The sequence below is a fragment of the Patagioenas fasciata genome, chromosome Z, assembly GCF_037038585.1.
Source record: "Patagioenas fasciata isolate bPatFas1 chromosome Z, bPatFas1.hap1, whole genome shotgun sequence".
In the NCBI taxonomy this organism is placed as follows: domain Eukaryota; kingdom Metazoa; phylum Chordata; class Aves; order Columbiformes; family Columbidae; genus Patagioenas; species Patagioenas fasciata.
The window spans coordinates 32,745,775-32,889,953 of NC_092560.1; the positions used below are offsets into that span (position 1 = coordinate 32,745,775).

The 144,179-nt window shown below is 38.4% G+C and overlaps 1 protein-coding gene across 2 annotated transcripts; it reads left to right on the top strand.

Annotated features, from left to right (window-relative positions):
* Positions 1-21,736: 21,736 nt before the first annotated feature.
* Positions 21,737-94,183, top strand: LRRC2 (leucine rich repeat containing 2). 2 transcript variants are annotated; one of them, XM_065860947.2, is made up of 10 exons: positions 21,745-21,859; positions 30,608-30,738; positions 31,828-31,973; positions 42,183-42,393; positions 48,977-49,133; positions 61,487-61,623; positions 86,312-86,457; positions 88,617-88,772; positions 90,554-90,690; positions 92,127-94,183. In XM_065860947.2, the coding sequence occupies exons 3-10, from the start codon at positions 31,849-31,851 to the stop codon at positions 92,174-92,176; spliced, it is 1,119 nt and encodes a 372-aa protein (XP_065717019.1). In that variant the 5' UTR covers positions 21,745-21,859; positions 30,608-30,738; positions 31,828-31,848; the 3' UTR covers positions 92,177-94,183. The 2 variants fall into 2 exon arrangements, with proteins under 2 accessions (XP_065717018.1, XP_065717019.1); XM_065860946.2 differs by lacking the exon at positions 30,608-30,738 and having other exon boundaries at positions 21,737-21,859.
* The last annotated feature ends 49,996 nt before the right edge of the window (positions 94,184-144,179 follow it).

Genomic DNA, 144,179 nt, shown 5'->3' on the forward strand with positions numbered 1-144,179 from the left:
TCACTCAAAGGCATTCATATCTTACTTTTTTTCCTCCTGAACTGAAGGGGGACCAATGTCTAATCACCAATCTGGACCTAATTATCTGTGTGATGCACAGACAGGCTGTTGAGCTTTTCAGTTCACCTGCTGAAAAGATTAGATCTGACATTAATTAATTAGCAGTGGTCATTTCTATTTAATATACCCCTGGCTGAATATTTGTTTTTCTGTTTGAAACACTTGAACAGCAAGTGAAAAACCCCATTGTTTGGTTGAGTGTGAGGTGAGATAACCAAACAGGTCAGAAAAGGGCCACAAAGCATGACTTTGTATCCAGTCTGTCCCACTGGATAAGATGCTTAGACCTAATATTTTGATTCAGGCCTCATCTTTAGTTTAAAGCTTCACTTGACTGCTTTAAACAGAGAACTGATTGCCTAGTCAGATTTTCAGTGCTCCACAGCAGCAGTCTATTAACCTTTTTAGATGGTATCTACAGTAGTAATGAAATTAGAAACTAGAAAGGAAACTGAGATAGAAAGAGAAGTCAAGAAATTGAAAAGCAGATCAAAATTTTGGTATATTTTTTGATGAAAGCACCAGAAATAAGGGTCATATTGTCCCACAAGTGAGTCTGGCCAGCTGATACAATGTAATCCTGCAAAGACAGTCATGTACCAGTCAGATTCTGAATAAGTCTAATGCTTAGGTAATACAAAAAAATCAGAAGATTATATGCATTTCTCTTCAATGACATCTCTTCACAGACTAACTGTAGCTCTTTAGAGCACTGTATTTACAATAAAAGTAGTTATTCTGGGTTACAAAGACCTGAAAACTGTAGTTTCCAAACTTTCAGTGATGACATTAAGTGTAAGCCAGCTTCGAAAATTAAATTTCCATCATGCTCCTGATTTGGCAGCTGCTGCTCTAGGGTAGAAGCACTGTTCTGGGCACCAGAAAATGTAATGCTGCTTTCTGCAAAAGTACCTTCTGTTCCAGAGCTACTTTGTCTTTGCATCTTAGTTTTACAGCTTTAAAATGATGACAAATTTCAATTTACCTCTAATTTGTCTCTTTTGCCTGATACGTGTTTTCATCTTCCCGATGGCAGGATCTGTTTCTCCCTTTCTTTTTATTGTATCTGTCTTTGTGGTACCTTCATGTTGCTTTTAGGCCAATAAGACGTTATAGCAAAGAACATGTGTGAAATCTGCAGCCACTAATTTGTAGAGCATGCAGTCAATCAGCACTTTAGGACCTTATGTGAAGCTGGGGATCAGAGGGCTTCCACAATTGGTCTTAGTAGTTATATTTTGCCACTGATTTGATCAAAACAAAGGCTGGTCATCCTACAGCCCTGCAGCAGGAGGGCATCGGTTTTTAATGGAAAACCACAGCCTATTAGCAGCTGTGAGCACAAGCTATCGCCCATTACAGCCATCCTTAAAAGCAACTGCCTGTGTACATACGTGGAAGAGTTTGATTCACTAGACTATGCAAATCAGGAAATGGCCTCACTGAGATCAGAATCAAATGTGTTTAGAAGTCTGGAGCTCAGCAAAAAGTCCGGCAAGTGTTATGCTCTAAAAATGCTTTTATATAGAACACATTCTCAAAGCACAAAGTAAGTAACAACTGTAGACAAATGTGAAATTTGAAAATTGTAAATTGTTCAAGAAATAACATGGGACACATAAGACTCTAAGGATGCTAATCATTTTATTTATTTATCTATTTTTAATTATAAGAGTAAGCTTCTGTTAATAGGCAAACTATTTAAGAGAGGATCTGGAAAAATAATATGGGGTTTGTTTGTTTTGCCATGATTGAAGTACAGAAATTGAGGTAGTTAAAATAACAGGTTATAACACAATTAAATTTGTAATTCTTCCATTGCATTTGCACATGCATGGCAAGAATACTTCTGAACATAGAAGGAGATATGTATACTCAGAAAAGGCTAAAGTAGGGCTAAGTGATATTCAAATTAAAGTTCTTGATGAGACAGAGGAATGAGAACTTTCAACGTGTTGAGGAATAGTCACCTCAGTTATCTGAAGAACAGTGATAAGACAAACCACCTAGCTGCCCAAGAAAAAAAAGGTTTAATAAGGAGGTATTTGAACTGTATAAGTGGGTACTGCATTATTTAATTTGCCATTTTAAATTTCATATCAGTCACTGAAACTAATAAGTTATACCCTTAGAGTCTTTCCTAAAGAAAATATAATCTCATTTACCTTACAGTACTTGTGATAAAAAAACCCACTACTTAAAAAATTCTGTTCCTCTCAAGGAAGATAGTTTGGGGAATTAGAGACATAACTAAAAGACTTAACTAGATGTCCATGAAGAACCTACAGATATTTAAGGGAACAAATATCTTCTCCATGCATTTATAGGAAATGGCATCCTGTGTCAAAAATCTCTGTTTGTAAAACCCCTCCACCCCGTCCTCTTTTTTCCCCTCACAAAAGAGTGTGAAGATCCCTGGATAGTGACTTGAGGTCTACTGACAGTCGGCTTGATTTCCCTGTTACATCTTCCATGGTGCTAGAAGCAGATCCCTGCAGGTACAGAAAGCCACAGCTTTAGAAGAAATATCTGCTTTCCTTACTCAGAACTGTTAAAACAGCTGGGAGAAGTTGATATTGCTAGTTAGGTTCCACAAAACGTTTCTGTTAAAAGAACAAAACCCAACTCTGAAATCTCACTTGTAAGCCCAAAGGCAAGTGGAAATGTTCTGGCCTGCTTCCATACTGTAAAGCTGAGTACAGGCAGTGCAACCACAGATGTTTTCTGCTGGTAACACTCTGTGAAGTATTTTGAGAATCTCCTCTTCATCCTTGCTTTCCTCTGCAAGAGTAAATCAAAAGGAGGAACTCTTTCAGCAGTGAACATGCACATTTTCTCCTCCTATTCAAAAAACCTTTCTGAGGCATTGGAATGCATTTCTGGCGGGCGCCCAGGAGCACAGGAAATTTGAAAGGAGCTGTGAATAGCTGCTAACAGTTGCATTCAGAAGAGAGTGGAAGCTAGAAAATGTAGACCAGCAGTTTGCTCTTCACCTAGTAGGCAAAAGTCAGATTCTTGGACTTCTAGGTAACTTACTAAAATAATATTTTCATGAACCTAGATTTTACATTTTTCTGTTGTTGTTTGATTAACACAGACCTCTGATTTGGCATTTCCCCCCTCAACTAACTAGAGGTGTTTTGTGGTATCAGTTTTCTCTGAGATGTTTTTTGACATGTTTGATGTCCTAGTTGTAGTGTAGATGTCAGCTGCGTTCTGCAACCTAATAGTGGAGGATCCTGCTTAGTGAGCAGATATATATCTATATATCTGCTGTCTCAGCATCTGAGGCTAATTTGTTTACCACAACCATTTTGAAATATGTTCTATGTTATGTGGAGTCCTACAAACACACTTGTATAGAGAGGAGCTAGTTCCTTTCTACAATGGATAACAGCACAGTCTCTGTTAAGCACAGAAAAATACAGAGCTTTTAAAAATGGGTCCATCGGTCAACCTTTATGTTTTTTGTTCATCTGTCACAGTATCAGCCACAGAAGTGTTTAGGACATTCACAAAAAACTGCCCAAGATACAAGTTCTTCATTTTTGCAGTGAATTTTAACACATTTAACAATTTGCCTGTTAAATTTTGTTAAAAGCAGTATTTAATGCCTAAATCCTACGTTCACATATGCATGTATTTACATCCGAGAGTTAGAAATAGTGGTTTCTTCAACTGTATTGAAACGTTATAAACTAAAAAAACAAACAAACAAACAAACCAAACCAACCAAACAAAAACCCCACAAGGAAATATTGGAAATGTCTTTTGTACAAGGATTATATTGCTTTTGGGTATTCTTCACCCTATTCTGGATCACAGGGCAGGATGATAAGACGACCTTTTGATGTCTTGCCTCTCCTGTTTTTTGTGGCTCTATAATTGCTTGATATTCTTTCAGCAGAAGCTGAGAAACAGGATTGTCCTTCAGCACTATATTTTCCTCATGTTTTTGTCTAACACAGATTGAAGTCAGGGTGAAAGAAGGAAATGGCTCTGTAAAACCATTTTACGTAAAAGATCATCCCAGTCTGCAGTGGTCGGGGAGCTGTATTAATATATTGCCGGCATTACTTTAGCAAGGATACAGAAAAAACTCGTGAGTCTTTTTTTTTTTCAAGTAAGAATGCACCTAGGAAAATGATTTTGAGAGAAGAAATTTGGGATATTGCCAGGGTCTGAAAATATGATCATGAAAAGGCTAAGTTGGTTCCTTCACCCATTATTGGCCTTTCCCTATCAAGACCAAGTCTTCTAATACAGAAAAGGTTATTTTCAAAGCACAGCATGTATAGTTCATTTCCCACATGACTTCACCTTTTTGAAAAATATTTGCTTCGAGTGATTGGAAAATAGGTTCTTTGAAACAGCAAGCTCTCCTTGGCTTCCAGAGTGAAAGACTTTTAATAGCTTCAAGTAGAGGCTGGTGAATGCACAGCAAGGTTACACATTCAAATTGTCATAATTGATGCTTCTCCTTTATCGCAAGTTTTCTAAAGTAAGAAAATTTACCAGCAGCAGAAATACTTTTCTACAATCTTGATTCCAGGAATCCTGAGCGTTTATGTCAGCATGATTTTAAAATAAGAGCAAGTAATCTAAATTAAGGGTTAGAAACATGCAGAGCAAGTATGGTGGACAAATAAAACATCAGAAATTAAATACAGATGGACAGCTTACTTGTTTAATACCTAGTTGCAGAGGAATGAAATTGGCTCACAATTAGCAAAACAAGGAGAGGCAAAAGTCACTAAGGCAGTTAGAGTGAATTATTTAACCAGGTTGTGACACTTCCTATGGCAGAAAGATTGCTCCAGAGCATATTTCCTAATTATATGATAGCACAGGAACTTACTGTCTATGAGGCCAAGGACAAGTAGCTGAGGATATACCTTTGAAAAGACATTTGTTCTATTAAAAGACTCTAGGGAGAATCCAAAATATATCAGGTGTGGTTTTGTCCTAAAGTAACTGTCTCTGCCCATGCGCATGTCTTCTGTTGTGCTCTCAACTTTAGGAAACAAAAATATACTATAAGAAGAAAAAAGGGAAATACTTTCGAATCTTCCCTAGCACACTGACAGTGAAAAGTCTTTTACCAGTTGCCAGTCACTGTGTCAGAGAACAGAAGCAGAACCCAAAGACACAAAAGAGAACTCAACAGAGGCACAAAGGACAAGTCTAAGTTGCAGCATAGGTGGGAAAGGTGGAAGAATCCCTCAGAGCAGGTATTATATGATTTTTAAAAAACAAGTTAGCAAAAGTTCATGTTAACTAAATTCAACTCACTGGAAAATCAGAGAAATCTTTTCCCTTCAGTTAGGGAAAAAAAAAAAATAAAAATCAGTCAAGAACACTGACAGAGCTGCAAAGAGGATCTTGACCTTTCTAGCCTAGTAGGGAAGCTCTTATTCATTATCCTTCTGTAGCCTTTCAAAACCAAGAAAGAAATAACAACATACTCTGTCATCAAGCCCCTCTAGCTGTTGCTTACCATCATCTGTTTCAGGAACAAATCACTGTGAGAACTTGAAGCAGCTTTCCAAGTTGTGTTCTCTTAGACTTAAAAGCTGCTACTTCTGCTTTCCTGCCTAGCAAATCAGTCAATAAGCAATTGAAAGGCAATTATCACCTGCCTACCCCCTACTCCCAGTATGGATGTCTACACCACAGCCCACCTGAGTGACCATATGTCACAGCAGACACAGACTGCCTGCGCCTCTTTCTTGCACCCACTGCCCCAGTACTGCACACATAGTGCACCATGTGTCAGAAGCAAATGTGTTTTCACTGGTATACGTGAGATGAATAATCATTTATACCTATGCAGGCTTAATTGCCCCAGAAACATTTTGCAAAACCAGTAGGTAGTACAGAAAGATTTTTGTGAATGAAAAAATCCCCATGTGTAACACATTCATGGAAACACCTAAAAAAACCTGAAACACTGCAGCAATGAGTTGAGTTATTTCTCATCTCCAAAAGAAATCCTAATCACATTAAGACTAGGATGTCTAAATAAGGTAGAGCTATGCAGTAGGAGGCAATTTTGAAAGCTGATCCAGTCCCTTCCTTCCCGATCAGGGACCCTGGCCATTACTTGGGCGTGGAGCTAAAACCTCCTACAAACTGGTAAGTCCTGTCAAAGCCTCCTGAAATCACAGTATCTCCAGATAGGCTTAAAGCTTTGCCAAGACAATACAAAACTGAAAGTCTTGTAGGTGAACATGGCCTTGTACGCAGACAGATGCCTGCTTCAATGAAATTTGTACCTGTAAGGCTTAAATTTGAACAAATCATCAGGTGAATGTCAGGCAGGTGTGCAAGACTCTTTGTGTTTAACACAAGTTGTCGAAGTTTTGTGGACATTGTAAATTATACCCAAATTGCCATGTCAAAGGGCTCAGACCTTTGGGAGAAATGGTATGACAATATGGATTTATGTACTCCTTTTGCAACACAAGGACACAACACAAGGTCAATGCAATAGAGAATAAAGAGCTAGAAGCTATACCTCCATTAGGGACATATTAATGTCATTTCATATGAAGGCTGATAATAAAATTCCTTTGCTGTGAAAATTAGTGGTGGCTCCTTGGCTAACTGATGTTGGTGTTTTGAGTATGCCGTCATCTGCAGCTATTTGGGATGGATTTCACTGAAATTGTGCAGCTTCCTGAGCACACAACAGAATTACCACACTGCATTCTTTGGAAAAATAACCATGTTTTCTTTCTCAAGTGCAAAGCTATGTGAACAAAATTTAAAATGACTTGCTAGGTAACTTGGGGAAATGGAACTTTAAAAACCAGATATAAATAGATCATTACTAAAATTTTACTCTGGCATGCTCACATTCTTGGGATGCTCATGCATTTCCAAGGCTTTCATATAAAAAACCAACCAACCAACCAACCAACCAATCAACCAACCAACCAACCAACCAACAAAAAAACAAACTACAGGAAGGGAGCAGCAATGTCTCTTCCAGGATGAACTGAGAAATATCTTCAAGTCATACACTCCCTTGTAGTACTTGCATAGTTTTTTCCTTGCCTTCTTCTTTTACTAGCTTCAGCTACTTGGTGTTAAATTGAGCTGGCAGTGTTACAGGCTATTTTAAATCGATGCTTGCAGAACTGCAAGAAGCGTGAAGCTGCCAATGAGGAGTCAATGAAGAGGCAGTGATAGCAGTTATCAGCTCCTCCACACAAATGCCCCAAGTTCTCCAGCTGTGTGAACGTTTCCAAGCTTGATTTAAAAGATATCATTATTATTCTTATTATTACTACTACTACTGCTACTACTACTACTACTACTATTACTACTACTATTATTATTAGGATATGTACATATACATACACATACATTCATACATATACATGCATATATAAGAACCAGTTTGTGTAGGCTTGCAAGTTATGACCCTTCAGATAGGTTTACATTTGAATGCACCCAATTTGCCCATGGTGAACTGTGGTTTCAAAAAGCTAAATCAGTCTTGCATGTGGTTCACACCATTTCAGTGTTATGCCAGAACTGGAAGAGGCTGTGCTTCAAGAGTGAAGCCAGTGTGTTGGGTATGGCTACGTTCATATCATGCTGAAAATACAGAAGGCCCCTGGTGTGCAAGTAAGGGCAGAGATTTTTTTTCTTCCCTTTGTATTGCTTGCTATTGATGTGATGTAGTTATTTCAAGATTAGGCAAGGGAGGTCATGCCATTCAATCTGGAATACATGAGCTGCTTCTGTCCAGTGAACTGGCTGATCTTTTTCTCCCATCCCAGACATAAAACACATTGAACAATATGAGAAAGTATCTTTTTCTTTCTTGACTTGTGACTTGAACTGGTTCAACTGATATCACACTAGGTGTTTCTTGGTCAAAAGCAGGAGAGATGGGAAGGGTATTTGAAAAAAGGAAGGAGTGGGAATCACAGTATCACAGTATTTTTGGGATTGGAAGTGACCTCAAAAGATCATCTAGTCCAATCCCCCTGCCAGACCAGGAACACCTAGATAAGGTTACACAGGAAGGCGTCCAGGTGGGTTTTAAATGTCTCCAGAGAAGGAGACTCCACAACACCCATGGGCAGCCTTTTCCAGTGCTCTGTCACCCTCACTGTGAAGAAGTTTCTTCTCATATTTAAGCAGAATCTCCTGTGTTTCAGTTCGTAGCCATTGCCCCTTTTCCTATCATTGGTTGTCACCGAGAAGAGCCTGGCTCCATCCTTGTGACACTCACCCTTTACATATTCATAAACATTAATAAGGTCACCCCTCAGTCTCCTCTTCTCCAAACTAAAGAGACCCAGATCCCTCAGCCTTTCCTCATACGGGAGATGCTCCACTCACTTCATCATCTTTGTTGCCCTGCACTGGACTCTCTCCAGCAGTTCCCTGTCTTTCTTGAACTGAGGGGCCCAGAACTGGACACAATATTCCAGATGCGGTCTCGCCAGGGGAGACTAGAGGGGGAGGAGAACTTCTCTCGACCTACTAACCACCCCCCTTCTAATACACCCCAGGATGCCATTGGCCTTCCTGGCCACAAGGGCACAGTGCTGGCTCATGGTCATCCTGCTGTCCACCAGGACCCCCAGGTCCCTTTCCCCTACACTGCTCTCTAATAGGTCATTCCACAACTTATACTGGAACCTGGGGTTGTTCCTGCCCAGATGCAGGACTCTACACTTTCCATTGTTCTATTTCATTAAATTTTTCCCCACCCAACTCTCCAGCCTGTCCAGATCTCGCTGGATGGCAGCACAGCCTTCTGGCATATCAGCCACTCCTCCCAGTTTGGTGTCATCAGCAAACTTGCTGACAGTGCACTCACTTCCCTCATCCAAGTTGTTGATGAATATATTGAGTAATACTGGTCCCAGTAATGATCCTTGAGGCACTCCACTAGATACAGACCTCCAACTACACTCTGCCCCATTGACCACAACTCTCTGGCTTCTTTTCTTCAGTCAGTTCACAGTCCACTTCACTACCTGATCACCCAGTCCACGCTTCCTCAGCTTAGGAGAAAGGATGCTGTGGGAGACTGTGTCAAATGCTTTACTGAAATCAAGGTAGACCACATCCATTGCTTTGCCATCATCTATCCACCTCGTTATGTCCTCATAAAAGGCTGTAAAGTTGGTTAAGCACAGCTTCTGTTGTTGTCAGCAAGCTCTGTCAGCTCACCATTAGCTGAGCAATTCCACTGAAATTCACTTTGGGGATAGAGTTGGCTAAATATGTGAATATGAAATGCTGGATTTTAAAAACTGGGCCAGAAACACCACAACCTCTCTCATCTGCAAGGTGATGATCATTCACAATTATTAAGATCTCCCAGTGAGTATGCTGGGACAAAGACTGGCCAGAAAGCCAACAGCATTTTTTTACATGGTTCATATCTGTGAAGACATATTACCATTTTATATTAGCCTAATAGACATTAAAAAATGGGTACATGTTGATGTCAACAAAACTACATAAATTCACAGCTATGTAAAATGGAATATAATAAACTATGTTTTTTCTCTGTGTGTTTTCTGTATTCTTCAGGAAGCAGTTTAGAGAGGGTGACGTGAACATATCAAACACGTAGTAACTTAGAGAGCCTGCAAATATATGGCTTTTCACCACAGTTGTATTTACAATTGCCAGGGTATAAATCCAAGCAAAATAATCTGTCAGTAACTGTACTGTGAGTTTTTCCTTTATGCAACTGTGAATACATTTAAATCCTAGGGGATGACTTGGACATGAAGTGTTAAATGATGCTGTGTTAGACAGTGAAGCAGCACGACTCCAGAGAAGAAAGTGAATGCCATCTCTTCCGAGAATGTACCAAGCATTTATGACTTATGACAAAACTATTAATAATCACGCTATGACATTATTTTTACACCCCTGTATGCACCCCCCCTTTTGTTTTTCCTTAAAGTAATTTCACGTCCTGCTGAGCTGAATATACCACTTCGTACCACTGATGGGGGAAATCTCCCTCTGCCTCTCTGCTTTTTTTCTTCCCACTCCCAGCTGAGCAGCCCAGTTGTGCTGGTACGTGTTAGATCCAGAAACCCTATACTAAACCCATTTGTCTCTCAGAAAGCTACTGACATATTTTGCTGGAACAGTTTTCTTCTGAGTTAATAAGAAGCTTACAGAGAGGAACTGATGATTACCAGAGCTGGAACAAAGTAAATGGTAGGAGTATCCAGCTGGGAGCAGGCAAGGAACTAGGACTTGAAAACGGACATCAAGAGCTCTCCCTTTTAATAAAATTCAGCTTCACGTCAGTTCACCCTGTCTCATGAAATCATGGACTACATGCATTGTAGAGAAATAAGGACTTGGATGCCTGTATATGCCACTTGACTCTAGATCTCCAGGCAGAAACTGCTATGGTGTACGTTGTTATCTATCAGAACAGATCATAGATAAAACTTTGAATTTGGGCCCCAAAATCTTATACCAGCAAATTACTGTTCATATAGACCAGGGTCAAACAGGGAAATAATGAGCCAAACCTCTCAATATTTACAGATAGCGATCAGTATCAAAAGTATGAAATTTCCAATATCTACACACAATTTCTTGATAGAGGCCAGCAAGGTCTTTGATGTCCCTGAGGCTTTTCTGAAGACCCTTAAGTCTCTTTTAAAATCTGCTCAGTAATAGTAAGGTCTCTTGTAAGTAAGTAAGTAGGCTCTTTTGTCAGCTGTGGAAATGAGTTGTGACTGTTAGCCCTAGACTGTGCTGAGACTGTAGTTCCCCAAGAGCTGAGCTAAGTTGTCTTTTCCATGGTCCTGCTTACCCAGAGCTGTGGTTGTGTGGGACACCTCACTTCTGCTGCTGCTGGTACTCACCTGACACTGAGGTTTGCCAGCTGAGGAGTAATGAGCCAGAAACTAGCACTGCAAAAAGAGATGGAATATTTCCCCAGATGCTGTAGCTCCTCAAACTTGCTCTTTCTGGAACAGTGCAAATATCAGTGAGAGCAGAAAATAAGAGCAGAGGTGCTGGTCCAGGGCAGAACAAAAGGTAGGCTGACTGAAGCAGTTCTGGTAGTTTTCTTCTTTTTTTTTCTGACAAGTTTTATCCCATCTTCTTCTGGCTCTTATCAGAGGACTTGCATAGCCCTCCACTTGTGAAAAAAGCAGGCTCTTCAAACTTGTGTTTTCACCTCTTTGAAAACCTTATTTTGCATGCTCCTTCATTACTTGCTTGTAATACAGATCTCAGATCTCTGAAATACAGTCTTCCAGTTAGCCTTATCAGAGCTAATGAAAAACATTTTAAAACACAAACTACCTGAGAATCAATGATGCTCAGAAAACAACCTGTCATCTCCTTTTCTTTTTGGCACCCATTGCTTGTGGATATAGACTAAAGTGCTGCTTAAATCCCTTTTCTTCTTGTGTGCAGAGGAATGTAGGTTTTAATTGTTCTGTTTTCCACATAGTGCTTTTTTCCCCCTAATTCTTTTAGTCCTGTCGTCCTGTGTTGTTTGGTAATTATTGCAGAGTAAAGGAATCTGATAGAGTTATCGTTTACTTAGCTCCTGTGCTACTGTGGGTCAGTGCTGTGCAAGCCTCTGCACAACTCGGCAATCTGTCCCAGCACAAACTGGCTCTGAGTATTATGGGTAGGATGCAAGGAGAGGGTCACTTACTTCCAAACAAATGAGCTGTGGGAGTCTCTTTTTCAGTAGCTCTGATGGAGTTTGATCAGCTGGTAAAAAACACTATCCTACTGGTGCCTGCAGTAGCAGAGGACCAAATTAAAAAGACCCAGGACTTGAAAGGACCTTCTTAAAAGATGTTTTCACTGCAGTGTCTGTCTACACAATGTTGCTTAAATAATGCCTCTTCTTTCAGGGGTATTTTGTTATTTCCACTGTAGTACCTGAGCACTTTGTATGCTCTTTTTCATATTTGTGTTAAAAGCCTGTAAATTTGTTGCTACAGATCATAATGCTTTGCAGTCCTGGTATAAATGTGCAGTTGTCTGTTGAAAATAGTTAAAAAACATAGCAAAACATTTTGATTTAAATTATTACCAGTCTTTCTGATTCTAAACTTTCTGAGAAACCATTACCAGCTCTACTTATGAGTTCATTGTATTAGGATCTTTACCACCTCTGACATTCATCTATAAATCTGTAATAGAGTTATTAAGGCTGTGCTAAAGATTTGGCTTATTAAAACTGCCCTTCGAAATGAAAATGATTAATTTGAGTCTTAATGGAATAGTTCATTTAAATAAATTAAACACCATTTAAACTGTTTTTAAAAATCATTACATTCTACTAGGTTAATTATTTTAAAGTTATTGTTTAATCTGTATGAATTGCCCAGACAGAACATGGGTCTTTTATCCTTTCTTATAATTCGTCATCTGCTGTGATAAACTGCTTTGTCTCCACCTGTAATTACCTTCTGTAATTGCCACTGTCCCCTCTTGTAATGTTTGCTTGACAGCCTGAAAGGTAATATATATTTAATGGTTGTAATACCTTTAATATTTGCTGTTGTCAACAATACAAAGCTCAGCTGCTTAAAGCTGTACTGGTAATGGATAACACTCTCATTGGTGTACTGATGTGGAGCTTTTCATCTGCATGACTGGCTAGAACTTCAAGTGTGTCTTCCATCTGGATATTATGACACCCAACTGGTGGTGGGTCTGTGTGGGCACAGAGAAAATTAATGTATCTGACTGGGCAGGGGAACCCGGAAAGGGCTGTTAAGACCAATGTTGAACCATTCTTGAACTAAAACACCTGCCAAACCCAGTCCTGGCTCTTTGGCAATTGAGCAGTGGGACTTCTGGAACTGTTGTCACCTCCACCCTGTCTACTGTTCCCAGAGCTCCTCAGGCCCTCAGCTTTCCGTGGCACAGGGATATTTAATTTGTGGCTTTTGATCATGTGAAGATTTATAGGCTGCGGGATCAGCAAACTTGGTGACTCTGCCCTTGCAGAATATAGTCTCTTTTGCCAGAGACTGTTCTCTGTTCCTGCTAAGTATCTGATTCAGTGGCATCCACCTTCTGTTAACTAGCCCCATGAGTCATGTGTAGAGGAAATGCCTGACCATTTCTGGGTGAATTACCTTATCAATATTAATGCGTGCTAAGAATGCTCATAAAATTAAAACTCCTCATTATGCACCTTCAAGATTCCATTCTTATTCTTGATCTTTGTATTTTTCTACCTTTAAGTCCTCTATATGAATGAAAACCATTAAAAGCCATCAGACTAGCACAATTAAGTTATTTCTCTTCCTTTCAGGGCTCTTACAGAGTTAGAGAATCACAGAAAGTCCTGAGCTGGAAGGGACCTACAAGAATTATTGAGTCAGACTCCTGTACCTGCATAGGACAACCGCAAAATTCACACCATGTGTCTGAGGGTGTTGTCCAAATGCTTCTTGAATACTGTCAGGCTTGGAGCCATGACTGCCTCCCTGGGGAGCCTGTTCCAGTGCTCCACCACCCTCTGGGTGAAGAACCTTCTCCTAATGTCCAACCTAAACCTCCGCTGGCACATCTTCCTGACATTGCCTTGGGTTCTGTCATTGGTCACCAGAGAGAAGAGATCAGCACTTGCCTCTCCTCCTCCTCTTATGAGGAAGCTGTAGCCGCCATGAAGTCTTCCCTCAGTCTCCTCTGCTCCAGGCTGAACAAACCATGTGACTCTAGCTGTTCCTCATATGGCTTCCACTCCAAACCCTTCAACAACTTTGTGCCCTCTTCTGGACACTCTCCAGTAGGTTTATATCCTTTTTATCCTGTGTTGCCCAGAACTGCACACAGTGCTCCAGGTGAGGTCACACCAGTGCAGGCGCAGAGTGGGACAATGACCTCCCTTGCCTGGCTGGCAATGCTGTGCTGGATGCACCCAGGACATGGGTGGCCCTCTTGGCTGCCAGGGCACACTGTTGGCTCATGTTCAACTTGCCATCAACCAGGACTCCCAGATGCTTCTCTGCACAGTTGCTTTTCAGCATCTTGTTCTCCCATCTGTATGTACAGCCAGGGTTGCCATGTCCCAGGTGAAAAATCTGGCACTTGCCCTTGTTAAACTCCATACGGTTGGTGATTGCCCAGTTCTCTAAATTGTCTAGATCCCTCTGCAGGGCTCTCTGCCCTCAGGAATGTCAACAGCTCCTTACAATTTTGTGTCACCCATGAACATTGTCTTCTATAAAGTACTGCATCCAAGTCATTTATGAAGACATTAAAGAGTGCTGGCCCTAAGACGAATGCCTGTGGAACCCTGCTAGTGGTTGGTCTCCAGCCTGATGTAGCCCCATTTACCCCTTAAGTCTGACCCGTTGTAGTCTTGTAGCCTTGTAGTCTTTACAACAGCAGTGTTAGAATGGTGCCTTTTGGGGCCAAACTCTCATTCAGTTTAATTTATTACAGTTCTGTCTGGAAGGAAATAAAGCACGGAGAGAAGCACTACAAAATTAGCACAAGATGGCACAAGAGCTACAGAGACCACAAACTTTTAATTACTACCCTAGATTGAGCTTTATTGTCCCAGTTTGACCTAGCTTATTATGTGTGACTTTGAAATGAAAAACATCCTTGTCTGATGGCCCTCTCATCTGGGTTGCAAGCGTGGGAAATTCACCTGAGCTGTTGTCATATTTATTAGGTCATATCAGTGTGATCTAAATTTAATCTATAATTGGTAACATAACACTGAATTGAGAAGTCTTTTTTTTTTTTTTTTTTTTTCTGTACTTATCTGAATGTTGCTTCTGTTGGAGAAGATCACATCCAGATTCTCACTAGCTCTGCTCATAGTTTGTAGGTGTGGATTCAAACTTCTTTCAGTGATGGCTCTGACTTACCTTTTAAAGTTAAGAAAAAGCTTTTTGGCAAAAGCTCAAAAATATTGTGCAGGTAGGGGCAGAAGAGGTGGCTGGATGCACATAAGCAAAAAACAAGTATTATAAACTCACAAGGCAGATTTTCTATTTAAACCACCTGGATCACATTTTTGTTGTAACTACCTGTTTCTTCTAGTTCATATGTAGTCCAAGAGCTCCTGAGTCAGCAAAACATTAAAACTACCTGATGTTTTCAGGTAAATAAAAACCCGTGGCAGCCAGGCTCAAAATTTTGTCTACAAACGTGCTTCAGAGCCCTTTCATGGTCTCTGCACGGTTGGTAGGAAGCAGGCAGTGGGCAGTGTAAGGGTATCTGCCATCCTGGTGGGCAGTCATGAGTCAAAATCCCAAAGTCCCCTGTGAACCTTCAGTTCAGCTTCCCTTGATTAACCGTGTGTCAGAATGGCAATGTGAGGTCAGATTACAACTTTTCCCCTCTAAAGACAGGAGTAGGTTTCTGGCACTCCAGGGCAAATTTGTTTTCTGATGTCACAGCTTTTCCTCACTTGTTGACCTGACCCATGTGACAGCCTCACGAGTTCTCGTGAGGAAGCTACAATGATATTTGTCTTTTTATTTATTTATTTACATTGTTTGAATTCTTTGATGTCTCTGTTCCTTTATTTAATCAAATTCAAGTTAATTGCCCTTGGGTTTGGTGGTCTGCAGAGGCCAGTTCTATTTCCTTATTTGCTTTTCTGTGTTGTTGTGGCAATTAACTCCAAGCATGAGGTATCTGAGGAATGCTTACAAGGCATGCTGGCTACAAATAGAGGTTAGTAAGTTAAGAGGTCAGTAAGTTGAAAAGTTCTCCAATAAGCAACACTTACTGACATCAGGTCAGGAAATATAAATAAAAACATGTTTCTGGATTAGAAGACAGAGACAGCTTCTCTCTTTCTCTTTTCTATCTGTAGCTAATACTCATATATGCTGTTCCTCCAGGAAAATTACTGCCTGTAGCCTAGTAATAAGGACATAGACTCCTATGAACTGTGCATTGTAAATGGGACTACAGTGGGACTACTAGGAAAATGCAGTCAGATCAAAACATTACACGTTCTAGTAGCGTATCCTTGTGTGTATTATGCAAAATAGACTACCAAAGCAGATTTATCTCTGACGGTCCACAGGATAAGCAGAAATAAAGCAAAAAGCAGATATTTGTACTGAAATCTCTGTAGCAGTATTACCCAAGTCAGAAAATCCTCAGGGTTCAAGGCTATAGACGCAATGAGCTGGGTGTGCCTGTTATGTGGACGGTAGGTGGCACCATTTGATTCATTCTTAAAAATATCCTGTTCTGCTGTGGTTTTGTAAAGCTGCAGGTCTGCAGGAGGGGGGTGACAGCGGTGTGTGTGCTGCTTCGTAACTGGCCCAGAGCAGGAACATTTATTTGATTTTTTTTAGTTACCACAGTGGAGTGCAACGAGGCATGAGCCATAAATCTGTGGGGAACAATAGTGTGATGTGGTTTTCACAGAGCCAGTGAGTCGCCTCATCCTCTCAGACATGCTATCTGAGCAGGTTGCCACGACAAGGTATTGCATTTGATAGACCAGTGGTCTGTTTGCTCCTGTTTTCCAGGTGGACAAAGGTGACTATAAAGGGAACTGTGCTTTCCTGTCTTTCCTCTTCTTCTTCTTCCAGGTTTAATTGTCCTTGTTAAAAAATGAGTTTGTATCCCTCGGCAGCACCCTGTGACACCTTGATGAACATAAGCACTCCTGGAAAGAGCTTGTGCTGCTTCACAGACTTGGTCGGCATAGACGGATAGCTATGGTTCATTCCCTTTAATGACACATCTAATGGGGCTGTTTACTGAGCCTGGCTCTTACCAAAAGCCTCCTGTTTTCAGCAATTGCTGGTCAATCAAATGTGACATACATCTCATTTCTGTTTGTTCACACCAGTGGGCTCCTGTGCCTTTGATTTGTTGCACAATTAAATGTAACAAGAGAAAGATCAATAGTTAACATGCCCGTTATTTTACTCAGAAAATGCTTCTTAAATTAGGTGATTCAGTTCAAATCAGGTATAAGTGTAAGTAGCTCTAAAAGGAGCCTGAGGTTGAGTAAAGCTGTGCTTCCATTTACCACTTTGTGCACCCTTCACATGGAGAGCTGATCATCAAATGCTAATGCTAATATTAGTACTGACATTATTTCACCTTATCAGTTTTTTTTTCTCTAAAGTGTTAGTGTGAAGGTACCTTGTCTACATCAAATGCTCTTTCCACTTCTTCCCATGCTAGGTTTTGGCTGGAGCTGTGTTACAAAGACACTCACATGAATATCCAAAGTCTTCTGACCTTAGTTTAGTCACATGCTGTTATCCATAGTAGAACAAACAAGGAAAACAGACCAGAAAAACAAGCTTATCAGTTGCAACTGGTGATCGATAGCAACAATTCATACATTAGATTGTGTCATTAGTATCTTTTTTGCCCTTGCTTTGGGAGTTTTCCATAAAGTGGCACATCAGAAGAGATTAAACAGAGTTAACAGTCAGCTCTTGGTTACCCCACTTGGATTATCTGAGTTGTGGTTTTATCAGTGTCAGGGGTAGAGGATCTAATTTCTCAAGACAGTAGCAGAGTTAGATGAGTACAGTGATTCATGACCACAGCTGTATTGCTTTCAGGGTGAACTCATCAATGGAAGCAATATAGCTGCTGTCTCATGGAGCAGCTGGCTTCACACTGCGACAGCTTAGGCACTTTTGTATGTTGTTCCCAAGATTGGTATGCCAGAGATTTCAGTACAGGCTCCATTTCAATTTGGCGACATCTCCAGTTTGGAAAGGCTGATGAGCTCCAGCAGCCAAAGGGACGTGCCTCTTTATGAAGTGACTGCTTTGGTACTGCTTCCTAGGCAGTGCTCCTTATTCAGTAAGATGATTCAGTAGCCTTCAGTGTCACATGAGCACACAGACCCTGGGTGGTCTACTGGATCAGCTAGTTGAGGAGCAGTGCCATGTTTGAGAATCTGCTGAGGCCGGTTTGGCTCTGGCAGATCAGCACTGCTGCTGGGATGCAGTTTGCAGAGAGTAACTTTGAAGTAACTAGCCTCTGTCAACCTTAGATCGCTTTAAGCCTTTTGATACGTTTGGTTGCATGCAAACAAATCTTCCACGACTTCACTGGTCTGTGTGTCTACTACTCCCTTTTTTGTGGTGTTATCCATACTGTCCAAGCTTTTTTTACTATTTGCTAGTATAGCAGCTCCTCCAAGAATGGACTACGCTTTGACTGGATTTGTGCAACCTTAGATGCAAGATACTCCTTGAATGAAACTGGTTTTGGAGACACTTTTGGGTATTGACTTAACATACAATTTTCCTTTCCCTTAATATTTTTTTTTTTTTTTGTAAAGTACACACAAATCCACCACTAAACAATACTATATGTTCTTTTCTCTCTCTTTCCATCTCTTCAGTTACTTTTTATACCTTCTCTAAGTCTTGCATGTGCTTGCTAAGTTGTTCTTCCATCATTAGTGTCTTCTCCTTCATAGGACAGCCTTCTATAGCCTTTTTTCTTTTTATTTATTCTTTTTTTTTCTTATTTAGCGGATATCTGTTTCACTACATGGTCTTTTTTTTTTTTTTTTTTTTTTTTCTCATTTCCTTCCCGACACACATTGCAAGTCTCTCCTTCTCATGGATAGGCTACGATTATAATTTGAAGAATGGCTGATCTATGACTCTTTGGCTAGGACCAGGGAGGTAACCGTAAGGTCAGCTGTCTATTGCTGAGACATAGCTCAGTTTCTCAACATTTAAAGAGCACAAGAACTCTTATCTTCCTCAGCCAAAATCAACACCTGTACAGCAACTGGTAGATCCTGAAAAAATGAGGTGGAGATCACATATTTCTTAATATAATGGCTAATTAAGAATTATCTCATGTTATTGTGTTCTGAACAAAAATATAGGAAGTTTCCTAGGAAGTTTACAAGAAAGCAGAAATCTGGAGCGTGCTTTTGATCACACAAGGATGCACTTCTCTGGTTCAAAGTATTGTCTCCTTCACGATTGCTTCATCAGCTCTTGCAACTGAAGTCCGATATGCTTCACTTCTACAGGAAACCCATATAGTTATTTGTCAAAAATGGGCATGTAAGTGGGCAGATGAATCAGAAGATAAAAATATTTTAGTCAAATGAGACATGGTAACTGTGATCAATACTTTTTTTATTTATCATGAATGACTGAAAGACTGAAAGGTGACTGACTGTTAACGACTTGTGATGCAGATCCTTCAGGCATGTCACCACACCTTGAAACATGCGGCATTGAAAAAAATTAAAGTAAATTGTGATATTATCTCCTTCAGGTTTGAAGACAAAATTGAGTGTTTAAATCTGCACTTCATGTTTTTGCCTGAATTTCGTCTTCCATTGGAACCAATGTGATGTGATTTCAGGGAGGGCACTGAAAACACAGCAATGTAAAATCAGTAGTTGAAGTTTCAGCCAAGGTCAGCTGCTGTAATTAATGCTTATTATTACTGGCAGTGATGAATAATAAACAGAGATGGCTGAAAAATGCCGTTTTTTTAAAATCAGAAAATTAAATAATATTTTAACTGAAATGTTGAGTTTAAAAGGAAATTAAATCACAAGAAGTGTTCGGAAATGTCTCTCATAAAAAACTTTGTTTTTAAAAAACATCAGACCCAAAATGTTGTGCTAAAAGCCCTTCCTTCCTTCCTTCCTGCCTTCCTGCCTTCTTGCCTTCCTTCCTCCCTTCCTTCCTTCCTTCCTTCCTTCCCTCCCTCCTTTCCTTCCTTCCTTCCTTCCTTCCTTCCTTCCTTCCTTCCTTCCTTCCTTCCTTCCTTCCTTCCTTCCTTCCTTCCTTCCTTCCTTCCTTCCTTCCTTCCTTCCTTCCTTCCTTCCTTCCTTCCTTCCTTCCTTCCTTCCTTCCTTCCTTCCTTCCTTCCTTCCCTCCTTCCCTCCTTCCCTCCTTCCCTCCTTCCCTCCTTCCCTCCTTCCCTCCTTCCCTCCTTCCTTCCTTCCCTCCTTCCTTCCTTCCCTCCTTCCTTCCCTCCTTCCTTCCCTCCTTCCTTCCCTCCTTCCTTCCCTCCTTCCTTCCTTCCCTCCCTCCCTCCCTCCTTCCCTCCTTCCCTCCTTCCCTCCTTCCCTCCTTCCCTCCCTCCTTCCCTCCCTCCTTCCCTCCTTCCCTCCTTCCTTCCTCCTTCCCTCCTTCCTTCCTCCTTCCTTCCTTCCTTCCTTCCTTCCTTCCTTCCTTCCTTCCTTCCTTCCTTCCTTCCTTCCTTCCTTCCTTCCTTCCTTCCTTCCTTCCTCCCTCCCTCCCTCCCTCCCTCCCTCCCTCCATTCCTCCCTCCCTTCCTCCCTTCCTCCCTTCCTCCCTTCCTTCCTCCCTTCCTTCCTCCCTTCCTTCCTCCCTTCCTTTCTCCCTTCCTCCCTTCCTTCCTCCCTCCCTCCCTCCCTCCCTCCCTCCCTCCCTCCCTCCTTCCCTCCTTCCTTCCTTCCTTCTTTCCTTCCTTCCTTCCTTCCTTCCTTCCTTCCTTCCTTCCTTCCTTCCTTCCTTCCTTCCTTCCCTCCTTCCCTCCTTCCTTCCCTCCTTCCCTCCTTCCCTCCTTCCCTCCTTCCCTCCTTCCCTCCTTCCTTCCCTCCTTCCTTCCCTCCTTCCCTCCCTCCTTCCCTCCTTCCCTCCTTCCTTCCCTCCCTCCTTCCTTCCCTCCTTCCTTCCCTCCTTCCTTCCCTCCTTCCTTCCCTCCCTCCTTCCTTCCTTCCTTCCCTCCTTCCCTCCCTCCTTCCCTCCCTCCTTCCCTCCCTCCTTCCCTCCCTCCTTCCCTCCTTCCTTCCCTCCTTCCTTCCTTCCCTCCTTCCTTCCTTCCCTCCTTCCTTCCTTCCTTCCTTCCCTCCCTCTTTCCCTCCTTCCCTCCCTCTTTCCCTCCTTCCCTCCCTCTTTCCCTCCTTCCTTCTCTCCTTCCTTCTCTCCTTCCTCTGGTTAGATGTAAATCAGTTGTTTTTTTGACTAAGAAAGATTTTCTAATTAGGAGTGGATGGGCTTATTTCATTAAGGGTACAATCACAAAATTTCAACCATTCATGCTGGATTTTCAGGGCCCTGGGGGCCCTGGTGGGCCTCCCCGTCCCTGTCTGCATCTTCTGCTCGCCCCCCTCTCCCATTTTGCTCTGACCACGGGGCTTCCCCATCCACCCACAGCCCAGGACTTCATGTCAGCCCCCCGGTGTCATCAGCCCCTGCCCCAGCAATGTCAGTGCCACAGCAAGAATGGTCTCCAGCTGCCCACAGACCTGCCCTGATGGTCCATGGGAACTATAAGCAGGAATACTGCCATCTCTATCAAGCAGTGGGCATAGAAAAAGTGAGTCATCATCAGCAAGTAAAACACCTTAAGACAAATGAGAATAAGTCAACGAAATGTTGTAGATCAGTGCACAGTGAATGTCTGTGTGCATGTGTGTCTATTTATCTCTTGCACTTGCGTGGAAGGGGGAAGGAAGAGATAGTCCATACCAGAGTAATGCAGACTGTTTATTTTTTTTTAAATCTCCTTGCCTTTTTCCAAGGAAAATTCATAAGCATGAGTAACATTATCTCTCTCACACTTTCCTTGGTGCAAATGAGATGCTGCCCTCGTGCTGTTGTTTCTTGTTCTGTGTCGAGTCATGCAGTGTAGATACTTTATCCTGCCTGTCTCTGCTGTAAGACCACAGATCATGTTATCGCTTTACAAATATAGCATATTAGTACATCTGGAAGGCCAGTCACGCTGTGGGGTTCAAAGAGGTCTGGCTAGCCATGAACTATGCTGCTGCTATAAACAACCTCGGTGTCCCAAATTGAATAACCAGAGAGAACACTCGGGAGCTCTGGGCGTTCGTGTTCTTTAGTAGTAGGTAAGTGATAGTTCTGCTGATTATTGTGTTTCTTCAGATGTGTGGGGTCAAGGTGGGAAATGGCAGGGAAAGTGAGAAGTTGTCAACAGGTCTTCGTTGCTGCTACAGTGTTCTGGATTTTTAAATGCTAATGCATATGGGAAAAATAGCTGAAACATGGAGTGTTAGTCAAAAGTGATGTGTTTGCTGGATAACTTCAAAGATAGTAAGATTCATGCTACTTATAGTTCTTCTAAGTAGATTTACACCTGTGACAAATCCAGACTTTATAATTTAGGAAAGCTTTCAAGACTCACTCCATGACTCAGTTGTAATAAACCCATGCTATTACATCTCAAGGACGTAGGCTGGCATGAGAATGATTTTCAATAGAAAAATAGTTGGAGAGGTTGGTCATTTATCTTTGTTGTCTGTCAAAATTTTGAGTGGAATTTAAAAAGATATATAGAACTTCAGTTTCTACATGCCACTAACAGTTAATCTAACTGGTATAGGAAATCTAGCCTGCAAATTTTTTGTGAACAAAGCCTATAACTGGAAGTAAAATATTGTCATTATTGTTGTTGTTGTTGCTACCATATGCTGTCACTGATATGTTACTTTCTGTAGGCCAAAATGTACTGACCAGCTCTCTTACTTTCAATAGTAGTTAACTGAGCACCACTTCAAGGATCAGTGATGGATGATAATGCTCTTTAGCCAAAGAGGTAGATACAGTCAAAGAGATTTGTCCATTGTGCTGTTCTCAGACAGAAGGTGAAGGTGGAGAATATTCCAAGGAAGATGTCCAACTGTCTGTGCCGCATGTATCTCTGATCCACAGGCAAGAGAAGATTTTGTGGGAAAGGCTTAAGACACAGCTGTGGTGAGGGAAGCGAGCTGATAAAATACAGCTGACACCTCATGACTGTGTGGTGGGATTTGGATAATTTGAGCTAAAATAATTTGGCTGCTGGAGTACTTGAAAGTAGCATCTTCTCTTGCTTACCTAAATTGTCTGCCATATCTTCTTCAATCACAGAATTTGATGGTTAGAAACTGGCTATGAGCATTTTACTTATTATATGAGTAAAATGATTTTGTATCTAACTCTGGAGATAGAACTAAATGGCTTGACATAGGTTTTTGCTCTCCTCTGCAGTAGAGGGAGACGCAGATGATAGGATTGGATTCTTACATCAATGCATGGAAAATGGATCCCTGTGAACAAAAGGAAGTGATCAAAATTTTGAGGGTCTTTGGCTAGTCGCAATTAGGACAGGAAGTCTAAAATAACATTTATCCATATAGACAACTTCAGAGGTTGGACCCTGTACAGGAAAGGCAACAGTAGTACCCTCACATCTTGGGCATGGTCCAGGTCCATTAACCTTAAGACAAACGAGAATAAATCAACGAAATGTAGTTCTAAAAAACCGGATGTCATAAAACAGGTCTGAGAAATCTGATACTGTAATTTTATGCTCAGATCATCTAATTGCGTATGAGAGCCTCCATGTTTTGTTCAGTGGAAATGAGTGAGTCTTTGTATCAGTAATTAATTGTGGTTTCTCTAATCAGTTCTCAGCACATGCTGTAGCTTTCCCAGGACTCTCTTGTCTACTACTTAAGACAACTGTTTTCACCTGCTGACTAGAGTTACATCCATAGATTCAAACACCTTTAAAAATATGTAATACACTTGAGTGTTCCGTTTTTACTTTGGCAAGAAACAGCCTTAAGATACATACCCATTTCTAATACATCAACCCTCTGTCAATCTTATGGGAATTAAACCTCTCTTCAACAACACCCAGTGGAACAAAATAAAAAAAAAAAAAGAGAATGCATTTATGTCACAAACGTCAGTCCAGTGTTTCATTAGCTTAATAGTCAGTGGAAGAATCACTTTGAATAATTAGTCAGCTCACTGAAGTGCTAAGGGAATACATCTGTAATAAATACCCTCACACATGTAACATCTATCACGCTTGATGGCAAACATAGTGCTACGATGCTACAAGAGTTGAGGAAGTGTAAAGAATATTGTAATTCAGCTGCTAATTAATCCATAATTAAAGAACAAATTAATGAATAACCCTGTGAAAACTTGTCTAAAAACCAAGATCTGAAGACTGCAGTGATAAAGAGGAATCTTGTTTGTGAGACTGATTAATTTACATCTAGAATAGGAACTGATTAATGAAAACTGTCAGTAAGACATTGTGCTGCAGCACTGGACAAAGGGAAATACACACATAAATGTATGTTGAAACCAAACTCAGCCTTTACATACCTATATTCACATTACTTTTAAATTTTGTGATGTTCATAGTTATTTCCACCTGAAATACAATGAGTAGGTTAAGAAAAGACTTATCTGCTCTCTTAGCTGTGGTAAGTAAACACTGTAAAAGTTATTTATTTGTGTGTGAAGAGGCTAATGTCAGATTATGTTCTTAAGTGCCTCTTTGTGAAACAGCGAAAGCAGAAAACTCAAAAAGAACTTGATTCATCAGAGCATTCAAGATTAAACCCTGTGATATGCAAAGGCACTAATTTCTGAAATTAATTTCAGTGAAAGCTGGACTAATTAATAACTTGGAAGTGTCACTGTCTGTCTGTGTTTGTTTACCTAGGAGCCGGCTGGCTGAGACTGCACTCTTGAGAGAGCAGGAGGGAACATTTCGAACTCCCAAAACATCTGGGCTCACGTCCAGGTGTCAGGACTGCTTTCTCCAGCCGTGAAGCAGCTTGTCCCTTCCCTCTTCTATTTATTCCATGGTGCAGCTGCATTTGCTAGATGTCTGAGGACCCAGGCCTCCAGGTGGCATCCACTGTGATCCATAGCATTGCCCTGCCCATGTGCTTCCCAGGACCCAGCCATCACATGAATACATATATGATCTCAAACACAATCTATGTTGGATCACCAACTCAAACTCATTGTCAAATCTCTGCATCTGGCAAGTCTAGCGACAGATACACAAGCCAGACTAGCAGGGATGGTAATTCTCTGCTGGTGTATAACAACAAGAGGTTGTTACTGGCAACAAGACTAGGTAGGGAAGAGCAGCTTCCCACTTTGCAGCCTTCTTCCACTCCCCAGGTGACACAGGGAAACTCTAGCCCACTTGCAAGCTGTGCACAGTTAGGAGAATATAGTTGTATACTATAAGCATTGTCACAATTTCTATTGCTCTTTCAAACTCAGCATGTTTCTGTAATTTAATCTTTCCCTGATAACACAAAAAATGTTTTCAGTTGCCATCCAAATGTCAGGTTTCCTTTGAATTATTTAAAGACTTGTGAGATAAATGACTTGATCATTCTGAAGCACACTGTGAGTGAGCTAATTTCCTAAGAAATTATTTGCAAGATTGGTAGAAAATATGTTCACCCACATTTTCCCTTATGTAATCCTGCCAGTAATATTCATAAGACTGCAGAAGATCTCCCACAGTGATTATCTGAAAGAAAAAGGACCCAAGCAAACAAGGCTGTTAAACAAATCGAAAAAAACCCCGAAACATTAATAATTTGGTAATTCATGTGAAGCAGCAAAGGAAAGTACACACAGTGCTGTTATTGAGGGCAGCTAGGCCCCACATGAACTCAGGAGGGCTGTAAGAGAGACTAATATTGGCTGTATCTGTAGTATCAAAACTATGTTGGACATCTTCCAGACTCAAGGGAAGACACAGGTCTTGTTTTGCAGAATACACTGTGCACAGGCAAGTTGTCCAGCATTAACACTGATGCCAATTATGTTCAGAGGGGGCTAAACTGTAGTAGAATAAAGAAAATATAATTTTGACTTATGGCTGGCTGTATTCAACTCCATACAAGATAGAGACAACACTGGTAAACAGGTGAGAGCCGTAGAAAGGTTGGTACAATAAGTCATGGAAGGCCACACAGTTATCGTATCTAGGAACAATTTCCACCTGTTCACTACTTTCCTTTCCGAAAAAGACTTTGTCTTGTCCTATTTTTCTTGTAGTATGCTCCTCAGTATGTCTATACATTGATGTATCTCAGATGCTCAGATGAGTGCAGAAAGGCTGTAAACTATTAATTCAATGAAGCTGTTGATTTGAAGAGTACTTCTCTGTGGACAGCGTTCTGTCTGGAATTCAGTGTTACTTTTAGCTTATGTATCCTTAAACACTTTGCTTCTTGAAGATCAGTCAGACCATAGCATCTTGTGATGCTGTCACAGGTAACTGATATGAAACTCATTCAGTGTTAAACACTAGGAGCAGGCAAAAGGCAGTCCCATTGTAAAATTCAGTTGTCTGAGTGTTCCTCCATATCCCAGGATGGTTACACTTTCAGACATATTGCAAGTCATCATTTTCCCCTTTTCAATAAGCCCAGGGGAAAAAAAAAAGTAAAAAAAAGAGTCAAACACTTACACTGGGTACAGAGGCCAAGGGGAAACAAGTGGAAACGAATGCAAGTAAGTGGTCATGAGATCACTGGTGGTTGTCAGAGATTGTTGTGGAAACATTTGGCAGGTCTGTGGCAATGCTGCAAACATGGGGTGGAGAGATCAGTAGCTGAAGGGAACAAGGGCATTTAAGAGGCAGCATACTAAATCCTTCCAGTTTTACTGGTGGGTCAACATGGTCTGAATTATGCATATCTTTGTAGCAACAAGATGAACAACAATAAATAAAAAAGATAGACATTACAAGGCAGATATCTTCTTTTTCATTCTGTAGTTTTTCAACACCTTACAAAATAGATTCTGGTCTAGAGCTTCTGAGTATTCCTACTATTTAAAGAAGAAAGTCTTAAGTAGATGCTAGAGAACTATCTGCATACCTTTAGGTGAATTTACACAATAGAGAAAAAACATAAATGATAAAGTAAAAATAAACCAGGCAAATTCTTCAGCAGATACTTTTTCTAACAATAATCTTTGGCATTAACGTTGTGTAATTTAAATGAAAACATGAGTACCACCACTAAGATTTTGCTTTTTTGTGACCTACCCCTACAAACGCTTAAGTGTGTTAATATCCTTACACACAAAAGGACTTTTTTTGATTTTAATAGCCTTATTGATATATGCAGTTAAATAAACACTATTTTTGAAAGATTATAAAGGAACAGTGTTTTCTTCTTTTTAAGACCCGAAATCCCATGGGAGTTTCTGTAAAGGCATTTGTTCTGTTCTATTCGTATAAAGATAGCTCATGGCAATCAGAGGCCTAAACCCAAATATTGATAGTAAAAGAGTGCTTTTATGTGATCAAGTGCTTCTTCTTATCTCAGCTGGCCCATAGAGGTGGTGGATTATTAAATTCACCTGGAAAGAAGTAAATATGGGTTTCAGTGTTGAGATGGACTTGGTAGTAGGAGAAGGCTGAGAGTGTTGCTGAGGAGAAGGGTTTGGTAAGGTGCTTGCACAGGGCCCTGGAATGCTGAAACTGAGAAAAGTTTGTAGGTCATAATATCTGGGACAGAAAATACAGCCCTAACATGAGAAATATGAATTTGTGTTTTAGAATATAGAGAGGAGAACTGCTAGTTATAAGCATTTTTGTGAGACCCTTGTTGATGAGAATTGGAACAAAGTTGCAGATGACCTAGCCTGCTATTTGAGGAAGAGAAAATTGCAAAGACCATGCTATTAGAAGGATTTTTTTTTTTCAAACAGAAGTGTTATTTTTTTCTTCTTGCCTTTCTTAAGAAACTTATAAAGAGAGGGAAGGAGTGAAGCAAAGCGAAACTTCTTTCTGCCATTAGTACAATTTCCTCTGATTAGAAAATCTATTATCACTTTGCCAAATAATGCAAATTCTTAGTGTCAAAAAGCTACTTTTTATTTTAAAATTAATGACTTATAATATGTTACTGAAAAATATTGCCTTAAATATAATGTGTAGCTGCTTATGAAGGGAAAACCTTGCAGTCATTAAAAAAAGAAACGTGCCAGCTTTCTTCCTGGGCTAACCATCTTTCTAAAGATAAGAAATCAGACTGACTCCCCAGTAAGTTACCTTTTAAGGATATTGATTAAGGCCTTGTAGATTACTTCTTGGGAGGTGTAAATGGCTAGGGATAAGATTATTTGCTTCCACAGACACACACAGAAATATTTTTCTCCAGAAGCAACCCTCTTGTAAATGACATCTTTGCTTTCTCTTTATGTTCCTGAATGCCTTTTGCCTTGGAAAGCACTGTGCTTTCATTATCATACATTACCAAAGAGCCTTGCTTATGTGATCTATCTCACTAATAACTCATAAGACTGAATGAATGGTATAACCATGCATCATCTAAGAAAGGTGTGCTGATGATCTACAACATAGTTTAAATGTAGATATTACCCAAGGAAGACAGCATTGAGCTGAGAACTCAGCATAGTTTTGAAGTAGGGTCTTGTCAATGCAGGTGATGGTTGCTTTTGTGGTCAGGACTTGTCCTTAATGAAACCAAGGTTACCAATTTCTTGGGTGAGAAATAGTTTAAGTTTTTTGTCTTTTACATAATGACATATTAGTGGGTTGAGTAATCCTCACAAGTATGACCAAATCTTGTCCTTAATTAGCACGTGTAAGTATGAGGTGTGAAAAGAGCAATGCTAAATTACAAAAGGATGGGGAAATTGGAAGAGGAAGGGGGCTGAAGTATGTGTAGATTTGGGTGAATAACTATATGACTGTTTTGAGCAGGACAGCTGGACTAGGTGACCTCCAAAGGCCTTTTCCAGCCTCTCTGCTTTTGTGATTTCCGATAACGGGTAGAATGTTAATAGTGATTACCTGTGAAGAGCCTAACTATGGGGGGAACATAGGTGTGGAATGCCAGCTGAAGGGAAGAAGTTAGAAGTCTATAATGAGGCATTTATCTACCCAAATGTTAACTTCCCAGCTATGAGTAATAAACCATAGCTTTGGGTTTTCTTGTGCAGGCCTAATGTGATGATTGGAAGAAAGCAACTGCTCTATGTGAATTGAACTTGTATAGCCTTCAGTATTTCAAGAAATGGAAATTATTACAGGTACTTGCTTCTTCTGTCACACATTCTTGCATCCTGAAGCACCCACTCTTAGGATCAGATAAATGTAGTTTCTGCCAGCTTGCCCATTTTTTTTTTTCCCCCCAATATCTCATCATCAGGAAAATGCTTGCATCTGAACTTTTGGAAGTACACATTCTGCCATCATGCTTGATGCTTCATGCACATTTTTTTGACTAGAATATGGGATAAAGCAACAGCCCTGTGAAGGCTAGGTGACCTTTTGGAGTTGTAGACAAAGTTTCATGTTTGTCCTGATAAATATTTCTAAAGCCTTAGCCATGCCATGACCTGATCAGGATTTCTGGTTTTACTCCTTCTGAATAAATTAGTCCTGAGGATTCATGGTGGACAACTCTCACCTCCCAGAAATGCTCCTCCTCTGCTTGAAGAAAAACCCTGACACATTGCAGCCTAGTTGAATACGTGGGTAAAAGCTGCACAAACTTTCCCACCCTGAGTGTCTAATAAATCAGTGTCTCAATAAAGAACAAATGAGTTAACCTGGGAGACTGGAAGGTGGAGAACAAGTCAAGGAAATAGAGTACTTTCACATTTTATTCAGACTTTGTGTTGATTAAGGCCATCTAGTTCCAACAGAGGTCAAGTGTCCAGCTGCCACTTCACTGTCAGCTCCTGCAATAGCCCTTCTACCAAAACCCACTGCTATGAATTGGTCTATTAAAATGAATTAGATCCTGCATAGTGACTGCTGATCTCTGCAGCTACTGTGAGGGAGAAGTCCTTGTCACTGGTTTCTTGATTTTGACAGTGGAGGAGAATGTTTGATTTTATGTGGTAAAGAGTTTCCTCTAAATTATTAGTGAATACATTTTAGAAGGGTGCAACTGATTATAGATAAGCCTTTCCACAGAGAATAAGGTCACCATTCTCATTACACTGCTATTAATGGGGTTTTGACTCAGCTGTCGTCAGCAGTCGGTTCCAGATAGGTTGGGAACTATTTTTGCCTGATTGTTAGTGCTCGTAAAGATAAGCAATGAGAGCAGCTTTATGAACAGAAAAGATAGCAGTTTATATAAACATTTAAGATACAGAAGACTATGTCACACAAAAATATTGGTTTCTGACTGGTCTTTGTGCCAGTACTTGGAGGTATTTGTAAGGACATTTCTCACTGAGGTGACAAATAAGTGGACATATACGAACCTTTCCTCTTGGTGTACCTATGCATAATCCTTTCAAGTCTGTGCTGCGCATTTTCCAGGGGACATGAGGTTGTTTTGCTGGCTCAGAAAGAAATTATTCCTTTATGTGTTGCATATTACAGAGAGAAGTACAGGTGAAAGGGGGTGAAAGACAAAAGGGACAGTTATGAAGTTACAAGAGGAAAAATACAGAGGGGTGAATAAATTCCCCTTCCTCCTTGGTATTATAACAGAAGGACAGAAAACAAATAGCCTCAGTTGAAGCAAGTAGAGCTTGGAAAAAATGACCACAATAAAGTCTGAGCAAAAAGTAATAGATACAAGCTCGAAAACACCAAGTAAAGGAAGGGGTAGATTGCTTTTGAAATGATCAGCAGATGGTCCAGCAAAGTTTTCTTCTTTCTTTTTTTTTTTTTTTTTAAGCTTATGAGTAGTATCATAAATGTGGTATCTAATGAAACCTCAAGTGAAGTTTAAATAACTGATTTTCCTTTTCTCTGCTTTTATCTTGGTAGAAACAATTGCTTTTAAGAGGCTTTGAACTTCTGTTTTCTTCTGTTTTATAAGACTTGTTTCCAGTGGTTCAGCAAACCGTATTATAAAGAAGTAAGCATGACAGAAGTGCTCTCTAGACAACCTAGCTGCATTTCATGAAAACCAATGTATTTTGATGATTGTACCTTCACCAGTGACTCCAAGTAAGCGAGTACAGTCTTACCTATTTTATCAAGATTTGTATCTGTACTTGCATTAGTATTTTAGTAGGTGATTTGTTTCCTTTTTTGGTACCGAGCTGTTGCTAGAGTTTAGTAAGGAAAACCATGTTGCCAGTCACGCTGTGTTTCACAAGATGTGAATCTGAAGAATCTGAAGTCTTCATCTCTTGCGGTTGTTAAAGATACTAGAGGGTGGTTTTTTTTTTTTTTTTTTTTTTTTTTTTTCCCTCAAGTAGAAGAAAGGTAGTGTTCATATTAGGTAGAATCAAGCATCATGCCTACTAAAGGGAGTGAGAGCTTTGTCACAGACTTCGATAGGGATGAAGTTCCTGCAAGAAATTTCTGTGATTTTAACGGAATATGGACAGCTTGGTGAGTTAGGGTGCGGCTCAGCTCAGTTCTTATCTGCACAAGACCTAATGCATTGATACCAAGCTGTTGATTGTTGGAAGGTAATTCTAGACATACTAATAAGTGGCAACCATGTGTTCACAAACCCTTCAACTTACCTCTGCCTTAGGTAAATTTTCGCTGCATATTACAGGGCTGGTCTTTCAATGTCTTTCACAGATAAGCACTTTCTTATGCAAACACTGGAAATTCCCAAATTCTGCTGGAACAGGGCAGCTTGGGTGCCTAAAGATCAAAACATGAGAACCTAGGATTAAGTGCTTCTGCATGATTTACAATGAATAGCCTTCAGAACCACTTGTTTTAATATTACTTGCATAAACTGTAAAAATACAAAGTCTTTAAAGTTATTTTCATCAGTCTTACTTAATCAAATTAGTATTTCTTTGCCTTGGAAAGGAAAAAGTGTAAGTAGTAAAAAAAATTCAACATTTGGCTGTTACCGTAGATTTTACGTAGAAGTCAGTTGTATGCTACATTGATTACTGCCAACACAAAAACCTAAGACAAATTAGGTAAGATGGAAAGCATACTATGTTAATATTTCTTATGACTTCAGATTTCCCTCCCCCAGATTATTTTAATGAAACTTGATCACTAAGTTCCTTATTTTGCTCATTATGTCTCTCCTGAAGTGTTCACGATGGCTTGTTCTTGCAGGAGAAGCTTAATGTCAACAGTATGGGGCATCAGGTGATAATATTTGACTTTTCTGTCATAAGAGGACTGTGGGAAACTCGAGTCAAGAAGCACAAAGAACGTCAGAAGAAAGAGAAAGAAAGATTAGAAAAAAGCTCATTGGAGAAGTAAGCCAACTTTTCTGCTGTTGATTTTAACTGAATTCATTATTATTTTCCACTAATGTTGTCATATACTAAGCGTTATCAGATGGTTCACATTTTACTTTTTTGGGTTTGATTTCAATGATTTTTCACCTCCTTTCTTCACATGGTTGTAAGGGAAATTCAGCACAAACTGTGTTTATATTTCATTAGTCCCTGCTCTTTCCTATGTAGATTGTGATTTACTAATGATGTATTTTATTGTTTACTGTGTAGACTTAATTTGAAGAGAAAAAACCACATTTCATACCTTTCTATTGCCTATATGCTATATAAAAGTACGGCTTTTTACTATGGAATTAATGAAAACATGTTCATAAAATTAAGTATTAAAAATACTTTAAGTATTTTTTGTTGAGTTAACAGAAGAAATTAAATGAATTAAATAAATGGACATATATGATTACTTCTGAATAGGAGAGAGAGTACAGAAGAGAAGAACCATCAAAGGATGTTTTTATTGTTCAAATATTAAAGAAATCTTTTATTATAATGCTTACATCCACTAATCATGTTATTGTTTCTATCATATTTAACTTATGGTTTCTTTAAGCAATATTTTGGTTTCTTTGTGTTCATTCCCATTAGAGACAGTGACATATTATACTGTGCTGGCAATGTTGGACACATATGATTTATAATTTTTCTCCTCTGAGAACAGAACAAAACAACAAAAATCACCTTCTGTTTTTAAAATAAAATGCACAGGGTTAAACAGTGTTTAAGAGCATCATTGCATTGAACATCACATGAAAGTGTGGTGTTTTGGCTGTCACAGGAGACCATTGCTTACAGATTATGACTGCCAGTGCAGCTGCACTGACAACAGAGAAGCTGGACTAAGACAAGACCAGGGTAGTATTATACAAAGTCTGACTGCCCTTTCTGCAAGACCTTTCTCTTCAAAACATCTATAGATGCAGTCTTGGCTCTCTTATCTGTCCCCAAAGCCTGCATTAAAGCCCATAATCCTAACAAAAATGAAAAAAAAAAAAAAAAAAAAAAAAGAAAAGAAAAATGAAGCTTGTCCTTCAGATTAAATTCTCTACCAAAAACAAGCTTTCTTTTTGGTATGAGTGAATGACTGAAAAGAATTGCTTTTGTGAGTGTTACCCTTACAGGTGAAAGGATTTGGGATGAAACTAGATCAAACCTTATTTCTGCCATGGACACTATGTTAAGAAGTGGCTTTGTGCAATTCTAATGAAGATAATACAGACAAATGTCTATTTTACCGCTGTCTATGTCAGCTAGTAGCTCTTGGGCTGCCATTGTAGTCTTCTTCATAAAAAGAATATTATGACTAGGAATCCACACCTGTAGCTGCTAACAGTGCATGCAGTCATTTTCAGAATTGATGAAAGGGCACTCCCAACGTGGATCTAAATGACAACATCTGTCTGCCATATTTTCTTTGATTTTTGGTTTTCTGTGGTGCAGAAGATCTGAGTTGACTACTATGCAAACCAGAGGTGTCAGGCATGGGTAGCTTCTGTATGAAAGAGGGAAATAGGGTAACCTTATGTGGTAGCTATTTTTAGCTCCCATGTGTTTTGTCAGTAAGATACATTAAGCCCGATTTCTCACTGTGACTTGTGTTTTCCATAAAAACCATATACTCTCCCTGCTGTTCCTGCCTGTATTGCCTGTCTCTAGCTACCCCTCCATCAGAAACAGTGGAGCTTGACCACCTTTGCTGCTCCTTTCCACTAATGAGGTCCAAAGTCATCCTGTTATCTTCCTGCACCAACTGGAGATGGGGACTTTGGGACACGATGCATATGTTCCAAGTGCACGTTCAGCATTCACAAAGGACTTTTGTTTTTCTTTCTTTAGGTTGCAATTTGTATATGGTATTTATTTCTGCTGCATTTCTTCATGCAATCAGATATCAGATTGTTTTCCAGTTAATCCTCCTTCTTTTAGAACTCCTGGAAAAAAAGAAGGAAATAGAGCAAACTTTGTTTCCTGACATGAGTGATCAGAATTTCACCCATTGAAATAAATGGAAAAGTTCATGTTCGTTATTTTGATTCAGGCCTTGCAGAATAAAGGCAAAGTCACAAAAATATTGATAGTAAAATTAAAATGTCAGTTCAAATAAAAATCTTGTTTCATAAGATATGTAGTGAACAGTGGCCTTTAGGTCCTAAAGATCAGATCACAAGTTACTTATTAGATGCTTTTCAGTGCTTCCAAAGTTTGAATGCAAAACAGGACACTATTTTTCTTGTTGACAGGGTGAAATTATAGATAAAATTGTAATTATAATTAAATATTTAATATAAATTATGTTTTCCTGTAGCAATATATTGCATTATTTCAGGGAGTTCCATGTGTTAGTAGATTCATATATATTACTCAGAGATCAAAATATTACCACTACTGGGTAGGTGCACTGAAATCAATGTTAGTCTTTACTGTCAAGCCACAATAAGAAAGTATTCTGGAAATAGTTTTAACCCAAAATGATAATTCCAAAAAGACAGTCAAATAAAGCAGTTTCCCAAATTGAGGACAGAGTTGTAACATTTAAGATTCTAGATATTTACTTTTGGCAGCAGCCAGAGTGAATTCCCAAGTAGGACTGAAATTAATAGAGTTTCTCTGCAAATATGCCCATGTAACAGATGAGTTTGGAATCTGGCCTGCTGAGGCTGCTTTGCTTTTTTATTTTTTTAAACAAAATCTGTTTTTTCTCCAAGAGGTTACAATCCACTAATGCCCTTGAGGTTGTGCAGTTCCTTATCAGTCTTGTTGCTCTGTAAAATGACCTGATAATATGTAAAGAAATGTAGTATTTATTATTTGAGGAAAACCTCCCAATTAACCTCTAGAGAACTTTGCTTGCCTTGGGGCAAGGTAATTTAGTTCATGCAGAGTCAGTAAGTAGTCACATGTAAGATATATTTCTGTTTTGACTGAAGAATTTCTAAGAGGAAAGCCTCACAAACAAATGCAAAGTTTGAACTGTGTTTGCATTAATGGTGAGGTCTTGTAAAGATTTGGAGAATTTACAGGTCTAGAACAGAGGCTTAAGCAGCTGGCCAGTGAAAGCTGATTCTGAAGAACAGTCTACTGAGAATATTGTGAGAGTCTCATATCTGTCTCTCTGAGATACTGGTATCAGATCACTTTGGTTGGAGTTAAATCAATCCTCTGTTTTCCCTTTTGTGGGACAGTACAAGTACACCAGTTTAAGGAACCTCTGCTTCTAGGGCGAACATATAAACCAGCAACTGAGTATAAAAGAAAAATAAATAGTACAGTGTTGTGCAGGAGTAATTTCATTTTACTTCATGCCCTTAATACCATCAGACAAACCCTTTCTAAATCTCTCATAGGATATAAAACACAAACTGCTACAAAAAATGTGCACTGCTTCATGGTTATCTACTTATTTATGAAAGACCATGTTATAGAAAGAAGTTTGTGTTTATAGCACTGTTGTATATTTAATCTTCTAGATTCTGTTAGTGGAGAGCAATCTTATATTGTCCCCTGAAATTCTGAATGCAGTCAGACTAACTTGATGTGGCATGATGATTTTCTGCGTTAATTTTTCCTTTTCTACTTGTCCTTTTTTTTTTTTTGGAAAGGAAATGAGAGTGAAAGCTTACAGTTAGGGTTTTTGTTGTTGTTGTTTGTTTGTGTGGGTTTTTTGTTTGTTTGTTTGTTTGTTTTTGTTTGTTTTTTAAGGATTACAACAGGTTTGTCTTCTGTGTGAAAAGTAAGTATTGTAAAAATGGAAGGCTGGCAAATTAGGCATTCAAATGAGGAAATGACAGAGCTGTTTGCCCAGATTAGCTATCTAAATCTTTGCTGTGAAATGGCACAGCCTATTCTGTCCACCCATCAAACACACAGAAGAGGTAACAGTTTGTTCAGCCATCTCTCCTTGTGTGTCTTTTTTTCCAAAAATTTCCTCTCAAGGTCTGGCTAGCTAAGTGCGCATGCATTATTCTTCTGAGCTGTGCACTTCCTGAATGTTAAAAGTAAAAAGAAATCTTTCACTCTACAGGCAGACACTGACTTTTTTCCCTGAGAGGTTATGTGTTTGTTTAATAAAATAGTTTTGTCTCTATCTTTGCCAAACTTCAGTGTTATCACTCTATTTGTACCTGAACTAAGATTTTGTTTGAGATGTTTATCTGTATCTTCCCATTCAATATCCAATTCAGAAATTTTTCTAAGCAAGACCAAATCTCAAGCTGTGAGTCCTTAGCCCTAAACACAAATTATAAGCAACAAGTTGGGAGTATATCTGCAGCACTAATAACCACTTAATTTATTTCCCACTGTTCTTGGGCACTTGTGCATACAGACCTTGCATCCAATATAATGCACGCAGATGGGTTGAAAGATAAAAGCTGCTGGTCAGCCGCAATCCTTTACAACCCATGGAAGAGCCTGGCAAAGAGACTGAATTTAAATCAATTCAATTGAATCTGAAGCAAATCTTACTTGTCTATCAGGAATATTAGTCTGGGCTAAGCTCCAGTTTAACTGTACTGCTCTGATAAAAATTCCATAGGATTATTTAATGTTCCTGTATGGTTAGTGATTCTGACTTAAACATCATCCAGGAGGGCAAAACTGGTGTCACCATGTAGTGTGCTGGTTACTTCTTCCATCCTGATTTAGAGGAAACAGTGCCATCTAATGAAACTTCGTTTCTCTACCTAAGAAGAATAGCTTTTCCTCAAGACCTGTTAATCAGACATTGAGCAGTGGGTAGCTGTAGAAGGAAGAACCATTCAAAGAAACGCAGCTACTCCTTGTTTACTGGGATGGCTCTGGAACCCTTACTAATGCAAACTTTTTGTTTTCCAAGCTGGTCACTCCTTTGAAGGGTCCAATCATTTAATTTATTCCACAGTAATTCTTTGCATCAGGTTTATTAGATTTGAGATTTTGTTGGAGACTCTCAAATGCCAAAGAATGAACTCCCATATTCTCAAAAGAAAATATTTATAATAAAAATTATAATTTTATGTTGTTAAATATCTTTGCTGCAGATGTACTCCAACAGTGAAGTAATATTTGCGGAGTAATTACCTGAAGAAATGTTCAGCACTAATCAAAATGTAAATACTTGAATATTCCATTTCCCTGCTGATCCTTTTTCATATCTGCAATGCATTGTCCTGAAAACTTACTGGAAACCAAACACCTATTGAGAAATAGCTTGCCAGAATTAACCTTTCCTCTACATAATTTCCAGTCTGCTTCAGTGGCAGGTGTGTAAGTTATGAAACATAACTTTTTTTTTTTTTTTTTTTTTTGACAAACATAAACAGCATGCAATCAGCCTTTAAAAAAATTAGGTTGAAATACTGGAGTAGATAGCCAAGTTGGAACCTTGGATCTCATCTGGGTCCTATGGCCAGAAAAAAGACTTTTATTTTTTTTTACATTCATACTCCCACTTAAACTAGGCTTGACCTGACTAAAACCTACTTCTTGAATGTTGAAAATGGTAGTTGTTTCTTTAATCTGACTGCAAATGTTTGATCAAGCTCTAGAGGAAGATCAAACTATTTTGTTTCTGAATAGCAACAAAAAGACAAACCTCAGGAAGGCTGTGATTTTACAATCAACTCATTTTTTTTGTCGTATGTGAAAATGTGTTTCTGGAATATCAGGAGCCTTTAAAATGCCAAGACCAGAAATTTTATTTCTCTAAAACTATATTAGTGTATTTAAAGGCTTGTTCTATTTCTGTGACTTTTTTTTTTCTGTTTGCTACACTGGTTTAGATGCCTTTCCTGAAGGCTTATGCAATAGCCTCCAGATGTAACAAGCATGGTGGCAACTATTTTATTTGAGGATTGTCACCAAAGAAAGAACTTAAAGTCATCTTTATTTTCATAAAGATCCTTTAAGAAGTATCATCATGTCAATTTTTTGCCTATGACAGAGCTGAGTGACAACCACATAGCTGAATAAATCCTTTTGGTTTGATCTCAACTGTAACCTGCAAATTACAACTTTGTAATCTTTACTTAATGACACACACTGGGTTAATGTGAGTCACACCTCCAGGCCAGGAATGCTCATATTGAATTCATTTAGTTAGTGTGTACCCCAAGAGTAGAAGTAAGGGTTGTAAATTGTTAGACCTGCTGCCCTTGGGATATATTACGTTTTTCTTCTGAGATGTACTGTACAAAATTATGCATGTTTGTTGCTCCATTATTAATTCACTTTCCATCTGTTCAAAATATGCTTGTACATAGTGACTGTAAGTGGACATTCTTTAAAAGCTTAACAGAGCTTGTTGTGATCATTTAATGTATGAGTAAAGAAGAAATTTACCACAGGATTTTCACATCATTGCGTGATATCCATGTTGCATTTCCAAGCAGGTTCAAGTTTTAATGCCTATCTTTCTTCTGATCTCAATATTTAACTGATTGATTTGGTAAATTGAGATTTTTGTTACAATGTTATGTTATGTTATGTTATGTTATGTTATGTTGTTATGTTATGTTACGTTACGTTATGTTACGTTATGTTATGTTATATGTTATGTTTTGCTAATAATGTGTCATGACCTCCTGAGGTTTGTGTTTTGTACATGTTATCAGTAAAGTGCCAGAGGACAGTTTATTCTTTCATCTTTAAGGTAGCTCCCTTCTTGCAGTCTTCCCTCTTCCTTGTTGTGAGAGAGTAACATTTTAGATCTGAGCTCTCTGCTTTGGTATTCCTGGGGTCTACCTGGCACAGTCAGCACTGAGGTGTAATAAAGCAGCACAGTGCCTTGCTTTTTATTGAGAGTTAGACTTTTTGACCTTGTATTTCTCTTTGTTAAGTTTCTAATGTTCCTAGAATTTATACTGCGAGGAACAAGACATTTTTTGTACGTGAGTAAAGAACGATGAATATAAAAAAAGCATCTTAGGGGCAAGCTTTTTCAGTGCACTGAATTATGCAGTGAGATCAAACATTTATTGCTTTGGTAGAAAATGAAGGAATTTCATGGAAATGAGAGGGCAGTAATGCAGAATTAAGCTTCACAGAGGGACAGAAAAGCTGTAAGTACAGGACTGGAGGAATCTATGAGAAACTGCAGTACAGTGGTGTGAAGTAAAACTAGGATTATTTAGAATATTTTAGAAAAAAAGAATGCCAGGGTTTTGGTCCTTTTTAATTCCTGCCTTTTAATGGTTCAGATCCTTTTGTTGCTGTCTTCCTCTGGGATTCAATTTTTTTTTTTTTTCTTTCCTTGCTCCTGCCTGCTTCAACTCCTACCCATGTCTCACAGTAATACAGAGCTTTTGTAGATAATTAGCTATGCTCACTAGTAGGCAAGTTTTTAGAAGAAGTTTAGTAGGTGGTTTTGGCCTATTTATTTTTTTTTTTTTGATATATATATATTTTTTATAGTATATGAAAATGTTATTTTATAGCTTTTCTTAGTGATCTCTTGCTACTGCATTGTCTGCTCTCTCTTGTGCTGGTAGTCTATGGCATTCAAATGACAGATTGAATAAGCAAGATCAACACTAAAAATTGACTTGGCTCATGTGTCAAAGCATCTGAAAGAGGTGTTTTAGCTTGCATGTCTGCTGGTATGGAAAATTCTGTCATCTGAGCACTTCCAGATTACAGCTGGAGGGGTTACCCTTTGGTAGTGTTGCTTAGCACAATCAAATACTTGGGTGTCTCTCCATCTGTAACCAGAAGCATCAGATGCGTTATGTTGAAGGCTCACAAAATGGGCTAAAGAGCTGTCTCTTCTCTAAGCTACTTTCTTGTCTTCGTTAAATCAAGTAGCTACAGAAAGATCTTGAGATGCGGTGGGTTGCTGGCAGACTCTGTCTGGACTGTACTATCAGCCTCAGTACTCCTCCAGGGAGTCTCTGAGCTGAACATGTTGTTGGACACGTTTTCTATCTGTCCTGTCTTTTTCTTCACAACTCATTTATGTATCACAGCTCACTGTGGTATATAGCAGTCCAAAATTAGACACTGAGAGAAACCAGGAGATTTGCTTCAAATATATTTTCTTTTTATTCTAAGCCTCCTCTATTGACACTTTAAATATTAGAAAGTCCACTAGATGTCCACTTGTAAAGAGCATACTGATCTCTCTAATGAAAACTGAAGCCAAGGATGAGTAATTTTTCTGCAGATCTCAATAATTTCTTTAACTATTCCTTCACTGTCATTTCATATCTTGATAAATGCTACAAATCCTTTCACTATTCATTTGTAAACTTGCAGTAAGTGACTTGACTTGTTTATTTTGTGCTTTTACATCCAATTTGTCAGAGCCTATACTACCTTCTCATTTCTCCATTTGAACATAAATGCCTATTTTTAACCTTTTTTTTTTTTAAATTTTTATTTTTTCTATTTTTGGAAATGAGGAGAGGAAGAGATCCTTACAGTGGCTTTGTTAGAATGTGCTTGGAAGTTGTGCTGTTTTCATGTAGTCTGCCAGTACTTTACCCAGTGAGTTGCACTTTAAAAAAACTTCACTATTGTATGTACTTAATCTTCTGAAATATTTGTAGAAGATGTTTTTCCTTATTTTCTCTTTATAAAGATGTTGCACGGGAGTACATTGTGGTCATTATTACAGAAGGGACTTTCTGTAGTTCTCTGATGACCCACACATAGTGTGCTGCTCCTTGAAACGGAATCTGGTCCTCTTGTGGTCTCTCAGGCCAGCTGCTCTGCTTAACTGTCATATGAGGCTTCCAAAAGTGTACACTGTGTGCACAGTGTCAATGTGCTGGAGTCTCCTGCTGTTGCTGTACTCTCTGCTTTCAAATGTTTAACATCCCCAGAGGTTTCACTACATGCCACAATTTGTGCTGGGCGGTTTACAGTTGTCTCTGTTTTACCTTTCCTATTTAGGCATGCAGGTTTGATTTCTAAAGGTTTATTTTGATAGCATCGAATCAAATATGATTTCTAATCTACACTATCAAATTTCAATTACCATACTCTGCCCTGCATTTTCTATCTCACACCTTGCTATGAGTGTCCAAAAATTACTTATTTTCACTAAGTCTGAAAGATGCTTGTTGTGCCTATGTTGGTGACTGATTTCTTGTACATGACTTAAATCCAGACATTCTGCTCCATGTGCCATTTTTTAAACATCTTAGCATTTTAGAGAAAATCCCATGGTTAGCTTGGAATATGTGTACAGGTTTTGTTATTTCGTACTTGAACTTTACAAACTTCCATCTGCTTCTCTCTCTAGGACATGCTATCTTTGACTTTCTCTAGGGGGCATATTATCCTGAACTTCGTGCCCTTCACCTGTCAGTTTTCTTCCAGCATTTAGCTTAAAACTTCTCCCAGAGTGTGGAGATCACATAAACGAATTTCCAGTACCACAAGAATCTAACATTCAAAGAGTGAGATGGGATTTATGATGCAAAGGGCGCTGTAGAGTCTTATTTTAGTATAAGGAAGGCTTGCTTCAGTTAATCAACCTGTTCCTTAATTGACTAAGCTGAAATAAATCTCTCTTAAATTAAAGCACATGCTTTTGGCAATGCTTAATTATATTAAATTGAATTTGGACCTGAAGTTATATAGGCAAAAGTTTGCCCTGGAAGTGAGCCTGAAGTTACACTGAAATTGAATCTGAAATTAGTTGGCATGTGGTAACTTTGACCTTTACCTCCACCTTCTAAGATGATATTGGAAGATAATGTGTAAAAAATGAAAATAGATCATTATGCTTGAACTAGAAAGGGCAGGAGAAAAAGGAATATTTCTAACTTTTTACTACCTAAAATGACTTTATTCTATGGAAAAATTTTGTGCTTATCACCAGGCCTTTGTTTTTGTTCATATATACAACTTGTTCTGTGAGAGTGTATTTCCTATCTTATTGAAATAAAGGGCATAATTCATGCTGTTTTCTGTGACAGTGCACTCGGTCACCACTTTTCTGTTACTCACTGGGTGTCACAGTTTTATGGTCAGTAAATGAAATCCCACTCATCTGAAATCTGTGTGTAAGTCTAAAAAATCTAAGCATGACTCCATGAATGCCATTTTTTTTCTTTTTTTTTTAATGGTCGATACATTAAGTGCATAATTGTATTTTGTCAAGTATTGGGTAAACAAAGATCAAGATTTAAGACTTCTTTACCACATTGTTTCAGCTGATTCACATAAATCCTTTTTTTGGCACTATTTCAGGATAAAGCAGGAATGGCATTTCATACTAGAGTGCCGGAAGAAAGGTATTCCTCAGTCAAAATATCTCAAGAAAGGCTTTGTAGATATCAATGAGAAGATCTTGGACACTTATGGAAAGACTCCTCAGCTCCAGAAGCGGCATGCTTTGTCAGATGAAGCAAATAAGGAAAAAAACAAGTTTATTTTTCAGCTTTCTGGCGAGCAGTGGACGGTAAATATAATGAAAAATATATTTCTGTTATAATAGAGTTTGGGTAGCTTAGCACTGTAACTTTCAATCCCTCAAAACTTTTTTTTTTTTGACCAATGAATATGACATTGACGCTTTTTCACAGTGTTGAAAGTGACAAAAACATTTCCTATCTTAAGCCCAACTAGTGGTTCCATTTTCAAGTGTGCTTATTTTAAATTCTCTACTGATGCATGTAATTTATCTCTCTCAAAAATTTTGGTGTAAGAAATCACATTGCAATAAAATATCTTTCTCTGAAACTCCCCAATCGATGGGAAGAGATGAAGATAATATTCAGCTTTGTTGGCTTGTTGATGTCTTCTACTACTCAGATATGTGTCTTTTTGCTCTAATGATGTGATAACATTTTTCTTTAGCGCTGTTCAAATCAAAACTAATATTTGTATCAATCCACAATGATCTTGCTCAAAAACCCACTTTTTACCTGCAGTTGTGTTTGGCGTGAAACAGCAATTTGGAAGTAAGCTTAGTGTGGTTTTGAAATTCCACAAAAGGTGGATTAGTCTGAAGCTTTCTAGAGTTGTTAAAGCTCTGACTGAAATATATTTTGAATATACACTCATTTATTAATGGGAAAATGAAATTAGAATTTTGACTTTTCTGTTGTTTATAATTTTGTAATATATTTTTGAGATTTTCATTACAAAAAAAGCAAGTTAAAAGATCAATCAATAAAATGGCTGAATTTTACTAAAACAATTATTTTGATTGACCTAAAACATAACTTTGTCCCAGATTTGATCTTTGATATGAAAAGATTTTTTTAAAATTATATAATTTATATGAATCATGCCACTCATTTTCCTTTTTACTTTTAGTCGCAACTGCTGCTTCTAAACCAAAGGCAGAATCAGACATGACACTCTTTCCCCCTGTTACTCTCTCACAAAAAAGTGCAATTAGGCGAAATGAATTTGCAGACCATAAAATCAAATGTTGGAAGATTAAGTGCTCAGGCTCTAGAAGTCAGAGCTGGGGTTACTCGCGCAGTTTTACAGGCACAATAACCAGCTTATTTGGCTGGACACTTACTGTTGGCAGCAGCAAACAGCACAGCCCTGGGAAGTGTCCACTTGGGAACCAGCTGCTGAATCCTCTATCTCACTTGCTTTTAGCTGATAGGTATTTCTATTATGTTTCTCCTTTCCTTTCATCAATGAAGCAGTAATATATCCTCTAGACAGTTGACAGCTATATCTGAGTAGGTTGCCAGTATGTCTTACAGATTTCATTTTCAGAACTGGGCTTGCCTCTGGGCTATAACAGTTCTCTTTCTGGAAGCTGTGAAGTTAAGTCTCACTGAGGAGTAATCCCCACCATAAGGATTTTTCAAGATCAAAGCAAGGGGCTTTACCACATCCTTCCTGTAGATCTCAATGTAAGGGCTCTTATTGGAAACTTCAGCAGCAATTGATCTGAGTCCACAAATCAACTAAAAGTGTTATTTGCAATGTTGTAGTCAATTAGAATGGTAGCTTGTGTTTGGCACCAGACTTTCTAGAAGGAAAAAATATGTTACAAAGATGCTGTTGTGTCATGCTTCATATTCATACAGTATAACAGTGTATCTGGCCCACTAATTCTTTGTCATTGAGCACAAGGTTAAAAATGGGTTTTGTAGAACACTCCATCATATACTGGGATAGTTTGAACAATTATTTTGAAAAATCACCTAGACAGTGCTCTTTTGAAAATCATCTTGGATCTCCTTTTGAGAACCTTTGTAAGGGAGAAAAAGAGAACAGATCACAAGTTTTGAATTCTGACAGGAATTCTTTCCTTCAGGACCTCTGTGCCACATTTTTCCCACCTTTCCAATGTCACTGAAATGATAACATATTTTCATTCGGTGGAGACCCATTGTTCCTTGTACTTGTAAAGTAATTATTTTAATATATCTCAGGAAAGATAAAGCTCATACAATTAATATTTGGTTACACAAATAGGCACAGAGTAGGGCCTGATTTTACAGGATATGAATTCTAAGGAACTGTGTTCTGTTTATGCAGATCCATAATTCCCTGTGGATCATTAACTCTTACTGGTTATCATTCACTTTTAAGCCAGTTATTTTGAGAAATACAGTTTGAACTTCTAGACATCTCAAGTCACAATGTTTTTTTTTAACACCATAGTCACACTATGGAAATCTTCTGAACTATGACTCTTTAAGTAGGATTAGTGTCAAGCCTTTTTGCTTGTAGAACATATTCCTCTGAATTTGAAAGTCCTCCTGTAACTTGGGCACTGATTTGGCTATACCTGACGAGGGTGGTTAGCTGTGGCCAGTGGTTGATAACTGCACTGATGAGATAGTTCTAACTTGTGTACCAGAGCTCCACCTGGAAGAGGCTACGTGATAACATCCTTAAAGTTCAATAGTCCTTGCCTCCTCTTTTGCACACCAAGAAAATATGACTCAAATGTCTGCATCCCTGTGTGGTGCAATTCTACCATCTAGGAACAGCAGAGAATTAATATTTGTATTTAGGAAAGAAAAGGTCTTATAATAACAGATGGGTTAGTCTCATAATCTGATGTTGTGAATTAAACTAGACAGGTCTTTTTCCTTCCCCTTCCCTAGCAGAATTCAGTTCTACTACCCTAGCAGCAGCCTCTTAAGTCCTCTGGTGTTTGTGAAACCCTTGGGACTTGACAACACAAGAATGGTGTACTTTTCCACAAGCAATTTGAGGTTCCCAATGTATGTTTCAGAAAAAACTTTGTCTTTATCTGAGAATTTTCCAGGCAATCCCAGCATGAAAAGCAGCTGTATAAGGACTTTGGACTCTCGAATTGTGTGTTTGAATCAGTTGCCTAGGAGAGAATGATTAAGAGTTGATGAAACACTTAATTGAGATCCTTTGTACATGTAAACATGTATCTACTGAATTAAATTAGTTCTTCAGAGAAACAGCACTGTTATTAGAGCAGAACGAAAATTGTGGCAAAATAATGCCATGAATATTCATATGAATTTTTCAATGAATTCACTTTAACTCTGCTTTTCCCCTGTGAGTGTTTACTTTCTACTCCTGACTAATGAAGGTTTATTCTCTAGTGCATCAGTGAATTTTAAATGATTTTCAGAAAATATTCAGGAAAAACAAATTTTGAATTTGTGATATCATTATTGGCAAAGGAAAAGTGGTGTTCAATCAAGTACAGAGAAGGACTGTTCTGGGTTGTGCTGCTTTATCTAAGCAGAGGATCTGTATGCATACATACTCCAAATTAATGTCAAATATGCACAACAAGTAAATGAATGATTAATGGTAAAATCTTTTACTCATAGATCATTATCCTCTTGCATAGAATTTCTTCACAGAAAAAGGCAGAAAACTAATTACTATATTCGCATTTATTCCCCCAGTTTTATCATCTAACATGCTGTGTATTTTCACAGAGAACAGAGAATTTCCATTTGTTATTCTGATTAGTGACAATGAGTTATTTATTTGCCTCAAAGGATCAAGTAGAATTGCTGCATTGAATGGACAGAGAAAGCCTCTTTTGTGCTTATTTAACTTACAGAGATAGTTTTTCCAAAAAAAGAGTATAAAATTCCTGACCCAGTCAGGTAATACTGGTGGCACTGAGACATACTAGCTTGGGAGCTAGCTCCAAACTTTCTCAAAGATGAGTGAAGTTTAGATCGAAGGTTTTGGTTTGGCCCATGACAGATAAAACTACGGAGCTGGAAAAGGAATTGGAACTTAGACCTTTGGTCACAGTTCTAGTTCAGACCCATGTCTGGCAGGTAAATTCTGTCCTAATTAGAAATACTACAATCAAAAATGGTTGTAGGTTTGCTATTTATTTCCTTTTGCTACCGCCCCCGCCAAAAAAAAAAAAAACAAAACAAATGAAAATGCAGTATTGTTTTGCTGTTAAAGGCAAAAGACTGGCTATCCTCCAAGTGTCAGTCTTCATAGAACAATTTATCAGCACACTGCCAGCTTTAGCATGGCAGCAGAAGATTACAAAAGAACACAAGGGAATCAAAGAGTAAAGCAAATGTAAAGCTTGTGCAAATTTCAGTTTCCGTTGCTATCTACTTCGTAAAGGAAGTAAAATATCACATCAATTCATGTTTCAGCAACACAAATAAAATGTATTGTAACACGGAGAATGCTAAAACCCACACATTATAGCAAAATTTTCGAATTGTATATATAATTGTAAGATAAAAAAGAAATCATCTCAAGAAAGAAAAGTAAGTCAAGACAATCAGCAGAACAATGAAATCTACTTTTAGTCTTTTGAAATCATGTCTGAATTTATTTCAATTGCAGCATAAGAATATCTTGGTACCTTAAACTACCCTTAATACACAAGTATTTCTGGTTTTAATATTTTGTCTTAATTTTTCTAAAATTATGAAGGTATTTGATCTTCAGCTGAGAGAGTGATTTTTGTGCTGCACTGTTTTCAGTGTGTCAAGGAGAATTTTGTGGGATATGCCCTTTAGTCTGGAAGAACAGCAAGGCTGTTGGCTTCACAGGGACAAGTGTCCCCCTTTGCTCCCTGCTCTGTCTGCCAGGAAGGAGCTGGAAATGGTCTGTTGTGACAATAAGATGTAAAAAACCAGTAAGTCAGTAGAAAGACAGACTTGGACTATGGAGAAATAGAGTGGCAAATGGTATCTGTTACCCAGACATCTTTTTTCTCTCCATCATGACTATTCTGTGTGTGCTTTCTACGTGAATCAGGGTTCTTTCCTACAGGTGCATCTATGACACCTCAGTTGAATGTTGGTCCCATACGGCATTTTCTGTTCTGTACAAGTGGGAAGGACAATACTAACTGAATTTGCAGTTGGTATTCTTTTATTTTGCTGCATAAAAATGTGCAACACTGAAGGTGGAGGAATGGTAGCCCACTATAGAAAGCCGGAGAGATTTCTCATTACCAGCCCTGAGGCATTTCAAGCATTTCATTTTTTAACTGCCATAAACTGACAAATATAGAAGATGGATCACAATGCAATATACACCTAGGAGGAAAATGAAGCAAGACATGAAACTATCGATATCAACTATGGTAGGGCAGGTAGCAAGGCAGAACTACTATATAGGCTGAGAATCTGCACCTGTAAATTCAAAAAGAATTGAAATTACAGGCACCAACCAAACAAAGAACAGCTGATGATCAACAGTCCAGTATATCTTTAATTACAATTAGATGCTTCAATTCAGCTAAGAGTTGAGTAGCACTATTCCTTGTTCAGAAGGTCAGAATTAATAAAAAACAAAGTGTATAACTCTTGTTAATGTCATGGGGGATCTGTGAAATCTAGAAGGAAAAAAAATAGTGTGCAATGCCCACTCTATAAAAACCAGTAATTCCTACTGTGTTGTATTCTTCAGGCACAGGAAAAAAAAATGAAGGTTATAAAGGAAACAAAGGCTGGAACTCTTACATCTCTTTTTTTTTTTTTTTTTTTTTTTTAATGGAGCAAAGTTAGTGATAACACATAATCCAGATTATTTATTCCAGATGTTACGAATGCACAGTGGTATGAAACTCAGGACAGACTGGTAAATATGTGCTGCTTTAGAAAGTGGAGTTTAAATGATCTGACTTTCAGCTTTATGAATTGGTTTCTGTCTGTTCCAAATTCAAGGAATTTGATGACAGAATTGAAACAAAGATGTGTACATGTGAACTGCATACTAATTAACTAATGCAATTTTGTAAGAATTAAAGGCTTTAAAACTTTCAGTAACTGTTACACATTGGAGATTTTGGACAAACAGAATAGTCTGAAAATGACTCAGAAGCAAATTTATTTGCTCGGTATTTGGAACAATACTAGAGTTCCTAGAGAAAAAGATTCTGCATTACTAAAGTAAGAACTAATTGCAACTGTGGAATGATTTAAAAATTGAGTATCTTTATTCTTCCTAATGAAATTTAGCAATTCTTTTTTTAAAACATAGTTGAAATAACTTAGGAAGTTAAGTCACTTATTAAAAAAAAAAAGTTAAAATGGTGATGTGTGTGTATCCTATCTGAAATGTTTCTGTTCTTTGAACTGTGTTCCATCTTAACAAACACATTTTGAAACACTGGCAAGGATTAAGAATGTAGTCACACTCTTTTTTTTTTTTTTTTCAAACCCTGTTTAGATATTCTCCATACTCACTCTTCTGTTCTGTGTTGCTTTTTACATCTTGATGTGTGAATTAAAGCACTGAAACGTGTTTTTTTTAAAAAAAATCCACCAGCTGGAAAAAGGAGATAATATGGGAGACACCAAACAGGTTGAGTGCTTCAGATAGGTTTCAGTTTTAGAGCAAAAAGATTGCATTAGCAGTTAAAAAATAAATATGTGGTGACAGACAGCTGCAGTGCTCTTCAAAAGCAAACAACTCCTATGAGAGTTTGCCAAACTGCTCCTGTACATCAAGATAATTAAGCCAAAGTGTTGAAGTCTGGCTGTTGAATTCCCCCCTCTCCCCGCCCTGTTTTTAGAAACACGTTAGAACAAAATTCTAACTTGATGCTTTCTACTTACCTGTTCTTATCTCATTTACAGGAATTCCCAGATTCTCTGAAAGAACAGACCTATCTGAAAGAATGGCAAGTGTCCAATACATTGATACAAACCATTCCAGCCTATATTGCATTATTTCAAGATCTGAGAGTACTGGAGCTGTCAAAAAATCAAATCAGTCATCTCCCAGTGGAAATTGGTAAGTTGGTTCAAGATACTCAGCTATTTACACACCATTTAACTAAATCGCAGGAAAATGAGCATCCATGGATATTGTTATTCATTTACTGATAATTTTCCTCTCACTTGTTTGCAGTGAACAGTCCCCTCTAAATTTTTACAGGTCTCTGGCTGTAATGATACTTGTAAAATTTTGTGCAATACCACGTGTGTAGTATGGCTCAAACATGGGAAAAAACTGACCCATTTTGTTATCTAACTGTAAGATAGATATTGCTTGTATTCATGTAGATGAAGAGTTCTTCTGCAGAGCAAGTGGTGTTTTATGTTTCTTACTGGTTAAGAAAAACAGAAGTATTACAGAATTGTAAACCTCAAACAAGATGAATTTAAATGTAATATTGTGGTAAAAAGAAATAAAAAATATAATGTTGCATAAAATCCATCTTTTGAATATTATAATGAGTACACTAATGATCCCCATTTAATAAAGTGGTATAACCAACATGAAATCAGGCTTTTTAGAGAAACAAATCCTTAATGCGTATAGACTTTGGTGTTTGGTATTTTAAGCTACATGACAACAAGAATTTCAGTGTCTGACTCCTTGTGGTTTTTGACCTTACAATATAAAAAGCCTGTTTGAAAGATTGTAATGGTTTGAGCAGGGTTTACTGCCCTTACAAGGAACAGAGTTGCTGTAACGGGTGGTATCTTTCAGAACTGAAAAAACTGGGTCCACTACGAGGCCTCTGTATTTGAGTCCATGCACAAAAGCATACTAACACTTCAGTCTTTGTTTTTAAATAGAGTAGTCCTAAGCTTTCCCCATGACTGGTATTCCTTATGTACACTAAGAGCTAAGAACCTTCAAAAAAAGAAAAAGACTAAAACCTCCATCTCTGTAGTTATAACTTAAACTAAGAGAAACAGGGAGAGACCACCAAAACACAGAAATCAGTGCTAGACTTTTCTACTATTTTCTCTTTTTCTACTCTGTTAGTAGAGGAACATCAATGCTTTTGATTTACTTACTAACATTCTATTTTACACAGATAATTTCCACTGATAGAGATATATTTTATAATTTCAAATTGTCAGCTAAATAGACTAACAATTCATAAATATGATGCAAGCAGAAGACAATGGACATAAAGAGTGCTGTTTCGTCAGCACTTTGACTGTGGAATTCAGATGGGTCAATGAGTTCAGTGGATGAACACCTTCTATCAGGTGGTGTGGACAAAAAAGGGAAAGAACATAGTTCCCATCCAGAGGCTACCCTAAACCATTAAACATAAGGTAATAAGGTATGACTGCTTAACATCTGAGGCAGGTAAAGGCTAAGAAAGCTTTTTGCATTGTTCTTGTAATATTATGCATCGTTAATGAAAATGATCCCCAATAAAAAATGATTATGAATGCTAATAAATTCTGTTTTCAGAATAAAGGCATAAAATTAGATTATTCAAGCATAACCAATTTTCTTTAGAGGGTAATACAGAGGACATATCAGAGCTTTCTTGGGAAACAAGGAAGACAATTTCAAATGCTTCTAGTAGCAACCACTGTTATTTCAATTGTGTTTAAATGATGTGATTTCTGCCCATCAGTAGTTTTCACGTTATTCCCATTTATTCACTTTCCCTCCAATATACTCATCCCTCTGTCTTATATCCAAGATGCTGCTTTCTTCCTTTCAGTGTTTTTGTTGCTGCTTTTTTATGTAAGTGTTCGATGGAAAGCCCAGTGAATATTAGAAAACTGTACCTTAGGTCCTGGCTCAGACACAGTGCTAACAGCACTCACCATCCTCCTCTTAACAGGGACCTCTTGTTCAGAATTTTTTTTTTTTCAAGATGCATTAAATGACACTGGGCATGACTGTACTAAACACTCATCTGGAGAAACCTGGATTTAATTCTTCCCTGCTGAGACACTGCATAACCAAATTAACAAATTTGGTTAGGCATAGATGCTGTTTATACAACAATTCTACATCACAGAAGTGATTCTAGCCTATCCAGACAAAGACACAGATTCACTGATGGAATTTAAAAAGAAATGATATAAAGAAGCCACTCCAGGATGTGCAGCTGAACTGTTCAGCCCTTTTGTTTTGGTCAAAACTGCTTAATGATTTTCAGTCTTACTGAATGTCCTGTGTTGATAGTCTACCTGCTAGTAATGCAGTGGACCTGCACTTGTTGTTATGGCATAAATTACAGAGAAGTTTTTAGCTCAGTTTGTATATGCTCTCTTTGTTGACATGTAAGGTGGTATGCTTGCAAATGGCTAGGCTCTTATTTAATGTACTATATATACATAGACACTAATATGTGTTGGAAATGTTCATTATTTTAATAAGACATTACTATGAAAGGTCTTGGATATTTTGAAGTATTTGAGTGCTGCTTCAAAATGAAACCTTTCATGCTTTAGTCATCTAGCTACTAAATAATCACAGGGCAAATAATCCATGTGGATTTGGTTTGGGAGCTCTATCGAAGGAAGGAGCGATCTGAAGATAAGGTCTCTGGAAAGGTTAAGTGCTGAGGTATTCATCATTTTGTGTTCTGTTTACAAAACAGCAGCAAGTAGGTAAATATCACAGCTAAAACATACTTCAGGGTAATGACAGATGGTTGAAGTTGGCAGTGACACGCATGCAGTTGAGTCTTTAATCTTCAGATGGAATTGAAGCCAAGTTTAGACCAACAAATCATCCAGCATAAGATAAACTGCTTAGCCATGTTTGGACTGCTGTTGGTTCTCAGAAGAGGGCAATAAAGGTGTGAGAACAGGAGAGAATATTTTTGGTGAAAAAAAGTATTGCTACAGTAGCCGCCTCCGGACTAAAATACTTGCAGGAACTGAAGTTCATGTTCCTGTTTTGCCTGATTTAGAAGGGAATGCTCTACTCCAAATCAGAGAGAAGACAGATATGAATCCATTGTCAGGTATTTCAAATCACACTCTTTGCTATAATCACTTATGCACGTGAACAGATCGAAGTTATTTCAGAAGACAGATGAGAATACTTTTGATTTTATTCTTTTTGTGGAGTATCCAATAATTTTATGGGAAACAACGAAACAAAAATGGAGAAAACTGAAAAATGGAGTTGCTGTCTGTCTCAAAATCGTCAGATTTGGTTTTCCTGGGAGTTACAGAAAAAAATCATGATCAGGCCTGTAGATAAGGGATTTTGACAATGGCTTCTGAGTGAGTTTGCAGCCCTGTCTCTGACTGCCTGTCTGCAGTGCATCTCTGACTGCATGTATGCAGTGCAGCTGCTGTATATCAGTTAGTGCTAGGACACTAGTAATTGGTATAATTGAAAATATCCAGTAGAACAGATCCCTGTATTCACCTAGGAAGTAGTGAAATGCATTTTTGTGTGATCCCAAAGCTTTTGTGCTTGAATGGGATCGTAAGGCTACATCAGGATTTTCTGTTTTACAATTTATTCATGAAACACATCAAAGGCCTGTTAATAAAGTTTTTGTACCTCTTGATGTTCTCTCACATTTTTGATATGCCAAGTGTTTAAGAGGAAAAATAACTGTGTTTTTGAGACATAGTTTAATAAGAAATCACAAGGATTTTTTGTCTTCTAACCTCACAGTATAAAATTTCATTTGTGCATACCATTAATCTAATTTCCTAGAACTCAGAGGGGAAAACTAAAAGTAATACAGTTTTAAATGACCTCTTGATACATAAAATAGCTTTTTCTATTAATAAGATTCCCAGTGTGCTGATGTGTGGGTTTCCAAGAAGAAGAGACATATTCTCAGTTTAAATGTGGTCTAGTTCTGAGGAGTTGCAGACTCATCTCTTACCCTTGCCTTTTATTAAGTATATTCTCCATTTGAAGGGGAAGTATTAAATATCTCTGTTGCAAGTTGACTGTTTTTAGGAAGATTCCAGTTTCTTTAAGGTTAGCTGCCCAAATGGTGGCTTGCTTGTATTGGGACAGCTGGTAGGCTTCTCAAAATTTAACCCTTGGTTAATGCATCACAAAAGTACAAAACTGTAATTATTATTGGACCAACTAGAGAGGAAATAATATTTTTTATGCTTTTGCTCAAGCTATCAAAATGGGAATATTGTACTAAAATGTAATACAAACATACTGCTTTAACAAATTTCAACATTATTGGATCTTGCAAAGGCCTGTACTTTATTAAGCTGAATTTCTTAAAGGATTTTAAACAGTGCCACTGCGTACTGAGCTCAGACTGTAAACACTGTTATGGAAATTACTCATTATATAAATTATTTTTGCCTAAAGATTCATATCTATTGACTTGGTCATATTGCTTTATGTAACTACCCTGTTTCGCCCAAAATAAGACTGGGTCTTACATTAATTTTTGCTTCAAAACTTATTATTTTTTTACAGTATAGCTGTCTGGACACTATTTAAATTGACTTTTAAAATGAACTGTAACTAGGGCTTATTTTTGGAGTAGGGCTTATATTTTGAGCAACCTCAAAAATCCTGAAAAAACATGCTAGGGCTTATTTTCCGGGTAGGTCTTATTTTTGGGGAAACAGGGTACATTATATGTAACAATGCTAGAACCTGCTCCTACACAGAGCACACTGGTATTAGCAAACTGTGGTTTATTTCTCAGCCTTAAGTTGGGTCATGGTGGGAATGTTGGAGGCTATGCACACCATTCTGGTTATGATGGAAAAGTTTTATACAAGAGGAAGCTTTTTCAGTTTCCAAGGGATAAAAATGTATTGTTGTACCATTCTCAAACAGTTTACTCCATGTTTATTTCTGATGCTTAGAAAGTGTTTTCCAGGCTGGAGACTGAGCTTATACTCTACTTTGCCCTTGGGAGATACATCCTCTTTCAGGGATCCTCAGGGAGATTAGAGTTCATGTTTCAGTTTATCCACCCACATGAAAAAAGGAAGTAAGATAGTTTTCTATAGATTTTCTGATCTACCAAAATATCATTAGTTCATTGCATTTTTCTTTTCATTAATTTCATTCTCAGTCCTTTCAGTAGACTCTTACCTTACTTTTTTTTCCTCTTAGGTATCTCTCTCTACCATTCAGCCCACAAGAAGTTCTTCACGTTTTTCTAGCTCTATTTTGCCACATGAATGCTTTTTCCTTTTTTTTTTAATTTTTAAATTTTATTTATTTATTTATTTATTTTTTAATTGCATATGTAAAGGTTGGCTAAAGAATGAAATTTTACCAGCTCAGGATCAATCTGTTACTATACTACAGCTTCTTTTGCCCTATGGGCAAAGAAGGTTTTTCAACCCTGTTATGCAGAAGAAGTTCAGTAAGTCTTCATCTTTGTTCTGCTTGGATGCTTTGACGGAAAAAAAAAGAAAAAAGTGCTCACTGTTACCTGTAAGCTTGAACTTAATTATCTCCTTTCAGATAAATCGAAGTCAATGTCAATCAATCAGCAGAGATGATTGAAAAAAAGAGATTATTTGTCATGGCCCATAGGAAGCTGCTATCAGATCATTGCAGATCAATGCAAAATTTGCTTTGCGTTTAACTCCAGTTTATACAAGTGGATATGCATTTGCATTGAATGGTATCCTTAGATAATAAAGGCTTTCTGTAACATTATCTGTATTTTGTCTTTGACACCTTGTTAGAAGCACTAATGTCGTTTTGTCCAAATAGTGAACTTGAATTTGCCCTCATAAATTATAGAGTTCAATTACTGGTTTTACTTTTTAAAATAATTAATTAAAAATTTAAACTGGGAATAAATGCTATCTTAGGCAACAACTATGGCATTGCAGCTCCCACTTAAAAATAAAATATTCTTAGTTGTGAAACTGCCAGGGAAGCCATGGATTTCATGACTACTTTTACTGCCTCTCTGTGGAAAACACAGAGATGTTAGTTGTTTAACTCCCTAATTTGCATGTTTTATAGAACTGAAAATTCACTGCCATTAAACATAGTTAACAACAGTGTTGTAACAGCACCAATTTTACTATTACTGCTTTTAATTGAGAAGCTGTGCTTGAATATTATTTGAAAGTGTAGGTGGCAGGTGTGGTGGTCAAATCCTACTCTAGTTTTGTGCAACTGTGAAGGGGGTGTCACCTCCTCTGTCCCCTCCTAAGGCTGCCTCAATGGCTGTATTACATGCTTATTAAACCTAGTGGTGGTTGGGCACCACAACTAAGAGAGCAGAGACCTTCTGCACTCAGAAGGTATAAATAAGACCCTAAATACAGATTACAGGGTAGTTAAAGTAGTTCAAACTGTCTCACCATCCTCCTCACACCCCCAGGCTCCAGTTGTTATTGCAATAAAATCCAAATGTAATTTAGGGAGTCATTGCTCCCCAGTTTTGCACTCGTGTGAAGATACTTAGATTTGAGAATCTTGAATTGCCATGAATGTTGTCATATTTGCACTCTTTCTCCGACAAAAATAGCATAGCAACCTTGTTTAACAGGTCTAGGTGAAAAGGAAGGTGACAGTCTTACTTCTTCCATCTGAGAAAGGAAAAGATCTCGGTCTGTAACCTGGATTACCGCTCAGGTAACTCATATAACCTAATTCTATCCTTGTATAGATTGTTGCTTGTAAGAACTTTAAACAGTCTCTTAGAAGAAGGAGTAATTAGAAGCATGGAAGTGAATGGAAAGTGGTTTGAAATCCAAAATTTATAAAGGAAAAACGAGTTGTGCCCAACTAATTTGGTTTCTGTCTTTCTTTTGCAAAGATGACTGAGCTCAAAGTAGTAGATCTTGTCTATCTGGTATCCTGTAAAATATTTGATACACTGAACTATGGAAAATTAATGTTTGTAACTAGGGAAATTGATGGAACAACTGTGAAAATGAACAAAGGACTTGCTAAAGCAGAGGAAACAAGGCACTCATTTGGAAAGAGAAATTATCCATCAGGAGGAAGATCACTTGTGGAGTTTCTCAAGGATCAGTGCTGAGTTTATTTTTCAACTGTTTTGAGGAACTGGGCTACTGAAATTTTCTACTGACAAAGTCTGGGTGTTCAAGATCATGTATGTAACTTGTGCATCAAGGCATGAGCTCATTAAAGGCAAATAATTGAAGAAATGAAATTCCTAATCTAAGAGTCATAGAAGAACAATCTAGTATGATGCGTACATAGAGTTGTAGTCACCCAGATTCAAGAAAAGTTATTTCAGATGGGAACAGATGCTAAAGAAATCTATTAGGACCAATGGAGGAGGGGATTTTTTATTTCTTTAGTGGAGAATAGAACAATCAGCTTATTCAGGCTAGTAAAATAAATTCTGATATGTCTGCTACCTATGAAAACATCAGAAAAGTAAAAAACAGGGAAAGAGAAGAGCTATTTAAAAATAAAATTGGCAAAATATGAATAAATTCAGATTATCAGACCAAAGACCATTCAAAATCATGAAAAGGATGAACTCTGTAACTTTGTTTTTCCATGAGAGCAGTGGATGTTAAAAGACAAACCACAGGATGGAATGCGATAAATCAAAAAATGAGATTATGTGAAGTGGTGGTGGAAGGGTTTTATGCAGGAGCTCTTGGTAAGTCCTATGTGTGTCTTGTGGACCTAGAAGGAGGGTTAATGCTTGACTGCTGCTCAGCTGTCAGCTGTCATAAATTGATCCACTGGAGAGCCCAGAGGCAAAAAGGCAGCCGTTACGGAGAATTGCAAGAGATTGCTCCCCAAAGGCAGATCTTGGTGAACTGTATCTCACATATCTGTGTTGTCCTGAGTTTGTTACCAAAATTAATTTATAAGACTAATGGCTTTTTCCAGTAATTTTCATAATCTTAACCACAGTAATTGCTAGCAATTGACTCCAGATTCTGTAGTGCATTTCTGTCAGATGAGATATTATGTATTGCAAGAAAAAATGTGATACATCTTCTACTTACTTGTTTTCTCATATCAGAAAGCTGGGACAAACCATATTGTAAACATTGACCTACATGTTAGAAACTGTGAGAGGAGAAAAAGCTTGAAAAGCCATGGTTTCAGAAGGCAGGAAAGTCAGAAGGGGAAGGTGTGCTTGTCTATGCCACTCTGCCCAGAAATTCAGAAAGTCTACTAAAGATTTGTGACTTTTTTTTTTTTTTTTTTCTTTTGATAAGCAATTCTGCTCCATGTCTCCCAGTTATGCACTGGAGATGCATCATCTGACCAGAGTTAGACAAGAGCATGACTAGGATGTTGTTGACACTAGATGCCTTGTGTATGTTAGTTCTTCAACTACTAATGGAACTGAGAGGTAGAAATTTCAGTGACTGAACAGTTAGCAAATACTTCTGTTGTGGGTTAACACTCATAGGCAGCTAAGCCTCACACAGCTTGCCCAGCCCCCCACAGCTACTTATTCAATCTCACACAGCAGGGTGGAGACAGAATTGGAAGGGCAGAGAAAGCTCATGCATCAGGATGAAGACAGTTTTATAAGTGAAGAAAAACAAGCAAGCAAGAAAAAAACAAACAAGTGATGCAAAAGCAATCATGCATCACCAGCTGACCAATGCCCAGCCAGTCCCTGAGCAATACCCACCTTGGAAAACTTCCCACATTTCTCCCCTGCCTCCAGCTTTTAATCTTGAATATGACGTTACATGCTATAGTATATTCCTTTGGTCAATTTGGGGCCAATTTCTTGGCCCTGTCCCCTCCCTGTCTCTTGTCCACCCCTATCTAACTCATTCGGACAGCAGAGTAAGAGAGAAGGCCTTCAAGTTGAACAAATGCTGCTCAGCAACGGTGAAAACACTGGTGTGCGATCACCCCTGTTTGGTCACAAATCCAAAACGTAGCACCATCCGGAGTGCTACGAAGAAAATTAACTCCATTCCAGACAGACTCAGTACAGTAAGCCATTGTTAAATGAAAAGACAAAATATTCCAGTGCTAATGAATAAGTAGTTCCTTTTTCATTCCAAGAGGATTTGCTCTCCTTCACTGAGAGATTAATTGGATGAGGAATTAATTTGTCCTTCTCTGATTCTCTATTTCATTTTAAGGCATTTCCACTACAGTCATTATTTTGTTGCACTGAAGTGTTAAGTTGATGTTTGTGCTACTTAGAATGTGATGTAATACCTTCCATTGTCTATATTGTGATATTAAACCTGGTAAGGGCAACAAAGATGATTTAGGGAGTGGAGCATCATCTTTTTGAGGAAAGGCTGAGGGAACTGGGTCTCTTTAGTTTGGAGAAGAGGAGACTGAGAGGTGGCCTTATTAATGTTTATAAATATATAAAGGGTGAGTGCCACGAGGATGGAGCCAGGCTCTTCTCAGTGGCAAACAATGATAGGACAAGGGGTAATGGGATCAAGCTGGAACACAAGAGGTTCCACTTAAATTTGAGAAAAAACTTCTTCTCAGTGAGGGTGACAGAGCACTGGAACAGGCTGCCCAGGGAGGTTGTGGAGTCTCCTTCCCTGGAGACATTCAAAACCCGCCTGGACATGTTCCTGTGCGATCTTACCTAGGCATTCCTGCTCCAGCAGGGGGATTGGACTAGATGATCTTTTGAGGTCCCTTCCAATCCCAAACATACTGTGATACTGTGAGGCTTCATCATAGGTAGGCTAAGCTCTGATTACTTTTATGGGCTTAAAAGTCTGGAAGCAAGTATTTCACACATTAACACCATCAAGTTGCTTCCATTACTCTCTTGCACCAGCCCCAAAGACCCTTGTTGGATAGTAGTGTACTGCCAAAACATTGCCTGTTTTAGTCTTACAGAAAATTTTGCTTCTGCTATTTTAACTAAAACAGTACTTCACAGTGACTAAGAAAGACAAGGTTACTATCCTAAAAGGATACCATCTCGATTTCTGTTTCTGATAGAGCTAAAACTGTGAGGAAGCTGACAGGAAGTTTCTATATTTTTCTCTGTTGCAACCTGCAGAGATTAAAATAAGGGAGTTTTTGCCATATACAGCTTGTCTGCCACCTGTGAGAAAGATTTGGGTGGTCCAGCCACCATTTGAAGACAATATTGTGTCCAAGGGAGACTCTGCAGTTTATGTAAAATGCTGTGTGATTTGGTGGCTGCTAGTATCGGTCATCAAACTGCCTTTGACTCTGACAAAATCAGTTTCTAAGGGAGAAAACAGGGGCCTTTCAGTTCTCTATGTTGTTTCTCTGTCCTTTTCTGTGGAAGCACTATCTGGCCTCTGGTAAGGATTTCCACAGCTTGCAAATGGTGACCAGCTCCAAAACAACTTTTGCTTTGAAGAGGGTTTAACTAAGTGTTAGTTCCTTAAGGATAAGCTCAATATTATGGCGCTGTTTTGAGCACTTGAGACATACTCTAGAGAGATTCTCTGCAGTGTCATTCAAATAACATGAAAGACCAGATTATTTTTAAAAAAATCATTATAAATAGAATAGAATAGAATAGAATAGAATAGAATAGAATAGAATAGAATAGAATAGAATAGAATAGAATAGAATAGAATAGAATAGAATTAATCTCTCGTATGTCTTGGTTCGCCAATATATAGTCTCCTTTGAGAACCTGTTGACACAAGATGCTGTTCTCTCTCGATTTCCAACTGCTGTATTGAATTTTCTTGCTACTGCTTTTCCTTGTGAATGCTGTACTCTGTCACTGGTTAGAGGGGAATATTGCAGGAATATCACTGATTAGAGGGAAATGTTGCAAATTATGGCGAGCGGTACAGCTGATACACTTGAGAGAAGGGATGCCACCCATGGGGACCTTGACAGGCTTGAGGAATGGGCCCATGTGAACCTTGGGAAAGTCAACAAGGCCAAATGCAAGGTCCTGCACCTGGGCTGGGGCAATCCCCAGTATCAACACAAACTGGACGATGAAAGGGTTGAGAGTAGCCTCGTAGGGAAGGACTCGGGGATACTGATGGATGACAAATTGGATATGAACTAGCAACATGCACTTGCATCCCAGAAAGCCAGCCATATTCTTGGTTGTATCAAAAGGAAGGTGGGCAGCAGGTCAAGGAAGAAGTTCTCCCCTTACACTCCATGTTCGTGAGACTCCATGTGGAGTACTGCGTCCACCTCTGCCATCCCCAGTATAAGAAAGACATGGACATGTTGTAACAGGTCATGAGAAGGGCCATATAAATGATCAGAGGGATGGAAAACTTTCCTATGAAGAAAGGCTGAGAGAGTTTGGGTTGTTCATCCTGGAGAAGAGAAGTCTCCAGGGAGACCTTATTGCAGCCTTTCAATATATAAAGCAGACTTATGAGAAAGATGGAGGAAGACATTTTACCGGGGCCTATAGTGACAGGGGACAATGGTTTTAAACTGAAAGAGGGTAGATTTAGATTGGACAGAAGGATCAAATTTTTTATCATGAGGGTGGTGAGACACTGGAACAGGTTTACTAGAGAAGCTGGGGATGTGTCGTCACTGGAAGCGTTCCAAGTCAAGTTCAACAGGACTTTGGACTAGATGATCTTTGAAGGTCCCTTCCAACTGAAACCGTTTTGTGATTCTGTGATTCTGTGATTCTGTGATCATTTATGTAATACAACAGCATGGCTGTCCGTAGAATATTTTCATTTTGTTATGGATGTATGTGAAGGTCCCTTTGGTATTAATAACACTATTTAATACATTCAAATAGTGCCATTTGATACATTCAAATTCCTCACTTCCTTCCCCTTGGACTATGTCACAGTATATTTGATTTTTTCAGTATAATATATTTTACATTTTAATGATGTTTCTAAATCTGTTTTTACAGAAGATTACATAATGCTATAAATTGAATAAACAGAAAGTACAATGTGGAGAAATGTAGCCTAGAATTTATAAGTGCCTTAAAATAAAGCCAACAGGGATGATAAATTGCAATAAAGAAAACAAATGCATATGTCCATTATCTTTTATAATTAAAGGTATGCAATGCTGGATACCAATGACAGAATTCCTGATGCAATAAGTTTAGTAGGACCGATTGTTCTCTATGTACAGCTTTTTTAAAAAATACTAAAATGTTTTTCAGTTAGCAGGCAAATTTTCTGAAGTGGCCAAACCAAAAGCCAAGTTCTGTAATTTCAACTGAGGTCAATAAGTATCTCATTCCTGGGAGAATCAAGATCATTGCAAGTCTTTCCTGCCCCCTTTCAAACTCTTGCCAAAACCATTGCTGATGAAGGGAAGTCCATATGAGTGCAGCACAGCGCTATTGCCCCCTCAGTGTTAGAGACAACTTCAGAAAATATTTTTAATCTCTTATTCATCATCACATTAAGGAGTTTTTTCTTGCCAAACTGAGTATGCCTTTTATTTTTACTTTCTCCTTTTCCCCCCTTTTTTCCTTTTTTTTTTTTTTTTTTTTTTATGTGCTGATTTTAATTATCTTTCCCTCACAGGCTGCTTAAAAAACCTCAAAGTGCTCAATGTGAGTTTCAATAATTTGAAGTCAGTCCCTCCAGAATTGGGTGATTGTGAGAATCTGGAAAAACTGGATTTGTCTGGAAATATGGAAATAACAGAGCTCCCATTTGAAGTAAGATAACAAACTATGTTTCTTCCACCTATTTTACTTGGCTTACAAGGTATTTCATCACAATCTTAAAATCTTTTTTTAACAAATTAAATCACGTTTTTTAGCAATAATATAGTAATATCATTGAAAATGCCTTAGTGGAAGGTAAATGGGACCAAGCTTCTTTGTTTTGGTTTTCAAGTGACTAAATTTTGCTTGTATTTATTCTGATACATGAATGAGGACATAATCTCAAAGAGGATTTGGCCAGTGGTGATAAGGAGAAGGCTGCGAATAGTTATTTTCTGTAAAAGTGAAGTGCATCTTGACAGTCAAATTCAAATACTAACCCTCACTTGTTCTGAGTGTCTGTTTTCCTTTAAAAAAAAGTATGGAGAGTTCTATAAACAACATTGCATGTTGCTATGAGCACATATATCTGTCTGAAAGGGATATTACATGTGAGGCATGGTATGAATATATAATAAAGACTGAGAAAAGGACTCCCAGGCATGCACCAACATTGTTTCTTTTGTTGGGTGCATAACTGCTTTCTGCCACAGCTGCTCTGAGACATGTTCGCGAAGAAACGAAACTGTTGTCTGGTCCCTGGCCACAGTTTCAGATGTCATCTGTATTTCTCAGGTTCTTAATATCCTGTTTCCTGGAAGACGAATTGGGGGTAGCTTCAGGGAGAAGTGTCAGGATCTTCTTTACAGATTCCTACTTCTTCTCTAAACATTTCTTACTGGTTATTTACAACTTGAGATCTGGTTTGACCATGCTTATATTCTGTTCTGAGGAAATACAAACTGTAATTAAGTTTCACTTCTGAATTTACACTATAAGGTAGTCTACCTGAAAAGAATTGTTAAACAATGATATGAAGAAAACAGAAACAAAGGTGAATATTAGCTTCACATCATAAGTGGACACTGTATAGAAATGCTAACAAGAGCAGAAACAGTGCAGTTCTCCTTTGTCCTTTCTCTCCTCCTCCTTCAGGTAACAGGGGACAAACCAGAAAAAATTCAGCTGGTAAAAAGGAACTGTAATGGAATCAGAAAAGCATATATTGAACAGGCAAAGGAATTAAATATAAGCATCTAGGAAAAGTGAGACTATCCAAATCAGTGGACTAGAAGGGTGAACTTAGCTCAAATCATTGGTGTGCTAAAATCAATGAATATTTTCCCAGAGAGTAGGCCACTGGTTCACTCACAACCCACAGAAAAAATTTGGAGCTGTGCAAATGACTTTATATAATACCAAAAAATGGAAGCAGCATCATGTGAGAGTGGTCTAAAAGGTCAAGAAGAAAAATATTGGCAGTGTCTGTTGTGTTTCCTTGTTTGTTTGGAGGCCAGTATTTTAAGTTACACTTGCAGTGACCTGAGAGGTAGGCTACACAATCTCTTCTGATTTAGTTTATAAAATTAGTTTCTCAGAATCAACATTTTAAGGGCAGCTTTGGAAGTTGAATATACAATTCATATAGGAACACACAATTAAAGGAACACTTTTGTAAAACGATTAAAAATGCTGCAAAAATGAGCAAGTACATGCCAGCTCTGATTTGGTAGGTGAATTGGTTGCTTTTACAACATTAGGAAAAAAGGAGAAAACTAGGCAACTGATACACAAAATAAGGTAGAGAGTTGCTAAAAACTTTTCTTGTTTATCATCTTCTAGGAAGTTCAAGTTTTGACTTTAAAATCCTTAAAAGTTTTTTTTTTTTTCTGGGAAGGTTAAAGAAATGCATGAGAGCATCATCAGTATTCTCCAGTGTAAAACTTACTCAAAAGAAATAAAGGCAAACTTCAGCCCAGCAGAAATTATCAGAGTCTAATTTTACCTGGTTTTCTACATAGAATAATGGCCAGAGAGACACTGATAACATATATGAAAATGGATTCAAAGAGATTGATAACACGTCTGTAGTTCAGTCAAAAATTTTTTGACAGGCCCATAAAGTTTTATGAGATCATCAGAACTCTGAGACTGAATTACATTTTCAGTAATCAGTCTCCCTGTTCCCTTTCTATCCATTTTCTTTATGACAAGTGCAAAAAGTAGCGCAGTCTTGAAGCTTTAGTTTATTTGGTTATTTAGTTATTTACTTTCTTAGGAAAAGAGTTCAGGTTTTTGTTTGTTTGTGTTTTTTGTTTGTTTGTTTGTTTTTTAATAGACACAAAATATTACATGATGAGCTAATTTAAGGGGAGAAATCTCAATGAGATAGGTCTTATAATGCATGACTGTAGTTGCTACCCAGAAGTGGTAGAGAGTGGCAATAAATTATTACACAAAACCCTACAGTGTCACCAAATACCTATTTCGAATTGAAGTTCCTAATTTGTGAAGAGAGGTACCACATAAGTGTACAAATTTTTTGTTGACATATCAGTTGTTTCTGTGCCTGAATTTGTCAGTCAGACACATAAGAAATTCACAGACTGTTGTGATGTCTGTTAAGTCTGTTAACTTGTTTTGTAAACAGGGAAACTTCAAGAAAGACAAGATGCAAAGCATCTTCATCTTGTACTACTTTTCAGGTAAACTGCAGTTGTTAAGGAGGTTTCTAGCATGTATGCTGACTATACTTCTTGCCTTTCTAATCTACCAATTTCATTTTTCAATGCAGCTATTTTAAAATGAGGCATACTATGACTGAGATGATCTAGCACAACTGAAATCTTGTGAACCTTAATTCTTTGCTAGTAGATTCAATGTCTATTAGTGACATATCCATCTTTTTTCAGTGTGTGGAGAAAAAAACCACCCCAAACTAGTGCATTCTGCTTGGCCTAATACAACTTGTTTTATGGAGTGGCTGTATCAGCCTACGAGGAACATGTATGTCTAGTACCTGGAATCTTATCAGTATTTCTATTTGGGTGTTCTTTGGAGCCATGTCCTGAGTAACATGCCTCGTACCATAGGATCAGGAGGCAAGAACATTGCTCACTTGTCAGTTCATTTCTTGTAGTAAGCTCTTGTCATGTTTTCAAGGGCCACCTCCAGCACTCTGTAAGTTGTCTCACTGAATCTTAAAATTAGGTAATCTGAGGCTTCACAAAAAAACCTGAAGGTGTATGCTCTCATCTTCTGCTTTCTGAAAGCTTAGGATTTCATACCTTTCTGCACCATGCCTAAAGAGGAACAAGCTGGTTCAATGTCTACATTTCAGGTACTGTTGGATCTTGAACATTTTTAGATTTTAAAAAGTTCCATTTAATTTCAATATTACATTAGTATTAATTGCAAAGTAAGTTCTTTGGCAGAAAATGCTTACGGATCTGCAGTTGAATTAAAATCTGTCACTTTTGTAAGATAAGAATACACTTCTCTGGACAAGAGTGAAAGTATAAATTGAAATAAAATGTTAATGTTAGAAAAGGCAACCTACATGGCATTACATTTATGCAGTCAGTTTGTAACAGATAACTTCCAGACCTCAGTGACCAGATGCAACAGGGGAAGGTGCACTACGAAGTTTAGGGCACAATCTTCCCTGAGATAACTCATAGCCGATAAGACTCCTCTGTGAAGGTCAATTTTTTCATCTAGCTAAGATGCTTGGGAGAGGCATACCCTGTATGTTATCGAGTCTCTCTACTAGTACAGCGGGATTATACTGGGTATCATACTCTGTAGCTGCAGAGAGAAGTGAATCAATGGATGGATTTGTTTTTAAATTTCTTATAACTTCTGTGGGTGAATTGAAGAATTACTACGATACTAGTATTTTAACTGTTTGATGGAGGTCCTATTTCTATTTTCATACATATTATGTAACTAACGTGTCTTTTTTAGGAATAAAAATGTTATCATATGTAAAATGTTTTCTGATATAGGTTAGCAGAAAAACTGACCTCATTTTGAAGGGTACTTCATTCAGTTATTTACTGAATCCCCAATTAAAGTTTCCTGTGTATGGCAGAATATCAGTTTTGTGCTGATATTTCAAAGAGACAGCTTTGTTGTGTTGAAGGCCCAATTCTTCTTCCATACTATAACATTCTGCTAATAACGCTGCATCAGCCAAGAGTATCCATAGATATGACCTGAAGGAACTTTAATGAGAAAAGAGGGAAGATAAAGATAATTCTCTTCATCTGTACCATCTGGTGTGGCATATACTGTCAGTCACAGGAAAGGCAAGTCACTCCACACTACCAGCAGCAAGACACAAATGCTTACAGATAGATGTCCTGACATGGAAAATAAATTTGAAATTTATTCTGCTTTCTATAGTGTTCAATACCACATCTGAGTAATCTCAGCAAGTGATATCAAATGTTTTCTGTATCATTTGTGAGGTCTGAGTAGTGCAAAGTGAAGGAATGGAACAGAGACTTTTACAGCATATGAATACTTTGTCAAAGAAAGAGCATATTTATGTATACACGCATTTTCATGTCAATCCTGTATAAACTGATCTTTGAAGTTCAGAGGAATGGCAAGGTTATGCTTTCTGGCTGTTTTAGCACACTGTGTTTTCAAGAGATCAAACAAAATCTTGTTTTGTATTTCTGATGCATAGAAGATTTTGGCTGAGTCCCAATATACGGAGGTACAGACTTGGGGAACTTTCAAAATCATAGAATCACAGAGTAGTTTGTATTGGAAGGGACCTTCAAATCCCATTTAGTCCACCCTCCCTGCAATGAGCAGGGACACCTTCAATCAAGTTGCTCAGTCCCATCCAACCTGGTTTTGAATGTTTTCAGGGATGGGGCATCTACTGCCTCTCTGGGTAACCCATTCCAGTGTTTCACCACCATCATTGTGAAAATTTTCTTCCTTTTATCTAGTCAGAATCTGCCCTCTTTCAATTTAAAAACATTATGCCTTGTCCTGTGACTTTATCGTAAGTCTGCTTTGTATATTGAAAGGCTGCAATAAGGTCTCCCCGGAGCCTTCTCTTCTCCAGACTGAACAATCCAAACTCTCTCAGCCTTTCTTCATAAGAGAGGTGTTCCATCCCCTTGATAATTTTTGTGGCCCTCCTCTGGATCTTCCCTAACACATCCACATCTTTCATGTACTGAGGTTGCCACAGCTGGATACAGTACTCCCGGTGGGTTCCTAAAAGACCAGAGTAGAGGGGCAGAATCATCTCCCTTGACTTGCTGGTCACACTTCCTCTGATGCACCACAAGACACAGTTGGCCTTCTGGGCTGTAAGTGCACATTGCTGGCTCATGTCGAGATTTTCTTCCACCAATACCTCTAGTCCTTCTCCACAGGGCTGCTCTCAATCCCTTCATCCCCCAGCCTGTATTGATACTGGGGTTGCCCTGACCCCTGTGCAGCACTTTGCACTTGGCCTTGTTGAACCTCATGAGGTTCACATGGGCCCACTTCTTGAGCTTGTCCAGGTCCCTCTGGATGGCATCCTGTCCCTCAGGACTGTCAGTTGCACCACTCAGCTTGGTGTCACCCACAGATTTGATGAGGACGCACTCCATCCTGCTGTCTGTATTGCATTGATGAATATATTAAACAGTACTGTCCCTCATATAATTCCCTGAGGGACACCACATCAGTAATTTCCATACAGACATTACGTCGTTGACCAGTGCTCTGGATGTCATAATCTTTCTTATTTACTGAACAGTCCATCCATCAAATTCACATCTCTAATTTAGAGAGAAGAATGTTGTAGGAGACCATGTCACATGCCTTATAGAAATCTAGATAGATGACATCTGTAGCCCTTCCTTTGTCCACTGATGTAGTTACTCCATCATAGATCAGGCAGGACTTGCCCTTGGTGAAATCATACTGGCTGTCTCAAATCACCTTCCTGTCCTGGATACCTTAGCATAGCTTCAAGGAGAATCCATTCAACGGTCTTCCAAACAACATAGGTGAGGCTGGCAGGCTGGTAGTTCCCAGGATCCTTCTTTTTACCCTTTTTAAAAATGGGTCCAGTCACCAGGAACTTCACCTGGCTGCTATGACTTTTCAAATATCATGGAGTGTGGCTTGGCAACTACATCAGCCAATTCCCTCTGGACTCTGGGATGCATCTTATCGGGTTCCATAGACTTATGTGTGTTCAGGTTCCTCAGGTGGTCATGAACATGATCTTCTTTACAGTGGGAGGGACTTTGCTCCCCCAGACCCTGCCTTGAGGTCCACCCACTCAAGAAGTGTGGGAAGAGAGGTTGCCAGTGAAGACCGAGGCAAAAAAGTTGCTGAGTTCCTCAGGTTTCTCCTTGTCCATTGTTACCCATTTGCCAGTCACACATATCCTTGGGGGCATACACCTTCTTTGACTTTCTTTTTCTGGCTGACACACCTATAAAAGCCTTTCTTATTAGTCTTTGTATTCCTTGCCAAGTTCAGCTCCAGTTGTGCCTTGACCTTCCTGACCCCATTTCTGCACAATCAGGCAGTGTCTCTATGCTCTTCCCAGGATACCTGTCTGTGTCTCCGCTGCCTGTGCATTTCATTCTCATCCATTAGTTTGACCTGCAGGTCCCAACTCATCTATGCTGGTCTCTTGCCTTACTTTCCTGATTTCTTACACCTGTGCTCTATGGAAAGTATCCTTAAAGATATGGCAGCTATATTCTGCTTGCTTGTCCCTGAGGGCAGTTTTCCAGGAGGTCTTACTATTTCCTTCAAGAGCTGGAAGTTGGCTCTCCCAAAATTCAGGGTCCTGACTTTACTCTTTGCCTGACGCATAACCTTCAGGATTGTGAACTCCAGCAATGCATGATCATTGGAGCTCCAATCTCAACATCACCAGTTAGCACACTTGGGCTGGTGACCAGCAGGTCCAATAATGCATTCGCCCTGGTAAGGCTGTCTAGGATTACGGGAGTTAGAGCTCATGTCATTTCTCTGCTTTGTTTACCTGAAAAATAGAATTATGATTAGTTGTCTCTTGCATCTTTCAGCAATGCTAATACAGACTCATAGAATCATTTTGGTTGGAATAGACCCTCAAGATCATAGAGTCCAACCCTTAACCTAACTTTGGTACTAAACCATGTCCCTAAGAATCTCCTCTATGCATCTTTTAAATACCTCCAGGAGTGGTGAATCAATCACTTCCCTGGGCAGCCTGTTCAAATGCCTGAGACAAACCTTTCAATGAATAAATTTTTCTTAATATCCAATCTAAACCTCCCCTGGTACATCTTGAGGCCATGTCCTCTCATCCTGTCACTTGCTTGCCCTCCATGCTACAACCTCCTGTCAGGTAGTTGTAGAGAGTGATAAGGTCTCCCCTCAGCCTCCTTTCTCCAGGCTAAAGAGCCCCAGTTGCCTCAGCCATTTCTCATTATACTTGTGTTCCAGACCCTTCACCAGCTTCATTGCCCTTCTCTGAACTTGCTCCAGCAGCCTTCTTGTAGTGCGGGGCCAAAAACTGAACACAGGATTCAAGGTGAGGCCTCATCACTGCCAAGTACAGGGAACGACCACTTCTCTAGTCCTACTGGCCACACTGTTCCTGATACCAGCCAGGATACCATTGGCCTTTTTGGCCACCTGGGGACAATGCTGGTTCATACTCGGTCAGCTGTAAATCAATACCCCCTGTTCACTTTCCACCAGGCAGCTTTCCAGCCACTCTTCCCTGAGCCTGTAGCGCTGCCTGGAGTTGTTGTGACCCAAATGCAGGACCAGGCACTTGGCCTTGTTGAACCTCATACAACTGGCCTCAGCCCATCTATCCAGTCTGTCCAGATGTCTCTGCATGGCCTTCTTACCCTCCAGCAGATCAACACTCCCACCCAACTTGGTGTCATCTGCAAACTCACTGAGGATGCACTCAATGCCCTCATCCAGATCATCGATAAAGAGATTAAACAGAACTGGCCCCAATACTGAGCTCTGGAGAACACTGCTTGTGATGCATTGCCAAGTGGATTTGACTCCATTCTTGTGGCCCTAAAAAACACCCAACCCTGCTGTGATTAGTGTTTTACTAAGCACTAACATTAGTTTCCTAAGGTTTTCAAACACAGCAGTATCCAGAACAGACATAAATAAATTATACATCAATACAGTTTCAAAAGACATTTTAAAACTGAGGTTTAACAGTTGGAAAGTTTTCAATATCTTTTGGTCTGGTTCTGTTTCACTGACCGGTCCTATTCAGCAAAGGAAAATATTTAGCAGGAAGAGCAGAGACAACACTTTATGCAGGTGCAATGAGAATTCATATAAATCTCCCCTGAGAATTTCCAGGTAACTTGTCTTTATGATCTGTGACTCACACACCTAAAAGTCATACCCAGGTTATGCGGGAAGGACACCTGCAGTCTCAATTGAACTGTTAAATGACAGGTTACTCTACTGGTATGTTTTTCTTCAAAGCTGCAGACTTTCCAACCTGTTTGTTTCCAATGTCTTTTTGTTGTTGTTGTTGTTTGTTTGGTTGTTGTTGTTGTTTTCATATATGTGTAACAATTTTGAAATGACGCAATGAGAGGGATGTACAGGACATTAATTTTCCAGGGATTTCACTATCATCAGGCATCAGAAAAACTTACCCTTACTCTTTCTTCTCTCATTAAGCACTATCATAAAGGACCTGTAAAATCTTCACATTTGTAGAATTTCTAGAAAGTTACAAAGGACTTACATATATGATTTGTTAAAAATGGAATTTTATTTGCGTGGGCTTTTCAAGTCCACAAAGCAAAGAGGAACGGTGTAATAAGCCTAGCACTGTGAAGCCAATAGCATTAAGCCAACCTGGCAAAATTCTGAATTTAAATCATTGGCAAAAGTCCAGTTGACTTGAATCGGACCAGCATTTCTATGCATATGTTCTTAGTCTCAGAAATATTCCTCCAATTGCTTGGCTTGGTGCATTTCTGTTAGACAGGATTTCATCTTGCTCTTCTTTGCTCAGTGCTGGTATTCTCTTTCAGTTTGCTTAATGCTCAGGGTGGGTTGTTTTTTGATACAGCGGGCCAAAGTGCTGTCAATCCATGCAAAGCAACAGCTGCTTTATAGAACTGGCATAAGCTGTAACATCAAACATTAGCAGGAAGGGTGTGAAACCCAAAAGAGCAGGTGCAAAGGTGTTAGGTGTCAGAGGAGATTCACAGAGGCCTGACTGCTGCAGGAACTCACATGAATGTTTTAATAGACAAGGGGCTAAAGAAGGGCATGGGTCTATGTTAGGAAACAGGATTATGCAGTTAGGCACAGTAAAGTGTGTCAGTTGATCCTGTTCTTGACACTGTGCTTCCAAAGTCTGCTAATTAATACAGCATCACTTCAAAAATTCTTCACTATCAGAGTAAGTCAGCAGCTAATAATAACAGCCCACTTCATTGGTGAAACAGCCTAATCCCAGCTCAGGACTGTGGAATCAGTGACCTTTCCTTTACTTTTCACATGAGTTCAATAAAAGTAACATCACCTTTCAGAGTCAGATTTTTTTTTTTTTTTTTGTAGTAGAGAATGACAGAGAAGCAGTTTAATGGCAAAGACTTAACAATGATCAAAGGGGCATAATGTGAACACGATAACACAGCTTTGTTGTTACAAAAAGCATGAATATAATTGTAAAATAATTCAATGGTATGAAAAAGTATTTGGTACTGTTCCAGCTCTGCTTTCGCTGAAAACAGTTCAAAATCTCAAAGTTTAATGGCAAAATAAGCTTCAGTATCCTGATTATATATCTTCCATTCATCAGCGAGATAATCTGGAGCAGATTTTATGTAACTACTGAACAGAAGCAGAGAGGAGAACAAATACAGCACTATCATATTTGCATATTTTAGCTTAAATAAAAATGTCTCTGGTGCCCACGTGCATGGATTGATGAGGGTCAGAGGGAGTTGTAGGTGCAGGGAAAGAAAAGCAAGTTATTTGTTATTCACAGAATCATAAAACCATTTTGGTTGGAAGAGACCTTCAGGATCATTGAGTCCAACCATAACCTAACCTAACTCTAGCACTAAACCGTGTCCCTAAGAACCTCGTCTAAACACCTTTTAAACCCCTCCAGGGATGATGACTCCACCACTTCCCTGGGCAGCTGGTTCCAATGCCTGACAATCTTTTTCGTGAAAATTTTTTTCCTAATATCCAATCTAAACCTCCTCTGGCACAACTTGAGGTCATTTCCTCTTGTTCTGTCACTTGCTACTTGGGAGAAGAGACCAACATACTCCATGCTACAACCTCCTTTCAGGTAGTTGTAGAGAGTGATAAGGTCTCCCCTCAGCCTCCTTTTCTCCAGGCTAAACGGCCCCAGTTCACTCAGCGGCTCCTCGTCAGATTTGTGCTCCAGCCCCCTGCACTCTCTGTAGTACCTCAATGTCCTTCTTATGATGAGGGGCCCAAAACTGAACACAGGATTCAAGGTGCGGCCTCACCAGTGCTCAGTACAGTGGCATGATCACTTCTTTAGTCCTGCTGGCCACAGTGTTGCTGATACAAGGCAGGATACTGTTGACCTTTTTGGCCACCTGGGCACAGCCAGCTGTCAATCAACACCCCCAGATCCTTCTCTTTCATAAAGTGCAACTAATGACAGGTATTATTTATTCTGCAAGAATAATAAAATTGGAGAATCTAACTGATGTTAATTAATGTAATTTATTACTGAAACAAATCCTATCAATTGTTAACTAATTATAAGCAGCTACCTCATTGGTCAACTCTTCACAGCTGTAAACAACATTTGGTAAGGCTGATTGCGATTTTTATTCATCATCATTGATCAGAGGGAAAGGCATAAAGACAAGAGTCATCCCTATCAGTTGAAAGCAGATATTATCCATTTTTTTGGTCTCATGTAGAGTTCAGTCAGGTAAGATCTCTGCTCTGCTAGTGCTGGGCAAAGGAGTGTAGAATTATATCCAGTGTGAAGTGGAAGTGATGCTGAAGACACAAGAGAATTCAGTGGAGGATACGGCCCAGTGGTTCCTGCTTTTCTTATTGAGAACATGCTGGCTCACAAGCCTGGGTCTCTGCCATGCTTCTGAACTGCAGCGCAAAGCACAATGAGTTTCAGCTAACAAATTAACATGTGGAAAACTCAGAATGAATACTAAAGAGACATTTCTTCACCTGCTATTTAGATTATCCATCTAGTTCACTGTCATAGCTTATCATAAAGTTGGTTACTGCTGCTTGAGTTTAGAAGGGGTTAGGTAATCTTACTTACAATAAAAACAAGAAGTTAGAAAGGTTATGATAAGGTTAAAATAACTTCATGCTTTATGGTGTAAATGCAGCTTTGCAGGAATAACATTTCTCAGACCTCCTTTATCTTTTTCTTTGCAAAATTGATTCTGGTAACTTTTTTTTCTTCCTATTTATTTTTAAGTGATGTATGTTTTGTTTGTTTCCCCATCACCTGCTTTACTCTAGCCACATTGGCCAGTTGCTTTCTGGACTAATCTAAGATGATACAGTTAATCTCAGTCTGCCAAACTCCTTGACCATAACCTTGAGATTACACATATCAATTTACATGGGTGGTATGGATGCTGGGTATATATGGTCAATACTTGCCTGTATGTAGTTTTTGTGTGAAGGATGTGTATGACTATGTGACAGAATTTCCCCTGGCTGTGTCTGGTTACATGATGCACAATTATTTGGCTATATGAGGAGAGCGTGCACCACTAAACTGCTGCTAAGGGCTATGACACCCAGGCTTCAGTCCTGTCAGGTGGCGTATGCTGGTTGCCAAGCTGTCTTGAGGATGTTATTCTGTCTGATCTCGAAATACAGAGCTGGGCAGTTAAAAGTTATGTCAGATCTGTGTGATCATGGTGGCAGAGGGGCTGCAATTAATCAGAAGATATGTATGTCAGGATCCTATGTGGGCATTACAATGTCATGATCTGTTCTTCTTTTTTTCTGCCTTTGTTACTGGTGGTTTTCTTCTGTTTTGTTTTGGTGGGTCTATTTTTGTTTGTTTGTGTTTTTGTGTGTTGGTGGTTTTGTTTAGTTGATTGGGTTTTGTTTGTTTGTTTGTTTTTTGTTATTTTGGTTTCTCTTTGAATACACTCTATGCATGACAGGGAGATAGGTAAGAAGAGGCCAGGCTACCCCAAAGTTCTTTTAGTATGGTTGAAGTATTTTTCATTCTCAGAAGCTGGCTCCAACTCTTCAGGTTATTAATATAAAATGCTCTTTGAAATATTGGTTAAAGGCAATAAAAACGTTGACTAGACTCAAAGACCTAACATAATTCTTCAGAACTGTAGGATGCTAGAGTATGTTTTTTTAAAAAAGGAAAGAAATTAGAGATTATAAAAAATATACGGCATCTTAAATCACCACTAGTTTCACTACCATAATCAAATAAATTCTTGATACGTGCCTGAGACTTTTCATAGTACACACCTGGAGAGATCCTTAATATGTCAAGACTAGAAATCAGGAAACTTGTGTCCTACTTTCTCTGATGTATTTTTTGACCTTGATAAGTGACTTGTTGCCACTGTGTTTCTGCTTGCTTTCTTCCATTTGCTTGTCATGGCTATTAACGATATCAAAACTGCACAGCAGAGATCTCTCAATATATGATTGTACAGCACAGCATCACAGAGCTTTATTTTCAGTACTATATGCTTTAGGAATAATGATCCTAGCATTATAATACCCTGCTAAGTTGCAGATGTACTTTCCAAAGACTTCAACTTTTATCAGTTTCCACCATTGAAATCTCAATTAGCAAAGTTGAATATAGAATGTTCAGAATTAATCTACTAGAATGCCAGTGAGGTGTTTGTACCATATTCTGAGGTTGAAAAAATCTGAACTGTTCTTGTTTGAAGTGTAACATATAAATAGAAGTTTTCATCATTTGTGTAAATGTCAGCTTCCTCTGAATTCTGCAAAGTTCTTAAACTGAAAAATATGTTGTTGTTGCAAATCCTATAGGCTAATTGCATAGAGGTTTCATTTTATCGGGAAGTGAAATGCTTTTTAGTTATGTCCCTTTTATATCGTGAAGGAAGAATGCAATGTGAATTTACTATTTCTTGCTCAATTGTTCTAATCCTTACAGTCTTTCCTAATCTTGATTTAGGTCTTTCAAAACTACCACAAAACAATTTTTTTTTAAAGTTCTTCCATGCAGTTAATGACTGTTGCTCGTCTCTGAATCTAATCTACTCTTGTATTTTTCCTTGAGAAAAACTGACAAGAAGTATGCTGGTTTCTATGTAGTTGTACAATTGTTTTCTTTAATGGCAAGGATTTTTGAGGTTAATTATTGTATATCACATCATACGTATTTCCAACTATTTGCTTTTTTGGACCACTACTGCATATTGAACACAATACTTTCACTAAGTTATAGTTATTTTTTTCATCTTTCCATCTTTTCCCAGGTTTCAGTCAGATTAAGAAATGTGTGTAGTTCACTGTTCTTGTATTACCTTGTGCTTCTCCATATTAGATTTTACTTGCAGTTGTGAAATTCTTGACAGTTTTAGATGCATGCTGTTAATAATGTATAACTCTTAAGCATTTGTTCAGTAGTCATAGCTTTCTTTGTTATATTCATGTTTTTATATGCTCAAAGCATTACATAGGTATTTGTGAAATGTCAGGTTCACAGAAAATATTATCTGGCATTGCACATGATATACACAAATATACAGAAGTTTTTGTTGTTTACTATTAAAAAATTACTAGGGGAGCATATGTCTCCAGCAGTAACGTGTAGCTAAGCAAAGATAAGTTGCTTGGACACAATCTGAAGGGGATGGAGTAATAAAACACTTCTTTGGAAGTTACTTGTTTTGATATAAGACATAGAAGAAAAAGTGTAGAATGTATCTGATCTTACATCGTTTCAGCACCATGAAACCTGATTCTACACAATTTATCTTCTGAGTAAACTACACTGGAACAGGCTACATGACTGGTTTTATTAGACACCATTTCTTTGTTGTTTAAGAGACACAGGACAAAATTAGTAATCCACCCAGGGAGCACTATGGACCAAGCCTTTAGTTGTATTTGTGCCTACCTCTCCCTGAGGTACTCTTGAGTTGATGGAAGAGCTCCTAATGTAATTTAGACCTAGAAGCTTTCCTGAAATATAGGAACCTCTTGGCTACACTGAGTAACTGGGTACCTGGCTAGCCACTTCTGTGCAGGATTTTTTTTTTTAAATAAAGACAATTTCAACAAGTGCTTCATTAGCGTATAACGGAAAAAACAAACACATCCCACCCCAATAAACATACAAACAAAACCCCCAAATCAACCAACGAAAAACCTTGAAGAATTTCCAGTAAAAATCAGATGAGGTTTGCAAGCTTGCTATGTTCTCATCTGTGAGGCAGTACCAAAGATCATGTGCAGGATGGTATTATTGGAGGGCTGCAATGTGTCCAGTGCCTGCTCCAGCTCTCTGTAAATTTGTAGAATCATAAAACAGCAGGTTTGAAGGGACCACATGGGGTCTCCCTTCTCAAGTGTCCACTTGCCCACTCAGTTTGGTGTCATTGGCAAACTTCATCAGAGTACACTTGATCCCATTATCCAGATCACTTATGCAGATGCTGGACAGTGTTGGACCTAGTATTGATCCCCAGGGGACTCCACTCATAACAGGCAGTCAGTTTGAAAAGAAGTCATTTTCCAACACTCTTTGCATGTGGCCTGTCAACCAGTTTCCCACCCACCACACAGACACCTTGTCTAGACCATAACACATCAGTTTCCCTAGGAGGAAGCCACATGAAACCCTATGGAAAGCCTTGGAGAAATCCAGGTAAACAATGTTCACCCCTTGCTTCATGTCAAGCGAACATGTTACTTTGTCATTGAAGGGGATCAGTTTTGTCGAGCATGACCTGCTCCTGGTGAATCCATGCTGGCTATTCCCAGTCACATGCTTAAACTGACTTGTGATTGCCCCCAGGAGGATTCATTCCATAACTTTCCCAGGGGCTGAAGTAAGATTGATTGGCCTGTAATTTCCTGCATCCTCCTTTAAGCCCTTCTTGTAGATGGGGGTGGCATTAGCCTTCTTCCAGTCTTCCAGAACATGCCCCAGCCTCCACAACTTCTCGATTATGTAGAGTAGCTTGGCAACTGTGTCAACCAGCTCTCTTAACACTCTTGGGTGGATACTATCAGGACCCATCCATTTGCAGGGGTTGAGCTCCTGTAATATTTTCCTTATAAACTCTTCTTTTTGACATCTCTGACCGATTTCAATTTGAGCTGAGCTGTTGCTTTTCTAACTGCATCTCTGCACACTCTAGCAATGCCCTCATAGTTCTCAACAGTTATTTGTCCATTTTTCTACCTTTGGTACTCTTCTCTTTTGGTTTTGAGCAGACTCAGAAGCTCACAGTTAAGCCAAGAGGGTCTCTTGCTCCATGTACTTCCATTACCTTTAAAGGAGATGAGCTGATTTTGTGCTTCCAGGTGAGCACTCTTGAAAAACTCCCAGCACTCACTAACTCCTTCATCCTCCATGGAATCTTCCCATGGAAACCCTCCCTACTGAGCTCTGCGTGAGCTGAAGTTTGCTCTTCTAAAATCTAAAATGTCTGTCTTAGTACCTTCAGAGTGCTCAGCAGGATCCCAAACTCCACAATAATGTGATCACTGCAGCCAAGGTCATCACTAACAGAGATATTACAAAGAAGGTTTTCTTGGTTTGTGAGTAGCAAGTCCAACCCTGCCTCATTCCTGGTTGGAGTATCTAATATTTGTATGAGGAAGCAATAGTCTATGCATTCCCAGAACTTGATGGATGACATGTGAGCTGCTGTATTGTTCTTCCAGCAAATGTCTGGGTAGTTGAATTCACCTATGGGAAGCAGGTTCTATTGACACAAAGCTTGCTTAAGTGACTCAAATATCACTTCGTCAGCCTTACTGTTTTGGTTTGGAGCTCAGTAGCAGATGTCTACTGTAAGATTCCCCTTCGAGATGACCCCTTGGATCTAGACCCAGAGACATTCTATAGGGCATCCACAATCACTGTAGTGGGTTTCTATACTTTCCAGGTTCTCCTTAACATAAAGCATGAGTCCTCCTCCTCTTCTTCCCTGCCTGTCCTTATGAAACAGCTTATAACCATCCATTGCAATCCTCCAGTAATGTGATTTGTCCCACCATGTTTCAGTTATTCCTATGATATCATAACCTTCTGACTGTGCACGAAGCTCCAGTTCCTCCTGTTTGTTCCCCAGGCTGCGTGCATTGGTATACATACAGATCAGGTGGTTGGTCTTCTGGTTTTCTTCTTGGGAGGCAGCTAAGGAACATTTGTCACTGTTCTGGTTGGCCTGGCTTATTCCTCAGTTGGTTGTAATGTCATGAGCACTACCACTTTGATCTTTGCCCTGAGTCCTTCATTTTAAAGCCCACCTTACAAAGGTGGCCATCCTGCTGCCAAAGATTCTCATGCCTTTTCTACACAGGTGAATCCCACCCCTCCCTAACAGGCTATAGTCAATGTGGAGTATCTCATTGCCACAAAAGTTAAAACTCTCTTGATGGTACCTGCCACAAAGCTAGAAGTTGATTTTCATTATATGTCTATTTCTGGTTGTACTCCTTCCTCTAACAGGTAAAATGAAAGAAAAGGTAACTTGGGCACCAATACTTTTTGCTTTCACCCTAGGGCCTTGTGGTCTTCCTTGATTCTGCCCAGGTTCTGGCTAGTGATATAATTCATGCCAACATGAAAGAATAGCAATGGATAATAGCCTGTGCACCTGACAAGTTGTGGCATCCTCTCAGCAATGCAGAATCATAGAATAATTTCAGTTGGAAGAAACCCTCAAGCGCATTGAGTCCAACTGTTAGCCTAACACTGGCATTACACCATGTCCCTAAGAATCCCATTTAGACATCTTTTAAACATCCCCAGGGATGGTGTTCAACTGCTTCCCTGGGAAGCCTGTTCCAATGCCTGACAACCCTTTCCATGAAGAAGTTTTTTTGTAATATCCAATCCAAACCTCCCCTGGTGCAACTTGAGGCCATTTCCTCTTGTCCTATCACTTGCTACTTGGGAGATGAACACCATCCATGCTACAACCTCCTTTCAGGCAGTTGTAGAGAGTGATAGGTTCTCCCCTCAATCTCCTTTCTTCTAGGCCTAACAGCCTCAGTTCCTTCAACCGCTCCTCATAATGTTTGTACTTCAGACCCTTCACCATCTTGGACCTTAGCTTCCAGAAGGTCCTCTTGTGACTCTGTGTCAGGCTGGCAGATGGGCCCCTCGGTCTTCCTTAATAGAGAGTCACTCAACATGAGTAGTCGTCATTTCTTTTTTATGGTATCCACTGTGCACTGCTGTGATCATTTCTTGTTGCACACCTTCCTCATAGGTGTCTTAATGTGTTGAAGCTTCATATATGTTTGTTTTGTTGCAATGCTAGAAAGTAGGGACCAAAGCCAAGTCCCGCTGTTACGGGTCACCAGGGTTCAAGGTGCCTTGTTCTCTGCAGTGTTTACCACTGGCATATGGTTCTGAAACCAATTATCTATCTCAGCCTTGGCCCCTCTAGTACTGCACAGCCCATTAGATGTTCCCTGCAACTCAGCCACCTGATGCTGCACATCACCAGCCTGTGCACATCTTTTCAAGTACTTACGTTTTAGCCTTAGAAGGGTCTAGACACTAACTACAACCTACCACTTGTAGTGATGTCTCTTTCCTTATGTTGTCTGGGTGAAAGTATCAGACCTCCCATGGGGCTTTTCCTGTAGAAACACTGGTTTTAACTCTGAGGTGAGTGCCCACAATTATGGCACCATGTGAGGTTCTCTTGAACTGGTAGGGTGACTACACCCTCCCTGCGTGCCCTCCCCTGAGACCTGCTGTACAAACTGCTGTGCCACGCTCTGGCTGACGTCCCATGCCTTGTTTGCCCACCCTGGTCCCCGAGCTCCTGGGCTGCTCTTTACAGGTGTGGGGGTAGTCACCATTGCTCTGGCAACACCCAGGTCTTGACAGTGTCTCCCGTGAGGGAGCTGCCGGCTCCTGGCGGTTCTTTCCACTGCCCTGGCATTTCCCTGCCTCAGGAAAACCCTCAGAGCACCAAGATGTGCTGCTCTGCTGCAGACCACGTCAGCTTCAGAGCAGCTCCCTTCAGCGACTGACAGTTCCATGGCATGGGGAATTCTTGTTGTAAAATGAGTCTCGAAAGCCCAGCATCATTACAGGCTTTCATAGTAAGTATATGACTAAGTATTCAGTTATATTTTTATTAGCAGACACTTAACAAGAACAATAATAATTTAATACCTTAAATTACTTGGACACACTCAAGTGACTTGGACACACTCAAGTGACTTGGACACAACCTGAATGGAGTAATGCAAAATAGCAATAAACCACTAAAACCCACAAGTCATAGCCTCATGCTTTTAACTGCATCAAGTTCTTAGAAAGTAGCAAAATGCCTATTTGTGCAAATAATCCACCCACTGTATGTATAATGTATATGCCATTCTTCAGCTTTCTCGCCCAGATCAGGGAAAGATCTCTCCCACATCTGAATCTTATGCTAAAATTAGCTATATTTCTAATTTTTACATGTTTCTATTAGAGCGAGACATAAAGCATCCTATGAACTTTGTTACAGTATAGAACGGAAAGAATCTTTTGGGAAGGGATGAACTCAGATTTTTTCCTGTTAGGTTTGTCACCACCTCAAAGAAATTAGGTAAAAAAGCCCTGCATCTATCAGCACTATGGGAAAGGAAAGAAGAGGAGGGAACATTTCCTATAACCCTAGCAAGCCACAAAGTTCTAAACTGTTGTGTTCAATTGTTGGGAACGTTCTTAATTGTAGGTTTGTGTACTATCAGTGTCATGTACAAGTGGTCTGTGGCATTACAAGAGAAATAATTTTGATGATAGACATTTTGCAACAGTTCGCTTAACTAGATAAGGTCTAATTCCAGACCAGATATGTCTCCATTTTGACTTTTCAGAATTCATGGATTTTCTTTATGAAACTCCTGCTTCAACAACAGACAAATACAGTTCCAACTTCCAGGGTTCTCCTGCTTGGTAGGCAATTAGTGGTATTTGTCAAACTGCTTGTGCCAGCACCACAGCAGGCAAGAATCTTGTGCATCTTAGTGAAGTTACTTCATGTCAAGGCAAAAAGATCTACCGTTCCTGTTTCTAAAGCAAAATAACAGGGAGGTGTTCATTCCTGGTATCACAGGCTCACAGATCACAAACATTCTGACCTCTGTTGCTGGAGTCAGAATGTCTTTTCCCCCTTAATATTCTGTCTTACATTTACAAGCAAGCTCATTTCTGGCTGAGATTCCATGACAGTGTTGTTTCAAAGAATATCAGGCTATATCTGTTCAATCTGGCATAGAAAGCTGTTGTCATTGCCCAGTACCAATATAGATGAGGTGAAATTATTTAATCATTAATCATCAAAATGGTGCTATTGTAATAGGTTACAGTCATAGGACAACATTCTTAGCTTCACTAGAATGTTTTTCTTGTATCATTTTTCTTATTATTTATTTTGCTTCTGTCAGTATTACCTGGTTCTCTTCTACTAACTCTTCAAATATGCTTGGTATATTTTTTCTTTCAAGGAAATGGTTACTGTTTTACCAATGTAAAACAAAACCATCAACCAGTGTGTTATAGTTCTTTATTTTTGCTGTCATCTTTGTTTATAATATCTTTTTTGAGTTGCTACAGAATAAAATTTCCTTCTCTTTTGGGTGTTTTCCCTTTGCAAACAGTAATTTACTCTGGGTTTCAGAAGGAGTTCAAATGAACATGTTCAGCTTTTAAAATCAGAAGAGTAACTTCGTAAGCTACAGTGTATTGCCATGGTAAACAGAATAATTGTATATATTAAATCATAATTAAGACGGTACCATTTGAATAGTATCTCTTTGATTGTTGTTGCATCTTGGAGCAGAAATGAAAATAAGTTTATAGCTTTGTCTCTATTCTGTTGAGAAAGTGAAAAATTTTGGTGATCTTTTGGTGAAGGAACAGAATATATCTTAAAAGGGTCTTTTGATGTATTCCAACCCAAACTTTCTGGAGAGGTTAGTTAATGTTTGTTGCTGCTGATGTTGCTGCTCTTCCTCTTCTAATGGTTTTAATTAAAACATATGAAGGGCATGCACCCAAGGTGAGCTACTGGATCCATTTAAGTTGATAAATATATAATAGACTTTTGGTAGAGCCCATTTTTCCCTTCTAACATGTGTCCTTAATTTACAAGTTTAGGAGGTTTGAAGATGAGATGATTTTATGATGGCAAAGTACAATAATATAAGCAGATCGTGCATACCTGTGGCAGTAATACCATGAAAATTTAATGTAACTAGTGAATATAAATTAATTTTTTGATACAGAGACTTGTTTTGGATTCAGTCTAGGATAGTTAATTTCATGTATGTGACTCATCTTTTGGCCTGGAACAACTCCTGTACTTAAACACATGATCCACATATTTAGGGATTTTAACTATACAAAGATAGTCCTACTGTTATTGCTACATGGTTCTTCCGTCACCTGTGAATCATGAATACCCACTATTTTTGCGAATATTGCGTATGCAGCCAGCTTTCTAACTCTTTGCAGACCTACTGAAAGGTTTGTGTGTATAAAAAACTGCTCTAATAAAAAGCAAAGTCCCTTTCTATGAACTTTTTATGCTTAGATCATCATAGCTCTAATTCCTCTGTTAGACTTTAAACATTAGGTGTTTGAATGATGGTAATGCTCAGAAGATGAAAGGGAATAATGTCAAACTTCTGAGTAAACAGTTTGGAATCAGAATAACAGCATCTGTTTGTGGATTAACTCTGCAAAAGATATAGGATTTTAGCACTGCAATATCAGAATAGTGCCATTTGGGTGAAGACTTGCTTCTATTGATACATACATTTCTTGGATTTAGTTTATCATTTTACCACCAAATGAAATGCTGTTTGAAGTAGCGCATTTTTATGCTTTGGAGGGTTTTGTTACAAAATACCTCAACAGTATCCTGTTACTGAGGGACCGGGTTGACTGTTAAACACCTTTGCCTCCTCAAGTTTAAGCATCCAGTCTGGAAGTCTGATGGTGGACTGGACTATAAATATACACGTATGTCTTAATGACAAATATCTTCTACCTCTAAAGATGTTTGTACCATGTTTCTTTAATTGGTGCTTTTCTCCAGGAATGTCAATGAGATTACAGAAGAGGTTGTGTTTACAGCTGTGTGAAAGAAAAGCTCGAGATTTTGTTTGAATGCAGGAGATTCAAGTGTGCAACTGTGCAGTTCACACCTAGGGTGTTCCTTTGTCACACATCCCATATTGCTTTCAGCGAGCCAACAAGATGCTGAGTGCCAATCTATGCATTTTGGGAGACAACATATGCAATAACCTGATCCTACTAAAGTGCTACAAATTTTCTTTGAATTCGTAGAGTTGGAAATTTCTGGGCAAAAGCACATTTGTAATGCATTGATAGACATTTCCAGGTTAATCCTTTGTATGTCTTGCCATACATTGATTTTGATGGGATGCTGTTTCTGTCACAGAATATCTACATGTAGTTGAAGAATACAATATTTTTGTGGTAAGGCTTGACATGAATCTACACCTTTTCATTTGTTGGTGCTGAGTAATAGGCAACTCATGATATACTTGTATGCAACGTTATCAGTAAATCCCTTTCATGGCAAAAAAGCAGAACAGAAATAAAACCACACCAATTCATCAAAAAACCTGTTTAGACCAGGGCATGGTGTCCTTTACTTTCAACTGAAGATTTAACTGTCACAGGGAAAGAGAAGCAGTGGAGTTCTACAGTGTTACCTGGATTATTTCTGCGAAGAAAGTTATTAAGATAAACAAAATGGGGCAGCTTGTCAAATAAAAATTACAACAGTGATTAAACATAAAAACCACAATAAGTGGTTCCAGGTAGCCAGACTATCAAATATAGCTATTTTTAAAAATGGAACTAGCATAAAACCTACATACTGGTTGAGTCAAAGTCACATAATGGAGGAAAATTGTGAAAATGCATATCAAGCTAAAATAAATCTATAATTTAAAAATGGTAAGGGAGTCATGCTTGTTTGAAAATGAAATGTTATAAAATGTGCAAAAATCCATCAGTCCTTCAAGAAGAAATAAAATACACACAATTTCCTTTAGAAAATATACATAGCTGCCATAATTTCCAATGCATTGTACATCATGAGTGTTTTTTGCTTACTTATCAGAGATAGATTAAATAAAAACTCTATTAGGTTTCAACATAATATAGAAAATGGATAGGTTTTATTAAATATCATCCTAAAAGAACAAGTACCAAGGACTTGCAGTTTGCACAATACAATCATGGCTCCATATATTCTGTGGCATGCTGAACCAAAATTTATATGGCCTTATATTTTGTTGGTACACTTTTATGAGAGTACAGCCTCCCGAAAAATGTAGGTTTTCATCTAATCAGGTATTAAAACATTCTGTTTTCAATACGATATGAAAAAAGGCAGAAACACTTATTACAAAATTTGCTATATTAATGTTAGATTTAATATTTAACACAATAAAACACTTAGGAAAACATTCAAAACTAGTTATTGTGGTTAAAGAAATACCATTTTACCACTTAGTGTTAATGTTACCAAGTTGTTTCAGCACGACGGGTAACTGCTTGTGAAAGCAAAGTGTTTAGGAACCTGAGTGAACAGTGATGTCAATTTGTTTTAAAATAATCTGCTGCTTGGTGTTTATAGACTGTGTCTTTTCTGCTTTGGGTATGGTTTGAGAACATTTTGGGTGGCATTTAAGCCTGCAGGACGTTGTTTAAATTCTGTGCTTGCTAAACTCCTTGTGGGTAGTTTGTTGAAAGTAGCATATCAGCAGTTTTAGTAAATTGTTCTGAGTGCAGAGCAACTTGAAAAACATGCTTGGAATCTGGAATTTTGACAGTAATTTGAAATCACAAAGTAAATGCAGTGTAAAAATGTTGCCAAGTATTTCCTCTGTTCTCTCATTGCAAAGATCTAGAAGAGTCACTCTGCTTTCCTTGTGCAAAGGAAGGTTCTGTGTTGTTGGAAAAAAGATTCAGTATCTGGAAAATTTACAGTGTAGGAGTGAGTGTTCATCACTAGTAGTCAGTACTCAAAATGACAAAATGGTTTGGAAATATGAAGTGTCAGAATAAAATGTGTGCTTACCTGTTCTGAATCAGGATGGAGACATTTCCATGGTAATGCCTCTCTAAGGCTGTTTTAATGCAGCGGTGGGCAGATTTCGAAATTATATCTTTGAGTTTAGAAATTCTGAAGCTCTATTATGTTTTTGAAAAATAAACTTAATTGTGTAGTCATTTGTAATACGATATCTTCAGTAAGCCTCCCTGAAACGATTTCCCCAAATTTTAAGGTCTAGCAGAAGTAAGAGGTTATATCTAGAAAACCAACCAACCAACTCAAGCCCCCACATACAAAAAATACACTGCCCAAAACTGCAAGCCAAACTGGCTCTGACACAGCACCAAGCTGTGGATGTAAAAATTTAAAATGGCAAGGGTAAATTAAGATCAACGTCTGGCCGTAGTGCAGTAAGAAAAATTTTGGCCATAAAACATAAGAAAACAAGACTTGATTCTTAAATAATAATAATAGCAACAACAACAATAATAACAGGGATAGAGAATGTATTTTATTGCTTTATATTTTTTCATAATTTATACTGTTGCTTGCATTTTGCTCACTTTGGAAGTGCAAAATATATTTGGATTGGGGGTTTTGGTTCCTAATTATTTTCTACATTCTAAGAAACCGTCAGGTAAATGCCAATTATTTTTTTCCTACTTTCTTTTCTGTATTAGATTCTATAGAGCTAGTCATGATGGTGACAAATGATTAGAAGCTCAGAGACATAATTTCCATTCTAAAGTACTATTCTGGTTAACATTTGTACTCCTTTGACATTCACTTTAGCTTGCTGCATGGTTTTATGAACACTGGTAGTGTGAATAATTGATTCAGTACACAGAGAGCTTTATTTAACGCATTTATTTATTTAACAGGTGTATTTCACATTTGCAGTTAACCTTCATTGCACTAAACGTTTATTAGTTAAAAATGTAATTCCTTTGAAAAATATTCAAATAAAATGCTCTGGTGCACTTAATATATATTTAGTTTGCAGTATGGAAGATATATTTTTTTAAGATCTTTGAAAAATATTGGACCAAATTTTCAGTTTGCTCAAACTGGAAGTTTCCTTTCCTAAGGGTCTGCTAAGAATACATTGTCAGTGCATAACAGAGTTATAGCAAAGGATATCTATGTATTTTTGATCTGAGTTATAAAATCTCTGATTTGAGATGGGTAAGCTGGCATCTATTGATTATCAAAGCTATGTTTTTTCATGTTAGACTGTAGTTCATATGTAACCTAGGAAGGAAGCAAGTAATTCTGGTTCCAGTCTTTAAGTCATCTGGCACTATAGGTTATTTTAGAATGAAAATTTGATTCAAAACCATGACAGGGTTAGCAAGTTGATAAACACTTTGGGATGTAGTTATTCCTGAAATCCTTTTTTTCCTATAAAATGATGACTAAGAGATAGGGCTGGCAAAAAATTGAGTAAAAAAAAAATGCAATTCTTATTTTTCTAAGTGCTTTGTGACAAATAAGAATGTTTGATGAATGAAATGTCTTCTTGTATTTGCAAAATGTAACTAAAATAAAGCACCACTTCCTTCTAGCTAAGTAACCTGAAACAAGTCACAGTTGTGGACCTGTCAGCAAACAAGTTCCATTCTATTCCAATTTGTGTACTCCGGATGTCTAATTTGCAGTGGTTGGATATTAGCAGCAACAACCTGAAAGATCTCCCAGAAGACATAGACAGGTAGTTTATGTTTTAATTCATTGACACGCTTGTGAACTATAATGCAAATCTAGAAAGTAACAAGCTTCCAAGGGACACCATTAATGAAAAATCACATGAAAAAATCACATTTGGAAATGCATCAGATAATGTTGCATGTAAGCTTTATCATTACTAATGGTCAACTATGTCAGAGAACAGAAACTACATTTTCTAACTCATTGATGGCAGATTACACAGCCAGTGCCTCTACTGTTCAGTTGACTAATATTTTCTGCTGTGTTCGTGATAATTTGTCATTATATACAGGCATTATTATTTGGAAAGTTCACGGGGCATACTTTGCCTCATTTTCAGCAAAAGGGACTCACCATAGAGAGTTGGCAAGAGTTTATTTCTGGAGGGTAGGTGAGGTGGAAGAAAAGATGGACTAGAGCATATTTAAGTTACTGAAAGAACCTGTAAAGCAGAAAAATATTGATAAAAAAACCAACCAAACAAAAAATACAAAGTAAACCAAAACTCTGACAGTCCTCCCCTCCTACCTCTACTCAGTCTCTCAACTTAGGGATCCACTAGAAATAATTAAAAAAAAAAAAATCATTCTGATCCCTTTAATGGGACTTAGTAGCCTGAGAAAACACTGTTCTTACCCCTGGACCTATTTATTCACTCTGGCATGCTGTTGTAACTTACTTCACAAAACTTTACATAGCCATAAGTAAACCAAAACACATATTAACTAAAGTTTGTTTTTTAAAAAATGGATTATTTATTGATATGGGAAAAGAAATCCCTGAGGCAGAAGAAACTTCACAGAAAACTCATTCAACCTTAACTTTCACAAGACCTTTGTTGCTGGGCAAAAAGTCTTTTCTGGGACATTGTGTAATCACAGATCTCTCTGGCAGCAGGGCTGAAGTCTTAATTTGTATTAATACTTCACCTGCTCTAGCCACAACAGCATAAACCTGCCATTTTTTTTCTTCCAGGGGATCTGAGCAGAGATTTGATTAACTTCAAAGAGCTTCTAAGAGGATATTTTTATTTTATGGGAGAATACTCACTCAATTTGAGGGTCATTTTTTCCTGTAACTTATATATATTTCTCTACCTCTAAAATATTCCTTTCCTACATTTCATCTTCTCCATTTTGTACTGAGTTGCCAGCTTCAATACTAAAGCATCATAACCAGACACCATGAAATAAGGTTTTGTTTGCTTGACTTTGGGTTTTGAATTTTGGGATCTCTGGGGTTTATGTGTGTTCTGAAGACTAGAATTTATCAGGATAACCCCAACCCCAATAAACAGATTTACTCAGATTCATGATTTCAATGCCGGCAGTGTTGAAGAACCTCAATGAACTATAATGAATTCTGCGATTAAAAAAGATGAGTTGACAGTAAATTGAAGCCTCAGCCTGAATTCAAAGAAACCATATGGGCCTGGTAAGAGGTAGCCTGCAACAGTGTTTTAGGAATGGACCTTTCTGGTCAAATGAAAGAAACTTGTTTCATCACTTTGCTACGCTTTTTGTCTTCTATATGCTCCAAGAAAAAAATGCGTGGCCACATACTACTATTGCATTAGGAAAAGCCAGGGGAAATAAAACAAAATAAGCCAAATGCCTTCCTCCACGAAACATTGTCATTAAATTGATTTCAGTGGGACAACTTGCAAGAACCATATGATCAGGAGCTGGTCTTTCTCTTGCTCCCCACAGTACTAATTACTAGTGAAAAACAATAGATGGGAATACACTGCCTATCACAGCTGTATCTAATTCATAGATACTAGCATATGGGTAAGGTGTGAGCTGGTGACCCATATTTTTCGTTAGTTCTGGGATACACATGGTAAGGCTTTATATCATATTCTGTCAACATCTTCTGTATGAGAGCACAGTAATTTTTGTAACCTTTTATGTTGGGCATGCTTCTGAGTACTTGTCAGAGGTACGCTATTAATATCTATAACGAGCCATGAACCATGACTGGAAGTTTCCATTAAAGTTGATGACAGCTTGTGAAAGTGTGGTATGAGTAATTTTTGAGAAGCTAAAGCTGGTGCATATAATTGTTCTTTTATACAAGATCAAGTCTGCATTGCTGTTTTGCATAGATGCTCCTGTCTGAAACCAATATTTTAAGTTATCTTTATCTTTTACATTTTTACAGGTTAGATCAACTGCAGACACTTCTCCTACAGAAAAACAAGTTGACTTATCTTCCACGAGCTCTGGTCAATATGACAAAGCTCAGTCTGCTAGTTGTCAGTGGTGATGACCTGGTTGAGATACCCACAGCTGTCTGTGAGTCAACCACAGGTTTAAAGTAAGTTAAAGTGAGAGAGAAAGGAATATGTATGAAGATAAGGTAGATGCACACAGGAGAAATTCTTTCACAAGCATCAGTTTCTTCCATATCTGATGGCGAAATTCCGACATAATTTATATCCAAGCCATTATGGAGGCACTAGAGAGATTGGAAACTGCAGAGGAGCTGCAGCATTTTGATTTTCATCTGCCAGTTCTCCACCCTGTGCATCTGTATACTTACACTGCTATTCTGCGTAGACTTGGTCATAGTAGGTTTACCTCTGGAGTTGCAAAGCTGTGCCCCAGTGTGGGACCAGTGGCAGCTAGCTATTCATAAGCTCTGTGCTGTCAAAAGTATCCTGCTAGGAGTGGGAGACATGGCCAGTCAAAAGACTGAGCAGTGTCACACGATTTCAGTAGTTCATGCATGCTTTGTTTTGGACCAGCACCTTGTTGTTGCATGCGGGGTAAGACTAAAAGGCCATTTATTTTGCAATTACAATGATTTTGCATTTCTGAAGGTGATGTTTGGGTCTTTGATGGTGAAACCATCTGACACTCTAAGCAAGGTCTGGCTGTGATGGAGTTAACTTTCTCCTTAGCAGTCCTTATAGTGCTTGGCATTGTATTTGTAGCTAGAATGGTGTGTTCACCAAGGTCTCTCACTACTGTTAAGCAGTGCTGCCACAGCATCGAGGTTGTCCCTCCAAACCACCCTCACAAGGATCAGTAGTCTGATGACAAGCAAAGGTTGGGATGGGACAAAGCTGAGATACATGATTTAAACTGACCAAAGGGATATTTCATACCATATGATGTCATACTCAGCAATAAAAGCTAGGAGAAAGGAGAAAGGATATGGGTCATTTGTTATCTTCCAAAGCAGCTGTTATGCATACTGAGTCCCTGCTTCCCAGGAAGTTTATGGACATCACCTGTTGATGAAAAGTAGAGAATATTCACTTTGCTTTGCCTCCATGCATGGGTTTTGCTTTTCTTCATAAAGCTGTCTTTATTACAACCTATGAGTTTTTCATCTTATATTCTCCCCCTGTCCTCCTGAGGAAGGGGAGCGAGAGAACGGCGTGGTGGGCACCTGGCCATCCAAAGTCAGTTGTGCATGGATTTACAGCAACCCATGAGACTTTAAAAAACTGTGATTTGTTAGAACATTTGTTCTTTGGAAAATAACAATTTTTTTTTTTTTCCTTCTTGATGTGGTAACGTCATCAGACATTTTCAGAATGCTGTGCACTTAATTTACAGACTATGTAAGTTGTTTATTTAACCATCTAGTTTTTCACCAACAACGTGCACCTTTAGGAAATTTATAAATACAACATAATACATGTCCAGTCATGCATTATAAAAGAGAAGTAATATAACGAACAACTGAAAAGTGGAGATACATATTGTCAGCTAAGTGATACTGGCAAAATTCTAGATTGCTGGGCAATGTTGCTAGAATGGAGTTCATACTTCTCATTAACAGATGTGAAATTACAGTGTAGTCTGTCAGAAGTTCCACAATAAACAAATATACCTGTTATTGCAAAGAATGATTTATGTAGACAGGCAAAAAGATAAATCTGATCATTTTTATATGGAGAGTACAGAGAAGGTGCCACTTGAAAACTTTCTAATTATAGATAGATCCTAAAAATGTCATAATGCAAAAAATTGAGAAAATGTTCTCTACGTTTCTCCTTCTGGCTGTAGTAGCAACTTTTAAAACTTTTATGTTGTCCAGTGGTGTTCGTAAACCTGCTGCATACATTCTTGTGCTTATCTTTCTAGATTCATAAGTCTCAAGGACAGCCCAGCTGAAACAATTGTATGTGAGGACACTGAAGAGATTATAGAAAGTGAACGTGAACGGGAGCAGTTTGAGAAAGAGTTTATGAAAGCATACATTGAAGACCTAAAGGAAAGGGGTATGTGTTAACTTGCAATAAACTTCCAGCTATCTTGAATATAACTGCAGACACATATTGGGAACATGGATTTTTAAGAGTATAAGCAATATACCCTTGAACTGTAATTGTCTGTTATGGTATAAATAAGACTAAAAGTGAAAATAACAAACGTATTTTGTTAACAGCTTGCACCTTAACTAAAATACTTGATATTGAAAAAAAAATTAGAGGTGTGTTTTTACATGCATAAATTTTAATTTAATGATAATGTAAGCAATGACTATCCTCATTCTCCAGATTTCCTTAGCTCTCTTGGAATTAGCATTAGTGATTTTGAATTCTTGCAGAAATGCTTCTCCTCCTCAAAAAGACACAGTGTGTGTATGAAATGCTCTTCTCATTCATAGAACATTCTTTAACAATGTATCTACATCAATGTACCTACTTCAATGCACTAATTATTCAACTACTGCAAAATTATTGTAGGAAAAAATCTGCTTTTGTCTTTATTGCACAGTACCTGAAAGTTTACATATTACTTTATTCTGCTATTCTGTCTTATATTTACCATAATTAAGTAACTGTCAGTGTCTTGAGTCTCGTTTAGTAAAAAATATTAGGACACAAAGGGAAAATTTCCTGTGAGCCAAAATACCCTATAGACTGTTAAAATCTGCCTGAGAGTTGGTGTGTAGAAATTAATTTTTGTGTAATGAATCTTACAGTCTCTTTTCATTCTTTACATTTCATGTAAATGAACTCTATAGTAGTCCTACAAGACCTCATAAAAAGATATGTAAAGAAAGGCCACATGATGTGGCTGCAGTATACTTTTCATGTTCTGATACTGGACTTTCATTCCTTAATGTCCATAAGCTGCACACTTGAGTATTCAAGCTGCCTAATTCTAAAGCAAAGTCGGCTATAAAAGTGCCAGATTCTGATAATGGTAGCAACAGTGGTTAAAATGGAGAGAAGGAATGAAGGAAAAGTTGAGATCATATTGGCTTTAGAGATACTTACGAAATATGTAGTGATGGAATTGTATTTACATACTTATGTCTGCCAGGCTGCCTGAAATCTGCATTTGGTCCTGTTAGGTACATGCCAGCTTTATACTCCTTTGGGGCAAAGCAACTCAGGGATACACTTTTCTGCCTTCCTAGACAAAACTTATCTCTGTGCTTTTTATGATGATGTTGGATCACGAATCACTCTTTGATTTCCAGCTTCTGAACTCTTGTGCTATAGATTATGCCAGTACTTGCTTTTGAAAAGGAGACAGGAGAAGAAATATCTTCTGTATAATAAAAGCCAGCAGAATTTCGGAAAGATAGCACAGAGATCATTTGTAGAGTACCTTTGAAATGAAACCAAACCTAGCTTTTTCTACCTAAGGGCTGCATTTATTTGTGCTGAAGTCTGAGACGTATTTCTTTTTTCTCTTTTCACAGATTCTGCTCCATCCTATACTAAAAAGGTCTTGCTCAGTCTACAGCTCTGAAGATCAAAAAATCTCTAAATCACTAGTGAATATCAGAATAACTCCATTTTTATCCACCTAAATAGAAAACACTGGAAAACATACATGGCCAGAAGCACTTCAAAATCATCACGAAAGTTGCTCCCAGTAACCACAGTTTAAAAAAAAAGAGCAGCAGAACCTTCATTACATGCTGTTTCACCTTTTAAATCAACATATTTATTTTCCAGTCCACAGTAAGAGCCATTAATTTACATACAGACCTGCTGAAAGTAAATATTCACCGTAACGATGGATACACAGAGACAGATGCCCTGAGGATGAAGACACTGTATATTGTATTTGAAACAGTGGAACATAAATCATAATATTAAAAAGATATTTAATTTTATAAAAGGGGATAATTTAGAATTTAAATAATGTAGAAAATGAATACAATCTCTTGTATTCTCAAGACCAAATAACACATTTCATTTTTTACAATATTTAAAGTGCAAACACCTAATAGATATTTGTTTGCACTTACTTTTCTGTTCTTCAAGGAAATTTTCCTCTTCAGGATTTGCAGTTTAGACAAGTTTTGACAATTTTATATATATAAACTGTAGCAATTCTGCTGCTATTTTGAAGCATATTATAAGCTTTCCCCTTTTTGCAAACTCAAGTGCCAATGTGACTGAAACTTCTGTGCTAAGCAGCCTAATAATACAGCAGTGTATTAAGCAAGACTTCAAGGACTATGCAGCATGAACAAATAATATTAGCAAAATCGTGACAAAGGTCTTCTACTAATTGTTTCAGATTACAGGATTTTGTGAACATTTATTGGGATTTATCAAGCTGTATAAGAACGAGTTTGCTGAATAAAAGGTTTTGTTGCTTGCTATTTAATAATCTGTTGTTATAACTATGTAAGTGTATATACTGTAGAATTTCAGAAAGCTAGCTTTACTTTTTTGTTTGTTTAATAAATCAGTACTTTTTAATCTAAAAAGACTTTAGATTTTGGCAATTTAGGCTCAAATTAGACTCAAATTAGAGAACTTAAACAGTTATAAACTTATGACTGTACTTAGGGGAAACAATATTTACATCTTGCTTTTTTATTATAGATGAGCTATGTCCACTTTTGTGCAGCAGAGTGCCACTTAGGTCAGTCATATTTAAAAACAAAGCAACAAAGGATGTGGTCCTTAAGACTCCATATAAAAACACTGCATTTGATGTTTTCTTTCCTTTTTACCCTTAATTTGTCTGAAAGAAAAGAATTTGTGTATTATTTATGCCAGGGACAAACTCCTGCAGTTACATTACTATCCAAAATGAAATTCTCTAGAGTTGGTTTCTAGCTGTCAACGCTGCTTTTAAACAAGTCTTGGAACAAAGAGAATGTTTCAAAAAATTGCAAGAAAACTTGACATTGTTCTGAAACAGAATAATGAAAGATCTGATTTTTTTTTATTATGAAGATGTTAAAATATGATTAAATCTTGACAGCCAAAGTGGGCTTAAAAAAATCAGCATATCTGAAACTACCCTATCAAGCTTTCGCTTAGTGAAATCATAAATTTGGTTGATTAGGTATTAATATTGAAGTAATCAACTTCTGTAATACATCTGAATTGGCATTCCTTGAAATTCTATTACTGGAATTCTATTACAGTCCAGTAGGACCCACTGAAAATCATAGGAATGGAAATCACAACTGCTGTATTTATAGAATGGAGATGTCCACTATAGGAGTTGTAACTTTAAGAAAAACTAGGAGTGTAAACATAATTAACTAAACCATAGTTCCCAGTGCAAATTCTAGCTTCAGAATTGTTGGATTTATAAACAGAAGGTGCTTGAGTAGACAAGTTGTATCAGTACTTGTTTAGCATTGCTCTTAATCTTACTTGAAAGATTTCTGCACTTCACAGATAAGAGTGATGAAGATAAAATGGGAAACATTCAGAAGAACACCAGTAGCATAAATAGAAAACCTGTTATTTTTGAGTTCATTGAAAGGTGAACAAGTCCATTTGCTGTCAGTGTTTATCAATAAAAATTCATAGTATAAACCCAGCATTTTTTATTTGCAGGAGACAAATGTAAGGCTGAAGACTAGAACTTGAATGCACAGATTTGAACTAGAAACAAAAGACCAGCTGTCCCAACAGTGCAGCAGTGCTTGACAAATGTGTTGACCTGCAGGAGAGGGTCATGCCGGCGAGAAGACGCAGCTCCATTTAGTGGCTGCAGTGAGTGTCCCCACAGGCTGCCCTGGGGCCTGCTCCTGGGCAGCATCTGGGCTGGGCTGGACGTCTGCTCCAGCCGGTGGGGCTCACAGTCCAGGCCGCTGGGAAGCTGCTGGCTAGCTGTGAGCTTTGCAGCTGAGAAGTGCTCAGCATCAGTTGTCCCTGGGCCGCGGTGTTTTCCTGGGTTTGTGGGGACTCATGTCCCACCCTGCCCAAGGCAGCAATGAGAAACAGCTGGGGAGGAAGCCTGCAGGGCTCCTAGTGTGTGGAATTTGACTTTGCTAGAGGTAAATGTTCAAAGAGTACACAGAGGAGTAGAACGAAAAAAACTTCAAATGTAGGCAGAACCCACAGGAGTGACTATGGGGTTGCTCAAAATGGGGGGCTGCAGGTGTCACAGATCCCCATACTAATCCTGGTTCCAATCACAAGTGGTCCCTCCTCCTTTCCCTATTAGCTGGGGCACTCAGGAGGCACAATCTTTCCGACATGCCCACTTACAGATCCCACAGACACCCTTAGCAGCTGTTACGTATTCATTAGTGTCCCCCATCTCACTTATGCATTAAACACGTTTCTATGTCTGCGCTGTTCCTGATTCGTTGTTACCCAGGACCGCTGGGTACGTTGGGCTCCCTGTGCGCATGCGCTGGGCCTCAGCTGCTGGGCCGGGAGGCTCCTAGAATGGCCCCCTTCATCCCATATCAAGATGGGCTTGGGAGGCATCCACCCTGCCCTGTCTTCCGTGCCTCTTCTGCCATGCAGGACACTCTGCTTGCTCTTTGCCAGCCTTGAGCTGGCTGTCGTCTTTGTGCTGTCTGCCTGGGCTAAGGACATCAGTAGGAAACTTCCTAGCCTGCTACAGCCCTAGGGCTCCTACCTGTTACTGGTCTTCCACGTGCGTGGCAATGAAGTTGCTCTGAGCCACCTGATCTAGTTGAAGATGTGCCTGCTCATTGCAGGGGGTTTGGACTAGTTGACATTTGAAGGTCCCTTCTTGCGAGGGCAAAAATCACAAACTCCACACAATCCCATGTGAATTCAAGCGAAGCCGTTTATTCCTTGTTACACTTCTCCGTAAGTATCTTTTTGACCTATCCATGCACCGTCCACGCACTTACAGACTGCATGTAATTGGACAATAGCTGCTGTTCACATGCCGCAAACTAAACAAGTGATTGGATTTTACATGTCTGCAGGAGCTCTAGTGCTAAGCAAAAAGTTTCTACAAAGTTGCTGACTTGCTGACTCTTCTTTACTTGCTGAAGGCTGCACAAAGACACATAGGCTGTTTTGATCTCTTCTTGGTCACATAGGCCTCACAAGCCTATTCAGTTCAGTTCCATATGATGCCCATTCTTTTCAAGAAAATCCCTCAAATCTCCCACACCTTCTAACCCAAACTGTTCTATGATTCTGTGATTTTATGCTGTGGTGCTCTGCACCTCCTGGTGCTATCTTGAGTGGGGCTGCAAGACCTGAGCCCCTGACGTCTCCTTTCCCCACTGAGGGGAAGAGGCAGCAGGAGCTGCAGGAAACCATGGTGCAGCCTCTGCACAGGCAAGGACTTTTTTCACTAGATCAATTTTTTGAAACCCCTCTCCAACCTGGCCTTGAATACTTGCCGTGATGGGGTATCCACAGCTTCTCTAGGGAACCTATTTCAGTGTGTCACTGCTCTCATAGTAAATAAATTATTCCTTAGATCCAATGTAAGTCTTGCCTGTTTAAAACTGTTACCCCTTGTCCTGTTCAGTACAGGCCATGGTAAAATATCTTTCTCTGTTTTTCTCATAAACCTCCTTTATATATTGAAAACCTGCAATAAATTCTCCCTGGCATCTTTTCCAGGCTTAGCAAGCCTAACTCTCTCAGCCTTTTCTCATAGTAGAGTTGTTGCAGCCCTCTGACCATTTTTGTTGCCCTTCTCTCGACCTGTTTCAACAAAGCCATGTTTTTCTTCTACTGGGGACCCCAGATCTGGATGAAGTACTTCAGGTACAGTCTCATGAGAGCAGATAATCACTTTGATTGATCTGCTTGCCATGATTCTTTTGATCCAGGATACGAATGGCTTTCTGGGCTGCATGTGCCTATTGCCAGCACATGTCCAATTTTTCATCCACCAGTACCCCCAAGTACTTCCCTGCAGGGTTGAGAGCTTTTATTCCTAGCTCTTGTAGAGCCTTACTTCCTGAAATCTAATCCACAGAAAGAAAGGATTATTTTTGTCACAGAATTTGTCTAGTGTCTCTGTTTAAGGGGAAGATGGTGTACATGTACAACTATCTCCACTACATCTAAGACATCCAGTGGGTAATATCAGCCATAGCTGGAAGTCCTGATTTCTGCATACCTGCATTTTGGTTCTACTTCAATGTCCTGTACTGCAAAAAATACTGTGAGAACATACTTATCATATGCTGTTAAATATAATTCTATTAGTGTCATCCATTGCAGTACAAAATCTGTGTGTCAAAAGACATCTCATTTTGAATTTGGTCCAATTTTATTGGTTTATCTACTCAACTTGGTTTACTAGTAATTTTGCTTTAAGCTAAAAAACAATTCTGTTGTTTTGTGTTGCATACTTTCTTTTTCAATTTTTAAAAGTGAATTATTTTATTAATGAAAAGAATTGTGTGAACTGATGGCAGTTTATCATGGAATCTTGGAATTGTTTAGGTTGGAAAAAACCTTTAAGATCATCAAGTCGAACTATCATGATATTTTCAAGCTTCTGATGTCACATGCTTATAAATCTAAAGGAAAGCAACATGTTTTTTCTTCTAAGCTGCAAAATCAACATGTATGCATTGTGTATAGCGTTTTTATTGGCTGTGACTAGCTGCCAATACTACACTTCTATACTCAACACTTTCATTCTACTTCATAAGTAGCTCCTATTCAAAAGCGGCAAGACAACAAGTAATTAAAATATATGGGTTATTATATTAAAATTATATTAAAATATATGGCTCAATGTGCAAAAGTAAATCAGATAATTACATTTCATTGTGTTCCTTTCCTTGTTCTGAATTGTTTTGGCCTTGTTTTTAGGGATAACAAGTATAAGCTAGGAAGACAAACTTGTAATGCAAACAAATAACCTGATATTTAATGAGTACCTAGGAATAATATAGTCTTGCATCAGATATTGGTTTAAAATTTACAGTTAGCACTGGACAGTATATACTCTTTTTCCCCTCCTTGAATATTTACATACCATCAGAACTGTTTTACTGTGTTTATTTGCTGAAAAGGAAGAACTAAGCAAAATGATAAACAGAATGCTCTTGCTGATGTGGCTGGATTTCAGTAGCTCCTAGGTCCTGGTTTGTGGAGGATTTACATACAGATTAGCTCTTGCTTCACAGAGGATAGGAGAAGATTAGATTTTATTTATTTATTTTTTTAATTTTCATGATTTTGAGACCTCATTTGAACTAGTCCTGTTAAACAGAAGAACTGTAACACAGCATCACTCTGTTTATGTGCCTCTCATGTAAGCCTTCTATATGTTGAGCAGTTCAGGAAGAGTCTCCTCTCTTTTCAGTAGCTGAATCTGCTACTTGGGTTGATTCCAGCTACAACTGTATTCCATCTTAAAGCTCTTCTTTACTTCACTGGTCCAGTAAGAGCTATGGGTGTGTTGCTTAGTGTAAATAGGGGATCTGCATGATGTTTTCCTTATGTGACAAGTGACATTAGTATGAAAGGATCATTACTGTCTCTTACCTCTTGTTGTCAACTGAAACGTAACTACTTGAGGTTCAGCAAAATCTTAGTAAAGATGCCTTTAATATCTAAAAAGCAATTTCATCTTAAACATGTTGCCTTTTCTATGTTCAGAGCTTTTATTTTCCAGTAATGTTTCCAGCTTTTTTTAAAATGAACAGTGACATTTATAAAGTAATTAAATTATCTGTCAAAACATGGTGAATAGATCTGTAAGGAAAGATACCAGCTTAGAGAACTAAAAATAAATATTAGGCTATACAAGAGCAATGTTTGCATCCAGATTTACGTATACAGCATTACATTTCTTACTAATTCATTACACAGGTCAAGACAAGTTTAGGCTGAATCAGCCTTTGGCTCTGTGTATTATGTAATGACATACAATAATATGTTTAGGAAAAAACAATGTGTTACACTGTGGGGCCTTAAGGTGATAAATACATGTGCTGCTCTTTTGAGCTACTGAATCTGCTGGGATGTGTGAGATTTTTTGTATGTATGCCAGTTAAAGTGTTTTTCACTATGGAGCACCACATTTCTTTCAGACTTCCTACAGGCTTATGAATTGTATGAAATGTTATTCAGTGGTTCATTCTTATTCTGTGTTTGCTGGTTTAAAAACTGTGATGACATGTCACCTGTGGTATCTGTATAACTTACTTTCAAATATCTATCTTGACAGAAAGCTGATCCCAAGTTTGTTGTGCTCTACCCAGGGAGGTAGAGCAGATCTGCTCTGAGTGCATTCAGAGAAGCTGAGTTCAGTGCTTAAATGCTGGTGACTGCAGGAATCACAAGTGGCAACACTTGATACAACCAGGTTGAGCTTTTCATTTTTGAAAATATAAATCTGGATTTGTTTATACATTTTAAGAAAGGTCTATATCACCAAGGTTACTTTCTCTTATAGCTATGGGAGCTGTGCATCAAAATAGGTTGGCATTTTAAGGTAGCGCATGATTTCAGGAATGAGGGTTTAAAGAAAGCAATAGTATTTTAGTTGCAGTAAACTGACCATTGACAATACTGTGATATGGCTGAAAATGATTAGGATATGTTTACTTTTATGCTATAAGAAGGCTTTGTGTATGTTAGAAAGTCTCCCAGTTTCTGCGCAGAAGATGTCCTGTAGTTCCTTTCCCTCTTACTTTGAACTAGTGTAAGGTTATATGGTATTAAGGCAAACTACCCGGAGCTTTCAGGTTGAGGGTAAATAGGAAGAGACTTCAGGACTCTGTTTCACCTGTCTTTTCCTTTCCTGTCGTTCACTTCACATAACTGCAAAAATAGCCAGAGTTAACTCATACCTGATCTCACTTGGTGAGACAGGGCGTGTGTCATGTTCAGAGTTAACTCATCCTTATTCCCACCTGGGCAACAGGTCAATCAGCCTGATCTCAATCCCCAGAGAGGTGATGGAGCAACTAATCCTGGAAACCATTTCCAGGCATATTAAGGACAAGAAAATCATAAGGAGTAGTCAGCGTGGATTCACCAAGGCAAAGTCATGCTCGACCAGCTTGATAAAATTCTACATTGAAATGACTGGCATGGTGGATGACAGAACATCAGTGGATATTGTCGACCTGAACTTCAGTAAGGTCTTTGATATTGTCTCCCATAACATCCTCATAGACAAGCTGTTGACATGGGGCTTGGATGAACAGACAGTGAGGGACTGAAAATTGGATGAATGGCTGGGCCCAGAGGCTGGTGATCAATGTTGCAAAGTCTAATGGGAGGGCAGTAACAAGCCGTGTATCCCAGGGGTCAATGCTGGGCCTGATCCTGTTTAAAATCTTAATTAATGAGCTGAAATTGTGGCAGAGTGTCCCCTTGACAAGCTTGCTGATGACACAAAGCTGTGAGGAGTGTCTGGTACATTAGAGGCTTGAGCTGCTATCCAGATGGTCCTCAGTGGGCCGAAGAAACGGGCTGGAGAAATGGGCTGACAGTTCAATGAGAAGTGTAAATTTCTGCATCTGGACAGGAACAATGCCATGCGCAAATGCAGGTTGGGGGCAGCCAAGTTGGAAAACAGCTTTGCAGAAACTACTTTGAGCGTTCTGGTAGACATCAAGTTGAACATGACCCAGCAGGTGCCCTTGCCACAGAAGTTAAGGGCTCATGATATTTTGGACTGCATTAAGAGAAACAATGATAGGACAAGGGGTAATGGGATCAAGCTGGAACACAAGAGGTTCCACTTAAATTTGAGAAGAAACTTCTTCTCAGTGAGGGTGGCGAAGCACTGGAACAGGCTGCCCAGGGAGGTTGTGGAGTCTCCTTCCCTGGAGACATTCAAAACCCACCTGGACATGTTCCTGTGTGACCTCATCTAGGCGTTCCTGCTCCAACAGGGGGATTGGACTAGATGATCTTCTGAGGTCCCTTCTAATCCCAAACATACTGTGATACTGTGTGAAGTCTTGCTAGCAGGTCAAGGGAGGTGATCCTTCTCCTCTCCTTGCCACTGGTGAGGTCACACTTGGAGTACTGTGTCCAGGTCTGGGCTTCCCATTACAAGAGAGGTATGGACATGATCGAAAAAGTCCAATGAAGGGCCACTAAAATGGTTAAGAGACTGAAGCATCTCTCCTCTGAGGAAAGGCTGAGAGAGCTGGGACTGTTCAGCTTGGAGAAGGCTCAGGGGAATCTTCTCCATTTGTATAAATACCTGAAGTAAGAGTGCAAAGAAGATAGAGCCAGGGTCTTTCCAGTCATGCCCAGTGACAGGAACAGAGGCAGTGGGCACAATTTGAAACACAGGTTGTTCTTCCTGAACATGAGGAAACACTTTTTTACTGTGAGGGTTACTGAGCGCTGATGCAGGTTGCCTGGGGATGTACTATTCAAAAGCTTTCTGGACATGGTCCAGTGCCATCTACTCTAGATGAGCCTGCTTGAACATGGTATAGGACTAGATAATGCTTAGAGGTCTCTTCCATCTTCAACCATTCTGTGACCCAGGGGCAGGACAGGTGTCCTGAAAGCTGCTTTGCTTCATGTGGCTAATTCCAGCTGTAATTTTTCAGCACTACCAAAAGTTTGTTTGTATGGCCCGGGTGCAGTTTCAGTGTGGCAGTTTTAATGGAAGAGTGTTATCTGCTGTGTTGTCAACTCTGACACCCTGAGTATAAATCCAGACTGAATATTTCTATAATGCTGTAGTGTGCAAGAGAACTAGACTGCAATATCTTAAGTCATGAGTGAATACTGCCTGACATTCATCATGATTTGCAGATATTACAAGCTACTTCAATAAACAGAGCAATTTGCTCTGTGCTAGAACTGATTCTCTCTATGTCTGTGGAAACCAGTATCACTACACTGTGCATCAGGTTCTTAGTTTAATATCTCTAAGTGTAGTAAGGAAACTCAGCAGAAGTTTAAAATGATGCTGTCATTCCCTTGTGGGAATGTTTCAGGCCTCTGCTGTACTGCATGGAGAGAGGGGCTGTGGCACCTTGGATTTCCAAGCATGGCCTCTGGAATACATTTTATTCATGATTAACCAAGACTAGTGGAAGTTGGAGAAGTTGGGGAATGACCTACTAGAGAGCAGTGTAGGGGAAAGGGACCTGGGGATCCTGGTGGACAGAAGGATGACCATGAGCCAGCACTGTGGGCCACAAGGGTGGCCAGGAAGGCCAATGGCATCCTTGGGTGTATTAGAAGGGGGGTGGTTAGTAGGTCGAGAGAGGTTCTCCTTCCCCTCTACTCTGCCCTGGTGAGACCCTATCTGGAATATTGTGTCCAGTTCTGGGCCCCTCAGTTCAAGAAAGACAGGGAACTGCTGGAGAGAGTCCAGCGTAGGGCAACAAAGATGATTAAGGGAGTGGAGCATCTCCCTGATGAGGAAAGGCTGAGGGATCTGGGTCTCTTTAGCTTGGAGAAGAGGAGACTGAGGGGAGACCTCATTAATGTTTACAGATATATAAAGGGTGAGTGTTACAAGGATGGAGCCAGGCTCTTCTCAGTGAAAACCAATGATAGGACAGGGGGTAATGGGTTCAAACTGGAACACAAAACGTTCCACTTAAATTTGAGAAGAAACTTTTTCTCAGTAAGGGTGAGAAAACACTGGAACAGGCTGCCCAGGGAGGTTGTGGAGTCTCCTACTCTGGAGACATTCAAAACCCGCCTGGACGCCTTCCTGTGTAACCTCATCTAGGTGTTCCTGTTCCAGCAGGGGGATCGGATTAGATGATCTTTTGAGTTCCCTTCCAATGCCTAACATTCTGTGATTCTGTGAAGCTGCACAACGAATGGCCAAATAGCCTGTATATTACACTACTTCCTTCTTCCTTGTTAGTACTGCAGGGCTTTGTGGTAAGTATAGTGAACAAATGGCTAAGTGGACATTTGTTTTGGTGGTCTCGGACATGTTAGAGCATGTTGCTTTTGGTGTTAAAAAAAAGGCAGTCTCTTGACTATGTTTAAAATCCAGTCTGAAATATGAGGAGCACTGACAGGCTCAGGTCAGTAAGTAAAGTAATTTTAAATATAAAAGACTAAGTGAAGGGGAGAACAATTTCAGAGGAAATCTCTGAAGGCACTAATAAGATAACCTGGTCAGAGTTTGATAGTCATTTCTTTTCCTGGTAGTGTCAGCATAATTAGTTCTTCATATTGCTTTCTGTTCCCTCAGGGAACCCATGTGTGTTAAGTTTTTTGTGGATTATTTTTATATTCACATCAGATCCTCAGTCTGTTTGACTGTATCTACTATTACAAAGAGGCTTAGGGAGCATTTCCTCTGGAAAGAAACTCCAGTATTACATCTGAAATAAATGTTCTGTGAACTGCAGCCTTGCCACATTAGGAACCAGGTGGTGAAGGTGTTGTAGGTTATCTAGTTAGACCTGGCTCCTGACGTTGTGTGGTCTCTTTAAAATCAATGTAGCAGATACACATGGGAAGTGTCACTGTGAACTATCAGAATAACAATTGTAATTGGCACCTCTAGAATATGGGAATAGGAATGAACCCTGAAAAACAAAATGTGAGCCACAGCTGTGGTACTTAAGTATTGCATTTTACATGTAATCTTCTGGGAACTGTACTCTGTCCCTCATGCTTTGTGCAGTTCCTAATTACAAGGTTTTTTTCATATCTGGTTGACTGTTTTACTTCTTCTCCTCAAAAGCTCACAGTGAATTCTTTATGACATATTTCAAACTCATATAGACATAAAAATACTGAAAATAAAGAAAATCCAAGGCAGACTATTCACTGCCTGAGCAATGATAGCTCTGAGCGGAATTCACCAATCACTTTTATACTTGTTTTGGAGGGAGATAAATATTTCTGGAGCAAGTTTCCATCAGAACTTTCACTTTAATCAAAAGTGGTTTCGTAGATTATATGTGGGGATAATGTGTCCTCAACATTTTTTTAATAAGCTCAAGGCTTTAATTTTGAATACAGCATCAAGGATCAACTGGCTGGAAGAAAACACTGGTATGTATTCACTTTGAAGCCATTGTTCAATTTGATACTGCAATTGAAAGTGCAGTGTTACTTTTTTCAAGATCTTCCAGTTTTATGGCATTTTTTTTTTCTGTTTTATTTTCTAAATCTCTAGATGCAATCTGAGGTATCTGATGTTATCTGAGGGGCAAGCTTGAGGCTTTGGGTGAGGGAAAGTCCAAAAAGCTTACAAAACTGAGGTGTTTCTCTAGTTGTTTCTAAATGAAATGAGTAGCTTTCTATTGTCTATAAGGCACGTCTATACACTTGAGTATTTTTGAAAGGTTTAAATTTATGTTGATATGTTATATGGGTCTGTGGCTTCAAAGTTTTCATTTGTTTTGTGGACAGCTGTTGTTTTGGTGGATGTAGATATTGTAGAAATAATTGCTTCATGATACATGAGAGAGGAGTTTCAGAAAGTACCATGAACTTACATCTCTACTCAGGACTACTTTTTCATTTCAAAATGGATTATGACTTCTAGCAACTGCAGTTGAAACCATTCCTTTTTCAGTCTCTTTGAATATAATTTCCTTCAGCAAGCGGGAAAAATGGTTCACTCTTTATTCTGATAGAAGAGTGAAAGTTTTTACTGGGGTCATTTCCTTGGAAAATGCCAGAAGCCTGCTGAACCCAGGACTTGCCATTCTGATTAATGTTGCAATACATAAACACATGTCTTTTTCCAATTTGAGTGTGAGTTACGCATGTCTCTCGTCCCTAGAACTGGCCTGGCTAAGTTGTCTAATTTCTATTTAGAAAAGCTTTTTTCTAGATCTCCAGCTTGAAGTCTTACGTAGGTCTTCCCACATGTGAGCACAATTTTTACTCTTCTACACTACTAACAGAAGCAGTTTTAATGTAAACTAAACTCAACAATAAGGAACGAAAGTAACAGCTTGATAAAGGCTAGATGAACTCCTGTTGGCTATTTCAGTCAGGGTTAACCCTGTCAAACACCTTTGTCAGCTATTTTTTACCTTGTTTTATCTTTTGTGTGTGCCTCACCCTATATTGCACTCTGACTATTTTATTTCTGATGCCTGTACCCAGATGCAGCGGCAACGCTGGCAAAATGTAATGTGCAGCCAGCTAATTAGAATTTGGTTTTATCTGGTTATTCCTGTAGGTAAAATTTCATCATCTTTTGCAAATAACAAAGACTGACTAGCTAGCAGAAATGCTGCAAGGCAGGTACAGCAGCTGCTGTAGGACCTGTGCAATTTTGAGAAGGATGCTGGACAAGGTACTGCATTTCACAGACACATAGGTTGTTTCTTGCAAAAAAGACTGTCTGCCATCTGCTCTAGTCATGATAGTATAAACTCTACATTCAGCACAAAAGGCTTTTACTAACTTATCATTTACCAGTGTTCTATTAAAAAATCCCTCCAAATTTGTAGGAGCTTCTCTCTCTGAGGTTTCAGACAGATTTTTAGTCCAGAAGACTCAGTTTCACCTTCTCATTTGTGTCACTTCAAGATACAAATTCACCAGCTATCTTTCAACAGATCTTTTTATCAAGAAGTAATACAGTCTGGGCATCAGGAAGGAAATTTATCCTCAATCTCTGTGATCACATCCTTGTGGGAAAGAGACTTCCATTTTAACTTTACAGCAGGCTGTAGTTGTACACAGAAAGTGTGGCAACTAGGCCCATTTGTTCCACGACTTAGTACAGTTTTTCTGTCTTTTGTAATGTGAATAGAACATTTAATACAGTTACTATGTCACACACAGATGCAGAGTTAGAACTGCTAAGAGAGATCGCGGGACGATTTCCAGCTTAGCTGGACATAGACTGCGTCTGGTTTGTGGGAGACGTAAGTGGAGCCTAGAGGCTGACTGTAAGGGCAGGGAGTGAAAGAAGTGGTGTGTCTGGGTGACTTCTGTGGTGACAAGAAAACTAGCAGCTCTCCTGTCTTCTGCATGATAGTGGATCACTGAGAAAATGACAGCTGAGTGCAAGAGAGACTTGCTTTCTGGTCTGGTGCATAGATTCCTAAATGTGACAAATGTAGGAACCACAAGCGTTGGTAACAGGAAGACACTCAAAGAGCCAGAGCTGATAGCTACTGCCACGTGTAAGAGCCAGGTATCATACTCCAGCACCTTTTCCCCACTCCTACTTTATACCTTCTTCTGTCTTCTTCCCTGCATGGGACACCTACCTGGCCCTAGCCACCTTGCCACATTCACAAAGCAGGACTCCAGCCCACCCAGTAATCCTGAAATATCTTATTTAATCCTATTTGTTGTGGCTCTGCAACCTGCACTGGTTGTAGCGCAGACTGGGGAAAGCAGTTTGTCAGCACCTTAGTTCATTGGCATTTTATGTCCTTTCCTTGCCTGGCTGGAGACAAGATGTGTGCTGAGGACTGGCAGGCAGCTGCTGAAAGTGGCTTGTGCACCACAAACGCACAAGGCCATCTCCCTTGTTTTTGCGATTCATGTTATGGCCTGGAGGTATAAAAATATATGTTGTATACTTTTATTGTTCCTTATTTCACAACTACTTGGGAGAGGCTTTGATAAAATTATTACCAACCACATTTAGTATGTACATCATAGAACGCAGAGATTTTCCTCCCCAGTATTACTCCTACTGAAGATTGCTGTTATATCTAGCACTTTAATCTAAAGCCTTGTCATAATCTAGATGTAGAAAGGCTTATTAGAAGGGAAGCTATCTGGCATTGGGGTGATTACACTGATTCCCTGTAATTCATGCCTCAGAAGTCAGTGGCACTTTGCAAGTGAAGAAGGGTTCCCAAGATCTAGTTTGACTTCTGAAGTTACAGTATAATTTTTCAGGAAATTACACACACTCACGAACATGAATTTCTTTAGCATTAACAGGCCTTAGGCTGGACACCTGTCTGCATTTAAGAGCTGTCCAGGTTAGTTTAGTTAAACAAAATGGCATGAATTTTATGTTCCTTTTTTTTTTTTTTTTTTTTTTTTTTTAAGATAAGGTGTTTGTAGTAGTACTGTTGAAGGAAGAAGACTACAGCAATGAGTACACCATAGCAATAAAATTGATTGAAAGGTATTGTTTGCAACCTAAATAAGCTTAAGGTATCTAAATGAAACATCCATCACCGTGGAACAGCCTATGTGGGTGGATAAGTAGGGCTTTTCTTTCTCCCCAGAATTTTTACATAAAATGACAAAATTCAAAGGTGTAAATTCACAGTATCATAGTTACATTGTATGCAACTGATCAGATGACTGAACAGTTCTGGAGCTGGACAAATATTTCTCTTTCCCTTTAACTTGAGCTTTTGCTGCTACTGTCTCCTTCAGGTCCATGGTTCAACTTTAGATTCATAAGATATTAATATCCTGCAGACTTCATGTTCTTCCTGTGTTCATAGTGATTGTAACTCCTAATGGAAGTACGCTGTGACTTATTTCTAACCAAACTATCTTACAGACCCCACTGCCCCAGAAATGGGTGTCTTCTGTGTTTTCTTTCTTCTGTGAAGCATCTCACACTGTTGAAGCCAACTTTTGTTAGAATACTGGAACTGCTAGTCTTGGTTAGTTTTCTTCCACAAGGTTTTTGAAGCTTACTGATTTAACTTTGAAGTTGAGACTTACTTTTGAAAATGTGAGCAGCCCCCTGCTCCTCTTTTCTTCTGCGCCACTCATGTGAAAACTTTTGGAAACATTATAGCATGGTAACATATGGCAGGGGAGTACTATGTTCTTATTACTATAATTTAATATAGGATGTAGCCTGCCTTATGTAATGGGTATATAAATTTCACAAGGTTATCATATTGCTTTTCTTGACAGTTTTAAAAAATTTAGATTAATGTTTTCTTTATTTCAACTGTGCCTTTTTCGAGATCTGTTTTCTTTTTTTTTTTCGTTAAATTTAAAGATGTTTTCAGCATATTTTAGCTGTTTTAGAAATCTGCTTTTTACTTTTGCCATTTGTGATGTCAAAAATGTAGTTCTACCTCACAAAAGAGGCTAGAATTTGGTATTAGTAGCATGTAATCAATATGTTAATATATTTTTATGGAAGGCTCTGCAGATATCAAAATAAAGGAGTCAGAGATTTAGGTGGATGGATAGTGGTAGAAGAAGTGGTCTATTTATCTGAAGACAACAGTTGCTTTTTTCTACTTTGGCTAGCTATAGGAAGTGTTTTTATTTTCAGTGTCATTGCAAAAAAAAATAGGTGTTAATACTTCTTCTCTCTCTTTTTTTTTTTTTTAATATTGTCTGAGATATCTTCCCAATCTTACAGGTCATTAAGAGAATGTGCTGATAAGTTTGAACTTGATTGTCTGCATTCTTAGTTGAATTTCTAGATTTCATTACTTACTCTTAACTAAGTGTTGAATAAGTTGGCTGCTCACTGAACATTTTGAAATATTTGCCATTTGTGCCATCTTTAACATTTTACAAATTGCACTTCAAATGCTTATAATATTGCCAAGCTTTCTTTTTTTTTTTAATATTATGTAATTATGTTACGCTAATACATCAGCATATATATTTCTCAATAATATTGTGTTGTTGTGGTGGGAAGGCTAATATGTCTTACTGTAAAAATTGCTTTGTCAACCTGCCTTCTGATATATATACATATTTTCACAATCAGTGAATGCATCTTTTCCATGACCTAGCAGAATGTGAAATACCATAATATCTTGGTGCACTGACACAATGCAACAGACACAAAATCTGGTTTTAATGATATTCTTTTTCCATCTTCAGTCTTTGACAAGTATTTTCAGGTTTATTCTTTTAATATTTACCTACTATACTCCTTATTACTACAATTACTGTTTGTTTTTCTTTCTTTTTTTTTTTTTTTCCAGTTGAAACAAATATGTGATTTACAACTTCTCCTGATCACATTGCAGTGTATTTTCTTTCTTCCTGCACTTGTTAACTTTCTAAAATATAGGAGACTGTTCTGTTCTGAGCAATGCCAGGTGCATAGAATTTAACTTTGACAATAACTTGCAGCGCATATGTCAGTTGATGAATTTCCAGAGGAAAGATTTCAGAAGTAAAATATTTGTTAGCAGTTTCTTCAAGAAACAGCACACTGTTTTAAAAATTGAGTGAAGTGCATCTCACAATGTTTTTTATTCCTAGAAGAGCTTTGTAGATTTTGTGCTACAGGCAGTGTGGTGTTTTGACATGCAGGACTGGAGAGCATATCTTTCAAGTGCAGGCCTACTTCACTCACAACTAGTGCTCCTAACGCTCTCTCTTGCAAACTGGCACATTCCATCTGAAATTGCAGGAGCTCTTTTCCTTACCCTTCTCCTGAATTCATGTGTTATCTGTCCTCTCAAATGCTTCTGTCATTTATTCTGACAATTAGACACTTTCTTCTCCCATCTTATTTCGGTCCAGTCAGTATTTTTTTGGTCCTCTACCAAGGTTGGCCTTAAATAGATTTTTTTCCTGACCTTGTACATAGTTCTCTAATCCATACTGGCAGGAACATTGTTCCGTTATACTATTCTCATTTTCTCTGATAGATCTGTTGCTCTCCCTTCATTGTATTTGCACTGATGGTAGGAGCTTTAATCTGAATGATTGTTTTGAATATATATATATATATATATTTATATATATTTATGCGTATATATCTTAACATTGGTGACTAAAGTGAGTTAGTTTTATACCAACTTTCAGATGAATATCACAGTAGATTTTAGTGTTTCTATAGAAATTGGTGTAACTCCATTTCAATCAATGAAGCTGTGCAGGCCTTCAGCAGCTGAGGGTTGGTCCTTTATTCTGATGTGTAGAATGAAATTTTTCTTAGGATTCATATTTCTGTAGAGCTAGGCTTAGCCTGCTGCATGTATTTGCTTCAATTACTCGACATTTTTGTTTAAAATGCAGTTGATACTGAAACATTTCCTCTCAAGTACTTTGATGCTGTGCCACTACTGACCCATAATTGCATGTTTCTTTCTCAATTATGCAAATCCCTGCACTCTGACTGAGGCAGGTTTCATTTGCATAATTATTAGATAGTTATGTCCAAATAACCATGAAGTGCCTATCAGATATTTCCACGTTAACTGGCTATAGTCATCAGACTGTCCTTCTCCTGAAGCTATGCCAGAACCCTTTGTTTCCATGCCTACTGTCTTTCTTTGCCACAGAAATTTAAATGTAACTTCTAATCAATTAAGACTGAGTGGCTGATGCCTTGGTGCTTCCTTCTCTCTCTTCCTTTCCCTTTCTTTCCTCTCTCCGTTCAGCGTTCCGATGTAATGACCATGTTGTGCACGTGGAATAATGCAACTGCTTTGTATATCAAAATTCTTGAAGAGACCAAAAATCCATTTCCTGAACAAAGTATAAAAGGTAGTAAGAATAAAAGGAAATTGCTATCAAGTTAAATATAGGGCAAGAAGTTTTGTATATATAGAATTAGAGTTAAATAATCAGTATGAAAAAGATGATTCTGTGAAACCAGTGAATTGCAAGGTGGATGCTAGCTGGCTATGAGTTCTAATAAAATCATTTTATGGAAGTTCAAGTCTTCAATTTTGATGTGATTAGAAGTCTGAATAATAGAATCCATTTAACAGATAAAAAGCTTTTGGTTCAATTGTGAAAACTAATATGAAAATCTGATAAAAAATGCTGTATAAATGGTTTATTCTTTTTCACAACCCATATAACTATAGTTAAATCCATAGTTTTTCACAGCTCATCTAACATTGATTAAAACCAATATATAGTCATGTTTGTCAATTGTCTTGTGATTGGAATAGTGTCTTGACAGCTTAGAACAATTTTTTCTGTTTAAAAATACTATTGTTTTAAATCAGTTGAAACCTATTTTAAGATATAAAGATCATCAGCTTTTTCTAAAACATGTATTAGCAGACTTAAAGTTAGAAAAAAAGGGCATCGATATGTCTGGACCTAATGGCTTTGGTTACATGATCACACTAGACAGCTAAACAGATACTGAGGAATGAGGTATCCATTGATGATGTCCATTAATTTTGTAGTATCATTTCAGAGAATTCTAATTGATAAGGAACTTTGTTTGGAAATGAACTGCCTATGTTTGCAAAATAGGCTGAAAATTTTGATATAGCTACTGATGTTCTGAATAATCAAAAACATTACCTTATCTATGGCAGAATTACAGCTATTTTTGCTAGCCAGTTAGCAAGAATCACACTAAAGTTTGGTGTCAGATTCTCACAAGCAGCCCTTTTGAATTATGTAACTTTTAATAGTAGAGGTCATGCTATTTGATATTCTCTGATATGGGTTAAAATTTGTGTTTCTTTCCTACTGTGTTGGAGTCATTAATGTGTGAAGTATAAAAATATGGTGGTGCTGCAATTGGGTCTTCGTCCCTGTATGTTGGGAGAAGTTTATTGCAAAGACAAGGAAACAAAGGACTGTGCAATGAAGGTTGTAATTATTGGCTAAAGCTCCTTCCATCTTACAGTCACAAACTGATTTTCTGAGGTCCTGTCAGGTAGTGATTCTCTGCTTGCATGGGACTTCTCGAGGGACTATATTTTTTAGCTGTTGTTTCATTCAATTCTTTTAATTTAGTGCTATTATATAGCATTAACAGCAGTAGTAGATTTCCATTACAGTGAATAGAACAGGATGCTATCATTGTCGTTATTATGCGTGCCATATGTACAATTATTCCACTTAGTTTAAATTTTAATTGAGCAGAGAGAGATTTGTTTGCAATTAGTAAGAGGATTTTTTTTCTGTCTCCTCTTTCCATAAGCACTTATTTGTACAAGGATCCAGACTAACTAAGGTACATGACAGAACAATCTACATTTATTCTGAAGATGACACAACAGAAATGCTTCCTGCTTTTATTATTACTTTCTTAGCAGAATTAATTCATAAAATGAAATAGTTACCCTGTTGATGGGCCTCTTTTAAGAAAAAAAAATAAGTTTTTATTTCGTAAAAAAGAACATGAACAAGGAAACTGATGCTTTTGAGCATTAACTATAGTCACAGGTTTACTTAGCTATCTTTTGTGTTTGTGTTTTGTTAGGTTTTCTTTTTTGTTTGTGTTCCAAATTTTCTTCAAGCTCTTCTACGCAATTTTCTCCACCATATAGCCAGCTCCTATGGTCTTCAGCAATGCAATGATGAGTCTGATGCTTTAGCAGTGTGACAGTTTATCCTATTGTGTACAGGATTCTGCGTGTACCTGTTTTGCATTTGTGCAAGAGTTCTTGGGACTTCTGAGATGAGGAAGAATTAACACCTAAACCGTAACTGTTTCAGTTTATAAAGAGATTAAAAGATTCATACATATTCAATTTCAGATAAATGAAAATTGACTTCAGCATGTTCTTTGCTTTAAGCAGTGGCTTTCAGATGCTAAGTATGAAAGCCTCCTACGTTCCAGGGAAGATTTATAGGTAATAAGTTTGTATCTATCTTTTGTTTTTTTTTAATACTGACACCTTCTATAGTTCCTGTTTAGGCTTTACTTAAGAGGTGTAATACCTATACTGAAACAACTTATGGTCTATAAAGTCATAGAGCTGAAGCATCCAATGCATCTTTCTGGCACTGTGGCTGAAAGTAAGATGCAGTTTTATAAACTTCCACTGCAGCAGGCAAAAGTTAATGGGTTATGAGAAAAGTTAAGTTAGGTGATAGTGTAACACAAAAACTTGAAAAGGTTCATTCTTTGCAAAAAGAAGACCAAAATGTTTTCTGTTTAGCTCCCTCTCTCTTGCTTTTCTAAGTGTTTTCAACTACAGTCATCAGAGATAATTTGTTGTTGATTCTAACATGCAGTTTCACTATTTTGCTACTATCTCCTGCTGTCTCTTCATTTAATAGGAATATCAGAAGGTCAAACAAGATGTGTTTATCTTCAGAGAAAAAACTTTACTCATTACATGAAAAGAAATGACTACTGAATCAACACAGTATGCATATTACTGCCCTGGAAAAAGAAGTGAAAGATAAAGAGCAAGTAAAGTTAAAGGACACTGATGTCTATGAAATTGCCCAAGAGCACAAGGTCACAACTTATTTCAAGAGCATGAGGCAACAAACCTCTTTCTCAGAAGTATTCAAAGTAAATGGTAAACTGTTAGGTCCTGAAACTTTTTAAAAAATTCACTGCTCAAGGGAAACCACGTTTGGAAAGTCATGATATCTAAACACTTATTCAGTTGATCAGAACTTTTGTCAAATATGAAATACGAAATACACATACATTTCTGGAAATTTTATTTCATGAATACTGACTTAATTATCAACTTAAAAAGGCAAATATTATTAATAAAAATGAAACAGTGTTTGATTTCCACCTTCTATTGAAAGCTGCAAGAAATCTGAAATAATTATTTTTACTGCTTCTCTCTTTTAATATAAAATCTGTGTACAGATCACAGCCTGCTGCAAGACCGTGACTCTGTCACAGAGAACTGAGCTGTGAAGGTCATCATCCTTCATCGCTGCCCAGTGGTTTTTCTCAAGCTGGAAGAAGGCTACACGTTTCAGCTATGGTACCTATTAGGGGCACTCTGTACTGGACACTGACTGGATTGCCAGGAACTACCTGTGCAACCTGTATGCTTTTAATAAAACCATTACATTCTTGCAGCTTTTCCAGGCTTGTTGCTGAGTTGGATTTTGCAAGCTAAAAAATTACTTAGGAGCTAAATGCTTCATTTCCTATTGCTGATTCCCCAAGCTTTAAGTCCCAATAATGCTAATTTCAGCATTAGTTTATATTTCCATTTCCCTGGCATTAGTTCAAAGCTTTCTTTCAGAAAAAAATTGGAAGAACCACCTGGAAAAAAGCAAGCCAACAAAAAGAACAACCCCAAACTGGAAAGCCTGAAGTAACTATGAAATCTATTTCCAGACAATTTCAGAGCACAAAGTGCTTTGTAAATATAGTTAATGAAGTAAGTCTGTAGTTTTCTGTGTTTCTTTTTTATAGACTAGAAGATATGATAGTGCAACAAGAAAAAAAAAAATTGGGAAAAAATGAGGAAGCTCTACAAAACAGAGTTTAGCAACACATTCCAGGTTGTTTAGCAAAATGAGAAATAGCGGTGAGACTGACTCCTGTGGTCGTTTCAGGGAAGGCATGCTTCAATGTCAGTTGAAATCTTTCCTCCTCGTGTTAATGATCATGTGATAGAGATGCCCTACATCTTTTGAATAAGGGAGGCGAAGGAGAGGAAGACAACAAAATATTCCCTTGTTTGTACTTCTGCTTCCTTTGGAAAGGATACAAAGAAGTTATTGCCATGTTTCTTGTGAAGACTAAGTTGTCAAATTCATTATTTTTCTATAAAATTACTTTTCATAGGCTTTAAAATTGTCCGATGCAAACTGAAAAAATGATTGAAAGGATCTTTGTTTTGTTGCAAACAAAGCTGCAAAAAAAATGCCTTATTATTTTTAAAGCTGGTTGTATAATATACTTCTATGTGTGCATGTCTAACCCAGACAATTTCTACTTTGTCTTTAAAACTGGCATTTCGAAGAGAAGAGACGGTTCCATAGAGACGTTATTGCACTCTTCCAAAGATGGAAAAGGACTTTTGACACCAGCATGTACTGGAGAAATAGTTTTAAACTGCAAGAGAGTAGATTCAAATTATATATTAAGAAGAAATTCTTTGCTGTGAGAGTGGTGAGACACAGGAACATGTTGCCTAGAGGAGCTGTGGATGCCCCATCCCTGGAAGTATCGAAAGGCAGATTGGATGAGGTTTTGAGCAGCCTGGTCTAGGGGAAGGTATCCCTGCTCATGGCAGGCAGGGTGGAACTAGGTGATCTTTAAGGTCCCTTCCAACCCAAACCAATCTATGATTCTATGATTCTTGTTCCAATTTATCAACCTGTGTGTGATGTGGCAGAGATCAAGATTAGATACAAACCTCTGAATTCCACATTGTAGCAGAGATTTTTGTTTAACAAAAAACCAATCAACCAAAAAATCAAAAAAGAATAAAAAAGGAATGAGGAATATCTTTGCTATTTCTACACCATGACAGCTGTGGAAATCTAGAGCAATAATTTCAAACAGAGATAATTTTATTAGTCATCTCATATTAGCTCATTGAACTTACCGTAGGTTTCAGTTACTGTGCAGTGATTCCTGGGATTTTATTTAATTGACTTTTTCAGTCAAACTGCATTCATCTATGATATCTAGTAAAAAAGAAAAAAGGCACGAGGTACATTATGATATTATAATTTTACATATGTTGTTTCTAAATGCACTTGCCTATTGCTGTCTTTTTGGAAATATGTGTGCTGGACCATAACTGGAGTTCTATGTATTTTAGAGTATACAAGGTCAGGCTAGCCAGTCATATCTCCTCAAACAATGCGTTAATTCATAATCATGTTATGCTGTTCTCTTTCTATAATATACAAAAAGTACAGTGTACTTTCAGTCAGAAATTGACAAAATAATCAGGAATCTAGTTATGATTTCAGTAGAACTGGAGACAATTTTAGTTTAATTTTTTCTTTAGTAATTTCCTGTATAAATAAGCAAATTAAAGAAAATACAACTGTGTGGGTTGACCACATTGAAGTGCCACATGCTAGCAACACTGTTAATTTAGCAGCAGTGCAGTTCAGTCTAGTGAGTATTTGTGCTGAACTCTGGAACAGGCAAAAGCTCTGTATGCACACAGATACAACACTAGGATATGCTTTGGGTACTAATGAGAACTAAACAAAGCTCCCAAAGTCCTCAGTTTGTCTGTGGATGAGTTATAGTGCAAACTGTAGAAGAACCAAGATATAACTGAGCCACCTTGAATACTGGAATCAGTCCTTTTATAGTCTTCTTTTACCTTTACAGGCTGTTTTACACTGCCTATAATATGAAGCTCTGTGTCATCACTGCTAGATATTTCTGGTGCAAACTCACTTGTTTAGATACAGGCTATGTACCTGTACCACTGTCTAAAGTACACACATCCCAGGTGCCGAACCTCTGGTTTCCAAGGGCTTAGGGTTGCCTTAGCTCAGAGTCATCATAAAACTGCCTCAGAAACATTCTTGAAAATGTGACTATACTTTATTTCTTCAATTTAGCATATTTTAGCAGGTTGTGAAAGTTATGTTTCAAACTTGAAGGAAATTTCTGAAAAAGATAATTTCAAACCTGAGTATATTTCTAAATGTTGTTTCAAGGGACATAAAAAATAATTTACTTGTCCTTGTCTTTGCTTAGTTGTTTTCAAACCAGTTGCCAGTTCAGCAGCAGGATTTACCCTTATCTATTTCCTTGTCCTTGAAAACTGGAGAACTGAGGACAAAGCCAGAAAGGTGGCCATTCTTTGTAAACATCCAAACAGCATCACAGAAAATTTAACATGCCTTCTTTATGCTGTCTCTTCTTCATGTTTTATCACTTTAAAATCAGCAGGAAAAGAGAAAGCAATTCTATCTAGCACACTTTGGCTCAAAATGCTAATAAAAATAAAGGAAAAAAATGTAAGTAAAATAGTCAGTGGAGAAACATTAAATAAAATTTGTGATTGTGTGATGCTTTCCAAATTATACCAACACAGTAGGGGATTTTATGCTTCCAAATGATTGTTGTTTTGAAGGAAAAGGCTTTTGTTTGGGAGTCCTAAGGTGTACAGCAGATGGTACTGAGCTGAAGCTGTGGATGATATTCACAGCAGAAAGAAAAAAAGTCTTAACATGATATTGACAGGTTGTAGGAAAGTGAAAATGCATCTCAGTAGCTCAGTGAAAGGTGAACAAACATAGCAACAGGCTGAGGTATTATGAAAAAAAGATGGACTAGAAGGACACACTGATGTCCACTTATTAACTAGAGTTTCATTAATTTTGGGCCCATCTGGAATATGTCTTCTAACAAGTGTGAAAAGGAGGATGATTGCTGTACTTTTTAATTATAGGACTGGCTACCCTTATTTTTTCCAGGCTACTGATGAGAAATGAATACACATTTTGTAGCTATCAACAGCAATGGTTTTTGTTTGGTGTGACCTATGGCTATGAATTGTGAAAAAAAAAAAAAAGAAAAAGAAAAAGAAAAAAAGAAAAAAGAAAAAGGAAAAGAAAAGGAAAAGAAAATAAAAAAAGGAGAAAAAGAAAGGGAAAAAAGAAAAAAAGAAAAGATTTAAAAAAGGGAAGGGAAAGGGAAAGGGGAAGGGAAAGGGAAAGGGGAAGGGAAAGAGAAATGGAAAGGGACAGGGAAAGGGGAAGGGAAAAGGAAAGGGAAAAGGGAGAAGGAAAGGAAAGGAAAGGAAAGGAAAGGAAAGGAAAGGAAAGGAAAGGAAAGGAAAGGAAAGGAAAGGAAAGGAAAGGAAAGGAAAGGAAAGGAAAGGAAAGGAAAGGAAAGGAAAGGAAAGGAAAGGAAAGGAAAGGAAAGGAAAGGAAAGGGAAAAGGAAAAGAAAAAGAAAAGAGAAAAGAGAAAAGGAGCTATCTAGTTTTTAGTTTATGTTTAACTTGAACTGTATTAACTGAAAAAAAAAATAAACCAAACAACAAAATAAGGTAATACCCATGTTCTTAGAAATGAAGTACACAACAGCCAGATTGTGTCCAGCAATGATGCAGCTGTGCAAAGTGAGTTGTCTAATAGCTATATATTTAACCTCCTGATCTCACTTGAAGATACCAGACTGGTCTTAAATTTGACTTCCACAGGTTTTCTCTGACCACCTGCTGCTATAATGCTCTGTTAATTCTCTTTAAAAGTGATAATGCACAGATCTTTCTTTTTAAAATATCATTGTCTGATTTGTGATAAACTGTTTTGAAAGACTTTGTGTTTCCCAGATTTATTTATTTATTTTAACGTCTCTCTCAGAATTGCTCATGGTCATCCACATAGGACTATAAAAGATATCTATCAAAAGACTTGGTTCCAGGAGCAAAACTACTCTCTATGATGACCCATGCTTATTGATATGCTAGCACTAGAAAAGCAATGTTACATTTTCAGGGCCAACAAACTGACTCTGCAGCTTTGAAGACAAGGAAATTGGTCAGCTTTCCACAGGCATGCTGGGAGATGCACCAGTTAGTTGCATTTTTACAAAATCTAAATGGATATTATTTCTCTTTTGTGATATTTTTCTAAGGTTTTCTATGTTATAATTGGTCCATTTCTCCCCCGATTAAACTAAAGTATAGTGTAAGAGACATTTCTTAAGTGAGATCATGACTGTGAAAATTTCTTCAGAGGAATCATCTGGATAAAACTCTTCATGCTTTTCTGATGACAGGCACAGCTGTACCACTCAGTTATCTTTTATCTGTATTTTTTATGGCTTGCAAGAATTTACATTGCTAGCCATAAGCTGCAGGGCACTAAATGGGTTAAGATGTTTTGCAGAACATATTCTAAGATGCTACTGGAATTGAGAGTGAGTCTATAAACATTTTTATAGGTCATGTAAATATTTATGAGGTGAGTAAGATGATCATCCTTGGTAAATGTGGCCAAGGTTAGCAGGGGGTGTAGATGTTCAGTAAAAGATTCTACTTCTGTGTAAGATTTTCTATCAACAGTGAAAATTTTCATGAAACTAGAGGACTACAGTTTTTAATTTCCCTGCAGACACCTTTTATATGTTTACTGAAGGTCGAATAATGTAATACGTGACTCTTATGATACATACAGTCCTTCTGTGATGTAGTATTGGGATAAAGATGTGCTACTCCGCCTTGTAGAAGAGGAATCCATATAGAGCTACAGTCAGTCTCTTTCTCTTCCTTAACCCCCACCTCCCCAATCAAAAAATTCTTTAAAGTAGGCAGTCCAAGAGACCTATAATTGTTTCCCGTGGCAGACTGAGTTTGTTGGGTAGCTTATATTGAAGCTTGCCCAGTGGGAAGACAATCATCAGCTGCCACTCCTCCAAGTGGCACAAATGCCATGTGGTATCTGCACAGCTGAGAGAGCAGGTCTGCCCAGGCCTGAAGGAATTAGAAGAAATACATTTCCTGAAGGATGTGAAGGAGTCTTTGCAAGCATAGGAAATGTAGGCAAAATGTGCTTGTGCTTTGGGTACATACCAGAATACACTGGATAAGTAGCCCTCACTTGTTTGGACCAGAGTTACATTTGAAATTTTTTTCTTTAAGCTGACAAACTTCATATTGGAGAGAAGAGGAAAAGGAAGAGAAAACTTGGAATAGTATGGATTTTTGCAGTTTCTCTAATCGATTATCAAATTATTTATGTTAGGGTTTTTGAACTTCAAATCTCTTTCTCAAGGATCTGCTTTTGTAGAATCATTGAATGATTTGAGTTGGAAGGGACCTTCAAAGATCATATAGTCCAGCCCCCTCTTGCTACAGGCAGGGACGTGTTTCACTAGATCAGATTGCTCAAAGTCATGTTCAGCCTGACCTTGAACACTTCCAGTGAAAGAGCATCCACAACTTCCCCAGGCAACCTGTTCCAGTGTACCACTACAGTAACTGCAAGAAAAAAAAAAAAAAAAATCTTACTCATAGCAAATCTAAATCTATCCTCTTCCAGTTTAAAAATATTGACCTTTGTCTTGTTAGTACAGGCCTTGGTAAAAAGTCTCTCTCTGTCTTTTTCATAAGCTGCCTTTGTGCATTGAAAAGCTGCAATAATGTCTCCCCAGAGCCTTCTCTTCTCCATGCTGAACAACTCCCAAGTGTCTCACCTTTCTTCACTGCAGAGGTGTTCCAGCCTTCTGATAGTTTTCATAGCTCTCCTTTGGACCCACTGTAACAGGTCCTTGTCTATTTTGTGCTGGGGGTGCCAAAGCTGGATGCAGTATTCCAGGTGGGGTCTCATGAGAACAAAGTAGAGGGGAAGAATGAGCTCCCTTGACATGCTGGTCGCTTTCCTTATGATGCAGCCAAGACTATGTTCGGCTTTCTGGGCTGCAAGTGCACATTGCCAGCTCACAGCTATTTTCTCATTTACAAAGTGCTTCTCCTCAGGGCTGTTCTCAGCCCATTTGCTCCGCAGTCTGTATCAATATGAGAAATTTCCCCAACCCAGGTGCAGGACTCTAACCGGCCTGTGAAAAGAGGTGATTATCCTGCTATATTCAGCATTGGTGCAGCCTCACGTTGAGAACGGTGTGCAGTTCTGGGCCACACAATTTAAGAAGGATGTGGAGGTCCTTGAATGCACCCAGAGAAGGGGAACAAAGCTGGTGGAAGGCCTGGCAGGCATGGACTGTGAGGAGTGGCTGAGGATTTTGGGTTTGTCTAGTTTGGAGTAAAGACAGTTGAGGGACAATCTCATTGCTCTCCACAGCTTCCTGAGGAGGGGATGTGGAGAGGAAGGTGCTGAGCTCTTCTCCCTGGGATCCAGTGATGGGATGTGTGGGAAGGATTCAAAGCTGTGTCAGGGGAGGTTCAGACGTGACATTATGAAACAGTTTTTTACCAAAAGGGTGTTCAAACACCCTAAATGTAGTAGTTACATTTATGCAGTCCTCAGTTACATTTGGCCCTTTGAAGGCCAATGCAAGGCTGATGTGGCCCCTGGTGAAAATGAGTTTGACACCCCTGGACTATATGATTGTTATGAGTCCCTTCCAACAGCTCTGCTCTGCTGTGTTCTGCTCCATTTTATTACTGTATTGTATTGTATTGTATTGTATTGTATTGTATTGTATTGTATTGTATTGTATTGTATACCATACCATACCATACCATACCATACCATACTATACTATACTATACTATACTATACTATACTATACTATACTATACTATACTATACTATACCATACCATACTATACCATACTATACCATACCATACCATACCATGCCATACCATACCATACCATACCATACCATACCATACCATACCATACCATACCATACCATACCATACCATACCATACCATACTATACTACCATTCCGTTCCATTAATTTGATTTCATACTGGATAAATCCTGAGAATGATTTATAGGAAGCTGTGGAAGGGTGATCAGTCAGGAATTTGACAGATTTCAGGCATAGATTCTAGAAATTCCTCTTAAATAAAAAAACACAGCATAGGAGCAGCTTGAGCTGGGTGCCTCTGTGGAGGGAGCAGAGAAAACCTTGGACAATTATACCTTTGCAATTCATGCTTCCCACTCCTTGCATGTCAGTTTGAGCCAATTGTAAACTTAGAGTCTGGGTTCTGCCCATCCTTCATTGGATCCCTTCTTATCTCTGTGGGTAGTTGTCTTTCACTGACCAGACTTGATGTCAATCTAGATCCTGTCCATCGGTTGCTATTTTGCACCTGCAGCTGGAAAGAAAAAGAAGACCTTGGCAACAGCCAAAAGATTAATAAGTTCTCACATTCTGCTGTTTTCCATCTTCTTTAGACCCACTGTTCCACCCCTTTACTTAATGCTAAGGATGCAGCTCCTGCTGATGATCAAAAACTCCCCTCATATTCTAGCTTGAACTGACTCTGGGGCTCTTCTTTGCTTAACTAGGCAGAAAGTTTGAAAGTTCACAGCTTGCGGCCTAAGCAAACTTAGTCACTTCTGCTAAGTGAATTATGCTAACCAATCTCTATATAAGCAGTTTCTAAGCAAGTTCTATAAGAAGCAATATACCATATAGTTTAATAAGCAAAGACAGTCTGTATTTCCTAACAGAGGCACCTTGAAACCTCATTGAAGTTAAAAAAATCCCAACAACCAACCAAACAAGCAAACAAAACAACAACAAATCAAAACCAATCGCGAACACCTACTTTCAGTGATTTCTGTGCATGTGTCTGAGGCTATAAACATACACACACACGTATATATGGATACATACAAAACCCGCTGCCCCATATATGTGATAAATGTTTGAACAATATATGGACAAACCGCACATGCACAAGTATTTTTTTATTTTAAAAATTGAGATTTATTCAATTTTTGACATTTTTTTACTATAACTGGAAAGAAAATAGTTTCTATTGTAAAGAAATTTCTCATGTAATATTTCAGAAAACCTTGTAAGCAGTTGAAGCTCTGGCCTTCCAGCTGTTCAACCTGATGCTGTATTATACATCATATAAAAAAATCCAATCTGTCATATTCACTTTAGAAAAGGCTGGTAAGAGTAGCATTGATATTTACAGCTCCATAAGGTGAAACACTGTTTAATTCTTCATAATGCCAAACTTACCAGACTAGCTTTGTTCACTGAGGCATTGCTGACTAATAAAATTGTAGTTGACACATTTGATAATGAAATGTCGAACTCTCAAAAATGATTGAGAACAAGACTGGAGAAGATGATCAGGAAGAGGCATTTTCATTCTTTCTCCTTGTCTCCATCAATCCAACGAATGAAAAAATATTGCAGTGCCAAATTTGATGCAGAAATAGCTGTAATTTATATGCTCTGGACATGATGCAAAGCCACCAGAGGCTCCCTCTGTAAATACTTATTATGAGTCTAATCATGTGGCCCAAAGTTAAACAGCAGTGCTCTGAAATAGCTGTCTAGAGCAAATGTCAAGCTGATTCACAAGTGGGTTCTGTCTGCTGCTGTTGCTGTCATTTCTGTTCTGAAGCTCAAGCTTTTTGACCTGCATGTTAAAAATATGTAGTGGAAAAGATAGTCTCTAACCTAAAGAACTTGCAATACAAATTGAGTTTCTGTCAGTAACAAGTATTAGCTGTAAGCCAAATGTAACCAATACATTAGTTGAATTTATTACACTGTTGGATCATTGAAATAGATCAGTTCAGCCCAATCACAAGTGTCATTCTTTTAATACTCTAACTGGCATTTAAATAAATGTTGGGAGAGTAAAGAGTTCTTTTTTCTTACCCTCCTACAGGACATCTGAACTCTTCTGCACAAAACTAAAAACAATGGGATGGTGTAGACCTCATTTTTCCATTCCCAGGATTTTACAGTAGTCCCTGACTTGTGAGGATAATTCTGGGAACAGTAGGCTCAAATGCTTGTGGCTGAGTAAAAAGTATGATTAACATTGCAAATTGATGTTCCTAATGCTAAACTTTATGTAAAACAGAGAAAAGACACTTCACACTGAACTATGACAACAAAACCAATTGTTGAGACTTATGTTAATGCAAAATGTGTGTTTGGCCAGCTTTAAGTGTATCTGCTGTCTTGGGAGACATCAGTAGGAAGGATCTGTTTTGTCAGTCTAAGAGGATCTACTCCTGACTAACAAACCTGAAGATCTTTTGATAACGTGACTGAGCAGATCTTCTGCTGTCTGTGGAGTCTGTCTTCTAAAATCAAATACTCATGAGCTTGAAGAAGGTTTTTTAGGCTTGTATTTCTGAATGTGAGGGAACTATAATTGCTGTAAGGTCCTCTGTGGATCTGATATTTAATCTCCAAGAGGAATATTTTTGAAACAATTGTCCTCAGGAATTTGCGACTGTCACCAATGGCATCAACTGCATTGTCTTTTTCTGCATTTCTTTTCTGAATTTGTTAAAAGTTTGTTCTAATACTATGAGTGACTGTATGACAACTTTGAATGTATTATGCTTTAGACAAAATGTTAGTTTGCATAAAGCTTTTGATATGTTTTTGTGTATAAATCTTGTTCATCCAAGCATCTTGAATGATTACAATTCTTCCAAGTTCTTTCAAGTTCTTAGAGTCCTTTCAAGTTCTTTTACATAATAAGTCCTATGTTTCCTATCCCAGGTGTTGTTCTTCTGCTCAGTTTCAAACTGTCTGGAGCCTTGCTGGGCTGCTGGCAGCCATGAGTATATTGTCTGCTTCAGAATCCATTTAAATCCCCAAATCTGTAAGATTTTAAAGATAACAGCTACTTTTAGATCTAGAAGAAATTGTTTTAAAATTTCTGACATCAAGGAGTCAGAAGCCTTCTTGTGTGTGTGGGGAGGGGTAAAAGTAACACAAGAATCTTCTCATTCATAGTCATGGAAATGGGCATGTCACAACTGGTTTCAGCAAGCATGGTGTTCTGGATAATGTATTGCTGCTCAGATTAATTATTTAACTGAACCTGTTATTTCCAGTGAGGGAGGGTCGTCCGAAGATATCTTATTTTCTGAAAGGACTATTATGATATAAATGTGCCTTAAAAAGTGATGGTCTTGTTGAGGAAAATTTAACTTGTGACAACTTTATGAATGATACAATTTTTGTAATCCTACAAATGGTGGGATTGAAGTCTCTGACCTTGAAATTATTTTTAAACAATAAAAGGACTATACGTATGCATGAGTTTGGTGAGTGTTTTGGTTCCTGAATTTTTTTTTTTCTGATTTAGTATTCCTAAATTCCCTACTAAAATATGCTTTAAAGCGTATCTGTGCATATTTAAGATATTTAAGAGGTTTGGTTTTGATCTATTTTTTGATTTTTTTTTTTAATTTATCTTTGTGGTTTCCATTTCACAGTGATTTTTCTTCTGTTTCTGTGATACCTCAGCCAATTATTAATATCTCTGCTTCTATCTCTAATTATCCTGAAGGCAAACTTGCAAATTTGCAAATTAATAATCTGTCTGCAATCAGCAGTGCTACAAGGTATGGGACTTCGTGCATAAATGTCAATACTTTAAATTATGAATCTACTCTGCATTATTCTCTGCTTCTGTAAGTGTCACCATCTATTAATATCTTTATTCCCCATATTGATTTAGTGGTTGATACATATGCTCATATATATATCAACACATGGAACATATGCCAGTAATATATTGACTAATGTCCATGTTGACAGAAGGTACCACTTGAAAATGGTCAGTATTCACACCTAACATTTTTGTGCTCATTAAGTTTTCTTCACTCCATAAATGTAGGATGCCTTCCAGTTTATTGTAAATTCTTTAAAAGCTGCTTTTTTTTACTAGATTATGTAGGTTGACTGAACTCTAAGAATTGGATACTTGTTTAATACAGTTATCTTTTCCCTGAGCCACCCTGGGAATTTAAAATTGATACAATTTATATGTTTCTTTGTGAAAGCCTTATTTGTACTTAAAGAATAATTTATAAAAACATGCAGCTGGTGAAACTGATGTTAACCCTTTCTCTGCTTACCTGCAATTATCTCATAAATGCGTCTCTGCTGGAGTTATTTTTGTATTTGTAAAGACAAAACCAAAAATTCTGAATTCCTTCTAAGTTTATTTTTTTTTTCTTTCCACTTTTTGACATAGGTCTACTATAAAGAATTATCTCTGAAAGTTACTGTTCACTTCTAGGATCACCAGAAATTATCAGTCCTAGTTTGTTGCTGAGCAGAACTTGTTCTAAAATGGCTTTTATCTTATGTTGTATGGTTGAACGGCATTAGAAATATTTGCACTGAAAAGCTAGGATTTGACTTTTTCTAGTGTTAGTAATGTACGTTTCTGGCCTTTGTGATGTACTGGACCACTTTGTTTCTTTTATGACAAATGATGTTGTTTTAGCAGTTCTAATATATCAGTATTTATCTGATGCATTGAGTTTGCGTGGCAAGGTTTTGCTAGCAGAGTGGGGGCTACAGGGCTTCTGTGAGAATCTGCTAGAAGCTTTCCCCGTGCTTGATAGAGGCAATGCCAGCTCATTCCAAGACAGACCCACTGCAGGCCAAGGTCAAGCTGATCAGTGATGATGGTACCACCTCTGTGATAACATATTGAAGAAAAAGTTACTATGCAACAGTTGCAGTCAGAGAGAGGAGTGAGAATACATGAAATATCTCTGCAGACACCAAGGTCAGCGAAGAAGAAGGTGCTTCAGGTACTGGAGTAGAGATTCACCTGCAGCCCATGGTACAGACCATAGTGAGGCCAGCTGTTGCCCTGCAGCCCATGAAGGTCCACAGTGGAGCAGATATCTACCGGCAGCCTGGGGAGAACCCCATACCAGAGCAGGTCGATTGGCCTCAGGAAGGTTGGACCCCATGGAAAGCCCACGCTGGAGCAGAATCCTGGAAGGACTTGTAGACCCATGGAGAGAAGAATCCATGCTGGAGCAGGTTTGCTGACAGGATGTTTGACCCCATGGGGGTCCCACACTGCAGCACTCTGTTTCTGAGCAAGTGTGCCCATAGAAAGGACCCACACTGGAGCACTTAACAAAGAACTGATTCCTGTGGGAACGACACCTTCTGGAGAAGTACCTGAATGTCTGTCTCCTGTAGGAGGGACCCCACACTGAAACAGAAGAAGATTGTGAGGAGTTATTTTTCAGCAGTCCTGATTAACCAGGGAGGTCTTAGTTGACTGGAGGTTGGCAAATGTGATGCCGATATACAAGAAGATCTGGAAGGAGGATCCAGGGAGTTACACCCCTGTCAGTCTGACCTCAGTGCCAGGGAAGGTCATGGAACAGATCGTCCTGAGTGCCATCATGCGATACCTACAAGACGACCAAGTGATCAGGCCTGATCAGCATGGGTTCATGAAGGGCAGCTCCTGCTTGACCAATGTGATCTCCTTCTGTAACATGGTGACCCACTTAGTGGATGAGGGAAAAGCTGTGGATGTTGTTTACTTAGACTTTGGTAAAGCCTTTGACACAATTTCCCACAGCATTCTCCTGGAGAAACTGGCAGCTCATGGCTTGGATGGGCATACTCCTCACTGCGTAAAAACTGTCTGGGTGGCTGGGCCCAAAGAGTTGTGATGAATGGAGTTAAATCCAGTTGGAGGCTGGTGTTCCCCAGGGCTCAGTATTGGGGCCAATTCTGTTTAATCTCTTTCGCAATGACCTGGATGAGGGGACTGAGTGCACCCTCAGTAAGTTTGCAGATGACACCAAGTTGGGTGGCAGTATTGACCTGCTGGAGGGTAGGAAGGCTCTACAGAGGGATCTGGACCAGCTGGATCATTGGGTGGAGACCAGTTGTATGAATTTCAACAAGGCCAAGTGATGCATCCTGCACTTGGGTCATAACAACCCCATGCAATGCTCCAGTCTCAGGAAAGAGTGGCTGGAAAGCTGCCTGGCAGAAAGGGATCTAGTGGTGTGGGTCAACAGCTAGCTGAACATGAGCCAGGAGTCTGCCCAGGTGGCCAGAAAGGCCAACAGCATCCTGGCGTGCATCAAGATTAATGTAGCCAGTAGGACTAGGGAAGTGATTCTCCCATTGTACTCCTCTGATGAGGAGCAACTGAGCGAGCTGGGGTTGTTTAACCTTGAGAAAAGGAGGCTGGGAGGAGATATTATTGCTGTCTACAACTATCTGAAAGGATTTTATAGCATGGAGGGTGTTGGTCTCTTCTCCCAACTAACAAGTGATAGAACAAGAGGAAATGGCCTCAAGTTGCACCAGGGAAGGTTCAGATTGGATATCAGGAAAAAATTATTCATGGAAAGCACTGTCAAGCATTGGAACAGGCTGCCCAGGGAAGTGATGGAGTTTTAACACCTCCCTGGAGGTGTTTTAAAGACATATAGATGAGGTCCTTAGGGACATGGTTTAGTTCTACAGTTAGCTTATGGTTGGACTTGATGATCTTGAGGGTCTCTGCCAGCTTAAATGATTCCATAATTCTGTGAGTTGTCCCCCTGAGGAAGAAGGAACAGCAGAAGCAACATGGGATGAACTGACTACAACTCCCATTCTCCATCCCACTGTGAAGCTGTCAGGGAGGAGGTAGAGAAAACTTCCCAGAGAACACGGGAGAGGTGGGGGGAAAGAATTTTAAAATTTAGTTTTATTTGTTATTGTTCTACTCAGATTTCATTGGTAATAAATTAAATTATTTTTTTCCCCAAGCTGATCCTGTTTTGCCTGTGATGGCAACTGGTGAGTGATCTCTTCCTGTTCTTATCTCAACCTGTGAACTTTTGTTATATTTTTCTCTCCTTTGTCCAGCTGAGGAAGGTGAATGACAGAGACAGTTTGGTGGGCATCTGGCATCCAGCCATGGTCAGCCCACCACATCTTGTCACTTTTCAATTCATAGCTTTGAAATATGACTAGATTACATAGATTTGAAAAAAGCTTTGCATAGCTGGAGTGCATGAGCATTAGTACCACTGGCATTTATTAACTAAACTTTTCCAAAACACAGACTAAGCAAACAAAACGTAAGATCAGGTGTCCGTTGATTTCATACTTCTATTGACATTTGTTTGAGATGCATAGAGTCCTTTCTTGCCTTTACAACACACAAATAATTTAATAATCTCAAGCTTTTCCCCACTGATATCTTCATTTTACTCAGTCATTAAGTTAGATTTACTATGTACATAATTTATTTACTCTCAATCTATTATAGATAATGAGACCTGTACTATAGTGCAGCCAGAGGGTTAGGCAGTAGAAACAATAGTAATATAAATTTTTTGTTATTGCAAATTGGTTACTTCAGATGTACTGTGACACAAGCAATTTGTCTTGTTGAAGTGAAGAATGCAGGCTAGCATGTCTGATCCTCATGCCACTAAATTCAAAAAGACTTTTGTTACGGATTTTTGTTCTGGGAGCAGCATCCATCCTCAAGCCTGAAATCATTATTATTCCCTTCAGCAGTGTCCCCAAGTAATATTTAAAATTAAACAGATGCTACTTTGAACTAGAAAATCTCTGCTGAATTTGGGAAGAGTTTTGAAATTGTATATAAATTGGTTTAGAAAATGCAGTATTTTCGGTTTCTGAGAGAAGGTGAAAAACACAATCTACTAGGAAAAAATTAACTCTGTCCCATTCAAAACCATCACAGAGACAAAAGCTCTTCACTGCCTGCCTTCAGTCCCTTGGTATCTTCTCATTCAAAGCATGTGTGCAAGTTATGTTGTATTTGCTGCTGACTTGTAAATCACCTAATTAATGTAGTTGAAAAGAGTGGGAGGAAGGTGCATAGTATTTTTTTAATACTTCGGTAAAAGAACTTTTTTTTTCCCTTCCTTCAGAGATAAAAACTTTATCACCAGTATGAAATTGTCATTCTTGTTTGTTTGCTTCAGGAAGTCTTGCATTGATTGTCAGTCAGTGCTTTCTGGATTTTATCATTTTTGAGCCAAGAACCACTCTAAATTCCACAGCTGCCTTTTTGCTTCAATTATGGATTCTCACAGTTTCTTAAATGAGAATTTTCCTGAACAACTCTGTTCATTTCTCTTGTTATAGATTATCGGGATAAACTAATACAACATTTGTGCCCCCAGTGATTTCTATTTTTCTCCTGGCTAGTTTAATTCCTGAGGCATTTTTAAGCTGAACTGATATTTCTCAAAGATTTTGAGGTTTGCCTCCTCCCTCTTCTCCACCCTTGCTTCCCACTCACACCAATCAGCCTCTGCCCTCAAAATTGAGCCAAAGAAACAGCAATGCTGCTGTGAAAACCACCTACCAGTAACAAATGTCCTCTTCTTTGCTTAGTGAATGTAGGCGCAGTGAGAAGAGTGGTGAGAGCAGGGCTACTTGGAGGGGTTGAGCTGGGGAACCTTGTGTGGGTAACCAGTTGTTTACACATCCAACAAGGCTGCCGTCCTTTGGAAAGAGAGTTTAACATCCATGCTGTGGTGGAGGTGCAAGTAAAATGATGAGAGTGATGAGAGTGGCAGCTGGAGTATTTTCAGCCCCACTTTATGGTCTGGCCTTCAACCCAACTCAAAATGCCTTGTGAGCTTTCAAAATGCTGTCGTATTTCTCTGGTGTACACCTGAGGTTCAAGGAGAGTGAGACTAGGGGAAACCGAGGGTTTGAGAGGCATTGTTTAAGAAAACACAACTTGGAAAACAAGAGAATGTAATTTAGACTTTTTTTTTTTTTTTCTTTTACACCACAGTATGATGGAGAAAGTTCCATCTAAGTCCTTGATGGCTCACTCTATCAGAGTGTCCTAGTTTTAAACCATGACACAGAGCTTGCATAGTAGAAACCTTTAGAGCAACAGGTTTGATTTCACCAGCAAATGTCACAGCTCATTAAACTCAAGAAACAGTGATGTCTCTTGGAGAAAATGTTATGACCCACATAAGGTAATAACTTTATCCTTCTTATGTGTGTTCTCAAGATGCTAGAGATGAAGGCCAGGATTTTTCAAGAATACTTCATAATGCCTGAGCTCTGCTGCTGTTACAGTTAGTGGGTGATTTAACACTGTCTTCGATGGGAGCAGTGTGAGACAAAGGATACTTTTTGTGGTGAAACATTGGTTTCTTTTTATTTTAGAATCACAGAATCACTTCATTTGCATATTTTAACTTAAATAAAAATGTCTCTGGTGCCCACGTGCATGGATTGATGAGGGTCAGAAGGAGTTCTAGGTGAAGGGAAAGAAAAGCAAGTTATTTGTTATTCATAGAATCACGGAACCATTTTGATTGCAAGAGACCCTCAGAATCATCAAGTCCAACCATAACCTAACCTAACTCTAGCACTAAACCGTGTCCCTAAGAACCTCATCAAAATGCCTTTTAAACCCCTCCAGGGATGATGACTCCACCACTTCCCTGGGCAGCCTGTTCCAATGCCTGACAACCGTTGCCGTGAATAATTTTTCCTAGTATCCAATCCAAACCTCCCCTGGTGCTACTTGATGCCGCTTCATCTTGTCCTATCACTTGCTACTTGGGAAAAGAGACCAACACCATCTATGCTACAACCTCCTTTCAGATAGTTGTAGACAGCGATAAGGTCTCCCCTCAGCCTCCTTTTCTCCATGCTAAACGGCCCCAGGTCCCTCATCCGCTCCTCATATGATTTGTGCTCCAGGCTCCTCACCAGCTTCGTTGCCCTCCTCTGAACTCTCTCCAAGATGTCAATGTCTTTCTTATAGTGAAAGGCCCAAAACTGAACACAGGATTCAAGATGCAACCTCACCAGTGCTGAGTACAGCAGCACAAACACTTCTCTAGTCCTGCTGACCACACTATTCCTGATACAAACCAGGATGCTGTTGGCCTCTTTGGTCACCAGGACACATTGCTGGCTCACATTCAGTCGGCTGTCGACCAACACCCCCACATCCTTTCCTGCCAGGCAGCTTTCCAGCCACTCTTCCCTGAGACTAAGTGTTGCATGGGGTTGTTACGACTCAAGTGCAGGACACGGCACTTGGCCTTGTTGAACTTTATACAGGTGGCCTCCACTCAATGACCCAGCTGGTCGAGATCCCTCTGTAGAGCCTTCCTACCCTCCAGCAGATCAACATTGCCACCCAACTTGGTGTCATCTGCAAACTTACTGAGGGTGCACTCAATCCTCTCATCCAGATCATTGCCGAAGAGATTAAACTCAACTGACCCTGAGTACTGAGTCCTGGGGCACAGCACTCGTGACAAGGTGCCAACTGGATTTGGTGGATTTGAAGGAAAGAAATATATGCATTTTCATACAGGCAACTTTTATGAGTGCTACAGATACTGCATTTGTAGCTCAGTAAGGTGTTGGTAAAAGCGGCAGTGTCCTAGGCTGCACAGGCTGGTGATATTTGAGCTTCCTCTGTGCTGGTTGATCCCTCAGCACAGTGCAGCATTTCAAAGAGGTATCACAAGACATGGTGCACTATCCCAGCAAATTGTCACTGCTTTCCCTTGCACCAGAATTAATCAATTGGTTGAAATATGGTGCTGTGCTGTGGTTTGTAAGAAAGCATCCTTAAAACCTGTATAGGTATTTGCCTGACCCTGTATGTGGGGGAAGCCTGTAGAATTGAAAAACAATTATTTCAGCAGAGAATGGAACATTGTAGACTAGGTTTCCTAAGACTTTGCCTTGTAATATTGTACTGTAAAATCAGTCTTCAAATGAGACATATATGGCTGCATACACAGATTTCTAAATACAAATGGTTAGAAACAGTATTTTGAAAGCCATGGGAAAAGATCTCAGCCATTATCATGAAAACCAAACATTTTAATGAAATATTTGATAAAATCATGTTCTTTTCCAAATTGTTCATCTGTTTCCTCTCTGAAGATTGCTGCTTTCTTTCACTCTTGAATAATGTTCTCCCTCAAATATTTTGATGTTGCAGCACCCCAATTACTAAAGATATTAAATTTTTAGAGAAAAATGGAAATATACCTTGGAGACAACTAAACGTTTTGACTAAGCAAGTGCTGCTAAAATGGATCTAATACAGTTAACCTGGTTGGAAGGTTACCCACTGATCAAGGAAACAAACAATTTCTAAACATTCTGGGGGTGCGTGCTGCTGCTATAATGTAAATCTTAGCACAAAAAAAGTCAGTTAGCATGCTTAGAGTAGTATTTGGTCTGGTTTTAATGTCAGAGTAGTAATCCTTTTTTCTATGTTTGCTGGGAAAAAGAAGTTATTATGGTTCCAAACTTGAAGCTCAAGTGGTATCAGCCACCAATATCTGGCACCAGACCTGCAGTGTGCTCAGACAATGCCTGCCACCAACTGCCACAAAAGCCACATGAAAAAAAGACCTTTTGTGGCTCATGCACCACCTAGGACCTGAAACCTGAAACCTGAGACTGGTGGGACCTGAGACCCCAGAGCTCTCAGCACTACTGGGACATGAGACTTCAGAGCTACCTGATGGAAGATAGCGTTTGAATGCCTGGATTTTACTGTTAAATACAGCAAAGATGGGTTTTGTGGCAACACTTAGGATTTTTCTTTTTTTTTTTTTTTTATTAGATTGTGGAAAGCTGGCTTATCTACCCATTTTCCTTAACTGAGAAGCCTTGGGATGAAGAAGATGCATTAAAAGGCAGCTCTTGAGAGATTGTTTCACTGTATGCTCTTGTGTATGTATATATCTATATTTTTCCAGAAAGAGAGTCATAAATTGTTATGCCTTCTTTTGAGATAAGCAAGATACCTGTGAATACTCAAGGCTGTTGCACTCCTGAACTGAAACCCTAGCAGGGTTTCTGTGAAAGGTGACCCAATAGACCACAACAGATGGATCTGGGAGAACAGAAAGGTTGAAATTATGTGGCTGGGAAATCAGTCCAAAATAGTAACCTTGGCTCACTTACCCATGATCAGGCATGTTTGCAGGACTCTGTGATATGTTCTGGGATGGGAGTTTCGCCCTTTGCAGAAAAATCCCTTTGTTCAAATCAATATATTGTTTTCATTCTCTTCCTCTTAAAAATATATATTTTTTTCTTTTATATTGGATCCTCCTTAACACTGTCATTGAGTGGGGAAGTGCTATCTCCCACATTACACTGTTTGTGGTGTAATTTACAGACTGGGAAACATCCTGGTTTCTGTGGTGGTGGATTTTCCCACTGATATTTACATAATTTAATAAGGACCCCTCAAAGCTGACTCTAATCCTTGTTGCTGCCAGCCAGTGCTTGGCAGAAGGCCTACATTTACTGCACTGGTTGTTTGTGATGTTCAAACGAAGATCTAATCCCTTTTCACTCATTTCATTAGTGTTTAAATTCTTGTCCTTTGCAACCTGCTGTGTCAATAACATTCAACAGATCATGTTTTAAAAGTATTTATTTTAAATGGCTTTGTGAGCCATGTAGACTCACATTGTGTTTAGATTTTTTTTTTGATTGTGGCTGGAACACTCAAGAAAACTTATAATTATGCTGCTCACAGAGATGGCAAGGTGCTTTTTATGAGTTGATAAGGCATATGAATAGTTTGTTTTTTCCCCTCTAGTGTTTGTAATTTGTGAATGTCAACAGTGAATTTCCATTGCTGTCCTTTTGCCCATCCACTTAACTTAGGTAAAGCTGTCCCCGAAGTTCCTTATAGCATCTTTTTGTGATGAATCTAAACTGCTTTTTCTTACCTGCGGTTTCAAAGAAATCTCATGTCTCTCTATTTCCAGACCCCTGAAAACCATAGGATCTCATATGAGCTGTGGGGCAGTGTACTATTAACCTTCTAGTATTTAAAAAATTGACATTCTGTTCCTTTTGTCTTCTTGTTTGATCCACAATAACAAAACATTGCATCTCATAACCAAGACACTATATATTTTTCATACATCTTGTGTGGAACTGGGACAAGAGATACTTCTGAAACCTGAATAGTCTCTTGTCCTGTCCTTGTTTGTGTTAACAATTAATAATTACAAAAAATCCAAGGGAAAGTTTGAGAGGAGCTTCTTCAGAAGCGTGTTTATATCAGTCTCTTCAGTGTGGATATGAGTTTCTAGTAATAACATGGCACCTCCATGAGGTTTGTGATACAGCTGGTATCACATATGAAAGACACTTTGGTATTATTTCTGACAGGTTAAGAACAGTACTATTTATGTTACTTCTGTCCAGAGTAACAGTAACTCAAAGACTACTAATGGTGATCTCCCAGTTTCTCTTGCATGTTTGCTGACACTGTTGAACTGCTGGGGAAGTCACTCGGGAAAGTTTCTTTGTTTTAGTACTGTCAGGGTTCTTGTATTGCTTATCTGTCAAATATAGCTTAAAAAAGACTGACAGAATCTAAAGTAGAGAGCGTATTTATTTATTTATTTATTTAGAATTGTAGCAGAAAAATCATCATGAACTAATGTTTTAAGAAACAGGAAATTAAAACTTAGAATAATACATTTAAATGGTCAAAATATGTGTGTGAGAGAAGAAACAATGAAGTTGACAGCATGGTGTAAATTGCAGATTAATGGCAGAGAAACGCTGTGCAGTGCATAAATGAAATCTTTCACCCATGAGGCCAGAATAGGAAAGATATTCACAGTGAAAGCAAAGAGGAGAAGAGGTGTTAAGATGAAGTTTAAAACTGTTATTTTCTGGGACAGGACTGATTCTTATCATGACAAGTCAGGGGTTTCTGGAGGTATATGCAGGCAGAAAACCAAGAGTGTAGCTGGGAGCCATGAGTAGGTAACTGAAAATTGCACCCTGAGTTGAGAAGAAGTCTGCCTTTGTGCATGCAGAAATGCGCTGACAAGCACGTGGGAATGTATGACAGCTGGATTTAGAAACTGCAAGCTTTTGTAACTTAAAAGAGGTAGAAAAGACTTTTTCAGCCAAAGATGGATTAATTGTGTTCATACGTAATTAAGCAAAGGAGGTAGTAAGCAGGGTTGCATTCAGGTTTTGTTTTTTTTTTTTTTTTTTTTGGTAGGTATGGGAGTGCAGCAAAAGTTTAGGCTGAAAGTTAATGGGGTGGCTCTGCGTAGCTCAAGATATTGGGAATTTGAAGGAGAATTGCCGTTCTTGCTTGAAGAAAAAAATGCTTTAGGGTATTAAACTGAGAGATAGGAACAGACTACAGACTTCATTATTTTGTTAGCAATATTTTTCCTCTTAAAAACTGCTTCAGATATACCTGTTGTATACAACAGTCCTTTGTTACTCTAGTACACAGCAATGCAAAGCAGAATTGTATTGGTTTGGTTCCAGCTGGGACTAGATGTGGCAATATGACAAACTTCTTCGAGATGGATGTAAAAGAACATTCATCTCTTTACAGTCTTAACGAGAAGTCTTCTGTTCAGTTTGCAAGACTCAAGTTACCCTTACTACTCTTGCTTCCACAATGGCTGATCCTTTTCCAGTTTGGCCTGATCAATTAATTTAGTCAAAACATTCTAATGCAAGTTATGGCTAATTGGGTTGCTGGACAACCACACAGAAACTGTGAAGTATTAGGATGATTTCAACATTGCTTAATGTTGTGCAAAACATGTTCATACACTCTGAAGGAGGGCTAATCTGAGATAGATCTAATAATGTTCAAGGACAGAGAGCATTATATCTCCTTTATAATCTGGGATGATGGTTTTAATAACCAAAGATATCTAAATGCCAACAAAGCAGATTTTAATTTACGTTGGGTAAAAAATGACATTTTTTCTTAGCTTGCTTTGGTGAGGTAAAAAATACCCCAGACTAAAAATAGACACCAAAAGCAGTAGTTGCTGAAATATTTCGGTATCCAGTTTTTTGGCATACAACCGCACTAGTTCCCATGCATCTTAATCGCCTTAATCCATTAATTTCTTATATTTAGCTTATTTGTAGTACACAGACACATCCTCTTTGTTGTTTAAAAATATAGTTGGGCAGAAAAGTAGAACGACATGTACTTATTTCAGAGTTAAATCCTTTTCCCAGAAGTATTGGTCACTTGCAGCTACCAAAGAATTATTTGAATAACGTGTCACTGAAAAATTATGAACAGATACTTTGTCTAAGTACCTTTCAAACCAATATAATCGCTTAATTGTAGGCATCAAAGCTTTATAACAACACCCTTAAAGACATGGATTGCTTCTTTGCCAAATTGTAGTTTTAAGCTAGTTTGCAGGTACTTTGAATGAAAAAAAAACAACCCCAAACCAGTGATATCCCCCACCCCAGCTCAGTGTATTTGATAGATATTTGAGACTGTAACTGAGAAAGGAGATGGCTGCTCTGCATTTGAGAAAGCTACTGTCCCCATTTTGTTTAGAGTTGTCTGTGTATCTTCTAATTAAAACTAAAATGGGAATCCCGAATGGTGCATCTTAGAAGACTGTCTTAAATACTGGATCATTCGGTATATTTTTGTGGAATATCACTTACTGTCCTTCTCCAATGTTTCATGTTCAATAAAAAATTAATTTCAATGCAGGAAATGTATTTGCTTGTACCCATACCCTATTTCATTGGCAGGAGGATGTTCAGGTTGCGGTTTTTCCACTCATCTATAGATATTAATGCAAGCTCCAGCAGAGATGCCATGTGTTGTGTCTGGGTATTTGGGACATTGTCCCATCTTAGTGACACTTAAAACCAAATCTTCTGATCATGAGGCAAAGGGAATATCTTCATTCATACCTTATATATTGGTTCCGCTGTGATTTTGTGACTGAAAGATAAATGTTTTTATGTCTAGCTTTTCAAGTGTTTGTTTTCATTGTTTTGATTTAAAATATTGCATTTTTTCATCTTAAAACTTCATTTTCTTCCATCAAAGAAACGGAAGAAGAAATTGTGTTAAGCCCCAAAACAATATTTTTTTCAATTTAGCTGCAGACTTGAAGAGTAGTCCCTCTTACCATCTTCTGACTGTTATCTCTGCCTTTGTATCTTTGTATTTCTCAGTTATTCAGTTACCTAGTAAAACAAAAAAGTGTGAGGACAAGAAAACAAATTTCCAATGGTTACAGATGGTAAAGGAAGGACTGTCATTGCCTGTAGTAGTTACAGAACATTAGAATTTCTAGTAATCTGTGGATATACTCTGAGTGTGACATCCTCAAGGCGATCAAGCATAACATTTTTGGCTCAATAAGCTCAGAGTAACTGAACTTGGATTAAAAAGGTAACTACACTTTTAAGTAATTTACAAGTGTTATAATATGCAATGGGGCAGAATATTATACCATGAATTGTTAGAATGTGTACCTGGCAAACAGTATTTAGGGACATGTTTTGTAATTGACGGATATATTTTCTAATTGCAGAAAAACAGCATTGGCTTGAACTGAGCTGGCTGGTCAGGCATTTGTTGAAATGTATATTTGGAGTTCTTGTCTCTTCTCAGTGAGCACGGCATAGTCTGCAAACAGAAAGGCACATTTTGCTTTCATGTAGATTGGTCAGAGAGGGACATGAACGTGTCTATAAAATGGTATATTGCTTATGATATTCTATGGCCTCCTTTCTCAATAGTCCATTTATTTGACAGAATAGTTTTCATTTTCACTTAATGTATTCTATGAACAAGTGAAATTAAAATGACATTATGAATAAGTCGAATAAAACTGGTATTATTTGGAACCAACTTAAATAAAACCCCATTTTTCTGTGAAGCCTTTCTTTTTTAAGCATTGAGTTAGGTAAACTTGCATCCTGGCTTACTTCAGGAAAACTAGAGGAGGTCTTAGTATGAGTCAGTTTCAATAGTTGTTCAAACATTAATTTCTAATATGACTAGTGCATATTAGAGACGGGGAAACAGATATGGAGAAATTTAGTGACTAATTCAATTTGCCAAAATATGTAGCACGCAATGCCTGATGCAAGTTCAGAATTGTAGGCAGTAATTCTCCAGGTTTTCAAGCAGAGGGGATGAGAGAGAATCAACAGACCGAGACGAGTACAGATATGCTAATATGAATCTTGTGTTTCTTCAGAGTAGGCTGTTGCAGAAAATATAAAAAAAAAAAAAAAGTCTATGCTCTCAGCATCTGATTTTTTTTTTTTTTTGTAAGAATGATTACTTTTAACACATGGGAAAGAAAAGTACCTCTTGTAACTAATATGGAAGATACTTTTAAAAAAAAATAAAAATAAAAAGGTTGCTGAAGCAGTAATCTCCAGCCGTTAGCACTTCAGTTATTGCCATCAAAAAATAATTTACAGATCTTCTGGCAGATGCTTACCAAGAGACTGTTTCGAGACAAAGCTGGGCCAGAAGAGGTTTTACTCATCATGCAGTCAGTGTAATTAGTTTAAGAATAACGTCCCCCTTGTGTACTTGAAACAGTGCTACAAGTAATAGGCCCAGCTAAATAGACATCATCAGCCAATTAAAGCTGGATGGGTCAGCAAGGTAAGGCATTTCTTTGATGAAGGAGATTATTTTAAGAGGTAATCACTATATTAAAAATGGTTATGATATGTCTTCGCAGAGTTAAAAAATGAATAATTTGTTTTCATGCATTTGCTAATGATGCTGCACAAAAAACTGCACCGTGGTAGTTTATCTTTTTACTTTATGGTAAGGATAAAATGTTGTCATATTTTTTTTACTTCTTTCTGACTAGTTGTTAAAGGGAAAGGCTGTGAAAGAGGTAAAATCATCTGAATGGAAACATTCCCGATTTTGATTTGAGATTTCTGTTCCTACACGCCTCATTTTATGCTCACTGTCATTGTAGGGGCTTTTTTCTTCTCTGCCTTGAGAAAGTGCCACTAGATGGAGCAAGTGTTTTTTTAAAAGAGGGAAAAAAAAAAACCAAACAAAACCAACCCCAAATCAAGAAGATTGAAGCTCTCTGCTAAAGCCTGAGAAGGCTAAATACAGACATCATTTAGAGATGCAAGTCTTTGTTATTAAAAGTTATGTGCTAAACTATAGAAGCTTAATGTAGATTAAGACTTTCTAATCAAGAAAATTCTAGTCATTTTTTGGAAAATATCTTAATAAAAATTATGCTTAAAGGAAATCTAATATAAGGGGCTGGTGGAGAGAAAGGGCAACTGAAAAAGCAATTATTTAAAATTCCTTGTAGAATTCATTGCATATCTAAGATAATTGGGATGCCATCGTTAAGTGTTTTTAGATAATGAGAAGCAGAATGGGCTTATTAGAACATTTCTCACTGTATTAAGTAAATATTTTATCAATTGCTTTAAATTTGGGCACAGAAATTAAGGTTGGCCTTGGAACATGATAATTCACTGAAGCATCTAGAGTGGTGGACTCACTTCAGGGTGATGTGAGGCTGAGTCCTGTCAATAGATGAAGTGAATATTACAATTCTTGTTAGTCAGTGGTGAGATTAATTTGATAGAGTCTGTGTTGATATATTTGAAAGTCTCAAATAGCATCTTATCTCACTATGACTTAGCAAAGCCTGGACTATTTTTTCCTGGCTCTATCAAACTGATTTATTTTTAGTGGTCTCTGTTTAATGTATAATGGAGGATTAAAATGTTTCTTAAGATGGTTGCCTTTACCTGGAATTAGAAGAAGTTGGGAAAAAAACCCCATAAAGATGCTCTGGATCAGATTATAAATCATTATACTGAGAGCTGTGCAATCTCCTGTGGTTGACATCCTGGTGTCTGAAAGACAGCATAATTTGCATCCTTGTGGCAGTCCTCTTCTTATTTAAATTACAGTTTTGGGGACTTAAAGATTAACAGGAGTTTGCAGATCTTTTGACTGAATTACACTTCATAACCTGACTGGTATTTCCTAGTCAGCTGAAGGAGACTTTTCTTCCCATGGCTGTCTGTTATCTCTGACTTATGTCACCACACTAATTTAGTCTTTGGCTTTTCCTGATTTGCAGCAAAGCATTTAGTTACTTTTTAGAGTATGCACAGTATTATTTAATATTTCTGTCATGGAGGCATCCCAAAATGACTCCAAGCATATAAAAAGCTTCAACCAGTTTTAATTTGCAACTGAAAGAGAAAACAAATGACAAACCAAACCAGACAACAGAAACCAGTGCAAGTTGGGACCTGGGTGGGGGGTGGGGCATGCTAACACAATATCAGTCAGCACTCTAAGAACATTTAATGAACTTCAGATTTGATACGTACCAGTTGAGGATATTATTACCGTATGACCAGGCAAGAATTATGATCCTCAGGGTACACACACTCACTCAAAAGAGAAGACTTTCTCACTTGAGGTTACCTAGAAGAAAGAACTGCTTGCATGGGAGAGGGCAAGGGCTCATTCAAGGATATATCCTGGAGAAATAACAACTCAGCAAGCAGAAGGTGGAAGACTCTCAATCTCAGGAAGACTCCTTAAATGGCATTCGTAATCTAAGGAGAGTCCTGCTGTTCTGAGAACATCACTCCAAGGGGGTCTTTGGTGGGGGCTGCATTTTATAGCCAGGTCTAATCTGGTTGTGGTCATTATGGCATTGGTCCAAAAGCTTCTCTGGGCCTGGGGCAGTTCACTGGCTGAGGACCCTGTCTGTTCACCATAGGTCCTACATCTTCTGCTCCCCCAGCCAGGGGCAAGTATTGACCGAAGTATGTGAGGACAGCCACAGTGGGACATAAAAGATGCTCAAGAGCCATGAAGCCATCAGCTGTTGTGTTGAAAGCACTGGACCTTATCAGCGTGCATGCAACTGCCACAGTTTCTAAATGTTTTGCTCTCAAAAATTCCTGCTCTCTTTTTCTTTCAGTACAACTTAGGTGATTGAGGCACATCTTTATTTCCAGTAAAGTACACAGATGCTCTTTAGAAAAGTACATGAAAGGTAGAAACATGCAGGCAGTACAGACATGAAACAGGCAGTGGCAGTGCAAACCTGCCCATACAGTTCAACTGATACACAGCAACATTGACCTGTAGAGACTTTTGCCAGGGACGAGGATTATTAGCTATGCTGGACTAAGCCATGGTCTCTTTTCTTGAGCTGCCTGTAAAGGATCTAATTAGTGTCAGTTACAATGGTAATTTTTTTTTTGAGATCTTGACCATTAGAAGAATTCTGTACTGTCTCTAGCTAGTCATACTGAGTACATAAAAATAACTTTGTGCAGTCCCTTTTGGTGTGTTCAGTTTGTTTAAGGAGAAGGAATAGAGGCTGGGAGGGTATTGTGCAAGGACATTTCAGATTTTTCATTTATATGCTCTGTATTTTATTAAAACAAGTAATTTGTGGTCTATCACCTCAAACTTTTACCATTCTTTCAATACAGATCCTTAGTTTTTGTTTCTTAAATAATCAAATGTAGGAATACTTAAAGAAAATAACAAAACTACTAAAGGCTGAGTGTTTCTTTTATACACTCTGCAAATAATAGAAGGAAACTTTGAAATGGTGAGTTACCTGACTGTTTCTAAACCTTCATGAATAATAATAGAAAAAAATACATTTAGGATTTTCAGTGAATGAATTTTAGAATGAAATTATTTTTCTCAGGATGGATAAATGAATTATAAACTTGGAGCTGGAAATTAAATGCAGGTTAAACTAAGAATGAACAGGCAGATAAAGGAACAGATTGAAGACTGGACTGGTTGAGCCATTAGGTTCAGACATTGGCCCAGCTACTACTTTTTCTAAAGGTTTTAGAGAGGGATATATGACTTAAATATTAGCTACTGCAATGTCTGGTTTTGAGTTTTAGTTTGAAGAAGTTGGTTTCCCCAGTCCGTTTTACTGTGTCACAGCTCTGGTAGATACAGAGAAGCCTTCTCATGGGAGTTTATCAAACGTCCACAGAAAAATATACATGACATCAGGATTAAATCTTTGTACCGTGTTGATGGAGGAGGAGGGAACATTTTAGGGTAAGCTTCAAAATCAAACATGTAGAACATAGAGCAATTGCACCAGAACAAATCATGTTCCTTTGTGATTTACATAATCTAAAAATCATTAGGTCTATCTTCCTTTCCCATCCAGACAATAAAGTTCCTCAGAAATTGACAGTGGAAACTCTTATCATATTACTGGCCATGTAAACCTGTATTTAATGACAATTTTGTCACCTATTTGTTGTGTAAAAACTTCCCACCTGCTGGAGCTTCAGTGACCTTGCTCTCTGTCCAGGGAAGCTTGAAGAATTGTTACAAAATTGTGTAAGAACTCAAACAAATGTTGTTGTCTCCTGGCTGAAATATATGCATGCTGATGTTTTATTCCTCTATCCATGAGAAATCAAGTCTCCTTATGCTGCTTTTGATTTTCTATTGGAATAGCTGATAATTAATACAAGGACGTCTATGTTTGAGAGATGTTTCTGGGCACATTAGCACTCCATTGGAGTTGGAAAAAGAGAGGGTGCTATAAATGTATGTGGGGGAATTTTTTCTTTATTCCCAGGATATTGCAGTAGCCAAAATACAGGCTTCCTTCTTTTAGCTACACTTATCGCTTGGATGCAGGTCTGGCAATGGTGATTCATCTATTTGTCATCTTCATATTGGACAATTGCAATGCCTCCTACTACTTACAGTTCACCTGGAATGCAAATCCAAAACAGATCGTTTAATAAGCAATAGTCTTCCTTTTTAGAAGCACAGAGATATGACCCCACAATGAAGATGTTCTGGTTATATATCCACTGTCAGTTTAATTATGCATCCATTGAACTGTCTTTGAATTGTGCTATTGGAGTTTTAATGAGAAATGACTGTTTCTTGAAAGAGAGATGTGATATTTGTGTTCTTATTTTTCAGCAAAGGGATGCATATGCAAACATGATAGTGTGGAATAGCTAAGGTGTACATACAGTGTGTTATCCAGCCAGGTAACTTCCTGTGTTGCACTCTGACTTCTTGGTAAGTGCTGGGTAGTTCAGCTTCAGAAATTTTGCTTTCATTGACTATGGTGCTCTTTCTATACCATCCAGGAGTGTTTCTTTGAAAATGGCAAGTGGACAAGGATCAGCGGAGGGAGAATAAATTTGGCCTGCTCTAAGAGACTGCCTGTACACAAATTTTTGGAACAGGATTATGATCACTGGTCAAAAGCAAATATGTGAGTTTCAAAGAGACCAAGAGAGAGGACTGAAAATGATTGAAATGTAGCCGCAATACATCCTAACGTTAGTCAGTTACATTTGGACATCTATTCTGACTCGCTAACCTATTATACCAAATTTCTTTCACTTTGTAGAAGCAGCAGTAAGCCATGTGTTTTCTTCTTGCTACCTAAAGAAATTTCCATCTCACAGAAATACAAAAAAATCTTGAAGACAAGATATGAGATGTAATCCTTCTTCATCCCGTTTTCCCATTCAGAAACCCAGAAGCTTTATGGAAGGGTTGTAGTATCAGGTTTTCTGCAATGCCCCAGTAACTGTGATCTGATGACAACTTCCTTTCTCAACACCAGATGGAGAGATGGGTGTGGAGGCATCTTCTGTTTAGATTTTTCAGAGTTGCTCTGCTGGGTTGGTGGGTACAGTTATTGTAGACCCAGCTTATAGCTTATAGGTTTTAGGAATTTAAGGTGTTACTCAGGCCTTAGATCTAGCTTCATTCCCGTTGACAGGTCAATCTTCTGTTTCATAAAGTGTGAAACAATTTGGTTAAAGCAGTGCCTAGTTTTGAGATCACATCAGGAAATCCTGCTGAATACTTGAAACCACATGTACTCTTGCACTACTGTTAAGTAAAGTAAGTACTGAAATGCTTACCCACAAAAAAAAAGGCAAGTCAAGAATATTTGAAAATAGAATGTACTGCAAGCTGTGTATCTTAAACCACTTAGAATAGATCCAACAATAGCCTTCTGTTCTGAAAGGTATGTGACCAGGTTTGACTCAAGCTTTAGTCTTGTGCCCCTTGTTTCTGAGGAAGAAAAAGTGTTATACAAATAATTAACCTCTATGATAAAGCAATACACAATCTCACTGCACAGCAAGGCTTCCAGTTAGCTTTATCACCAAACCTTTGAGTGTAACTTCTGGTACAGTAATATCTCCTTTTAGTAAGAGGGTATCTAAAAGCAGCTTTCAGTATAATGACTCATCTTCTCATTTATCACCACAGGCTTTGCTTTGATATTACAAAACCTTTTGGCATTTCATTCATAGCACCTCATCCAGAGGTGTTTTCCCTGCTAAATGTATTCCCAGCTTCAGTAATCTGGGTCTGACTGTAGTGATAATCAGCTGCTTCAGCCTACATTGTTTTCTTTATTTTTCCTCTCTTATACAGTCCAACTATATGTGTGGAAAACTGTAAATGGCATCTTCTCCTTATTTTCCTTGGAGTATGTCAAATGCATTTTTGTTTCTGTTGAATTTCCTTTTTGATCTCTTTTTTCATTCTCAAGTAATAAACTTTGATACACTCATCTTCCTGTCTACTCATTGACCTCCCATTCTGCTTGTAAGTTTCTGTATCTCAACAAGCCTTTCCTACTTGCCCACCCTTTGACCCATGGGAGCTTCTCTATTTCCCTTGACAAGAGTTTTGTGTTTTTAAGTCACTTGACATCTCTCTTCTCAACTGAAGAGATCACTGGTACAAGATTCACATGTTTTCTCCATGAGCTTGTTCTCTAGGTGAACATAAACACTAGAAAACC

Coding starts and splice junctions, on each gene's coding strand:
- LRRC2 (XM_065860946.2), top strand. CDS start 31,849: ATGGGGCATCAGGTGATAATATTTGACTTTTCTGTCATAAGAGGACTG. Junction 42,394..48,976: donor TTTCTGGCGAGCAGTGGACG/GTAAATATAATG, acceptor TCTCATTTACAG/GAATTCCCAGATTCTCTGAA. Junction 86,458..88,616: donor CTCCCAGAAGACATAGACAG/GTAGTTTATGTT, acceptor ACATTTTTACAG/GTTAGATCAACTGCAGACAC.